The following is a 107,432-nucleotide window of genomic DNA, read 5'->3' on the forward strand; positions in this document are numbered from 1 at the left end:
TAAAAATAATGGGTCCTAATTCCTCCGACTCTGTTATATAAAAAAAATGGGCTTACTAATTGTACTTATAGTGTCCCAAAGGGGTTTGGTGCAGTGGGATGAGACCTAGGCCGTTAGTCAGGTAGTTTATATGGTTCAAATCACATGGGCGTCACCCCATGTGCAAGCCGAACCTGGCTACTCTATGGGTGAAAGAGGTAAGCCCATGGAGTTTTACGCTGCCAGGACAGTGGCTGTAAGTAGGGCAGGCAGAGCCAGCATGACTAAGTCTCTAATCTTGGGGTGGTTTCTCCGTATAAATATAAAAAAAAATACTTATAGTGAACAAAAAATTGATTGTTTTTTCTCAGCTATCAAAAAAAAGGATAATGGAACACCTTTTTCTTCTCATGGCCACACAAATTTCTACTTAATATTTAAAAATCAAATGCATTCCTTTAAATGGTTATCACTGCTTGAGGAAATCTTCAATTTAACTGAGGCCGAGTGAGATAGGTGGTTGCTTAGGTCATGCTATCAAAGTATACTTTATATCATAGATTTAAGATGTTTGGAGTGTTTGGGTTGCAAGCACTAAGTTTAGAGTTCAAATCCTATTGCTTCCAAGTTTGAAACAATTATTTATTTTGTAAATGAGTCAATATGAGCTTGGCTTGGAGGTCTAGGGTCCAAATTTTATTATTGTTAATTTTGAAAAAAAAAATATACTTTTTGTAAATAAGCTAGCTTGTGTTCGGCTCATTTAGCTTGGGCTTTTCATGAGCTCAAGCTCGGCTGGACTTGACACAAATTCTGTTGACATGTTGGTTTTTTACCATATTATCATACTTATGTTTATTGTTTTTATGTATGCAAAATACTGGATCTAATTTGGCAACCTGCAGACAATAGACATGGCTATTAGACCATAACAGAGAATGAGTGTACTTTGGGGCAGTAGGAAGTAGGTATACTTATCTCAAATTTGTGTACTTAAGGCAAATATATCAATATTCTAGGTATACTTAAGGGCCAAAGGAAATTGGTATACCTAAGCCAAATTTGTGTCAAGTCAAATGTTTGTATTTAAGTCAAATATGTGATTTTGCCTAGCTCACAAATTAATAGTCTTTTTTTATCATAAAAATATGTTATGGATTGAAAAGTTCGAGCCTTTTTTCTTCTTTTTTTTTATGTCTATTATATATTTCCTAGCTCAATTGATTATCTTTTTTTTTTTTGCAAACTAATTTATTTAACTTTGACTCAATTGTCAGCTCAAGGTCTCAGTGATTTTTATGGACAAGCATGCTTGTTAAATTTTCATTCCATGCAAAGCATTCCAAACATGTATCACTTATGTGATAGGGAGTTTGAAAAGGTCAAATTAGATGTACAGGCCCTGGTTTACACTTAAGGTAACCTGCACCTCTCCTTTCAGGTCCTGCTTGCAAACCGATAAATGTCCCATCCGGTAGCGGCCTATAGAGTCTCTAATTTGGGTGCGGATTAGTGGAAGCCGGTAGCGGTACTCATTGATCACGAAAAAAGAGGGTCCTCCTTCCTGCACTTTTCCAATCCTCTCCATGCCCTTTCCCCGGACCCCGGTGTCCACCCGACCACATCAAGTTGAGACTTATCATCTTTTATTTCATAGTCTTATGTTATAGGCGGTGGGCCTGGTGGAGAGAGAGAAAGAGAGAGCATACTGATTGCAAACTTGAGAAAATCAGGTCTTGAGAGAATGATTCCAAGTGATTTATTTTAGCATTTCAAAGTGCAAGGAAAACGGCCCTCAAACACCTATTTTATCCAACTATAACTGGCCGGTCTTTAACCTCGGGTCAGATACGGATCATAGTACTAAATCCATGCTGATCTGCATGATACTCGGATCCTTTAGATGCAGCCCAATAATCAATGTTTTAGCATGCATGCCAGAGTTGCTATCTTATGTTTAAAGTGATGGATCTTCTATTGCAGCAAGAAAAACATCTCCTTCAAATGCTCAATGACTCTGAGTCTGCAGTTGGTGATCCTAACTCAAAAGGAATTCCACGTATTCTAATGCTTCTGCCAGTTTCCCAATCAGTCCCTTGCAATCCTATAATTATGGACTTTGCCTACAATTCCATTGAATTCCCTTCGCTAGAGACCAGAGTAAAGAAGGACAAGAAGAGCATCTTCAGCAGGTTCTCGGGGCGAATATGTCCAAATTTGATCAACTGTATTTTTTTTGTAGAATTACTGATTGTTCTTTTTTCTTTTTTCCCTTGTGGCCATAAATTTTCTTTCAATTTATTTTTCCTGGGCTCCCTGTCCTTCCATATAGTATCTTTTAGATGAAAGGATACTGGATAGCAGAATATGTCCAAATTTGATCAACTATATTTTTTGTGCAGAATTACTGATTGTTCTTTTTCTTTTCTCCTTTTTGGCCACAAATTTTCTTTCAATGGATAGTATCTTTTAGATGCGAAGATATTATATTGCAACAAGTGCAACACCATAGCATATTTTGGTTCCCACTATTTGTTTATTTGGCATGCCAAAGTTGTAGTTCAATTAATTTGAACCCATTATTTTATTGGTATTGAACATAACTGCTGAAACCTGTTCAAAGAGAAGAAATGTTGGATTTGTTAAAGGAAAAGCCAGATATTGTTTTATGGTACTTCCCGTATTGTTTCTAAAAGAACAAAATCAAGTTTCTTGGAACCCAAGTTGGATTTGATTACAGTTATTTCAGACTCTCCCTTGTGAATTCAAATAGCAAGTCATCAGTTGGATTTGATTACAGTTATTTCAGACTCTCCCTTGTGAATTCAAATAGCAAGTCATCAGCTGGATTTTGAATTCAAATAGCAAGTCATCAGCTGGATTTCATTGAGAAACACACACACATGCATGACATTCGCACATACATGTGCGCACACGCACATACACAATCATATTCAGACCTGACTAATTAAGAAGTGCTGGTATTGTGTCTGACCTATATGCAGATCTGACAAGGATTACATAAGTCCGACCCGTTACATACCCAGTAATATTTTTTATGTTTTTCACATTGAAAATTATGATTCTGAACTGAACTCAGGTCAAACCCAAGTCTGGTATGAAATTTCATAAACTATACCCAGCTCCGTGTGCTAAATGGACCTCTGAGACCCCGTACCTTGTTACCAAACCCTGACTCCACGAGATCTGGTACTGGTCGAGATTGGCTTGTTTTTTGACACCCCTAATTTTCTCCAATTTTCTCTTTTTTGATGAACGAGCTAGAGGACCCTAGTTCTAACTTGTGATCATTTGGCTGTAAACTTCTGTTATACTTCCAATTAATGAATTGTTTTCTCTCAAAAAAAAACTTGTGATCATTTGGCTAAATAAAAGTCAATGGATCTTTTTTTTCGACATAGAAAGCTAGGGTTAGGCAGAAACTACCAATTATACAACTATACCATTGGGATTCGAACTTGCAACGTCCCAACACAAGGTGACGTGAACTAACTGCTCCTGCCAGACAAGCGGAGCCTCCACTGGTAACATCAGGGGAGCTTTACTAACTCATATATCATATTTCTCGATTTAAGGAAATTAAAAAAAAAAAAGTGTAAGAACGCACCAAAGTAGCAATTTTTTCCCCTGTTAAACAGGAAATGGGCCATAGAACATTAAGCATAGAGAGATTATTGCTGAATGACATCAATTATAGTGCACATAAACACCAAAGGCTAGTTGGGGTACAAACCTTCAAAACCACATCTTCAAGATTGACTCAGATTGGGTGTATACCAAGCAGTACCCTAAAATCCATTCTCGAGATTGTCTTGGCCAAGTGCAATCAGGGCTATTTTATAATTTTTTTGGGGGGGTTGGATATCAAGCAAATCTCATTGAAAAAAAACTGAAAAAATCCTAATATACTAAAAAAAAGTGATAAAAGGGATTTATTGTGATTTTATCATGGCTTTTATATTTCATAAATTTATACCAACAGTCACAATGAATTCAATAAAGCCAATAAACTTTTATCATGGCTTTTATCTGCCTTAGCTCCAAATTAAACACAAAGACAACCAAGATTTATAATTAAACTTTTGAACCCTTTGAATGTTGTAAGGCTCAACTTGGTCTACCATGTTCCAAAAGAGTACTAGAGTTGAATTAGTCAGTCTTTTGTTATTGGTTTAGGTCTTTGATCAGCCAAAGATTTTTTCTCCCAAGCTCCTTGTCAACTTTTGACTATAGATTTAGATGTGGTTTTGACATGACTCAGACTGAGTTAGCTGATCACTGCATGCAAAGACTTGGTTGAGATTAGGGCTGGGAAACAAGCTGAGCTGCTCGTTGCTCCTCCCATGTAATGTTCTTAAAGAGCTTGTTCAAACTCATGAAATAGGCTCGACAAGCTGAAAATGAATAATAGGTAATCGGCTCTGCTCAACTCTTGCAAGCTGGCTAGATAGTATAAATGCATTTTCAATAAATTTCACATGTATTTTTTTGTAATCTTATTTCTTCTGGCTCTAAAATGATGATTTTTTTCTATAAACAAGCCAGCTCGAACGTTTAACTCAAGCTCATTATTTGCCCGAACTCAGCTTGGCTCCACACAAGAATGCGGCTTGTTCAACTCATTTACCATACCTAGTTGAGATGGCTGAGAGATCACAATGGTAGCCACGGACAGGTCAGCATATGTCCACCCTAATCAACTACCCTTAAGCAGAAACAGTACATATATCGCCAGTATGGCAGTGTCATTCATAATTTGCACTATAACAAGGCACAAGCCACAAATTCATCAAGAGTACTGTCATAGAGGCAAAAGAAGAATAAAAAAAACTGCTGGATCACATCATTTCCACCTAGGCATTCCATGCTCTGTAATTATTGATACAAGTTGGTTTTCATCTAGTGCATATGGGAAAGAAAAGTGCAGAAGAATCAAATTGGTTCACCTCTGTGGCATATAGATGGAAAACATTATGTGAGAGGGTTATCCCAAAACGCCCTTCTCAAATACGAGAGGTATGACAACAATCAGGCTATAGACTAAAATATAAAGCCAAGCAAAAAATATCACTAATTCCAGACAATGTGATTGCACTGTTGATCATTTGATGCACAAATGAAGCCTCCTGAAAGAACAAAGTAGGAAAAAGAGAAGGATTACAGATATAGAAAGATGACATAAATTGGAGAAAGATGTCAATGTTGAAACAAAATTCAGGAGGCCCAACGCCAGAAATGCCAAAATTGATTTTGTTGGATCTCTCATAAGATGAATCAGAAAGGACGAAACTTTCTTGCTGCTCTCAATTGCTGTATTCTTTTCTTGTCCTGCTCGAACTTGCTCTGCAACATCATAACCTCTGCAAGGAAGAGAATGTCTTAAATTTTTATCATCATCAGCAATGCAACTTTTATTAGAGTATTGCAATCTCTTTTCATTGGGACATTTTCCTATAACCCTAATGCAGAATTTAAGAACAGCACAACAAAAATTTTAACTTGAAAATGGTACAATTAAAGAAATATGTAAAAAATCAAACTTAAGTGAATGTTAAAGCAGATAAGGAACACAAAAGAATTTGTTGGCAAGTACTGAAGATTCTGTTAATTAAAGCCGATGACAACGAGTCATGTACTTCAGTCATCTGTGCAAAAGATAGAACAGGAAAATCTGAAGAATCAATCCCTAAGGAGAGGGAAATATTGGTTTTAAGTAATTATTTATATATTTCCAACATAAATGCATTCATCAGAATCAGGTTATGCAACTGTTACGCACTGTCTTATTCCAAACCTAACAGACATTTATGTAGCAACTCATGGATCCAGGAGTGTTTTCTAAAGCAAATTAGCTCCCACATAATTCACCCAAATAGTGCTTCCATTTCATGTTGTAATTTATCTCCAAGAGAACTAGCTAATGATTTAGAAAAAAGGACTAAAGTCTAAAACCTGTTAAATTGCATACTGATGTATTTTGAAGACCTAGACATATACAGATGAAAGTGCAGTTATATGCACAAAATATTTATGGAGACGCAGTCCTATCAAGTTACCAAACCTTCCAACCCAATCATTTCAAATTCAACCAAGAAAAATAAAAGTATGCATTAGAACCACCACACACATTATTGTATAATGAAACGCTCAAGACTGTTTCCAATAACACCTGTGCATCTTTGTTTGCAAAATACTATTCCATTCACCTACCACTTCTTTGGGCTTCCCGTCTTTGGAATCTGTAAAAATCTTTAGCTGGTTCTTTGTTTTTCTTTTTGACATTTTTTTCCAAGACAGCTGCCTCTGCAACAGATCCCACGGCAATTCCACTTTCAGCATCCGTTGTCTTTTTTCTACCTTTATGATGTGTAACTACAGTCCATCCCCCTTCTGCAGCACGTGCTTCTCTCTCTTTTCTTTCCTGGAAAATCAGATCAAGTGGATATAACTAATAAGATTGATCAGAAATGCATATTACTAAAGTAAACCACATGTTATTGGACTTCAACTATGTGAGCATTAATTTTTCTGAAATGAATTTTGCTATACCAGATTTCAGCAAAAAAGAGACCAACGTGCTCGTGAAGTCCATTTAACTCACCCACTAATTAGTTCTATTTCGGCACTAAAGCATAGGATGCAAGTATAACATGGCAAAGCAGCACTGGTAAATGGATAATGACTTGGATACCATAAAAACATCCTAAGAATGTTACCAAAGATAGATCTCATGCGCATTTGTGTAAATCCACATTCTTTGAAGACATTCTCATGATACTGTAACCAGGATTGAGTGTGTGCTTGCATGTCTGTTAATTTTTTTTATTAATTTGGAAACATGTTAAGAAACCTTCAGCTGACTAGTACCTTTTCCTTCCGCGCCTCATAGGCAACTATAAAATCATCAATTTGCTGCTGCAGTATCTCCAATCCAGGTCTGCGCTGATGGTATTCAATGAGCCACTCTGACAAGAGAAAGGACAAAATATTAAGCAAAAGTACAAAACAATGAAATTTTAGCTAATAAGAAAAGATGCACTATCAAATGATGGTCCCAAAAAGGAGATAGCTTGACTGATGGCACAGTAATATAGATCATACACATGCATCATAAATTCAAACACAAAAAAAGCGAGATGAAAGCTAATAATCATGCAAGAATAGAAGTGCATTCAGACATTCACAGTTCTATGAATTTGCATACTTTTCATGCCTTTGGAGCAGTCATCATCTACGGAAGGGATTTCATAAACCTTGTCTGCTTCTTTTATTTCTGTATCTGCAGTTTCTCTCAGTCTTTGAGGAAAATCCTCAGTCACAGTTTTCCTTAATTTCTTCAACTCATGATCTAGCATGAAAAGAACAAGAAGTTATCACTGAATTCTCTAGAACACAGTAGTTAACACCAAATTCTCTAACTCAAGAGGTATACTATGAACTTAACACTAAATTCTCTAACTCCTCAAGAGGTATATTACGAACTCAGGAAAAGCAAAAAAAAAAGGAACTCCAGTTCACGATTACCATCTTTCTCAGAACTCAAAATAAATTAGTGAGCCAACCCACGAGACGACAGGGGGCACCCATCCCCTTAGATGGTCATCTTGTGTTGTGCATCAGAATGTCTTGAATTTACATGATGACCAATGGTGGAATATCAGCTATTCAGAAGTCACATGGACATGCCACTCACTTGACTCACTAAATCAAAGGATTGGCAAATCAATCACATATATGATAATAAGGGTGAGATCAAGGTAGCATTTAATCCAATCCACCATAGGAAGACCAAGCACATATGGATCTATCAACAACTTATGAGAGAAATAGAAGATTAAGATATTGAAGTATGATTTCCGGGCCCGAGAATCAAATTGTGGACATATTTATAAAAAGACTTAAAAAGGTGTGAATTTTGATTCTTAAAAGGCCAGCTGCCCATGAACAGAAGATAATTACAGCTTGAGGGCCACTAATAAAGTGGCATTTTTGTAACAGTAGCATAAATAATTATTGCATCTTAGAGTGAAAAGCTTATCATATTTAAGTCAAAGTTGACACCACCATGGATATGGCTGTGGCTACGAGGATACAGATATTTTTATAAAGTTTTCAATGACTTGTGTATAAGGGGATACTAAAAAAAAGTCAAAATGGAGTACCCGTGACACAGCCTAACAGAAATCTGCCAGAACTTGTAACATTGTGGAAATTTTCTCCCTTCACATTTTATAGTATTTACAAAACCACCCCTGCAGCTGTGTGCGGGCGGCATGATTTAAAGGTTTTGGGTTTGTTCTGGTCATTGTATCATTGCTTAGTGACAAACCCCATTATACATTTAAAAGTAGAAAAAAATAAAAAATAAGACTGGAAAAAAAACCTCTCCTTAAATTTTATGGCAAGCTGACACTTATCATGTATGCCTTGTGTCAACATAACAAAGTAGTATATATAGACACCAGATCCAACAATTCTTCATCAATACAGTCAACTAATTAATGACAAAGCAATTACACATTTAAAAGTATAAAGAAACACAAAAGATAATATACAAGTAACAAACACCATTAAATTTTATGTCATGCTCACACTTCACTTCCAATTTTATCAGTGTGTCCTGTGCCAACATGACATAATATTAATGTAGACACCAGGCCCCACAGCTCATCATGAATACAGTCAAAGCTGTAACTTTCAACACAATGTCCCCAACTTTTTCCATCTTTTTTATGTTCAGGATCATTTCTTTTGTGCTTATTACATTCAATTCTCAACTTTGATTTACTGTGCTTGCTAATCATAATGGTTTAGAATTGTCACTCAAGAAGGTGCACTTTCAAGATGACATTCATGCTTTATAGATTTAGATTGTGAATTTTGCGTGTGTGGGAGTGTGTGTGCGTACATGCAAGCATCTCCTAGGTTTACAAAATCCTTGCATTTTCCAAATGTGATTTGTATATCATGTCCTGTCTCCACGTTCCCATCTATGTCACATTCAAATTTCATTTGTTGTGTCAAAAGTAACCAAATTAAGAAAATATTTAATCAAATTGAATTTCCAATTTCTAGAAATGCAACAAATTATAGAACACGTTGACAATTTCCATAATACATGGGAATGGGATTAACACTATCTCAATCAAAATAGATGAAATACAAAGTTGATCCTTCGCTACAGCAAAAATTAAACCTATCACATCAGTCTTCCATGTAATTGTCAACAGCCACTTGTCTTGGACATTGGGATCTTTATCCTTGATAGATGGATATAGGACAAAGCAAAAGACCAACAAATATTAGATAGAGCGGCATCTCGAACATGGTGACAGTTTTAGAGTTCACGAAATAATCAGATATTGATGAATATGATCATAAAAGGATTATATCTTTTTTAAGGAAATAAAAATGGATTATATAATAAACTATGTAACTGGATGCAGTGCGGATACGCCGCGGGTTGGGTCCCACACTGCGCCAGGTAGGGTCAAATTCAGACCCAAAACACAAAGAAAAAGCAAAATGCCCCCCCAAACCCTTGACTCTCTCTCTCTCTCCGGATTGGAAAACAGGAGGGAAAACCAGAGAGGAAAATAGGGATAAGGGGAAACGAGAGAGGGGGGAAGACGAGAGGGGCAATCAAGAGAGAGAGAGAGAGAGGAGAGAAGGGGGAAATGAAACCAGAAATAGGGAAGAAGAAGAAGAAACAAAGGAGGAGGAGGGGAGAGAGAGAGGAGAAGAAGAAACGAAGGAGGAAGAAAGTGATGGGGAGAGAGAGAAGGAGGAGGAGGGGGGAGGCGTAACTGGCTTCTTCTCTTCCTCTTCTTCTTCTGTCGGTGCTGGAGAGAGAGAACACACCCACCACCACCCGCCTCTCCCACTCCTCTTTCACCGGCAGCGGGTACCTGGCGGGCCAGGACAGTTCTCTCTCTAATGTCTTTCATAACACTTGGCGCACAAACCAGGTGTTATGATAAGGTCTGAATGGACCCAAGTCTTATTCAGACCTGAGCCAGATCCAAATCCGGATTTGTTTCTCTCTTTCTCTCCCATGTTTTTTACTTTTTTTCTTTTTCTAATGTCTTTCATAACACCTGACACAAACCAGATGTTATGATAAGACATGAGTAAAGTCGGGTCTAAATGGACACCTGGGCCAGACTAGATCTGGATCAGTTTCAACCTAGGCCTGAATCATACCTGTGTCAAAGCTGAGCAAGATCGGATCTAGACCTGTGTCAAAGTCCAAACCCAAGTCTTATTCAGACCAAATCCGGATCTGTTTCAACCTAGGTCTGAATCAGACCTCTGTCAAAGCTGACCCAGATATGAACTAGACTTGCGTCAAAGTCCAAACAATATATATATGTAGTCGTATCCCCGTACCCACATTTTTTGGAATTGCCGTGTCGTACCCCCACCCGTACCCAGGTGACAAAGGTAACAAATCATATAGAATGTTAAAGAATAAATACATGGGAGGTAAGGCAGATAAATCTGTAACTAAAACAGGCAATATCAACCTTTTGCTGCAATTGTGCTGCTTCGGTCTTATCAAACTTGGAACGTATTACTTATTATATCTAAAAAATAAAAAATTTCTAAACATTTTGCAATCTTAAAAATGAAAATTTCCTTTTCTAAAGGTTCAATCAAGAAAGAGGAGTCTGGTATACCAAAAAACAAAGCATTGAGATGGAATAGTCTATGTCACATGGGTGCGGGTGTGGGTGCGGGTGCGGGTGTGGGGATTCGGCACTTCCAAAAAACCCGGGTGCGGGGGTGCGGCAGGGGCAAAAATGTAAAATATATAAATATATATATAAGGGGGTCCGGGGTTCCCCCGATGCGGGTTTTTTCAAATTTCATTTTATATACAGCTGCATAGCGCACCCATCTCGTCAGGAGAACAGTGAATACTAATAGCCAGCAAGGCTACCACCATCATTATCATTTATTCATTTATTATGGAGAGAGAAAATCATTTACGAAAAAGAAGGATCAGCAAGGCTACCACCATCATTATCATTTATTCATTTATTATGGAGAGAGAAAATCCTTTACGAAAAAGAAGGATCAGCAAGGCTACCACCATCATTATCATTTATTATGGAGAGAGAAAATCCTTTACGAAAAAGAAGGATCAGGATTGAAAAGGCAGGAGCAGCCGCAGCTGTCAGCAGAATTTTTTTTTTTAAATTCCACAGCCCATTTCATAGGGCAAATTTTTTTTTAAAAAAAAATCAAAAAAAAAAAATGGACCTAAATGATCCTGGGTGCGGTCAACGCACCCAGGATCGGGTTGACCGCACCTGCGTCGAGTCGCGTCGACGCGGGTGCGGCACCCTGCTAGCCGAATCCCTGTGACATAGGGAATAGTCAACCAGTAAAAAGCTGAATCCAAACCAAGTATCCTTTATTCCTCCAAATAATTCTCACTAATAGAACATATAACTCACCTGCAAAATTAACTTCTTCCAATGGTATCCCATCATTCAAGTCATTCTTCTTCTTACTCCTTTTTCCTTTCTTAGATCTCTTTACTGCACAAACAAGAAGATATTTTATATGAAAGAGAAGGAATACTGTATCACATATTTTAAAAAACAAAATCACCAACATTGAAAGGGAAATTGAACAAGTGAGATAATTGATACAAAATACAGCATCACATAAACGGTATATATGAAGAAAAAAAAGTTACATACCGCAAAGTTCGGAAAAACATAAATGCATTTTTTCACAATAGTATATTGGCCATAAAAATCATAATCAAAGTGCAGACCTTTGTCAACAAAGCTTTCCTTCAGTAACTTCTGTTTCTTCTTCCTCTTCTTTGTTGGACCATTGTCATTAGTCCTCTCTGCATCCGCAGGCTTCGGCTCTAAGATCATAACTCAAGACATTAACTATCATAAATAGTTGAAGGAAAAGAACATTCGGGCATTTACAAAAAAGCAAGTTCCACAAGAATCAAAGATAGGTTTTGGTGCACAACTTTGCTCTTATTCCATTCTCACCATTTTCTGTAATTGTCTTGCTCAATTGCAGAACCAAAAATATGTTTTGGATGTATAATGTTTCCCTTGTGCTAATTTAAATAAATTCTCTAATTTTGAGATTGATAATTTGCTGTTACACATAAAATGAGCATGAAATGGTCAATCCTAATGAACAACCCAGAACTAAAGCACATAATGAATGTGAAACTCATGTCCAAATTAGTGCACTCACCTTCTTTTTCTTCTTCTACTCCATTCATCATTTCTGATTTCCTTTTCTTCTTCAACCTCAAACTATCCTTTTCATTTTTCAAACCTATCCTGGACATTTTCCCTGAGAAATAATAAGAAGCATTACAAGCCTAACAACAATAGCAATAAAATAAACATAACAGAAATAATAGCACCCATTAAATAACACTACCACTCAAATCCAAACATGAATTTCTTCAAACATCTAGCAGGCACAGAGAGAGAGAGAGAGAGGTTCTACTTACTCTTACTGTAACTACCGTCGGCTTTTGTCAGTTGGTGTCAATAGCCGGAAGAAACACCAGCAGCCACCGTTAGCCGGTCATGGGTCGCTGGAGGTAGGGCTAAGTGGGCGGAGCCAAGAATCTAAACTAAGGTGGCACAAATGGCCAGTGAAAAGAAAAATAATTACTAATAAACTATACTAAGAACATGTTTCAAAATAAAAATCAGATAGTCATTCTAAATCCTAAAACCCTAATAAAAAATCTAAAATACGAAAACACAAAAACCCTTAAAACCTAATTAAATATGCATGCTATTTAAAAAAACTAAATAACAAATTTCAATCCTAACAAACATTATTCATATATAGGCTAACTTTAAAGAAAAAATAAGGCCCTTAATATTCTAACTAAAATCAAGCATGTGGAATCTAATTAAATATTCATCTCATTTAAAAAACCAAAATAAAAAACCTAAATGTTAATTGGAAAAAAAGGCACAAAAACCGCTAAAACGTAATTAAATATTCATGCTATCAAAAAAAGTAAATCAGAAATATAAATCCTAAGTCCTAACAATCATCATTCATTCATTCATATATACATATATGTGCAGATAAAAAGCCCCTAAAATTTTGAGTTTCTAACCAAAATCAAGCATTTGGAATCATGTTTAATGTTGATTGAAAAGAAAAAAACACAGAAATACCTAATTAAACATTCATATCATTTGAAAAACGAAAATCAAAGCCTAAATACTAATTTTTTTAAAAAAGCACAAAAGAACCCTAAAAAAACACAAGAAAAAGAAGACCAACGTGCTGCCATGCCGAAGAGCAACTGAAGCAGGTTGCAGGCAGCACGCCTGAGGCCCTGACCCGCCCTGAACAGGGTTGAGAGAGAGAAGAAGGACCTTCCAGGTTGCGTCGGAAGTCGCCGCTGGATGAATGGTCGGAGGTCGAGTGGAGCTGTCGCAGACCGAAGGGTAATGGAGCAGAGAGAGAGAGGACTCGAGGGAGCACACATTATATTATGTTACCTGTGGGGGTTGTGCCCGGGTCAGAGTGCCCACCCTGGACCCAATGTAGCCCTGCCCTTGTAGGTCAGGTATGAGGGAGGAGTGTGACTCGCCTCAAACGGTCCGTGTAATAAACTAGGACCGCAAACGAACCGGGTACGAGCAGAATCCTTTTGAATCCGAATCTGAATAAGACCCGATGATGTAAGATCTAATTTGTACTTAAAAAGTCCCTAGTTTGATTGCAAATCGAAAAAAAAAAACAAGAATTTTGACAAAACTGGTATAATCATTCCAAAAAACACACCAAGAATTTTGACAAAAACCAATATAATCTCGAGAAAAACATGATATTTTCAAGATGCCATTCATTTTGAAAATATCATGTTTTTTTATTGCAATACCCTCCCTTAAGGGGGTTGGCGTAGTGGGGTGGGGTCGTGGCTGCTATACGGACAATCAAGGTTCGATTCTCATGGAGGTCACCCCTCTGCGCAAGCCAACGTGTAGCATAAGCATCAGGGCAGGGGTCCTAGACTCAGAGTTTTACGCTACCGGCACAACGATCACAACGATCGTAAGTATGGCAGGTTGAGCCTGTGCGACCAGGTCTTCGTGTCGGGTGTGGTTTCTTCAGGTTATAAATCCAAAAAAAAATTATTGCAATACCCTCATATTATTAATGTGGATCTTTATATTTTATATAACTTTTAGATTTTGAAAGTTTTCCTTGCATTTTTATAGTTTTTATATATTTTTAAAATTTTAATATATTATTTTTTCTTGACTTTTTTAAGAAAAATAAATATTTGGAACCCCCTCCCCCTGAGTTTTTCCTTTGTTGAAAAGAAAAGGCCAGACAAGAACAAGAGAATTGGAGTTATTTAGAGTATGGATTGGAAGATCTTTTTCAAGAAAATCCAGACACCATGGGCCCTCCATATCCGATTGACCTAAATCTTGAGCCTGAAATAGGTCGTCTTCTTATGACCTTGGCACCAGAAGAATCCCTTGAATATTGGGCAGTAAAAGGATACCCCCTTCAGATTCACCAAGAACAACAAGAAGCCAATGAAGAACTAGATAAACTAGTTCCTTACATAGTCTTTGAATATTGAACAGAGTATGATAACAATCCCACTGGGGAAGAGTGGGAACAATTCTGTCAAAGGTGTTTGGAGCAAGTCACTCCTAAAATATTTGAGTATGCAGACTCTAAGGGCAACCAACAATAAGATGGTGGTTTAAGTGATCCAAGCAATCCTCCTGGTGAAGTGGGTCTCTCTTGGGAAATGGATCTTGATCCCATGGTAGCCCGAGAGTCTAGTGAGTCTACAACCTTGATGAAATCCACTCTTCTGTATTCAAATCTTAAAACCTTAGGATTGGATATATTATTCTTTGGTTCACATTGTGATGCATGTAATTTTATTGTAGTGAGAGGATCAACTGCTTGTCACCAGCCATCACAAGATGAGCAACTGGGTACTCATACCCAAACCCCAGGTAACTGAGTCAAACCTAGATCATGTACATTATTATTTAAAAAGCCAAAAAATGAAAATTAGAAAACAAAAAAATTATTTTTACTTTTCTTTTTGGGAATGACATCTTTCTCCTTGTTCTATAACCTTTCTGTGTCTATGGATGAGAACCAGAAAGTTTGTACCAATCATACACTTTTTGCCAATGTGTCTCATCCTTATTCAAAAATCCAAAAAAATAGAAAATTTTCAAAAATCTAAACAGAATAAAAAATTTAAAAATATTGATGCTTCTGATTTATAAAATCTTTATAAAAATAAGTGTGAAGAGGAAGTCAATGATGAAACACCCATATTGAAATGAGGAGCATGGAGAAGATACTGAACTTTCTGAGTTTAAATGCAATTTCGAAAGGCAAGAAAACGCTTATCTAATTGTCAAAGAGGATAGCAAAGAAAACAATCGAGGCACCGCTCAATAACCCAAGATAGTCAAGATATGAACCTCACTAAGCATACGAGAAAGAAGGTTCTTAGTTTAGTTCCTAACCCAATACAAGAATGTTTTTGCATAGTCATACAAGGACATACTAGGCTTGGATTTGAGTCTTGTCGAACATTGCCTTACCTTACATACAAATGTCAAACAAGTCAAGAAAAAACTTAAAAAGATTGGCCAAATGGTACAACTTCAAGTGAAGGCCAGCCTAGAGGATACGTTCATTGTAGGATTCATTTGTCCCATAAATTACCCAAAGTGGTTATAGCCAACATCATTTTAGCTCTTAAATCTAATAGCAAAGCTAGAGTCTGTATAGATTTTAAGAACCTGAACAAGGCTACAACCAAGGATTATTTCTCCAATATTGACCTTATACTGGATAGCACTGCAGAACATGAAATATTCTCATTCATGGATAGTTTCTTAGGATACAACCAAATCAAGTTAGTTGTCATCGATCAGTCATAAACGACGTTCACCATGCCCTAGGCCATCTTCTGATATATTGTCATGCCTTTGGGCCTCAATCGTTGGAGTAACCTACTAGAGAGTGACAGTCGCCATCTTTCATAACCAAACCCATGATGGAATAAAGGTTTATGTAGAAGATAACATGATCAACTCCAAAACTAGAGAGAGTACCTAGAGTCTTTGACAAGGGTCTTTGAATTTGAATGCCTGAAAAAATATAAAGTTAGAATGAATCACTAGAAATGTGTACTTAGTGTAGATCTTGGTAAGCTTCTTGGCTTTATTGTTAGCAAGAGGGGCATTAAAATCTATCATGCTAAGATTAAGGTCATCATTGAAATGCCTCTACCCACCACTCTTAAGCAATTGAGGAGCCTCTAAGGAAAAATCTAGGTCATTGGGAGATTCCTTTCAAACCTAACCACTAGGTGTGAGCCATTCAATTAGTTTTTAAGGAAAGAAGTTGAGTTTGTTTGGAATGAAGAATGTCAAGCTTCATTTAATAGACTCAAACAATATCTTTTGAATTTGCCTGTCCTCAAACCCCCAGTCTTAGGAAGACCTTTATTGCTCTATAACGATGTGGCCCTGGATTGCCTATTTGTCTAATATGAGGAAGATAAGAAGTCTGAATATGCAATATATTATATAAGCAAGACTTTTGTAGATTATAAAAAAGGGTATAATAACTTGAAGGAAACATGTCTCACATTGGTTTAGGCAATTAACAAACAAAGACAGTTTGGGCAACTAACAAACAAAGACATTATATGCTAGTATGTGAAGTTGGAGTCATATCTAGGCTTGATCTAATCAAATATGTTTTCGAGAAACCCATTTTGACTGAATGGATTGCTAGATGACAAGTCTTGCTTATGAAAATTGATTTGAGGCATGTCTCCCAAAATTTGTTAAGGAAAAGTTATGGCAGATCACCTAACTGATCTTCCCATAGAAGGGAAGAAAAGGGTAAATGATGCTTTTCTTGATGAAAATATCTTGGTAATTGAGGAAGGAAAGACAAGAGTAAAGGACATTTGGACTTTGTATTTTGATGGATCTCGAACTACAAATGAATATGGGATCGAATTTATAATCATTATTCCATATGACGAAAAGATCCCAAATGCTTTCAAACTAGACTTCTTATGTAGCAACAATGTTGTTGAACAGGAGGCTTTCGTCCATGGATTAAAGATTTAATCGAATTAAATGTCAAGAAGGTACACGTGAAAGGAGACTCAATGTTGGTGATCAAGCAAGTCATTGGAAAATGACTTGCCAATAAAAAGAAACTAATCTCAAATACAGGTATGGTCCTAAGTCTTGCAAAGAATTTTGATCATTTCAAATTTTTTCACTACAAGAAAAAATAATCAATTTGTTGATAGCCTTGCAAGCCTTTCTTCCGCCATAAAAATGGGGCAGGATCAAAATTGTATATCATTTTCAATTATAAGAATAGAAAGTCCGAAATGAAAAGAGAGAGACAAGTTGGGAGGAAATTGACTATCGGAGACCAAAAGATAGAAAACTTTGGTTTTATGATATCAAGAATTTCTTAAAAAATAAAGTATTTCCTAAGAATACAAACTCCAAAGATAAGAAAGCGTTGAGGAGAATTTCTCAAGGAATTACCTTTCAGGTGGAGTTCTCTAAAAAAAAGGGTTTAGCCAAAATCTTCTTAGGTGTCTAGATAAGGAGGCCGAAATTTTTTTAAAAGAATACCATGATGAGATTTGTGGTGGACATATAGGCACCCAAATGAGTCAAAAAGATCCTTAGATCTGAATACTATTGGTCCACCATGGACTCCTATCGCAACCATTATGTCAAGATGTGTGAGAAGTGTCAAAAGCATGATTCATGCACCATCATCTGCATTACATTTTGCTGCATCTCCATGACCATTTGTTATATGGGCATTTGATGTCATAGGTTCCATTCATCCACATGCATCAAATGGTAAGCAATATATCTTAGCAGTTACTGAGTATTTTACCAAGTGGGTAGATGCAGTCTCATTAGCTAGGGTCAAAAGTCGGCATATAGCACCATTCATCTATCGTAACATTGTGTGTCGTTTTGGTGTTCCCGAAGACTTGGTGTGTGATAATGGCACCCAATTCAAAAATGAGAAAGTCATAAAAATGTGCAAAAATTGTGGCATAACCAGTCATTTTTTTAGCTTCCTATTACCCTCAAAGTAATGGACAAGCTAAGGCCACCAATTCAGAATCATTGAGAAAGGTCATGATTGGTATGAAAAGTTACATTATGCATTACTTGCATATCGTGCCACCATTCAGACTCCTACCAACTCAACCTCATTTAAGTTAGTGTATGCAACCAAAGTTAGGTAAGACTTGTTTAACAATATAGGGTCCTTTCCAATTGGAATTTCAGTTCTTGAGTGAATGTGAGCCCACATGGTGAATAAGTTTCAGGACCAACTCATTGACTTAAAAAAACCTTTCAATGACATATTTGGCATAGTATCACTTAATTCTTCTCTTTTATTCCTTAGCATGCTTGGCAGTTAGCCGCATTTTCTCATCCAAAAGATCCAGCTCAATCAACCTAAGCTCATGCTAGGTTTCAAGAGGCATTTACAAGGCAACAACAATCTTAAAAGAAGGGCAAACAGGGCAGGTCTGGGCCAGATTTTTTGACAGCAAGTTCTCAACACGTGGGGGCGATAGAAAATGATTTTTTTAGAAATTGTAGATGCCGACTCACCGGATTAAAATTTTAAAAAAGTGGAACAGGTGACTAAACTCAGAGCGGGACTGGAGTTCCGTATCCAAAATTTGGGCCCAACTTGCAAGAGACCTATCAGGGTCGATACGACTCTGATTTGAGCAAAATAAAATTTTAAATCGATGCTCAGGATATGTAGAATCTTTACCAAAAATCTTAAAGCCAAGGGACTTCTATGCAGGTTATGCTAACCAAAACACGTTGAGGTGTCTGGTGCACTCAATTGGGATAGGGTTTGTCGGTTATGGATCTTATCTTCGATGGTTGAATCTCACTTTCCGTGCCTGAATTTGGGTCTTCGTATTTATGATGCTTCTTGAAATTCCTCAGGCTTCGCTTTCATACCATTTGTTGCATCCCAAATTTCAAGTACACAATTTGGGATCCCAAGACTTGTGGGTTATGGGCTGCAAGCACTAGTTGGGTGCAAGCTGTAAGCAGGAACAGCAGGAACCGACAGTTTGGATCTTCGTGATCCAGAATCTTCTGGGTCTGAACCAAGGTATCTAAATCTACCTAGGGATGTATGCAAAGTCTTAGGACAGATGATTAGGTGTGGCTTTGGGCATTCGGATAGATTCAGGTTGTGGGACAGTTCAGTAAGGCTCCAAAAGTTATGTCAATTTAGGTATACCTCTGAAAATACCAGCAGAACCACGACTGGAGAGCAACACCAAGTCAGATTATCGGGATTGGCGACACCTCTAGATGGCGTCTAGGAGCTAGTAGGGCTTAAGCCCTTACCAATGTACGACCAGCCTTCTAGTGAGGGCTAGGGTTCACATGAGTTAGAGAGAGAGAGGAAACAGCTAAAAATAAAAAACGATTTAAGCATAAGCTTGAAAATAGAAGAAACATATTTGAATATCCATCAACTTAGCATGCTTACAAATAAAGAATTTAGAAGAAAGTAATAGAAAATTGGATGCAATTACATATCCTTTAAAAGAGAACTTGAAAAGGACTTTTTTCCATCTGGATCTTCTTTTGGTCAAGTTGGTACGCTAGGTTTTTAGAAATATGCTAGATGGTTGAATTGCTTTTCATATCCCTTTCAATTATCATCGAGAACGAGAGATACTTTCTTTTCTTTCATAGGCTAACTTTATTGCAAATTTTCCTCATTTCATTGGTTCATAAACATGGTCCACACTCCACAGTAAGGTCTCCATCAACACACCAATGGTGAAATCTTTAGAAGTGGTTCTATAGCTTTTGTAGTATTCCCAACTACCTTCAAAATCCTGCATTCGGTGGAATACTTCAACTAGGTAGTAATTTCCCTCAATCTGGAAATGTAGATATCCCCTACTTATGTACTAGTAAATTTTCTAAGAGACCAAGGCCAGATTTCTGGATCAACAACCTGTAGAGTAAATTAAAATCTTTGGCATGGTTAGGTCAACTTGCCTTACAACCTCCATTCTATCACAAGTTGAAATCTTATCATTTCAATAGAAGCAAGTTGTGTTTTATTCAAAAAAGAAAAAAATAGAAGCAAGTTGTGGAAGGCAAATTTGACATCTTTTTCACTTCATGTCCACACGTTTTGATATCTTCAATATCTTTTGAGATGAGATTACATAGTGCACAGTGACAGTTTCAAAAGCTAATTCAACCTTTTCTTCTCTTTCTTGCCTCATGTATACTATATTTCTTAAGGGTTTCTAGAAAATAAGTTTTTGTAGTTATTTGTGTTTTTTGTCTTTATGTTTCAGAATAAGAATTTGAGCTTGTTTCAAGCAAGTACATTCATTTGGACATCATCATCATGCAAATATCTATTGTGACAACTTATTTGTTTCTGCTTCACAGGATTAGTTACATAATCCTGTTACTCTGTAGGATTTCTGGGATTCCATTAAACAAAATGACTACTTTTCCTTGGAAGGTTTTTTTGATGTTCTAAAGCAGGTAATTGCTTCCACACTTAACAAGTATGCCAGTTCATTCATTTGATTTCTAGTTCATGCAAATGTCTTCATATGCATGCACTAATATGATATTTTTGGTTTTCCTTCAGTTTTGGATATACAAGACACCAGAACTAGAATCTCCCAAATATCAGGTATTGAAAAGAGCTGCAGATCATGAGGTATGTCTTAAATACATCTAACAAATGTCAATGAAAGATGTTCAATTCCTACTAAATGGAACATAATATGATGTGGAAGACGTGTAGGCAGGAGCTGTATGAAAGGGTGTTATTGAATACAAACCATGTGATAAATGGAGGTGTGCTGATGGACAAGGCTAAGGAACTAGGTAATGGTACTAAAAGGGAATCAAAGCAGATGCTGCAACTGTTATAGAGTAGCAACTTGAGTCATGAAGATTTTTTCAATCATACCTACATCATTAGAACCAAATCAGTGACTGAAACAAAATAAGTATTTGATAATACCGAAGATGTAACATCATTAGTAGTTTGATGTCATCAAAGTTGAAATTCCTTTAAGTGCAATGTTGTACGAATTTTCTTTCTTGATTTAAAAGTGCCTCATAAAAACTTGCAAAGGTGCAACAGTAAGCATAATAGAGTGTTCCAGGTCCTTGACTGAGTTTTTGTTTTAAATTCTCATTATGTGCTTCTTTTACCCCCAGTGTTTTTTTTTTCCTAAAATGCTTTGTTTACTAGCAAGGAAAGGTACTACCCAGGTATCCTTATAAGTATGCAAGATTTTTATTGATGGAGACAAAAGGGGACATTGAGGTTTCGTTGGAGTAACGCCCCCAAAATTCCAAACTTTTAAAAAAACTTTAAAAGCCTTGTAATCGATCATTTATCAGAGTTTTAAATAGTAATTCAGCGAAAAATGGTGTTTTAAAATATGAAGTCAACAGACCTTGGGAGCATTACTTGCAAAATCTTTCATTTACACAACGAATTTGAAACTCCGTACATTTAAAACCAAATAGATTAAAACATTCAGTCTTAATAATTTAGAACTTATACAAAAGAAGAATTTTCAAGGAAACCCTTATGTAAAATTATAGAAATATCCTCAAGAGCGAAACATTAGGAAAAGAATCACATCTTGATACCATCACGTCATCGTGCCATCACTTGTCGTACCGACCTAATCATCACTTATGCCCATAAGACGGGTCAGTTTCATAAAAAAATTGGTAGGTGCACAAGTAACAATTTAAAATAAAACTAACATATGCTTTATTTCATACATGATATGTAATTCAAAATGTAGAAATGAACCTATATACAGAGCATAATTAGCATAATGAGCATAATTCAGCATAATTAGCATAATTCAGAACCCAAACTAATATATACATCATTCATTTTCTTGTGTGCAAGTCTAAATAAGTAAAATAAACATAATAACTTTGTTTCGATATTAACTGCACTAAGGGTATACACAAAAAAAATATAGAAACAACTGAGTCTGATCGAGGGTTTGTTATACTATGTATTTTGATACCCCGAACAACTAACTAAGTCTGTTTTTAAAGGGACGGCCAATGACCGAGAGAGAATTCTCCAAAGGCCACTCATTAAAGGGATGCATCCCAACTTCTACAGAAGTTTCATAGGATCTACCACTTAGGATAATTTTTTGTAGTCTCATCCCCTAACTCCAATGACTGGGGACACTGAGTCATTTGCCCGAGGGATGATTGTTAACAACCTATCCATTAGAGTTTTTGTACCATCGCATCCTCTCCCTTGACAGAAACAAGAGGCGAATAGATACGTCCGGTTTTATTTTAACCGATGACCCATTCTACATGCTCTGATCTTTCAAACCAAATCGAGCAGCTTGTCTGTGAAGGCAAATCATCACCATTATGTGATTTCAACAATGTGAGTTTTGCACGCTTCGAAGTTATCATAAATCTTTCATCCAATCATCGTAGTACTAACATGTTGTGCATGTCTGATAGTACCGCTACGATGAGAGGTGTATAGGTTTCTCAAAAAGAAACCACAACTCAATTGTTCCGTGAAAGAAACGGTCTAACCATTTTAGTTTAATTTGACATAAATTTGTATTTCAAAATATTTTTATATTATTGATCACTTTGCACGATACGAGATCACCACGAATCTCTCATCCAATTATCATAGTATTAAATATGTGATGCATGTCTTGCGATACTGCTTACGATACAAGAGGTATGAGTTTCTCAAAAGAAACTTCAAACAAACACATTCTCGTGCTCCCATCCGAAGTTATCCGGGTCATATCGAATATAAAATTGAAGTTAAAACATATTCTTCTATCATGCCGTTTTGGAAAAAACTTAATTGCAATTGGGCAACCCTCAAGTATTCGAAACTTGCTTTTCAAAACTACGCATTTTTGAAATGTTGAATTCTCGCAGGAAAACCCTTTTTCTTTAAGGTTTTTGCACCCATGCGTAAATACGTGTCTTTTGTAAGAGTGCAAGCATGATATAGGGTAGAACAGAATATGCACTTACGGGTCTTACGCGGTTGCATCTATGGATAAATATATATATATATATATATATATATATATATATATATATATATATATATATATATATATATATATAATGCAGGCTTGTGCAGATTTCAGCATGACGATAAAGTATAAAGCAAGGCTCGATGTGTGAAACATCATATCAAGCTAAATAAATGCGTAATTAGTGTACGAGATATGAAACCGTACCTTGACTAAATAAATGTGTAAGTAATGCATAAAGTATACCCCGACTAAATAAATGCGTATACAGTAACTGTTAAAATGTATCATTCAACCTTTGTAATACTATATATATTTTATATATATAAAGGATAATACATATTCATATATTGTATATATGCATATGTATTATCCTAATTATATATATAAAATATATATTTTTCTATTTATAGGCATAGGGGTAGTTTAGACATTTCCAGTTTTACGCATATTCCATTCGAAATATGTTTGTAATTTAATTTTGTTTTTTGTTTTTTATTTTTCTATTTTTTTGGGTTTACGCCACCTAGGGAGGCTCCCCAAAGAGTCGTTGGGGAGCCCCCAACGGTCACAAATGTGACCGTTGGGGGCTCCCAACGACTCCTTTGGGAGCCCCCTTTGTGGCTCCTCTCTTGTGTTATAAATAGGGGTCTCCCCCTTGTATTTCTTAGAGATTTTTGGAGGAGCTCTTGCTCAATTGTAAGGGGTTTTTCCCCTCTTCTTCCTTTCTTTCAATAATATTCAACTTATGACTTTAAGTCATATTTTTTGCCCCTTGTGTGGGTTTATGTGTTAGCACATTATGTGCTTATGTTGTTCCCTTTAATGGGTTTATTCGCACTTCATGTGCATGTATGGGTTCATTATTGAACATAATGTATTCAAAGCCACTTTCTAACATGGTATCAGAGCCCGGTTACAATGGGATTGTCTCTTGGCGCAACGGAAAGCGTGGTGCTCAAGAAATGGTGAAGTATTCATTGTTCTTTTTTTATTAGAAGTTTTTCGGTATGTATCTCTTTTCTTAACATATTATGCATTATGAAACTATCTTTCTTGCACATTTAGTGTTTTTAGTTGAATCATTTCCTTTCACTTTTTCGCGTGTTCGTATATCTACTTTTAAATTTGGTAAACTTGTTTATTGTTCAAAAATATAATTCTTGGTTATAGAGTTATCGATTTCTCATCACATATAATAGTAATTTATGTTTTGCAAAATTATTTTTCAATTATGTGAGATTTATGATTTTTCATAAGAATTTCGTGATTAACCTATAAGTTAACTTTTTAAATACGATTTCTTGCTAAATTAATGATCTTTGCTTAAAAACTCTTGTGTTTGGTTTTTTTGGGTAAATCTTTTTGTAACTTATATAATTCTTGTATAAGTTAATGTTCTTTGCTATATTCTTTGATTTTCTTATCTAAATCTTTGTAGCTTACCTCTTTATGAATCCTAAGTAGTTCTTGTTAATGATAAGAACTCCTAAAGATGTTTCAATGTTTTTGGTTTATTTAAAGGATTTTTTTGTGATAAATAGGTTGTTCAAACCATTGTAAAAGATTTTTTAAAAGAATTTCTCACACTATATAGAATGCATAGTGTGTCTATTACATCTTTTTGGTATAAAAGATTTCATTAATTTTATTGATACAACTTTACAAACTTGTTGGTTTGTATTTTTCACATAAGATTTCAAAACCTCTTGTTTATATCTCTAAAGATGTCTATGTTGATCATCATATGGTCCTCTTTGTCCTAAATTACATTTATCAAGCATATAATTGCATAATTAAAAGTTTGAGAAATCTCAAGGATTGCTCTTTTTATAAAGTGCATACTTGCTCCCTTTTGTGTGTCTTTGTATTTTGTATACATTTGTTTCTCAAATAGTTGCGCTTGTATGCATTTCATCTTTTCTTTGAAATACATGCCTTAGTGCATGTTTGTTTACACCTTGGTGTGTATTTGTTCAAATATTGTATGAGTGCCCTCGTGCACATCTTTTTGTGCTTGCATATGTATTGTCTCTTCGTAGACATTTCTTACATTATGAAGCTTTTATGCACATTTCTTTTTGTGAAAAATATAATGAATTTAGATATTGACCCTTTTTAAAATCATTATAAAACATGATAAGTACTTATAGCACTTTGTACGTTTCCGCATATCTCATCACAATCAAAGGATATTTAAAACTTGTTGTATGGGATTTTTATCCCAAATCTATAAATTTTCAAGTACTATTGAATATTCTTTCTTTGAGTTTTGAGTTAAAACTCTCTTTGTGAACCATTACGGTTCTTGTGATTCCTTTGATTAAAAAGCTTGATTGTCTTGATTATCCCAAGATGTATTCTTCATGTCATTATGTTTGTTGCCAAGGTATTCTTTTGACTTTTAATGGCACTTATTTTATCCATCACATGTTGTCATATGATGCATCAATTCTTTTATGGCCCTATTGTTATATTAGAGATTTTGAGGTGAGTTATGGGCACCTCGTGTTATATCATTCTAGATTGTCCACTTGCCATATTATAGATGGTGATTGAGGTGAGTTATGGGCACCTTAGGACTCTAGAATGATTTGGTATATGATCTCTAATTATGAGTGTGGCACTCATTGTTATGTCATTTTAGTTTGTCCACTTACCATATTATAGATGGTGGTTGAGGTGAGTTATGGGCACCTTGGGACTCTAGAATGATTTGGTATATGAGTGTGTCACTAGTTTAATGTTGGCCATTGATCTTATGGATGCTCTTATTTATATATAAATGTGATGGATATATAATGTTTAAAACCTTAAAATGTTTTAAGGTATATTAAAATCAAGGTTTTGGGGTTTTTTGCCCAACCTTTTATTGTTTATGAATCATATGAGTGCATTTGCACATTTATGTTATGTGTTCTTATGCACAAGTATTCTTTGTGTGTGCATATTCACACATTTTATTTCAAAATGATATTATTATGAGTATTCTTTTTTGAAGAATATTGTTTCAAGGTTTTATTTATATGATTGTCATTACAAGTTTTATTGCCTCAAAAGTCTTCTCCTTTTATGCCCCTTATCTAAGTGTCATCATATGTAGACAAGAATTTTATTACACATTCGTGTGTTGGTTGCCCTTTGTTGGCTTTTGCTCTCTTGGTCTAGTAGTTGAACACACTTGTCTTGAGTGTTATTTTATGTAGACAAGGCACGTTGATTCACACCATGGTGTGTGATTTTAGCCTATGTTGGCATTTGTGTCCTTGTTCTAGTCGCTAAGTTATATGCTCATGGTTGGCTTCTTTCACTCAATTCAAGTGTCATTTTATGTAGACAAAAGATGTATTGTGTTTTTAGCCCATGGTTGGCTTAATACTCTTGTTCTAGTAGCTGAACATATTTGATCTAGAGTGTATTTTTACGTAGACAAAAGATGTTTTTTGTCCATGTTGGCGTGTATTCTCTTGTTCTTGTCGTTGATACACTCATTTCAAGTATTATTATATGTAGACAAGAGGTATTTTTACACACCTTAGTGTGTGTCATTTGGCCTTTAATGGCATTATATTTATATTCTTGATCTAGTAGCTTATACACTTGATTTATGGATTTTGGAGGACTAATGAAGTAATGGTTTGTAATGGATGAACTATTGTTGAAATTTGCAAAATTTCATTCATGACTTGTGTTTTAAGATATTCAAGTGAATCATATTTTTGATATGCATATTTTAAAAATCAAGTCGATTTTTTGGCATATATTAAGTGCTTATGGTTCTTTGGCCACTTTTGTATGCAAAATGTGTTTTTGTCAATTGAGTGAGATTTTCCTAAATGGGTAAGATTCTCTACTCAAATAACACTCTTCGTTTTGCCTTGTAAATGGATTTAAAACCTTGTAAACTCTTGTGTTTATTTTGTCTAAAGTATGCATGGAGACGTCGTTTCTCTTGTTTAGCACTTCATTACATGTTTGAAGCATGTTCATTAATGATTCCTTTAAGTATTAATTCATTTCATGATAATATATGCATAGGCTTTTTATGGCTTTTTAGGATCTCATTCAATAAAGCATATGTAACTTATGCCTCTTCGTAAGCTTGCTATGGTGTCCCTTAGGGGACCATTGTGTTATTCCTCATTATGGGGTTATGTTTGTCCAATGTTGGACCTTATGAATGAATTACGCATTCTTGCAATTCATTTCCGCATAATTTACTTCCGCTTACCATTTAACATGATATATGATTTTGAAATCTTGTTTTTTTTCTAAATTTTCCTCATGCTAAAGTATTTTATCATGTGATCTTGCATAAATATAATTTTGCACCTTGTTAGGAAAGTTCACTTTGAGTAAAGTGCAAAGATATTTTTTACTTGTTCTTTGTTGTTGTTCCACAGGATCTTGAAGATAAGTGGAAAAGGAAGTACCTTGGATAGATCATGGAAGGTGGTCATCGTTAAAGACGTTGGAGGAAGACATTTACATTTTCAATGGCATTCAGACTAAAGGCTCTTGAAGCCTTGAGATTCTTCCTCTTGCTTTCTTCAATCTTTTCGTTCCCCCGCGCAAAGTTTGGGGGGGGGGTGTTAAAATGTATCATTCAACCTTTGTAATACTATATATATTTTATATATATAAAGGATAATACATATTCATATATTGTATATATGCATATGTATTATCCTAATTATATATATAAAATATATATTTTTCTATTTATAGGCATAGGGGTAGTTTAGACATTTCCAGTTTTACGCATATTCCATTCGGAATATGTTTGTAATTTAATTTTATTTTTTATTTTTTATTTTTTATTTTTTGGGGTTTACGCCACCTAGGGAGGCTCCCCAAAGAGTCGTTGGGGAGCCCCCAACGTTCACAAATGTGACTGTTGGGGGCTCCCAACGACTCCTTTGGGAGCCCCCTTTGTGGCTCCTCTCTTGTGTTATAAATAGGGGTCTCCCCCTTGTATTTCTTAGAGATTTTTGGAGGAGCTCTTGCTCCATTGTAAGGGGTTTTTCCCCTCTTCTTCCTTTCTTTCAATAATATTCAACTTATGACTTTAAGTCATATTTTTTGCCCCTTGTGTGGGTTTATGTGTTAGCACATTATGTGCTTATGTTGTTCTCTTTAATGGGTTTATTCGCACTTCATGTGCATGTATGGGTTCATTATTGAACCTAATGTATTCAAAGCCACTTTCTAACAGTAACATGTGCGTGTAAAAGCGTGACAGCAAAGTAAATGATATAAAGCAATGCTCGATACGTGAAACCACACATCGAGCTAAATAAATGTGTAAGCAGAAGCCTGTGCATGTAAAAGTACAGTGACAAAGTAAATGATATAATGCAATGTTCGACATGTGAAACCACATATTGAGCTAAATAAATGCATAAGCAGAAGCTTGTGTACTTAAAAGAGCATCAGCAAAATAAATGACATAAAAGAAAGAAAACAAGGATAGCAAAACGCCATCCTTGAATTAAATGCATAATGTATATATATATATATATATAAATTTTAAGATTTGTTCATCCATTGTACTTTATGCAACTTTCTCCTACCTCAAGGATTGTTGAATTCGCTAATGATTCTGCTCAGGGGCTTGTGCCTCGATGCATGTGTCTCGAGTCTGTTGCACAGATAGGGAGATAGGGTGTGGTAAAAGATATTTTACTGCGCTGCAAAAGAGAACTATGCAATCACTTAAAATAAATATAATAAGCACCACTTGTGCCGTGAAGGTCGAACCCGACCCAGATTCGAGCCGATCAGCTAAGCCGGGTTGAGAGTCGGAATGAGCCAAGCTAGGATCGGCAAGGACCCAGCTCACTCAGGCGAGTGAACCGGTTAGGCCTCAACCAAGCCAAACTCGGTTGGAGAGCCGAGCTTGGTTCGGCAAAAAGAAAAACAGGGGAAACAGGGGGGTGGGCTCGGTTTCCTGGCCGAGCCTTGCCCCAAGCTTGGACCCGGGCTGGGCTAGGTCAGGCTGCCGAGCTCGGTTCCCTTAACAAACAAGGATCGATCTGAGATCGGTGTTGACCGAGCTCAGCTGCGCCTTAGTCGAGCTCAAGGCAGCAGTGCTGCTCAGAGGACCGGACCCCGCTGCACCCCAGGGTGGTGCAGCGTGGGCAACCCAGGCCGGAGAGAGAGAGAGAGAGAGGGCGGCGCCATGGGCCAAAGCCCCTGCCTGCAACAGGGGGGGCTGGAAAGCCGAGCTCAGCTCGGGCCAGCCCTTACCGGCAGCAGCCCTGGACTGAGGCCGCTGGCTGGCTGAAAGGGCCCTCAGAAGAGGGGGGTACCGCTGAGGGGGGCGGAGGCAACCAAGCTTGGGTGGCCTCCGGCCGGTGCCTTCCAACTGGCCGATGGCAACAGGAAGAAGAAATCAGAAGAGGAAGGAGAAGACGGGGGGGGGGGGGGGGAGGGAGGAGGGGAAGTGGAGGGGCTCACCTGAGCTTCTCACAGCGCCGGCGTTCCTGGGAGCGGTGGTACACGAAGGAGCGAGAGCAGAGAGAGAGCTGGGAGGGGCGCTGGGGACAGAGAGAGATCAGTGAGGGAGAGAGAGACAAACCTGGGGGCGGCGGCAGCTCTGGCGAAGGGGAGCCCGGCGTGAGGGGGAAGAAGACGAGGAGGGAAGCGGAAGGGTCTCGGGTTTCAGCAGAGGAGTCGAGGGGGAGGGGGGATCCCGTCGAGGTGTGCCGGGCAAGGGAGGTTGGGGGTGTCGAGGGGGAGAGGGGAAGAGCGCAAGGGGGGGGTGGGGTTCTGCGGGGTTTAAATAAAAACACGGTGGGACGGTGGGGTGGGGAAACCCGGATCCGGGTTGGGTCGGATCCAACCTGGACCCAAAAAAAACTTTGAAAAAGCCAGTGTTACAGTTGGCTTCAACAATGTTGCTGGGAATTAGATTCTCCACAAAACTACTTATGCATATAATTATTAAAAAACTTTTTCTTAATTTCTACTGCTCGTTTTAAACATTTCTAGATAGTTTGATGATGATATTTTTATTCTAGTTATATATTTGGCAAGAATTCTTCAAATGAAAAGTTTCGAATGACAACACCTGTCTTCACCAAGGTGCATACTTAAATCCGATTCATTAACATGTAATTTGACACGTTTTTAGTTGGAGTTTAATTGGAATATTTCATTTTTTCATTAATATCTGGTAATTAGTTTCTCATGCTTTACTTGTGGATGGTGGTTAAATTTATATAAACTAAATCAAAGTAAGAATCATTTACATCATGTAGAACTTCAACACTTGAAAATAGCGAAAAGAACGTGCTAAACAGGGTTCAATGGCTAGCTTTTGCTTTTGGAAATTAGGTTTATGTAATTCTAACAGCACACCATCAAAAGTTTTGATGCTTTAGTATTGCTACAGCTACGCAAATATCTGTGTGGAGAGAGAGGAAGAGTGTTACACAATTGTGTTTGCAATGGATATAGCCACGTGTTGGATTTGACTATTCAGGTACTTGGCATATTTTTTTTTCTGATGACGAAAAAGGCCCACCAAGAACCAGGTCAGTTAATGGACCGGTCCCCCATCCCCCGCGAGGTAAAGCCCAGGTGGGGCCCACCAATTAAAAGCACCAACATACCTGCTGAGAGTCAAATGTGGGATGAAGTGGTCAAATATGATCTCCAGGCTGCGATGCAAGTATGTTTAATCATCCAAAACATACCATAAGATTTGATTCTCAAGATGGAGAAAATTAATGTCTGACACATCCATGAAGATGAGAATGGCTTAAAAATAACATAAAGAGATCATGTTGGAGCCCAACTTTTGGGCACAAAAAATAGTCAATAAAACATGCTAAACACAAACCAAAAGTTAGATTTTATACTTAGAGATCAAATATATATGTAAATCAAGTGAGTACTGTATAACATATGGTGGTTCGGTGCATGTAAATTAAAGGAGTCTAGACAGTTTCCTGCAATAAGGATGCTGGAATTCACCATGTTGATTTTCTCCCTTTATCAACATCTAATTTTGTTGATTAAAACTGAGAGTTACATGCCCAATCATACAAGCAACCTCAGTACCAATAACTGGATTGCTTTTAAACTTAATAATCAATAATACCTCATTCCCTTGACCAACACCATTCAATAATTAGATCAGCCACAATGTTGTAGGATGGCACCTAAAATCATGACCAGTTCCCCTTGTTTCTGGCTAATTAAATCACTGATGAAAGCAAAAACATGATGCACTCAAGTGGACTAATATTTTTGCACACACGAACAATTTTTTTATTGTAGCTCCATAAGGGTAATACGCCTGCTTTAAATGAAACATGTTAAATGGGTTTTTGAACTTTTTTGTTTTATTTTTAAATTCTAGCCGTACAGATGTGACCTACGTAATTGATTTTATAGGGATCGGCTGTTAAAGAGTTGGATCCGGACACATGGGTGGGTTTGTATAAGGTTTAAAAAATCAACAGTCCAAAAATCTTTATAAATTTCAGAGGCTCCAAATATCATTTTTTCATCAAAAACACATGATCCAGATGTGAATTCCTAGTAAATCAACCATGCCCAACACATTTATGGGGTCGGAACAGCGACGGAAAAGACAAAAAAACCCATTTAGCATGGATGTATAACCCAGTTTCATATATTATTTTTGCTTACACAGTAAAACTTAGAAAAGAAATTTATTTCATATTAAATATATACTTACGTTTGGCTCATTTGAATGCTATAACAAAACCCTTTTTTGCATAAATTGAACCAAATCGCTTATGATTTAGAAACATAAAATATGCGTTGCAGCATAATTAAGGGAAAACAAACCCAAGCTTAAAGGCAAAAAAGTAAAAAATTGTATTCGTTATAAAGACAGAGCCAGCTCAGGCTTGGCTGGAACTTGTTTTTGGCTCAAGCCTCCGACTTATTTACATCTATCAAACACAATAAGTAGGCAAACTAAAAATCAAGCCACTCTCAATGTTGGATTTCAATTACAAAGACGAAACCACTATGGTGCAACATATAATTAAAGCATATATACAGAGGCAAACATTTTCTGATCTGAACCTTCTCCCCCAACCCCCACACACAGAAACCAGAAATGCAAGGAAATACTGCCTCTGACATGGTATTTACATGGATGACTCGACATTATCGACCTGACATATCTACCTATACCTGACCACATCTTATGCATCAAACCACAATAAAATAAAATAAAATAAAACAATTAGCACAACGTTTGAAAGAATGCCTAAAAAAAGACTAAATTGAACATGAAGATAAAATCAAGTATCTACAGAATACACTAGGCTGGTGAGAACGCATTGCAACCCAGATCAACACAGACAGAACCATACATTAAGAGAAAAACAAAAATCACATACATCTATCAGTAAGATCAAAAAACAAAACGTTAGATTTAGTCATTTTGCTGATTCTGATCCAGCTCGATAAAATTGAGTGCCTCCTCAATTGAGATCACATTTACACGGCTGACTCTGTGTACGTGACTGACACCATATATTTTATCTGCAACCTTCACAAGCTCCGGGCGGAATGTGGTTGTGATAAACTGTGTGTTTGCAGCATCTGCTTGGCGCCTGATCATATCTTGGAAACAGTAAAGGTTCCACGGGAAATTCAGGGAAGAAAAGATGATAAACCCAACAAACAGAGTGAGAACAACCTTTTGCAGGATAAACCAATAGATAAAACATCAGTTGATAAGTAATATCAAAAAAACAGATCAGCTGAAATTATTAATTGGAATAGTCCAAGACTGATGAAAGCACATGCACACTAAAAATAAATACGAACAATTTCACATATCACCTTGTTGAATAGATAAGCACAAACCATAATCAAGGCCACGAAGCAGGGACTTTTAACTTCACTCCTGCTGACTCTTCAGATAAATATTTCTTTGCCGACTCCAACATAATTAGAAAACAAGTTACTATCACTGAATTTATCAATAACTAAGACTAATTAGAAAAATGAATAACATAATGGGCAGGACAGGCCTTTCATATCCAAATCAAGCAGTTCATTAAATCTAAGTAATTTCTCAGAATTGCAACCTGAGTCGTGTCTAAACCAGTTACCTGGAATCTGGGTCATGGATGGGGCATAATGGTATGATTGTTATTCCAAAAATAAATGTGTGTGCATGTGTCACATAAGTTGGTTGAGCCTAGCTTATTATCATTTTGTTGAAACTTAGTTAATAAATAATTATACATAGTACAAAATATATATACCTATCTGTCTACCTCGCAGGTTGTACAGCTTATGAGAAATGGAGAACTAGCATTTGAGACCCATGGTCCATCACATGATTTGATGTTTGCAACCTAGAGAAACCCAGAGTAGCACCAAACTAATAGAACTGAATGAATTAATATTGCATCAAAAAGAAGCACATGGACAGACATGAGAACGTGCGCATGGGCAGGCAGGCGGCCGTGTGTGTGTGTGTGTGTGTGTGTGTGTGTGTGTGTGTGTGTGTGTGTGGTACACCCTTAAGAGGTTCTGTATATGACCAGCCAAGCTTAATCAAGGCCTAAACCTTCAGAACCATTTGGTATGCTCAGTATGGCTGATAAGACCTAAGATTCATCCTTCGGAGGAATAAATATAATAGCATGTGTTTTACTAAGATAACACCACCAAGAAATGACCAAAGTCATCACAAGGACTCAACCCTATTATAACAGAAAGAATACAACATGCCAAAAATCTCCCAGTGGTTGCCTCATGCAGTGATTGCACCTATGCAACCAAGGGGCTCATCATGATATGGTGTGTGTGTGTGTACATATATATATATATATATATAGAGAGAGAGAGAGAGGGGGCACAAGAAGCTGGGAAAGAACAGTGCTAGGATACTTCCAACTGCTGTTCTGTATTGTGGATCCAGGGCTGCATCTATCTCATCAAAGAGGTAAAAAGGTGCAGGATCACAACGTTGTATGGCAAAAATCAATGCTAAAGCCACCACAGTTTTCTGACCTCCAGAGAGCTGCTTCATTGACTGAGTCTCGCCTTGTCCAGTAAAGGAAACCTGTAACACAAAGGGCAGAAAATTACATATGCACACTCCGTGAAGATGGAAATTCACTATTAAGGTTTATCAGCAGGGAAGGGCGGCCAATAACTTTCATCCCCCTCCATCTTTGCCCCTTTCCTAACAAACCACCGGCCATATTATAGCCAGACTCTGGTCGAGAATTGATAGGACAGCACAGTCCAACATGGATGGCATTATCATGGTCATTTTTCAGCTAGTGGATAGCCAAAACACAGACATAAACATTTCTTATCATTTGTTACCTTTTCAATCATTTTCCAGCCACCCACCAGCTGGAAAATGACTAGGATGGTACCCTCTTGATGTGGATCTAAACATAAAGGGTAGGTTTTGGTAAACTGGATTTTGGCAAAAAACTGATTTTATTCAAAATTTTGGATCACTAAAAATCCTGGTATTGTATCTTCACCCAAATGAGCAGTAATAAACCTATATAAAATTAATTGTGAAGTGTGCGTGGTTTTGTAATTGTGCAGGATCTTATGATGTCATTGTTAGCATAGGAAAAATGTTAATTTATAGCTGTTGCTTTTAGTGCAAGGAAGTAACAGCCATTGGCTTCCCAGTTGAATGATACACATTAACTAAAGAACAAAAAAATGGAGGCGTTTTAAGTAATGAAAATATTCTAATAATTTCTCTTTTTTCTTCTGAAAACTGAGGCAGTTCAATACAACAAATAACAGGGAATGTAAGTGTAAATGCATACCTTCACTTTCACACCAATATACTTCTCTATTCTTCCTTCAGGATCAGCGTCACGAGCCCCATCCTCATCATAATCATCATCTCCAAGTTCTCCATCCTATGGGGAAAAGAAAAACAAGATTAAAAACAAAATCACAGATTATATATACAGGTTAAAAAATCAAAGATATGATAGACACAGGAACATACAGACTGACAATGTATTTCAACAAACTACAGTTAATATCTTACTATGAAATCATATAATTGCTACAAGGCATACAACGAATAAGTCCAGTATTAAATGTAAAAATGCACCACCCCCCCGAGATAGTAAACCCCAGGCAAACGGCCTAGCCAGCAAAAAACACCCATCAGGCAAGCCACAGGTCTAATCGCAGGGTGAATCGATCCTGGGCAAGATGGAGTTCCACCACCCTCCCAAGAACAGCCCCAATGCCAGCTTTCTATTAAGTAACCTATGGTAAACACATCTCTACATGTTTAGATTATGCAAAAAAAACCTGCAACTATGATATTTAACAGGGTCCTAATGAAAATGGATACATAGACGCACAAGCGTGCATGTATGTGTGGTATGCATGTACATATGTGAGCTTGCGTGTGTGTGTACTTCATGTATGGTTTTCACAACTTTGATCCTGTAGATGTGTTCAGCATAGTCCATTTGCTAGGAATTGACACTTGGATCGTGATTTTCTAATGAAAAAATACAACTTAAAATTTTGGGCCATTGGTTTTCAAAGACTAAAAATATACTCACTTGTCAGAATCAGACAATCCAAGAGTTGATTCATATAAAATCAAGCATGTACATCACATCTGTATGGTCAAGATTTTGAAAAAGAAAATTGAGTAAAGGCCTAAAAATCTCCGCTCACACGTAACTTGCACCTAATTCCTTTCATACATACCTATACCCTACTCTACATATATAACCATTTTATCTTTTATCCTCCTAAACTTCCTAACTATTTGAAAAAAGCATAGTTGCAGCATTTTTTGCTTGATCAGTTCCTGCAGATGTATTTTTCGTAGTTAGATGAAAACATGTATTAGATTAGGTATTTTTCACAATTAGATGAATTTAGATAGATATAAAAATCAGCAGCTCATTTTGCACCAAAATTTTACAATAAAAAATCAAGTTTATCATTAATTTAATTTGAACCAAAGCATTTTTTAGAAAATAGAATGGATAAACACCTACAGGTTTAGATTAAGCAGAAAAGCCATGTAACTACACTTTTGGGATGTGGTTAGTATGGTTAGGAGGATAAATGGCTAGGACCAATCAATTCCTCCATATATGTGGATAATACAGTAGCTGACATTATTACAAAAATAGGACTAATCATTATCAAATGGAAACCAAAAAGAGGTGAAATGATCAAACGTTCTGTTTAATGGATAGTTAATAAGTTAATAACACCACCACTTGTAAGATTAAGGTTGGTTCATGTCCCACGAGCCTTTTCCATTGAAAAGGGTCTCTTCCATACACTCACACTTGATGGTATGTTGCACCAAACAAATGTTAAGGAGGTTTCCACAACCACCCACCACCACAACCCCTCCCCAGCCAAAACAAAAAAACAAAAAATCTGCCCTTTATTTTTTCTGCTCGCTCCCCATGTATCAAAGTCTGAGGCACTCTTGTAACATGTACTAAGTTGTATTTTTCTGTAACTGTAAATTATAGGAAAGGGCATCTTTTAATCCGCTATTTCACACACACACACACACACACACCACTTAGCATGTGTCCTGTGTTGATAGAAAAGGACACAAAGCATACACGACACTTTATGGATGCAACTTGTGCTGGACATGATTGAAAGTGACTCTGTAACTTCATCTATTCAGTTCTATGATCTTTATTGTCTTTTAAAATTTGTCATTAGTAAAATCAGAGTTTTCAGGAGACAAGAGATTAACCTTTTTCTTCATCATCACCAAGGAACCATAGCCTCCTTGTACAAGCTCTGCAAATGCTTCACGAAAATTCTTTGCCACGCCTTTGAAAGTGCGTTCTATCGATTCATCTTTTCGCTGATCCAAAACTGATATGAGCTCTCTAATTTTCTACATAAAAGATGCTGATCAGATTAGCATTCTTTTCATATAGATTAACCCGAAAAAACATGGAAATCTGATAGGTAAAGGCATGTCACACTCAATGATACCTCATCACCTGCATCAAGTTCAGCTTGCCGCTTCTGAAGCTCCTCCCTTTGTTCTGTGAAATTGACATATTGGTCAAGGGCTTTTTTGTTGACATGACTAAACTGTTTTAGCTCCTCATTGCACTTGTGAAGCATTTTATGCAACTCTTTGATGTTCTTTCGTTTGTACCTGACAAGTTCAAGAATAATTTTTAAACTCTAGGTATTGAACTTGATATTCAAGAGGATGAAAGCACGAATTGCTAAATGAGACTGGCATTTCTAGTATTATTAAAAGTTGCATGATTCAGCTTCACAGACAAGCTAGGTCAAGAAAATAAAATGTGCAACCTAACTTAGTACTGTGCGAACCAAGAGCACATTGAGTAAAAACTAAAAAAAATGCAGCTCTATGAAAGGAGCAAATTAGATATTTGGAACCATAACATTGAGAAAACACCAAGAGTACCATCCTATGAAGAAAAACTACCTAGATACTTAAAGGCCCTTAAACTCATCAAGGCTAACTCCACTTATCAGAATACTTTACAACAAATGGTACAATTAAAAGATGAAAGACCAAAATAGCCCAAAAAGTAAACTAATCATTGTAAAGCAAGGTTGTTAAAAATCGGTTCAGTAGGTGAGTCGGTTTATCAAAAAATCCTCTGAACTATAAATCAAATTGAATCGAATCCTTTGTGAATCGGTACTTTTTCACCATCGGATGACATGTCTGATTAAAAATTTTTAAAAAAAATAAAAATGTTAAAAAAAAATTAACCCTCTTAAAAATATTAAAAAATATTAGTTGAATCAACACCCTGAATCGGCCCCTTTTGAATCGTCTTTGGGCCGATTCAGGTCCATTCAGACAACATTGTTGTAAAGTCTCATAATGTCAAGATGATCATAAAAAGACAAGAAAGAATTTGTCCACGAAAAAGTGGCATGCATTCCACATCCCACACAATAACATTTTACAGATTATAAACATAACGGAAAACTATAAATTATGTTGAATCATGTTCAAAAATATCATATCCCACAGATATGGATGTACGACATTTACGTGATGAATGATGCCAACAGATCAGACATGGACAGAATATCCAGCTGAACAGATCCACTTAAACCATTTGTTTAAGAAAGTACATTTAATTAACAATGGATCCAGTTAAATTCCACACATAATTTCCCCTCATCAGGTTCCAATCAATTAATTTGCTGATATCCAATTGTAGACAGTTTTGCTCTGGAATTTGGGATTTTTAGGATTTTCACTTCAAAGTGACTCCTCTTTTGGATATAACGAATTAACAATAAAAGAACTTATTTTCCATCAATTTATGCATCAAACAAGCAAATTGTAATGAAACAAGCGGAAAGCAAAAACACAATGTGCACACGAACAAATACAAGTCCTACAAGGGACAATACAATGCCAAAGAATACAAAAACACACAAGTGCATACAATGGCTACAAAGACCCTAAATTGAACACAAAAAGTAAAAAAATAAAGTTTATTGAGGATAAAATGCTTAGGGAAAGCATTAACATGAGTGGGGACAAGTAGTCCCTATTTATACACAATGGGAGCTCTCAATGACTATAATTATAAGTTCATAATAGGCACAACACAAAATATTGAGGCTTGGACAAATAACTTCATAATAGGCACCTCCCAAAGGTGTTGAATTAGGCAAATACCCCATTATATCTTATATAACAACCATGCATACTATGCACATCTTAAGATCTTTGGTTGTCTTTTTTTTATGCATCAATAAATCCTTGAGAAATAAGCTCGAGTAGAGCAAATGTTTGCAGGTTTGTCGTATATGCCAACAGCTACAACGATTAAAAAGTGCTTTCATCCTAAGACTCGGAATATATTAATTCTTCAAGTAGGGTCGCTTTAAGATCTAAGATAGCGTCTTTGCATGCGATGTTTGCCACTACTTTCAATGCATGTACTTTGTGACTGTGTCTGATGAGAAATCATGCAGCTAGTCTACATCATGTACGCAGTCAACATGCAGCTACATGTACAGACAAGCATGCAGCTGCCCCATGTATCATCACACAATTGCGCTTCTACATCACATATGCAGCCTTCAGGTTCAATGTTGACGTTTTTGGCCAAGCAACCATACCTTTTATACAAGAATATAAGTACATGCACATGCTAGCACCAGTACTTTTGAAAAACAACCATGCCGCGCCAGTTGTGCCCATGTTGTACAACATACTAGCACCAGTACTTGTGAGACATAGTGATACATGTGTGCAAGCACCCAACAGACATATCAAGTGTTAGCATCATCCAGCCAAGTTACCAAGTTGAAAATCAAGCAATGCTGTGTCAATTCCCAAGTCACTAAGTTTTCAGACCCTGAACCCAGACTTGTTACAAGTTGATCTGGTTCTTGCTCCTAATCCATCCTCAGGATCTTTTCATGGTATCAAACTCCAGATTATCTAGCATCTAGGAAGAAGCTGGTAGGTTTTATGTATATAATTATCACAAGGAACTATGCAATATGTGTCATGGAGAAATTTGAAATATAAAGGTATATGTGATCTAAAAACATGCTGGAGAAGTGTATTATCTCATGCAAAAATCTAACGAATGATCCCTATGTAGACTAGAGCTACTGAAACATTTCATGACACATCATGCAAAAGTTTTGCATTTTATTCATTCCTTTTTATGCATGATCTGTCAAAAAATTGTATTAAAAACTCATTCTTATCAGTGTTTTTTGACAAACTGTTTTAAATTGAAAAATAAAGAAAAAATTGCATATTTCAAGTACTTCCCTGCGTTTTTCAGTGTTTAGTTTTGTTTAGAACTTTTTAATTCTTAATCTAATTGTAACGACCCTAATTCACAACCCTTGGAAATGCAGATTTTTTTTTAAAACCATTGCAGAAATATTCCCAGACCCGGGGCCTTTATAGTTTCACTCCCAATTGGATAAAACAACCAACCACAATAGAGCTTATACTTATCATCCCTACCAAAGCAAACTTTTATTGAATAATAAGTGATAAGTCTCAAGACAATTGCATAAATAAAGAATTCAGAGTGCAATAACCACTAAATTAAACAAAAAAGAAATAAAAGAAGAGTCATGATGTCCATTTGTGATCTATCTAGCAAGTGTGTGACACCCGTAACTCCCCCAGAAGTCAGTCGCTTCACTGATCACTTGCATGTTTTGTTTATTCAACAGATTTTTAATAGATTTTTAAATTATCATATAAGCAGCCATTAAGCAGAAACAGACGGTTAAATGTAATGCACCTTAAAGTTGGGTGGCATTTGTAAATAGCTGATAAGCTATGTCACAGGGATTCAGCCAACCGGGTGCCACACCCACGTCGACGTGACGCGACGCGGGTGCGGTCAACCGGACCTTGGGTGCGGTCAACACACCCAGGGTCAAAATGTCCAACGTTTGGACTTTAAAAAAAAAAAGAAGCCCGATAAAAAGGGTTGAGAGGAGGCTCTCGACCTCGACTATGCGATGACCCAACCTCGACGCCGACCTGATGCCAGGGACGACCTGTCTCCCTACCCCGACGTCGGCGACGACCTTGAGCGACACCGTCTGGTACACATTCTTTCTCTCTCTCTCTCATTCTCCCCTTCAATCTCTCTCATTTAGATGATGCAAAATCTGTATTTTAAGATAATGCAATTTATAAGGACGGTGGTAAAGAGATTTGGGCATGTGACTTAGATTTGGTCTTATCGGTAGCTTTTGGGTATGCAAATCAGATGGATTCAGGTCACTTTTGAGTTAGTAAGCCTTTGAATGTGATTTGGGTGCCTAATATTGAGATTCAAGTGAGTTCTATTGACGGTTTGGGTATTTTGTATTGGACGGTAACTGGTTCTTTATTCTATAGTCAAGTTTTGGTGTTGCTGGTGTCTTAATATTACTGTAGGTAGTAATAATTGCCTACTGGCACCAGTATTGTGATATTTCTGCTGGCATTACCTATTGTAGCAATTTGGGTGGTGACTCTTGTGTGGTTCTTGTGGGTATCAGTTTTGGCTTCCCATTGGTAGTGCTTATCCTTGAAGTTTTGCGGTGTTTGCTTGCTGTAATCGTGATTCAATTTTCTGTACTTTGTGTTTGGTGAGTTATGGAGAAGAAGGAAACCATTCAAATCATTCCCATCACACTTGATGGCACAAATTAAGGCTGTTTGCTTGTTTTTTTTTTCTGTTAGCTATGTATATCTGTTGTTAACTGTTAAAACTTAAAAATTATATATATATATATATAAATTTTTATACTTTTGCCGCACCGCCGCACCCAGGTTTTTTAAAAGTGCCGCACCCCCGCACCCGCACCCATGTGACATAGCTGATAATTTGGACCGCTATTTGTAATTTACTCAAAAAAGAAGCAGAAATATTGTCTTCATGATGGTTTTGAATTACTACAAGAACATATGCATTAGAAGAATATAAGCATCACCATAAAGATGAAAAATGCTGAGATCAGTACTTCTCAAAAGCATCTGAAGGTAGTGAGCCTAAGTCTCTGATTTTCTTCATGTAATCTTCTTGTTTAGATATCAAAATGTTTCTTTTGTTAACTAGCTGCTCTGACATTTTAGCTTCATCCTGAATGGTGCGTTGGTAATTGTCTTCTATAGCCTGCCAATTGCCCCAAGACATTAGGTTTTAAATACGCACCCAATAAAACCCCTTAGATACCATAAGCACTAGTTGCCAAAGGCCAAATTGCATCTGAAGGGAATACCTTAAGCCTTTCTTTCTCACTTTTAGTGGCATTTATCTTTCTGGTAATGCTTTGAACATTCTCGATCATTACTGTGAGAAACAATGTGCATATCACAATCAAAACCACAAGCATCAAAACAAGTCATAGTTTGGCATATCCTTAGTTTCTTACCATTGTACTGCTTTGTTATTTCGTTAACTGACGTTTTTGCATGTTTTTGCTCATCCCTTTTCTGTTCAAGTTCTGAAGATGAAGCCTTCAGATTTTCTGAGGATATCGTTGCTTTCAACTCCTCTTGGCGTCTTACAAGATTAGTTGACAGATTGGTCTCAATCTCACCTTTTCTGGTTTCAACCTGCAATCCAGCAAAAATTATTGATAGAACTATTCCAGGGGAAACAAAAAGAATTAAAATACTACAGACATCACAGCAGTTCGAGAAGCATCACCTCAATTCTGGTTGTTTTGCAGGCAACAAGCTGTTCTTTAAGCTCAGTTATTTCTGGATTCAGCCGTGAAAGATCATCTCTCTCTTCAGGTGTTAGTTGATCAACCAGATCTGTTTTCATTTCAGCAACTTTAATAGACATGCCAGCTCTTAACTGAGCAATATGGTTTTCACACGTTCCATGCAATTTTCTCTGTGAAGCATAATTAACCACTTTATTCAGAAAAAAGAAAAGAAAAGCTGAACAAAGGAGAAAAACGAACCAAGAAAAAAAAAGAACATGTCAAGTCTCAAGGATGTTATTGCAGCTACCTTCTTCTCAAGGGCATCACAGACTGACTGCTTCTGCTTCTTGGCATTTGAAATATCCTGCTTGATTTGTTCCATTTCAGACTTGTGATGACCAAGCTTTGCATCTACCTTTTGCTGCTCAGTGACCAACCTAGTAATTTCTTGGTCTATCTGTATGAAAAGTAAAGGAAAAGACAGGTCTGGCATAAACAGTGATACCACTAAAGCACCCAGCAGAGCAGATGCATTTTATCATTGGTCAGGACAATGTAGAAAATATCCAGGATTGGGTAGAACTAGTTGAAGAGCCCATATCCTCTACCTTGTAAACTTTCATTGTAAATATATGAAAAAGTTGATAAGAATATATATATATATATATATATATATATATATATATATATATATATATATACCACAGGGGTACTTTCGCTACCGTCCCAATGGAAACCCATAGTTCTGTTTGTTTTAGCTCCTTCCAATCAAGCAAATACAGGAAAACACATTTTCTTTTCAAACTAAGTCCAGAAAAGGAATAAGAACTTGGTATTCATTTCTCCATGCAGGATTGTAGAGATCAGATCCATGGTAGAGTGGGATCATGAATGCATTTTTCACAACAGTAATGTAATCTAAAAGTATATTTATCCAGACCAGACAGTTCTTAACCGGAACTAAATGAGATACAATTTATGGAGCATAGTAAAAGCAGTTTTTTGGCCAGATCAGAACTATGCTTCCGAAGAACTTTTAGGTGTTCCACAGGGAACTGTCTGCCTTCTGCAGCACTACAACATGCCACTGTGGCTGCAATCATCATTTTATCAGTCAAATCACCAATTGTTGGCAATTAGCATCCCAGCCAATGAGCAACCAGAATTTCTCTGAAACATCAATACCGCAGCCACATTACCAAAAAAAGGGGCAATTTGAGGTGACTGTCCTTCCTTTTACACATTAAAACAATACAAAACACAAGCACGTGTGTGAATGCACGAGAGAGAGAGAGAGAGAGTATGGTATGACTATGAACAAAAAGATGAAAAATATAAAGAAAGTATATCAACCCTTGAAGTTATATCAGATCATTTTTACAATTTTATAAGTTGAAATTACATAAGATGTTTATGAGGATAGTAAAAACTATGTATATCTTATCTAAAATTAGGTACAGGTAAAACATATCACAAGCTTTCAATTCCTGCCTTTTATTTTCATGGGCTTTATTTTTTTAATTTGATATGCCCACTCAATATGATTAATTTGAGTAAAAGTTTTGCTTTTATGAGTTCCGCATGTTCCACCACTTCTCCATTCATTTCCAGCACTTATCGTGAAACACCATGAGCAGCATGATGTTGAGGTCACAATAACAGATTTCATTTTTATAATTAGCAGAGTTTAGGAAGATTTGAATTATATCATAACAAATTCAATATAAATTATTAATAATGATTAACTGATTACACATGATTTGTTAACTTACTGATCAATCATGATTAGCCAAAACATTTGTGGCAAAGTTGAAAGATTTTCCTCTTGATTAATCAAGATTTACTGAGGATTAATCTCAATTGATTACCAATCATGCGGACAGTTACTATGTAACATGCAGTAGAAACCACAGTTACTCGGATACAAAATGGATATGAGAAGTGATGTATGAAGCGAAAGCAGGAAAAAGAGCAGCATAAAATGCATGAAGCATGAAACGTTCAGGAATCGAGAATAGAAGCAAATGTGAAGTGGAAGTGATACAGAAGTGAAAACAGAAGCAACAAACAAGTGAAAGTGGGATTGGACGAACAGAACTAAAGTGAATAAACACATACATATCCAAGGAGAGAACTACCTTTTTTACAGGAAAATATCAGCAAAATAAATATGATTAGGAATTTTAAATACAAAAATGAAATTTAGATTGTTTTAAAAAATGCAACCATTATTTACCCAATGATTGTCATGTACGGCTGGCTGCTCCCTTCCTTATCAAGCTTACGCAGGCTCAAAAGAGAATACAATATTTAATTATTAAAATCGTTACAATTTTCAAAACAAAGCAAAGTTCCAAGGAATTTAATAGGAACGTGTATGTATATAAACACTGACATGCATATACAAAACTGCCTAGCGAGAGATGTGATTCCCCCAAAATTCTCCAAATGAATGCATCACGACTCCCCCAAGGCCCCACCCTTCAAAGGCCCTTGTTATTTTATTCATTTGATCCTTTTAACTGAAGACCACAGACTATTACACCAGGGACCATTGCTGTACTGACCAGAGACTCCTATACCAGTGACCTTTTGCAAGAGTTCTCCACCCATTAAATTATACAGCCTAAATGGTTCCTGTAGGGTGAAGATCTTACTCTTGAATTTCAATACACAATTGCAGGAGGCGGACCGTCTCACATAAGTTGCAAAGTTCAGTGAGTAGATGAACTGTCATTAACGCCCAAGATCTCATTTACACAACCAATCTGGCAGACAATTCTGGCTCACCATAACTACCAAAAGGTAACCGGCAGGCAATTCTTGCGCAGTGGTCTATGCCGTACACATTTGAAGCAATATACCATTTTTCTGTTTGCATACAAGAATGCATATCCGAAAAGAAGATTTATAACCTGAACTAATGTGTGCATGCATACAAGCATAAATACCCCAACAGCGCAGCATGCATTTGCATATTGATATCAGAAAATGCAACAGGCTTTTCCCAGGACAAGCAATAACACAACTAAGCATTTTTATAAATCCAATATCCATAATTGAATGTGATAGAACATAGAGGAATAATAGAGAGAAGAAAATGGCAGCTTAGGGAGATGTTTGTGTGCATCCATGCATGTGTAAGAAAAGGTCAAAGAGATAACCAGACACTAACAGTCAGAGAAGAAGAAAACTAGTGCTGATATGAGCAAGACTTCTGTAAGGATATCTTGAATAGAGTTTCTAATTTTTTCCAAGTCTTCCTGCTTTGATTTGATAGAGCTCACATTCTGGCGAATTGACTTAATCAACTTCAATTTTGAATGTCTATAATCATAAAATCCCCCTGTCATCCCACCTTTCTTGCTTACTTGGTCACCTGCATTAGATGTTTAAGCAAATGATTTTCCAAACAAGAAAAATATGTGGAGAAAATAAAATACAAAATATTCATAGACCATACCTTCCAAAGTGATGCAATCTAGTGCATTTGAACGTGCAACCTTTGTGGCGACATCCAAGTCACGACAAACTACAGTTCTACCAAAAACCTATCAAACGCATTGTTCAAGTAACCGTGGTGTCAAAACAGAGAAATAATTCAAAAGAGGAACTGGAATGTTGCAAACAGACATTAATTCAAGTCTCTATTATCATCCATCTGACACTATTCCTATAGTCACAGTCCTATTATTTAGGCAGCGAATTTTAACCCCCGTCACACCCAAAAAAAAATAAAGAACAAAATTTGCATTGACAATTTTATTTAGTTTGGGTATGCATTCATCAAACAAAAAATGTCAAATACTTGAATGCATTAATGAGCAGCATACACTTGAATTTATAAGCTTCAAAGAATTATATGCACATAATAAAAATCATGATTTGACAATAATAAGCTGTCAAAGATACATATATTAATAAACAATATACAGCAAATGAATCTCTAGATAGATATATGTATTTCACTAGCATTTCTTCTCCCTACATCACTTCGCAATTTCATGTCCCCCTTGGGGAACCTCAGGTGTCACATCACAGCCCTTGCTGGCCATTACCATGCACATCATTAAGAGCCAACTTTAACCATGAGAAATGGCCCAGCAAAATAATAATTGGAAACATTCTGTGCATTCTTTAACAGGATGATTTTCTAGATTGCCCGATATTCTAGGGGTCAAGCATGCAGTAACAATTGTGGCACCTGCCACTGTCCAGATTCCTTTAAAGAAACAACTTCCAAAAACAAACCGCAGTTTTCCAGCAGTCCACAACCATAAAACAAGATGAAAAAGCAATCAAAAGCTTTATTTTGGTTACCAAGCAGAGCCATTTTGCAGCCACAAGGATGTAGAGACATGGTGGTAGTTAGCAACTCAAACTGGGAAAAAGCTGGTTTTTGGCTGCCTTCTGTTTCATTTTTCACATAAGCAAGTGATAGGGGGGTCAAACAACTCATAAGCAAATTAGAAGCACAAAAGCACACATGTAATCACACTCGCATGTAACATACATGTACACAGAAGATGATGGAAACACATGATATGTACTTAAAATTTGTGTTGAAAATGGTAAAGGACCAAACCTGTGCAAATGCAGGAGAAAAGCGCGATGAAAACTTCAGCTTTTTTAGCAGTGGCACAACATCAGAGCTTTGTGGAAAAGCTACTTGTGGGCCCTTCACTCTGTTTAATGGAATAAAAGTAACCCGACCACCTTTCTCTGCCGTAAGAATTCTAATTATTGTAGCTGATATATCATCTGTCTCTACCACTACATGAAACAAACTGCCAAAAAAAGAAGAGAATTATTTTTTGAACATCTGAGAAGCAACAGATAATTTTGAGAATAACAGGCGACAGTAGAATGTTTCATACTCATGTTACGGACCTATTTCCAGCAGTTACTTCAACAGCTGTAAAGAATTTCTCCTCACAATCAAGCAGCTCAAAAATTGGACCATGTACTCCAGAAATGTTATGATCCCTGCATATTCTTCTTACGGAATTAAGACCTCGCCTAATATCCTGGTGACAGTAAGTATTTTCAATAAGCAATACAAGGAAAGAGATCATAAATCATCTTAAAACACAAGAAATTAAGCTTCAATTTATTCCATACTTTAACGCAGTGACACAATAGGAAGAATCAGTCATGGATCAAGAATTAACAATGTCAGAATATCAAAATAGCAGTATAAATGATCTTTATTGTCGAAGTCTTGAATTCTCTATGCAGTGTTTTCCTTTCATTTTGTGATCCTCTTGTACGTAATGTGTTACATTAAAAGTATTAATCCAATTCAGTCATGCATCTTGTACATAGGAATAAGGTACATCCTTGTGCACGAGTAACACATGGTAAGCATTTATTTCCTATCGATGCATCTTGAACATAAGGTGGTGTTTCATGGCAAGAGTGGGTTCCACAGGAGAATTCCAAGCTGATGATTTATGCAGGTTCTCAATACATCTTTTTTTTAAATTGGAGTTCATCCCAATCTTTAAATGGACCAAGTGGATTGAAGGTCCAATCTCGACTAAGCTACCCTCAATTATGCTTGGGCCTTTTTAAAGAGCCAAAGCTTCATACCATAGTCACAAATATCGGTATCGGCTATATCTCGGTGAGGCTATTTCTCGTGATATGATAGGTTTGATGATAAATCTCGAAAAAAATCTCGGGAAAATCACGGGGCTTAAATATATATATAACAAAAATAAGAAAATATCATGTTTAGATAATAAAATAATATATAATAAAAAATAAGTAAAAATGCAAAATAAAGAAGAAAAACACATTTAAGATGTAGAAAATAAATAAAAATAGTAACAATAATTGAAAATATCCCAATATTATCAAATTGGCGATATTTTCAAAATATCATGATATCGCCGACCCCAGAATGATTTTCTTTGTTGGTTCATATCGCCGACCCCAATTGTTTTGGGATGAAGGCGTAGTTGTTGTTGTTGTTGTATCATGATATTTCTCCTATAATATTGTTTGCTGAAAATACAGCGATAATATTGTGATACTTTGAGAATATCATTGATATCTGTGACTATGCTTCAGACCACAATGTATACTTTGGTCTGCTCAAGAATGATCCAATCATTGGACTCCTAGGTTACTTGGACACTAACACAGTTGTCAGTGTTGGACACGGATACGAAGTGTCGAACGTAGCAAGTGTTTAAAACATAGACACTTGGACATTGCTATATATATATATATAGAGAGAGAGAGAGAGAGAAGGTGGTAGCTGCTAACCACTTTTCTAGCAATGTATCAAAGAGTTGATTCCTATAAAATTTAGCATGTAGAACACATTTGTACGGTCATATTTAAGGAAAACATGAAAAAAACCTTTGAAAGTCTGGTTAGCACAGAGATTAGCTAGAAAAATGGTTAGCATCTCTCTCTCTCTCTCTCTCTCTCTCTCTCTCTCTCTCTCTCTCTCTCTCTATATATATATATATATATATATATATATATATATATATATATATATATATATATATATATATATACACACACACACACACACATATAAGAAGAGAAAAGAGAGATGCAAAAAAACTACAAGATAAGTGTGTTAAATCAATATAAAATGTAAATCTAATTTCATTTGATTTTGATAAGTGATGATTTTCATGAAAATTAATGTCCTAAATATATAGGACACTTTGGAGTCCGGATCAGGTGCAACATGATTGCACAAAAATTGTGCATTAAGCACCCGATCATCCTCCATCAGGTCTTGGGCCCCACACCTGACAGGCCTTGTCCCCAAGATGGAGGGTGATCAGTGCTTAATGCACAAATATTTATGCAATCATATTGCACCTGATCTTTTCACGGCACTTTGTGTCCAAGACATCTAAATGTATCTTAAACTAGATACATATGTCACAAGGACATGTGAAAACGGTCCCGTGTCACGCATGACACTTGCGGGCACGAGATGCGACACAGCCATGGCCACTACACGAGATTGACACATTGTTGGCCGAATCGGACTCAGTCAACTGTGTGTGAAGGCTCCCAAGGCCAATTTTGAACATTGTTTGAGGTTAAAAAAGTATCAGAAAAGGGTGTGGGGCTTTCAACTGAGGCAAAAACCTTTCCCTCTCTCGGGTCTCTCCTCTGCTCACAATTGCAGCGAGCTGGAGACAGAGATGAAGGTCGGCAACGCTGGTACCTGCTACAGCCTAAACCACAGGTACCTCTCTCTCTCTCTCTCTCTCTCTCTCTCTCTCTCTCGAGAGAGAGAGAGAGAGAGAGAGAGAGAGAGAGAAAGGCTGGACTATTCCCAGTCTCTCTTTCTCCTTCTTTTTCAGTATCTCTGACTCTGTTTATGAGAACCGAATAGGGGGAGAAGGAGGGTCAGATCCTTGAAAAAGAACCGTAATTCGGGGGGGGGGGGGGGGGGGGGGGGGGGGTTAGGTGTCTAGTGCGGAGGCTAAATGCAGTATCTTGATATGCTTCATACAGGTTTATTTGGGATTCAATTTTTAGGGTTCCGATTTTGGGTGAATGGTGATGGCCTGATAGGGCTTTCAAGATGTCTATTTAATTTGTTTAATTTGTTTGGTAAATTTTTATTACTTTGTTGCTTTATTGTAATTAATTTCTTTGTTGCTCTACTTGTAATCTGATTTTTCTCTGTGAATGACTCAATGCTTTGTCTGCTTGACTGGCTATGACTGTGGAGCTGCAACAGTGAATCGTGAGGTTGTGAATTTTTATTTTGTTGTAAGTATGAACTAAAGGGGGAAAATCAGAGTTACCGGAAACGTCTATGGACTAGGGGAAGCGCGCTTCCCCGAGATGTGCTTTGGAAGCGCGAAACACGGCAAACGCATGGGGAAGCGCATGTGCAATTTAGGAAGTGTGTCCCTCTTTAAAGGGAAATGTGCTTCCCCTTAAAGGGGTACGTGCTTCCCTTTAAAGGGAAACGCGTCTCCCTTTAAAGGGGGACGTGTTTTGCTTTATAGGGGGATGCGTACCCCTTTAAAGGGAGACGTGTTTCCCTTTAAAGGGGTACGCGTCCCCTTATAAAGCGAAACATGTTTCCCTTTAAAGGGAGATGCGTACCCCTTTAAAGGGAAACACGGTTTGCTTTAAAGGGAGACCCTTTAAAGGAGGACGTGTTTCGTACGCTTAACACGTGTAAGACGAGTTTACCCTTTAAAAAAAATAACACGTGACGTGAAAAACATAAAATTTAAAGAAAACATTTTCTTAATAAGGGAAAAATAGACATTGTACAAAACTCGTGAAAACACAAAACCAAAAGGGACCTAGGGTTTTGTTTTTCATCTCTCTCTCTCTCTCTCTCTCTCTCTCTCTCTCTCTCTCTCTCTCTCTCTCTCTCTCTCGTTTTCGGCCACCGACTTCCGAGTTCCGGCGACCTCCTCCACCGACGTCCGGGGATGAATCTGTTCAGGTACGCTCTCCTCTCACTCTCTCTATCTCGATTCTCTCCATCTCTTCTCTCCCGCACGACTGCAACCCCTTCACAAGCCAAGCATGGCGACTCTAGTTCAAATTTTTTTTTCTTTTGTTTTTTTAAGGCAAGCTAGGATTAGGCAGACCGTAACCATCTCTTAAACCCCACGAGGCAGAGGGATTCCAGCTTTCAGCTTGGCACAGGACCCGCTTACCACATGGGATACAACCTCGGTGGTAAGCCCTCAGAGTTTTATGCTGCCAGGGTAGTGATTGCAAAACCTCTCTGTCACATGCCATTTTTATGAAATTTTCCATTACAAGGGGAGCTATGTCACATGGGTGTGGGTGCGGATGCAGAGCAATTTCAAAAAATTTGGACACAGGGACACGGCTATATATATATATAACAATAATAAGATCAAACCCTGATACCGTCTTGGATCCGGGTAAGGTCCGGATTTGAACCCGACCCGAGTCCAAATTAATTTTAATAAATGGACAAAAATAGACTCAGTCAAAGTTGATCGAGTCCGAAATATGGATGGACTCGGCCCCAATGCGTTGACCGAGTCTGACACTTAGTTGACCGTGTCCGCCCCATGTCCGAAGCCGCACCCGTGTCGGGGCATGTCAACGCGGGTGTGTCGACCTTTTAATCGAATCTGTGTGACTTAGAAGGGGACATGATATGGGATTAAGTTGGAGTATCACTGTGACATGTTGTAGCAGCAGGTACTGCAGATGGGTATCACGCCATCAGCACATAATCAGACTCTTGTTGTATTATGAAAATCGTGCTATGTTACATCTCTATCATTCTAATATAGCATGGAAAGAACAAGCACATTGAAATTGTTTGTATTTAATTATTGATGCGTAAAAGGTGTGCATCGGTAAATGAATAGTATGGCTAAATTACATGGTGTTAGCATGGTAAAGTAAACATTTGTTCATGGTAATATCCTGAGTCAGGATTCTTGCATATTTCATGTCATATGTGGAATACATCTTTAATCAACCTTTTGCTTATTAATTTTCCTCAAATTGACATATTCATGTAGAGTATCGGTGTAATTATGTATTAGGAATAAGGGTTAATGCAGTATTTTTTTATCATTCTTGTAGGTTTTAAGTCATTTTGACGAGTGATTGATCAGATTGACTGGATCACTTTTATTATTCTTTCACTATTGGATATATACGGATTATTGTTTTCAATTTCAAAGTCAATGAAAAACAAGTTCTACCTCCACAAGTTGTCTTATGGTTTCATTATGGTGTCTGATCTTGGAGACTTTCATTCTCTCCTTGATCTCTTGAAGTGACTTTGCTTTATGTGAATTCTGAACTTACATGTTGATCAAGTGTATATCGAGCATGATAAAAGAAACAAAAGAGATACTTATAAGTATAATATATAAAAAATATATTATAGGAAAATTCTTGAATTCATATTATAAAAATATATGAGTTAGAATATAAAAACACATTATACAAAATGTATACCGAGCATGATTAAGCTTATCATCCCTATTAAGTATGAATTCTTTGATATATCGAGCATGGGCACACCCAGGCTCGGCTCATTTACTCTATCAGAAGAGTGGGGCAACTAGTATGATGTAGTTAGTTATTTAAAATTTTAAATAAATATCATTATTGCTAGAAACAGTCGACCAATATGAATTTTGTCTTTCTTCGTTGTTATGTTGTCTTTCTTTAACATTTTTTCACAAATGCAAACTTTGGAAAGAACTTCCTTTCTTTTTTAATTTTGTCTACTTTATCATACTATATTATAGAATCATAGATCTTTCACCTCCTTAAATAATGTTTATTTTTTTGTTTTAGTAATTGGTAAATTATGAGAATAATGATTTGTGTTCTTCACTCTCCATCCTTTGCTATTAATAATAGCTTTTTTAAAGTGTTTTAGATTGATTCTTATACTTTTATGATACAGATATATTTGCATGTTCATTGCCAAACTACAATCATGACAATTATGACAACGATGATGATTATTTTTGCAATTTGGAGCATGAATCGTCTAGTGGTGTTGGGAGTGACAATGTAAGAAAGGGCAAGGGGTCTTTTAATTGTCCATTTCAGTTTCAAGACAGAAAAGAAAATTGTTTTGATGAGATAGATGAAAAAGAATATGACTTGTATGACTACTATTCTAAAGATGACCCAAATGGCGAACCACCTACCATGCATAAAACAACAGTGCTATGGCGCCATATATTGAAACAAAGAAGAGTGGGCAAGGAAAGCAAGGTGCAACTAAGGTTTTTATGTGCAGACACTGCAAAAATATTTATCATGGGTCATATACTCGAGTTTTTGCACATCTCATGGGAGCACCAAAGGGACAAAGTATTGGGATTGTCTTTTGTCCTGTAGTTGCAAAAAATACAGAATTGGCAAGAAAAATTAAGAGGCAAGTTCGACGAGTAGAGGTTTCATCAAGTGCATTTGAATTGAGGAGATCAAGAATTGATAAATCGAAGCCTATTAGTATGACTACATCTTCTAGTGGAAGACGAAACACAGTTGATATTCGTGATACCTTTAAAAAGGTAGAAAGAGATATGTAGATCATAAAATTATCAGATTTTTGTTTGCAAATGGTATACCTTTCAATGTGCTTCGATCACCGTATTAAGAAGAGATGATATCTGCATTTAGTAAAGTGCTTGGATATAAACCCCCATCAGATGAAAAAGCGCGAACAACGTTACAGGGAGTTAAATGAATTTCGAGAAAAGTTTGAGTTTGGAGTTTTCATTGTCTCAGGCAGTTGGACAAATATCAAGAACAAACACTTGATAAATATACTTGCATCAAATTATTTTGGTTCGATGTTCTTATATGCAAGCGATTTTTTTAATGTGCAACAGTCAACTGCAAATATTGCCGAGTTTTTTAAGACGGAATTTAAACTTGTGGGGCCTTCTAATGTACTACAAGTGATTAAAGACAATGCAACAAATTTCAAGTTAGCAGGTAAAGAATTAAAATAAACGTATAAGTATATTTTTTGGTCACCTTGTGTTGTGCACACACTTAATTTGATCTTTAAGGATTTGGCACATGAGTTTGATTGGTTGGGAGAAACATATTTGCAGAGTAAAGAAATTGTAAAGTATATCACAAATCATTCAAAAGCACTAACAATCTTTAGAAGCAATGAAAAATTAGAGCTAATAAAGATTGCAAAAACAAGATTTGCTTCACATTATATTACTTTGAAGTGTTTGCTTGATGTGAGGGAGAGCTTGAGGCTCACAGTCATTTCAGATAGATGGAGCGAGTGGAAGCAATAATACACTGATGAAACTATGAAAAAAAGGTTGTTACAACAGAAACAATTGTTCTTTATGAAGAATATTGAGATTATGTTCGTTTAGCATTATTGATTACAAAAGTCATATATAAGATGATTAAATTTTGTGAACAAGAAGGCCCTATAATTGGTGAAGTGTATGAAGGCATGGACAACATGTTGGGGGAAATCAAAGACAATCAAAAAAGACAACCAGATTTATATGAAAAGATTCATAAGATTGTCTCAAATACATGGGATAGAATGAATGTGCCTCTCCATAATCTAGCCCACATGCTTACTCCAAAATATTACGAGTCAGAGTATCTCAAAATCCCAGCAGAAAGAGGGGTCAAACGAGTTTCTCCTAGTAAAATTTTTATTTTATCTATTTAATAAAGTTTAAAATTTAAAGTTTAAAGTTTAATGATTTAATTATTTTATTATTTCATTTATATTTTCTTGTTATAGTTGTTAAACATTTTTTTTCTGCATAAAAGGATAATGATATCTTAAATGGTGCAATGTTCGCGTTTGACGTCATATCTACTGAAAATGAAGAGCTATCTACACTTTATAGGTCACAACTTGTGGCTTTTGTATCAAGAAGTAGAAGATTTAGCCGAAATGCAGCAAGAATAGATGCATTGAATCCTATAATGATGGTGCTTAATTGGTGGCGTTTTTATGGTGGTGATACACCTGAGTTGAGAGCAATAGTCATTAAGGTTTTATCTCAACCTATTAGCACAACTTCTGCAGAAAGAGTGTGTAGCACCTATAGTTATATTCACAATGTTAAGCGAAATAGGCTCAATGAAGATTGTGCTAATACCTTGGTGTATATGCATTCCAATTTTCGATTGATTGACAGGTATAACTAAAGTGTTGTACTTTTGTTTTGATATTTTTTTTTCTCTTTTTCTATCATTGATTATTTATTAGCATTCATATTTTATATTCTTGTTATAAAAATGTGCAACAATCGCTACAAAGAATGACCTAGTCGAAAATGGGATATCAATCTGGAACTTCCTATTGTAGAAGAAAATACGTTGAGATTAGAAAACATGTGTTGGAGAGATTTGGATGATAGTGCACAACAACCAAGCATTATTTTCAAATCCAAACCCAAAGATGTACAACCAAGAGCTCAATTGCCTCCAATAATCATACGTACAAATGAGGTTGAAGAGGATACAAATCAATCCAACAGAGCTAGTAGAACTAGTGCAGATATACAAGAGCGATCATCAGTTCCTTAAGGCCGGATTGATCGTTTCTTTAGTAGGAGACCTAGGCAAGGTATATTGATCTTGATATATGTATTTTTTATATTTTAAATTATGGTTTTTGAACAATTTAATTTTTTAACATATTCATTATAGGAAATGGCATTGGATAGAAATGAATGGAGAAGGATTCATGTGGAAGACCCATAATGATTTTCTTTGTTGGTTCATATCGCCGACCCCAATTGTTTTGGGATGAAGGCGTAGTTGTTGTTGTTGTTGTTGTTGTATTCATTATAGGAAATGAAGAAAGCAGCAGAAGGCATGATCGTGGAGGACAAGAAGGACGTGATAATGAAGAAAGTTCTTGATCTATTGATGACCTGAAAGAGAAGAGAAAGATGACAGATTATTGATTGTTGACAATAAAATGAACTCTTGAATTCTTAATTATTATTTTGATGATGTAGTTAGAGTAGTCCAACTTAGAAGCTTTTATGTTACTTTTTTTGTCATGGACTTTTAATATTTTGTTGGTTTGATATGTACTTATGAAGTGAAGTAGTAGATTACGTTAATTTTAAGTTTACACTTTACAGTTTTGAACTTTATAGCTTATAGTTTATAGTGTAGGACTTTATAGCTTAAAAATTTAACCATATCTCGATGTAATCTTTGAGTTTATTGATTTCTCATTTTCTATGTTGCAGAGATCACAAGATTTACAACAATCATGTCATTTGATTCTTTCGTTAAAAAATGTACAATTTTTAATCAAATTTATTAGTTTTCTTAATGAATTATTTAGTGCTTGCATGCATTCAACAGGAATATGAATTATGATCTTCTCTTGATGTATTATTTTTTAAATGCTTAAAAGTTGTAATATAATACATTTGTTAGATAATTGCAACTTATATTATTTATTGTCTTAGATACATGTTTTATTTTGTCAATGATGACATAAATATTATTTTTTGATAAAATAAAAATATATAATTATATTTTCACTTCCCTTTTGATTCTTATTCGCTTCTCTTTCGCTTCCCACTTGAATCCTAGGTCGCCTCCTTCTTCGCTTCCGGTTTGCTTCCAGTTCACTTCTTAAGTCACTTCAGAGACACTTCCTGGTTCGCTTCGAAGTCGCCCCGCGCTTCCCGCTCCCTAAAATTTTAGAAGTGCCTCGCTTTCCGTATCACTTCCCGCGGGAAAATACACAAGTGGAATCATGTTTTTACTTGTTAGTTGCTGCTTGTTAATGATTAATGAATGGTAAGTTGGAATTTTAGATTTTTTTCTGTATAATTTGCAATTTTTTTGGTATATATATATATATATATATATATATATATATGTGTGTGTGTGTGTGTGTCTCCTATTTTTGAAATTTTTTCTCAAATCTGTGTCACGAATTCGAATTGCATAATTGTATCCTCCTGTGTCTTTGTGACATAGCTAGATACTTTGTGTCCAAAACATTTAAGAGTGCCCTAGCTAGGTACTTCGTGTCTAAGACACTGGACACTACATCTCCAAGACACCTTAAAAGTGTCTTAAGTTGAATACTTCATGTCGGTGACACCTAAAAGTGCCCTAAATTGGATGCTTTGTGTCCAAGGCATTGGACACTTTGTATTTATAACTTAGACACTATACTATAAACAAACTGGACACTTCATGCCAAGTGTCGAACATTGCATGTCATAAAGTAGATAGTTTGTGTCTAAGTGTCGAACACTTCATGTCCTCTGTCCCCTGTCAGACACGTGACATCCGTGGCCAGTTTTTTAACACTTGCACTTCAAAAAACTTGCATGTCTAACAGTCTAAGGCATGTCGGTGTCGGTGTCGCTGTCTGTGTCCAGCCATGTCTGCCACTGACAACTTGGGTACCTAGAAGTGTCCATTAACATATGGCTATATTTTTCAAAGGGTGGAGGGGGTGAAATTTAGGAATTGGGCCCACCTGTTTTCATTTTCAACTCTCAATACAAGATTAATTTTTCCCCATTACATTGCCATCATTGGGGTGGTCTTATGATTCGGGTTCATGAGTGGATCCAATCTCATTGGATACTAGTCTCATGGCCTCCTTTCAATATAATCTCAAAAAAAGAAAGAAAATTAAGCAAGAAAACCAAAAAAGATTATGGATTTTTTAATAAGACAAGAAAATAAGAAAAATCATTATCAGAAAAGGGAGATCTGAAGAGAAAAGATTTATTCAAACAAAAAAAAACTTTCATTGTGATTGTGTTGCATTATATTGACATACGTAAATACATACATACATATATATATCTATATATCCAAATTATAAAATAGCTTAAACCGTTAAACCTCATTTTATGATGATATCATGAAAATATCAGGACATGTTCAGAAATGTTGAAGATGCCTATGGAGCACAATCATGAAAGCCAAAAATCACTAACCAGTTATCAAGATCAATATTTTCTGCCTAAAATAAGAGCAATTAACAAAGGAGAAAACTAACATCCAAGAGAACATCTAGAAAAACAAGCTAAAGGAAACAACAATTTTGAGCCAGATATTTTATTGAATGACTAGGCACTTGACAATTATTTAAATAATCTTAACCAACTCTAGATGTCATGAATTTCATTGAATTTCATATTGTAAGAAAAAATTATTCCAGTTAACGTGTTATAGATTTTGTGATACGTTTTAAAATAAGAAGGCTTCAAAGGAATCGCAAAGAAAACGGCACGGCAAATTCACATTTTCATTTGCTATATAAGCACAGATTATGTATTTGAGACTATAAGAGACAGTAAGAGCTCACTTCCAAAAGAAACAGAGAACAAAATAAAAGTGAATACTCACACCAGGAGTTGCATGATCAAGACTCTTTTCGGCCTTTGCCACTTCTGTGCTAAGCTTATCAATTTCTCCTGAAAGATCACTCTCTTTCTTCCATAAGGATCTGTTCCAAGAATAGACCAAATAATTAGAAACAAACATGAGAAATATCAACTTTTTGCAGGTTCACATGGTATTCAGAAAGAAACTTGCACCATACTTGCGCTTGTCTTGTAGTTCATCCCTTTGCATTTTTAATCTATTGAGCTCTTCATGACACTTAGAGATGACTGTTTCTTGTTTTTTCAACTCCGCGGTGCGGTTCTCTGTTGTTTCTTGATATTTATCACGTTCCCTCTCAAGATGCTGAATTTCATCCTTAAGCTTTTGTTCCTGAAAGATATGCATACAAAAACCAAAAAAGAAAAGGTGTAAGCACATGGAAAAAATACATATCTAAACATAAATACTTTTACTGGGGCAAATCAAAATCACGTACACATCCTAAACAGGCAAACTTTACTCCACTGAGAAGCTAGCTCCTTGGTCTAGTAAGCATGCAAGCCTTCGTTTTTATCTTTTTCTTTTATGAAGACCAGGATGAAGCAATTAAGAACAAGATGCTTTGGAAGAAAAATTGCATAATCCAACAGAACTAACAGCATGATTATTAAAGCCAAAGATGAAAGAGAAATCACGGCTTCAACCAGATTTCAAGTGCTTTCTAACCAAACACCCCCACCCCAAAAAAATAATAAATAGAAACAACAAGCACTTCTCTCTCCCCTTTATGATACAAATAAGAGCAGACAAATCCCACTTAGTCAAGCCACTGCTGCAGATTCTCATGATATCAATTTACCATGCACCAACCCAATCCTATAGAGCATAGAACACAACCGTTCTGTAAGATACTGACTAATGCTAAGGACAGGAAAGAGGAAAACATGACAAATAATGTTGGAGATAGACAAGTCAGCATAAAAAACCTGAAAATTACTGAAGGGTTGAGAAGATATAATGATTCATTAGAGAGGAGATAAAAATCAATATCAAAACCACAAAAGAAGATGAAGCAGCCCAACTAAGAGAAGTGGGTGTAGAAATACTAGGCTTCCATTATATGGAACTGCCTATCAAAAATTAAAAATCCTGCATGGCTATGCCTGACCCTACTCGATGAGATAAGTCAAAAGTAGACCAAGAATAAAATGAGACCTTCCTTTAATGAGTTTGTGACATAATCTCATTGAGTAACAAGAAGCAAGAAATGTAAAAGAAAGCCGCAAAAGGAATCAATGCATATGAAATGAGGAATGTGCATATCTTCAAAATTTCCTGAATATCAAGAGAGTAGGAAGTGCCAACACCAAGAGAAACAAGTAAGGCAAAAACCAGGAGATACAAGAAAAGCCTTCTCAAAAATCACAAGTATTATGCCTGTGTTTGCATTTATTGTCTAATTGCATGAAAGAAATCCAGTGAGGAGAGAGTTCACAGTCTAACGAGTACAGCAGCAGGCCACATCTCCAAGTCTCAAATTCTTCCAAAACTACTACCTTCCCAGATGATGATGTGCTTTTCATTGAGGGATGTCCACATTGATCCCCAGAAAAATGGAGAAGGCTGGAATTTGGATTCCAGTTGATCTAGGAGAACATTTCCGGAACATGTGAACACTGGAGGCTGCTGAGAATACCCTTCTATGGGAATGCTCAGGAACTTCCCAGGCACAGCCTGAACGTCCATGAGGGGAGGAGTGAGGAGCTATTGATAAGCCCTCAAAACACATGAACAGAAGAGTTCAGAGAGATAATAGACAAGTGAAAGCCAGAGACAAAAGGAGACGAGCAAATATGTGTCAAATTTCAATAGTTACGTAATCTAGAAATGTTGGAAGCTGGGCCCCACAACATTACATTAATCAGTGGAATAGCCATCACATGGCCCATGCTTGATTCTACCCAAGCCACCTATACCAGGCAGATCAAATCTAGCTAATCCAAGGTATGAAGCATGAACCAAGTGGAGCTGATCAGATTAACACACCCTCTCTTTTCAAAAGTATATATGTAATTATATTGGACTACACGCCCAATTTCTGTCAAGCCAAAACTCGGTTAGGTCAGCTAGAACCTAAGTACCCAACAAGTTGACAACCCTAGTAAAAAGTTCCAGTTGTGTAATACTGTGAAGCTCCGAGCAGCAAACATAGGTAGAACACAAGCACATCATGAGTCAGTACAGCCCTGAAAAGCCAGCCGCATAGCACTTACAGAACCTAGGCTGAGCCTATAAAGAGCCAGAGAAGCCCAAGTCAGCTTCCTAAAATAGATATGCATTAGTTTTGCTTTTCTACTGGGTGTGTGTGTCAATGAGAGAGAGAGAGCTACGATGCCACAGTAAGCTAGACATCAGTGCATCATTCTGATCTGAAGCATGTTTAATGAGGCTTGGTTTTGTCTCCTGGAGCCGATGATGACCTGGTCAACAAAGAGCTAGCACAAACATGAGAACTATTATTCCGCCAACTGTAATTGTGTTTATTAACAATTTGATCATCTTTCAGTAATTAACATGAAATCGTATTATATGGCGATCAACATGTTATACAAGTTCTATATGGCAGTCACAAATATCACCGATATTATGAAAATGTCAAGAATCTAATGTGATATTTTCAATGGCTATTATTTTGCCATTAAAACCACAATATTTTAAATTTTATTATTTTAAAACATTGTGCTTTAATGCACTAAAATCGCATTAAGAACATTTTTTGCAAGTCTTATATTATTTATATGTCTAGTATATAGCTTCATATATACTTTACATTTTTATATACATATATTTTCCCTTGAAAACCATATTTTTTTAAATATCGCAGTCATTTTCATCACCAAGATTTGTGACTATGCTATATGGATCAAACTTATAAAAGGGATATAAATAACAAAAGGCATTGATAGCTAAAAGTTCAAAAAATTTACATAGGAGTTGCAGATGACATAATTTTACATGTCACTAGTTATATGAAAAATATAAAACCTTAAATTTATTAAAATAAAAAGTTAAGCAGAAGCTCAGATAAATTGCCTGCAACAAATTTGATGATAAGACAGATTGAAGATCATTAATTTCTTTTTGAAGCCATTTGTCTCGAGCAGCTTTGCTTGAAAACTGAGTTGCACGACCCTGCTTCTGGTATAAAATGCTTAGTCTCTTCTCACGCTCCATTATTCTGTGTCAGACACAATGTAACTAAGTTATCAAAATGCACACAAAACCAGCGTTGCAGAAGCGGTTCAAGTGAATAACCAGTTGTATGGCTTACTTCTTAGCTATTTCTTCCTCCTGATTGCCTCGTGCAATATATATTGGACGGATTTCCTCCAGCTCATTTAGTGACTTCTGAACTTCTCCCTCCAGAATCTTCAGATCCCTTTTAGCTTCTTCCTGACAAGCATCAAAAAACTGTCAACTATCATTCCACTGTCTGCAGCTTACAAGCAGATGCGTGTTTTCCAGATAATTCATCTGCCTCCAGTCACACCTGCAAACGGGTTTCACTAGCGATTTTTTCTTCTATATCTTTTACATCAAGTTCAAGCTGTGCATGTATTTTAATTGCTTCAGTTCGCTGCATCTCCATTGTCTCTTTCTCTTTGTTTAATGTTTGAGCATCCTTGGTCAAAAATTTAATCTCCTTTTCACATTTCTTTAGGTCTTCATGAGCCTTAGCCACTTCATTGTGCATGCTAGTTGACTTTTCAGAAACCCTAGAACGACTTTCTTCCACCTACAAATTAATGATAAAATACAAAAACCAAGTTTAAGAGGGGGTAGAAAAACCAAAGCAGTCAGTTCAAAACTTACTATGGTGGAAACCCAATGGCTTTTAACAAACACTACAGAAGCTTATACTATCAAATGCCGTGAAAGCAGCTTTTGATTTTTATCATAACGAATGAACTAAGATGATGATATTCCATGCTAAGAAAGAGAGACCATAAACATCGAATCAGGTTCCATAGTAAGAGAGATGGACCATAAACATTGAACCAGGCAAAAGAAAAACAGCAGCCATCAAAGACTAATTTTACATTATAAATGTCTGTTATGAGAGAGAGAGAAACTTATACAGGTTTTTTTCCTTTTTTAAACTTTGCAAAATAAGGCACAAACAGTGTAAACGAAAGAGACAGTTGAGAAATCAACTCATAACTGGTACACCCCACCCACCTACCCCCCCCCCCAAAAAAAAAAAATCATAAAACACATAACAGGAATGCATTATCAGGGTCCTTTGCATGTTTAAAAAATGAAATGGTGAACATGCATAAAATTCAAAACAATCACGCGTGACCTTAACTTTCCAGATAATGAAAAGATTGCATTTAACAGCCAACACTTGAGAAATACTAAGTCGTTGCAGACAACTTTCCATTATCACAAGTAAAAAGCATTAGAATTCACCTAATAATTTGATTAAATAAAGGTTTGAAGACAAGAAAAATATTGAAATTTAGTCAAATCATAAAAAACAACATGATTGACTGTATGAAAATTAGCTAGAGTAATGATACACTGAATCTGGAAAAATGTGGAGAAGTGAAACTAAAACATCCTCATTCTGCCAAGCGGGAAACAAAGGGCAGTCAGAGAATTAACATGGGGGTTAACATGACTTCTTGGAAAATCAGGCTACAACTTTATGGGTGGCAGAACAATACTTTCTTGTAACCTGGCTGCATGATCAAGCAATCATTTCCAATTAGCCAAGGCCTTTATTAGTGAAATTTCTCAGAGGAAACTTGTGAAAAACCAGGAATTTCACTAATGCATGCTAATCACATGCAATGATCACCAAGCCACGGGAATACCAGCAGATACCCCTGCATTGTTAACATCAAACAGCATGATCTAAATAAAGATTTTCCTACTTCGTCTTCAAGATTGAGAATGAGAAAGGAGAAAGATGGAGAAGAGGCGTACAGCTGAACCAAATGAGGAGTCTCAGGTAACTGCTAATTTTGGAACATCCTCTTGTGTGTGTGTGTGTGCGCGTGTGCACGCACGTGTGTGGCAGATCTACACTTTGGCCTTTTATACAAATGGTGCAATTACAAATTGAACCATTAACAAATTACAATAACTGAATTGTAATGCAAGAGTATTACTAAACTGTTATGGAACGGAGTACATGGTAAAATGATCAAAGTGCCCTTGTAAGTAAAATGACCAAAATATCCCTGCACACCTCTCCCTCATACCCCTGGTCAAACTGAGCATGAACATGGTCCACAACCATCAAGAGTTTTCCCTACAATGATGTTGATATGAGAAAGCATCTGTCCTAATATCAGCCATGTAAAAAATCAGCTAGAACATAAAAGTAGACGAGCATTCAACATCTTTACATAAGTGACACCTTTCGACATAAGTTCTCATAATTTATCAAAACTACAGTAATATAAACAAGTATGCCAAACATCATATGCACAATTATGATGATTGGACAAACTAGCAGAAACTAGGAGTTGAATAAAAGTCTTAGGACTCGAAACCAGAGCTTTTCTCCACGTATTAATTGATCCTCTGGTATACATTTTCGTCGTGTAAGGATCTTGTGCTAAAACAATTATAGGTAGGAAAATGACATGAAACTTGGATTAATCAATTAATTGAGAAATTGAAATGAGATTATACTTGAACTTCAAAACAAGGGAAGTATTTAGCAAAGACATGGAACTAATGAAAGATAGAACCACGTGAACCTCCAAAATGCATGACAGGGTGTGACTGGACACCTCCAGTCATGGCATTTTCTTTTCTTTGATAAGAAATTAGTTTAGAGAACTTACCCACATCACGAGTAACATGGTTAGCTACTCCAAAATCGAAGTACCACCCACCACCTTTGTCGTCTTCAATGTCCAGACCGGAAAATGTTATATTAAGAGCAGCATGTAGCGTTAAAGAGGATCCCAGGGGCAATAGTCCAATTTGAGGTGGCATAGATGCAATGGACAACATACCTGGCAGATGCAATCTATAATCCACTTATCCAACATTAGAGGTGGCCCCCAAACTTCTACCAGCAATTTCCCGTTGGTGGTCCCTCAAGACACATTACAGGGTGTGTGAAAGCATTGGGATGCAGATGCCTAGTGATGGGCAAAGGTAAAATTCCTCGAGTAGGATTATAAGGGGCTCTACCTGCCATAAAATTGGTTATGCCTCTCCCACTCTCCCATGCTTGAATGAGGACGATCCACATCCTCGAGGGCTTCCACCATCCATAACCAGAAATTCATGAGCTCCTTGGGTCTGAGATGAATTAGCAGAAGTGGACATGAATAGTGAATCACATTGCAGGATCATTGATCACAACTCTTCAAAGAAGAGTTGTGGAACCCTCCTTGTGATCATAGAGCTAAACACTCTATATACAGGCCCAAGTCCACATAAAGTCTAGATTACTTTGTCCTATTGTAATACAAGACTTCCAACAGCCGCTAGCTGTTCTGTTACAGTCTTCACGTTGTTCAAGCGATCAATCATTGGTAAATGCCCTCAAGACTATTGAAGTCTTCCTTCAATTAATAAACTCTTGAAATGGATATCTAAATGAACTACTTGTGAAGCAGATCCTATATGATATGAGCAACGCATTCATCTAGCACTTGAATGAGAACCTACAGAGGATGTATAGATGTCACATATGTAACCATCATTTGATCACTTTAGACCCATTCTAGGTATGACGGGTTTGGCTGTGTCACCAACATGTTCCCTTCCTTCTCATCAATCTCTTCAAACAGGAGGTATTCAGGTAGAGCAAGAAGACTTCCATCCAAGTGACACATCAATTCTTGACCACGTAAGAATGTAATGATTTGCTTTTCTCCAAGTAAGAAAGCGGAAATCAATTTTTCAGTGGCCAATTGAGGAAGAAAAGATGAAGTAATTCTGGCCATGGTACAAGAGAGGAAATTAAGAAAAGAGAGTAACAACTAAAGCAATAGTTAATGCTAAGAGAAAATGAAAGTGAATCACAGTGATATGAAGACAAAAAGTGTGTACTGAGATGCAGTACTAGTACGCCATCTTTTGTGGCACTAAAGAAGATCCCCTCTTTTTTTAAATATATGATTCAGTTACAAACTGAGATTTTTACTGAACTGCAGCCATGATGAATGGCTTCGGGTTATGTTACATCCATCAGAGGAATGCTAACATCAGGCATGATTGCTGACATCAGCATTTTCTTTTTGACCTTACCTGAAATTAATCGAATCTAGATTCTTGCAGCCTGTATAGGGTGAAGAAACAAAAAGACAAGGATTTAAAGAAGAAAGAGGATGAATGAAGAAAAGGAAGAGAAAAGAAGAAGGGGATGAACAGAAAAGGAAATAACAAAGAAAAGTGGGAAAAAGAAAAAAGGGCTTACAGAAAATGATAGATGAGATGAGTACTTGGAAGGTGGGTAGAGAAGATTGAAAAGCGAAGAATAGAGGAATAGACGATATCAAGAAATAAAAATGGGAAAAAGAAAAAAGGGCTTACAGGAAATAGTAGATGAGAGATGAGAAATACTTGGAAAGAAAGGGGAGAAAGAAGAATAGAGAAATAGACAAAATCAAGTATTGAATCGTACCTAGGAAAATATTTCCTGCTCTGATACCATAAAGATTGTTTGTTTTCAACTTTGTGAAAAGAGAGGAGAAAGATAGAGCAGAAGCACACGGCTGAACCAAATGAGGAGTCTCAGGTAACTGCTCATTGTGGGTGTGTAATGTATCATTACAGCTAGCAAAATTACCCTCTTGCCCTATGTCACATGGGTGCGGGTGCGGGCGCGGGTGCGAGTGCGGGTTCGGGTGCGGGGATTCGGCACTTCCAAAAAACCCGGGTGCGGGGGTGCGGGGGTGCGGCAGGGGCAAAAATGTAATATATATATATATATATATATATATATATATATATATATATATATATATATATATATATATATATATAAAGGGGGTCAGCAGCTCTGTCAGCTGTCAGCAGCTGTCAGCATTACTTTTTTTTAAAAAAATTTCGCAGCCCATTTGGGCAATTTTTTTTAAAAAAAAATAAATCCAAAACAAGAATAGACCAAAATGATCCTGGGTGCGGTCAACGCACCCAGGATAGGGTTGACCGCACCCGGTGCCGCACCCGCACACGCACCCGCGTCGAGTCGCGTCGACGCGGGTGCGGCACCCTGCTAGCCGAATCCCTGTGACATAGCTCTTGCCCTTTATACAAATGATGTAATTTTTTAATAGGTCATAAATGGTGCAATTACAAACTGAATCATTAACCAATTACAATAATTAAATGTATGCAGGATATCGAAAAATGACCAAACTTCCCCTGTAAGTAAAATCACCAATGCCGCTGCTCACACTAAGGCCGTGTGAGACCTCTTAGTCTGTAATCTCTATTTTCTTGGTCAGAAGCTATAGAGAAGGAAATAAGTGCCCCTTATTTGAAGGAACAGGCATGGGGCTTGGCAGTGGGCTAGCACGGCCTACCAAACCCGATTTTCTGGATGAACAAACCCTATACCTGGCCAGAGGCCGAAACCTTGGCCACGGGCAGCCCACCAACTTCTAAAGGGGAAGGACGCACGATGGCCAGCCTGCCTCTGTCCTTGTCTATTTTTCAACCAGACTGGGGTAGGTCTCAAATATGAGGCTCAAACACGAGCCATTCAGGCAGACAATGGACTGCCCACAGGCCCATCAGCCCAACACCCACCCTAACTAGGCAGCATAACAGAAACTTCTAAAATTGTTTGGGCAAATTTGTATCATTTTTTTTATATCAATAAACTTTATGAATGATCTGATGTATAATATCCTCAAAAAACATATTTGAAAAAAATATGTATGCATATACATACATACTTCATACATGTGTATGTAGAAAGAAAAAGAGAGTAGAAATAACTATAGCAGATTAGCCGTCAACTTTTTTTTTCTGAAAGACCTTCAGCTTCTTCAAATGAAACCTATGGTACCCGGACACTCCATTTTGCCCTCTGTAGCCGTGTCAACAGGCGTGTATCCCCATGTTGACACGCGTCGATACCCGGACACACCATTTTACCCTCCGTATAGAATGAAACAAAGGAAATGATAAGAAAACTGTAGAAACATATATTCCTCTCTAACAAACTATGAAGTTAAACCAGAAACCCTTTCAGTTCTTATAGAAGATGAAAAATATGATACTAGCAATTTTCAGCATATACCAAAATCAATCATCCTTTATCACATATGACACTATTGATTACAATATGTTTTTAAAATAGACATCTATAAACCTAAGTTACATATAACTCAGTTAATGCAAAGAAAGGGAAAAAAAAGGCAAAGTTTCAAATAACAGCCATCATCTCAAGTAGCATGTTTTTTGCTATGTTTATTGTTGGATCTTTAGTACAACTATGTCAAATACCTCCACTAATTTCGACCTTGTTTCATGAAGCTCCTTGTCAAAAATAGTGTACTCTAGAGACCTTCGCTGCTTGTCAAGTTGCTGATACTTTTTCAGTTCTTCTTTCTCTTCATCAAGCTCCTTCAGTCTATCCTCCAAATACTGTACCACTTGAATTATCTGTTTTCTTTTATTACCTGATATAAAAAGGCACTTCATGAGGCTCTAGAAATGTTTCAAGAAAAAATGTGACTTAAAAGCATCAACTTGCCAGTTTCCTGCATGATCTTCAAACTCTCACGACGCCTCTCCTCATAAACCCGAGTACCACCAATTTCCTTCAATAGGTCTAGCCGATCAGAATCTTTCATTAATGTTAATGATGCTATCTGATATCAAAGACAACAAATACAATGTTATAATCACTTGATTTACAGAAAAAGGAAAGAGAAGTCATTTGCTCCATCATTAGCTTGCTTAATGCTTACTTTTCCTTGTTGAACTACATAATAAGGATTAGAGCGAGAAAAACCAGCACTCTCCAGCAAATTCATGACCTCTGTTTTCCTACAGACATTATCCACATTTATCTTCAGCAAATTAAAGACAGAAAGTTATATACTATGATTTCCATGAAGGATAAAACAATCAAGAATATGAATAAGAAACCCACGTGACATGTTTTTTGTCCAAGAAAAACTCATCTTTTTTCTGTCCAATAGTTCGTCGCAAGCATACTTCTTCCTTATCAACCTGCAAATGGTATATATCAGGGTCATGTAAATCTAATTAAATAGGTGACATGAAAAGGGCTAATTGCTAGATTAGCTTACAGTTGTGAACAGTCATTAACTGGTTGGGCTTGTTTGGAGCCCTTCTAATTCATTCGGAAGAGTCATAAGTTGTCAGTCATAAATCTGATTCCATTAATCTTGGAGGACCCAGAGAAACTTGTCAAAACAAGGGGGGCGGCTCTTTTCTCCAGGGCCCAACATACACTATAAATTTGTGTTGGAGAACGTTGTCATTGTAGACAACTCTTTCAGAAGAAAGAAGTCCAATTTCAAAAGGTCAGACTTTTTTTTCTCCAAAAAACATTCTTTATGGACATTTTTTAGAAAAGGCTTCTTTGCTTTCAAATCAACCAAACCTAGAAATTATATTCAGGTAAATCTGACCCCATGAATGTCATCTACATGCTCCATTTAGTGGAGATTGACATTTGGATTGCTGGCTTCCAACACCAAAGCAGGTTTTCCAGCAAATGAAAAACCAATGGCCATAAATGCATCAAAATTTTCAGATTCTACATGTTTTTCATCGAAAAAACATGATCCGAGGGTCGATCCCCACTAAATTGAGCATGCTGAACACATCTACAATATCAGATGGAGTCAAAATAACTTGTATAATCAGATCCCAACCAGATTGTACATACAAATGACTGTAGCAAATAAATATACATACATACAAATTATATAAATATACATACATACATATAGATAAATATACATGCATACATACATACATACATATATATAGAGTGAAACCATGTGAAATGAAATATCAAATATGTGAGAATCCACGTGAAATGGACTTTTGAGGAGTTTTCCTTTTTAATTTTGACAATACGGACGTGATCGACATGCTTGATTTCATAATGACCGGCTCTAGGATCGTCCAATATTCCGACACGTGGGTATGCTTTTATAGGGATTGAAAATCAAAGGCCCAAAATTTTAATAAATTTTCAAGGCTCAAAAACTCAACTTTCTATCAAAAAACATTATCCAGGTTTCTATTCCTAGCAAATCGACCATGGCAAACACATCTACAGGATCGGATCTGCAAAAAAGTGCCAGGAAACCATTTCACAGGTTCATTTCGCATATTTCATTTTTTGCATATTTTCATCACCCTATACATATATATATATATATATATATATATATATATATATATATATATATATATATATATATATATAATATAGCTTCCAGAGCATTTATCTGACATACCCAGACCCCTTCAAAAAGCATGCATGCATGTGTTTTTTATTTAATCTAAATCTGTAGATGCAATCTCTATGCTTTATTCAGTAGAAAACATGTACTAGTTTAAACATTTTTCATGATAGCAACAAAAAAAAACTCGATGGTATATATTGCACCAAAAACTTGATTAACTCAAAATAAAGAATTTTTGTTAAATTGATTTAATCCAAAGCATGACTTTTAGTAAATAAACAATGATAAACACATTGACAGCTTTGGATTATGCAAAAAACGCATGCAATTATGTTTTTTAAAGAGGTCTGGGACGGTCTGAGAGATAAATGGTATAGAAGCTACACATTATTCAAATATATATATATATATATGGAAAATGTTTTCTACAAATGTGTATGCACAAATGACTCTAGATCACCATGGTGCAAGTTGTTTTGATCCAATCAGACCTCATAGATGGATTCAGCATGTTCAAAATAGTAGGGATCAGATTTTATTTTAGAGGTAGAGATCAGGTCTTGAATCATGTTTTTTCAATGAAAAACATACAATTTTATGACCCTGGAAAGAATCGCATATTGTAGGCAGTTGATGTTTGAAGTTTTATAACAACCTGCCCACATGCCATAATCGGATAATCAAAGAACCGATTCCCATTAAGAGAAACATGTATATCACATCTGTAAGGTTAGCTTCATTAAAAAACAAGAAATAACCCAATAAAAAAGAGGCAAATATAAGAGAGCAGTCTTCATTTGGGATTCAAAAGAGTCTGGTCTGCTCGACGGTGAAGAAAGAAGGCTCGACTCATAGAGAAAAACTCCAACTCTTTATGTATCATAGTCCAACATTTCAACTATATATGTTTTTATGCACTACCATATTCTATAATTGTTTCAATAATATTGTTCATCAATAATTGAAAATCATGTTGATTGCTTTCACAAAAAAATAACAAATGTAATTTGTGTAAGATTTAGTAACATACAAATAGCTGCTTGCTCAAGAATACAGATTGCATGGAGATAATATTGTTGTCAATAATTAGAAGCTAAACATCAGCAAGGGCCACTTGTGCCAATCATCGTTTCATCCATATCTCAGATACACCAAATAACATTTGTCAAATCATAATTCATTAAGGAGAACATACACCCGAACTTGTAGATCAACAAAGGGAGCACTTACTCAGCATTTTCTTCACTTCAAAATAATAGGTCACAAGAAATTAATAAACATAAGAATGAAAAATAAAGAGAAACTTACAGGGATACGGTTGTCAGAGTTGTCAAAAACTATCTCCACAAATGCAGATAATACTTGTTTGCCTGCACCTTCCTGGACAATTTATCAGTTAAAAAGATGCCAATGATCAAAAGCACAGTACCATACTCGACAGAAAGATCACAATATAGATACATACATGAAGAAGGGCTTGCCTATCTTCCGGCCGCAAGATGTGAAAAAGGTCACTAAGAACAAAACGAATAGCTGAAAGCATTTTCACCCAAAGACATCAACTGAGTAACTCATAAAACCAAGGCACAAGCACTAACAGCACCTTAATCAACATGTGAATAGGCATCAAGGTTTTGTTGAAGTTGTTATGAGCACTTACCATGGAAAAAATTTGTCTTCCCTGACCCATTTGCACCAACTGCAGTATAAATTTTGGTAGAGTTTCATTAAAACAAGCAATAGGTCAAAATACGAAAGATAAAAAGAAAAATAAAGAAAGTCAGTGTGATGTAGGGGACTTAAAATCGGTGCTTTGAGGATAGAAACAATCTAGAGGCAAGGGCTCCTCTGTGGCTCTTTTGTCAGATGTGAGATGTATGGTTCAAGATTATTGTTAGCACAGACTCAACAATGGACATCAATACCATCACTAATGTCTTTTTAAGTATTAACTTTCCTAATGTTTCATGAAGAAAATTTAGAGTTGAAATAATCCCAAACCTTGGAAACAAGAGGGGGAAAGAAGTCCTTAAAAAAAGTTTTGGTGCACAACTCCAAAATAATGTGTGGACTTGTTCGCCATGCAGACCATTGTTATCAATATTGGTATTTGTAATTTTATACAAAAGGGATATTTAGAAAATAAAAAATCAAGATAAGGTTACCTCTCATAACTATATATTTGCAAAAATATTTAAAAACAAGGTGGAAATTTGTTGCTAGCATAGAAAAAAATTATGACACTTTCCCAGAGCATTTCTCGAGATCTTCGGTGACTTTCCTCATCTTTCTATGCATATCATTGACAACTTGTAACTGAACATTCCTGTGCACACCACGATCCCTCCTCTTGTGAGTGATTTCATAAATATGTCAACAACTCAAACTTCTAATTCATATTCAATTTGTTATGAATAAGAAATGATATGTTTGACAGCACTTGCTCCGAATATAAAGAACCAAAATGAAATTGCTAAGGTAATTGGATTAACTGTGATAGCTGCTATTGCTTCATATCTTTTCTCCATTTTTTGTGCATGCATGTGCATATATACATACATGAACATATATACATACATACATATTACATACGTATATATACATGCATACAAATATACACAGATATGTGTAGAGAATAGTCACCGATATCACCAATATTTTGAAAATATCGTGACAATTTCAGCATTTTAAGGTATGCTGATAATATCGGTAATATAACACGTTATGTTCAAGATATCAAATTTTATCATGATTTTGTGATATTTTTTACACAATCTTATTTTTTATACCTTAAACCTACTTTTTCTATCTTTTTTATTCTTTTACAGTTAAAAACCTTTTAAACCATGTCCTTTATATTTTGCAAGAAAAATAGTGCAACACTTATTATTTTGTCAATTTTATATTATTTAAAACCTGGGATGTCCTCAAAATTTTCTCGAGAAAACCCACTTTTTCAATTTAAAAAAAAAAAACAAGAGAAAACCACTGCTATAAATTACCATGAACAATATAGGCAACTATGTATGGTATAGAGTCATCAATTATGAAATGAGTTTTAAAGGGGAACCCATGTAAAGATGAGGCTTGATGATGGCGATGATAGTTTGTGTGTGTGTGTCTCTATGCACGTGTGATGCACATCTACAATAATATAAAAATACCAGCAATAGTTTTGCTAGAATGTGCTAAGATTCTTATGCAAATATTTTCTCTCTTTTTTATAAAGAGGAACCTGCCTAGGAACAGAGGTCATTTAATGGGCCACCCCTCCTAGGCAGTAAACCCCTTGTCATGGCAATATCACTATAATATCACAAGATTATCTTTATATAGTATCCATACTTGGTAGAAGATTAAATTTCTTGTTTTCCCATTTCTATGGGTTTTCCTTTTTTCTATATTTTTTATGAAATTTTACCGATAAAAAAGGTCTCTGAAAAAAACTTTAGATATTCCCTGGAATGATACCTATAGCACTAAAAAACACAACTGATGCATGCACACCAAGAACATTATGCCAATGTTCAAAAATATCACTAAATTTGATTTTTGTCACACTATTGTGGCATTAAAATGGAAGTATCACACAATTATCTTTATACAGTCTCCAACTTAATAGAGATTAATTTTCTTGTTTTCCAATTTTTACCAATTTGTCTTTTTTCATATGTTGACAAGATTTTCTCGATAAAACAAGCTCTCTGAAAAACTCTAGTCATATTCGCCCTCAGATGTTCAAAGGAATTATACCTATAACATGCAAACATAAATGAAGCATGCACACACATCCAGACAAAGAAAGCATGTGAGAAACATAGGTGGATCAAAAGCAAGAGAAGAAACAAACTAAGACACGAGCAAACATGCACAGACATGCATGTGCGCATCTTGTGCTCTATGAAAATGGAAACCTATGGAAAGCTAAAGAACACGTTTTAGCTACCATCATCAGAAAGTTCTTGAGAATATTACCTACACAGTTGACCTTTGGACTAAATGGCTCAGTAGCAATTTGCTCTTTATAGCTCTTAAATCCTTCAATAATAACCTAACAATAGGATAATATGCCATTAAGTGGACATGATTGAGAAAAAACTTGACTGATCAAATTTTAGTAGAAAACATAAAACAAAAAATAACAACAATATACCTGCTTGATGTACATTTCTCAAAACCACCAAAAACAATATGAAGTCAAAGACTTGAGCTTGTGGCAACCAGCTCTTTGAAGCAACTAACCACATTCAATATCAACAAAAAGGTGAGTGCTGATAATTGACATAACTGCATCAATTAAGTAAGAGGTTGGCAATTGAAAACTATACAAAACGTAAAATTTGAGTTTATCAAACAAAAGGATCTGTAATGCTAATCAGAACCATAATTTCAACTTTAGCAAGCAGTAAGAAACAATGCACTAAAACATCATAAGTACGACCAACCAAAAACTGCAAGCTGATAACAAAACATGCTTTTAGATATACTTTATAGTGTACCAACATCCACTGTTCCGCACGATCAATGTTGTGAAATGCGTTGAGGCGTAGCAAAGCACCCAACCAAAAACTGAAGTGAGGCATAGGCCTCGAAGCATAAAGTGTAAGCCTCAAAAAAAAATTAAAAACTTAAAAAAATATAAAAATATAAATAAATAAATGAAATGCTTTATTCATGAAGTAAAAACAAATAAGAAATAGGAAATATCAAATAAATACCGAAAAACATGAGAATAACATGTAAAATAACACGAATGTAACAACTTGATCTATCTAAGTATCAAACAAATAAAATATGAGCATTCAATCAAAAATTAAGTAACAAAATCACTAACAAAGTAACAATTAAATTCTTCAACATCATATCGTCATTATATAATGCATATTAACACAAACTAAAAGTCACAAATTCACATTAACAATCTTTATATACAAAATTACAAACCTACACATACATAATAGATCACATGTACATACACAATCTTTATATGTAGTTAAGTACATGTACAAACCTACACATACACAGTCAATTACATACATATCCACCCAGAGTTGCCAGTCGAAGAAGCGGAAGCAGGAAGTGAGGCACTTCTAAAATTTGAGTGTGTCTCTTTCGCGAAACGATTTGGAAGCAAACCACGAATCGTCTCAAAAGCAAAAAGAGAAGCGAACCAAAAGCTAACTAGGAATTGTAGGGGAAGCGACCTAGAAATCAAGAGGAAAGCAACCTAGGATTCGAGTAGGAATCGAAAGGGAAGCAAAAATGTAATTATATTTTTCTTAATTTACAAAAATAGAAACATGAGTAGATAACATTAAAGTTGATCTATTAATCTCAAAATTGAATCATGTATGCAAGTGCAATCATTTAACAAATACATCATGTTACAAGCATTTAATAAATAATACATCAAGAAAACTTCATAATTCATATTTTGTTGCAACCATTAAACAAATGCATCATGTTGCAATCATTTAATAAATAATACATCAAGAAAAAATCATAATTCATATTCTTGTTGAAACCATTTAACAAATGCATCATGTTGCAAGCATTTAACAAATAATAATCAAGAAAAAAATCATAATTCATGTTGAAACTTGCAACCATTTAACAAATGCATCATATTGCAAACATTTAATAAATAATACATCAAGAAAAAAGATAAAATAAACACATCTACTCAAGATTTATAGCATAAAGTTGTGAACAACCAAACAAGCCTTGACCATTATGTGCATAATCGGATCCATAGGTGCATGGTAGCTTCTAGAACATTCATCCAAAGACTGATTAGCTGCTCAACTCTTTTTTCATTAAACATTGTTGAGCTAAAATGAAAAACATTTTCCATGTTCAAATAATATCCAACTTCAAGAAAATTTGTCTTATGGTGGAACAATATGTTTGGTCATTTACAACGGATTGCCAACATGCTATAGAAGCATGATATGCTCAAATCAAACTATTACAATCAAAGATTTCAGCAAGGTAGAAGAAAACCGATTGCATCAATAACTTAGACATGATATAATGGATACATGGCAGAGACTAAAACAGAATAAATCTCAAACAGTGCAAAGTACAAACAAAGAGAGAGAGAGAGACAAAGAGAACGAGAGAGAGAGTCAAAGGGAGAGAGAGTGTGAAAGACAGAGAGAGAGAGTCAGAGAGAGTGAGAGGGAGAGTCAGACCGAGAGAGAGTGAGAGAAAGAGAGAGAGAGTGAGAGAAAGAGAGAGAGAAGGAGAGGGAGAAAGAAAAGAGACAGAGCAAACGAGAGAGAGGAAGAGGGAGAGTCAGAGAGAGAGGGAGTACGCATACCTAAAAGAGAGGGAGTACGCATACCTGAAGAGGCCCATCGCCGGAGGTCGGTGGAGGCCGCTAATCGCTGAGAGAGAGAGAGAGAGAGAGATTTGAATGAAACAACCCAAACCTTGATTTGGGGTTTTTCATGAATTGTTTAAAATAACTATTTTTCCTTTATCAAAAGCACAGTTTCTTTTGTTTTTTGGGTAAAAAACAATTTATTAAAAGTACAATTTTATAAACTCAAAAAAATTTGTGAAACTTGCTTCACTTAAATGTAGGGGTGCACAACGAGCCGAGCTAACTAGAGCTCGGCTCAAGCTCGACTCGATTAAACACAACTCGGACTTGTCCGATTAAGTAAACAAGTCGAGCTTGAACAAGAGGTCAGGCTCGTTAAACATAAATGAGTCGAGTTTGATCAACCATTAAAACCTATTAAGCTCAATTAAGCTCACTTTGCAGTTGTATAATGAAGAATATTAGGATATGTATAATTTTTGTTTCTTAAAAATCTCAAAAAGTGGTTTCACCCAAGTTGTTAGGACATTGTGCACTTGTACGTGAGGTCCAGGGTACACATCCACTCTTTACGCTTGTTTGAAAACATAACTTGAGCCGAGTTGATTTTGTACGTTTGGTGTTCAAGCTCGGCTCGAGCTCGATCCGAGCTTGAACACATACTTTTTTGAACGAGTCGAGCTTTACGAGCCTAAGCCTGACTCATGTGCACACCTACTTAAATGGGAAGCTCGTAATTGGAAAGCTCGCTTCCCCTAAATGGGAAGCTCACCCTTCCATTAATGAGAAGTGCACTTCCCCGACGCTAATAGCGTTTTTGGTAACCTTGTATTTATCTATCAAAATTTTATTTTAAAATAATAACACAAACTAACATTTACAATTTCATATACGCAATCTTTACAAAAATCAACACATACATAGTCAATTACATGTACATATATAATCATATGCATAGTCAATTAATTGCACAGAAAAAAAAGGAGGAGGGATGCAGAAGAAAAAAAAGAAGAGGAAAGAAGAAGAAGATGATGAAGAAGAGGCAGCAGAGGAAGGAAAGAAAAAAAGGATGAGAGAAAAAAAGATGAACAAAGGAAGGAGGAGGAGGAAAGAAGAAGCAGTAGCAGTGGAAGGGAAGAAGAAAAAGGAGGAGGAGGACGAGGAGGAGGGAAGAAAAAGAAGGAAAATTTTTTAGGAAAGAAGAAGCGGCAACAGATGAAGGGAAGAAGAAAAGGAAAAATGAGAATAGAGGAAGAAGGACAAATGGAGGAGGAGAGAAGAAGAAGAAGAAGAAATGACGACAGAGGAAGGGAAAAACAAAAAGGAGGAGAAAAGAAGAATAACAGAGGAATAAGAATAAGAAAAAAAAGGAGAAGAATAAGCGACAGCAGAGGATGGAAAGAAGAAGATGAATAAGGAGGAAAGAAGAAGAAGCAGTGGCAGATGAAGAGAAGAAGAGAGAGAGTATGTACCTACCGCTGGTGGTGGCTGTAGATGATGGTGAAGAGGGCGGGGCTTGGAGAGCAAAAGGGAGGAGACCAAAGGAGGGGGGTTGTCTTAACATCGGGCCTCCCTCCCCCCTTTTGTTTCGACTTTTTTTTATTTAATGTAACATGAGGAGTGTGCCTCACCCTGAGGAGTGCCTCGCCACATGGCATGGTTGGGCTTTAGGCTTGCGTCTCAAGGCAAAAAAACCCTCACCTTGAGGCTAGGCGCAATTTTTGTGCCTTTAGGCGCGTTTTCAACAACATTGCGCACGATAAAGAAGGGTAACACCTTACTTCATGTTTGGAAATGTTGTGTCTTAGCACGTAACATATCTGAAATCAGACGTATTATCTGGATATGATTTTTCAGTACTACAAAAAGCACGCACTACGTGATAGGAATAAAGAGACATCAGTTGGAATGCATACTAATTGGCCTCGCGAAAAACTACATACTAATGAATAAATTGTGCACCTCTATCCAGCACACGTTTTAGTCAGTATTGTGAAGAACATCATGCAGAGGGACGAGACATACACCACAATCAAGGCACAGAACTCATGCCATGATTGAGTCACACAGGCGAAAGAGCTCGCCTGGATCGTTCGGTACTTTCATAGGGTTCCTTAGTGGCCTCAAATCTTACATAGTTCCGCGGCTTTACCGTAGATCAATACCGTCCTAAGAACAGTTTGAGCCCAATGTAATGAAGAAAGAACATGAGCAACAACAGATATCTGTTGTCGCGCGAAGCGAATCATGTGAGTTTTGATATGCCTTCCATGGGAGTAAGCCCAAATTTTCTCATAAGAGAGAGCAATATGACATCTTATCATAGAATAGACCGTTCTTAGTGACTTATAACCCAAATTTTCACAAGAAAATAGCTAGAAATGCGGATTCACGTCGATATTCTATGGTTAGAGAATAGGCAAACGACAATTTCAACACCGAAATACTCGAGTATGAGTGTACGGAGATACAGGAAACCAAAACAATTAGGGGAAAATACCTAAGAAATTGAATCATGGGCCCTTGAAACCCTAGCTCGACCGCAACACCAACTCCCTTCTTCGCTGTAAGGGAACGAAAAGAGAGAGAGAGATTTGCTTTCGCGCCTTCTCCCTTGTTTTTCTGTTATATGACTAATCCCAAAAATATTATTGGTTTTTGGGGTCCGTGATCGAATCGGTAGTTCAAGTCCTCTCGTTCGATTGTGGCCACATGTAAATACTTAAACATTTTCTCAAAAATTGTCTCCGTCTTTTTTATTAATTCCTAAAGTGAATTTCACCTTGTATACCACACGTGTGTGGACGGGGCTCCGTTTGTCTGTTAGGGGCAGCTAGGGATGGCAGGACGGGGCTCCGTTTGTCTGTTATATGTTTACGTGGAGTTGTGGACGAGATATTGTTAATATATCGGCTATCTTTTGCACATTATTATCGTTTTGTTCTTTTTTCCTTGTATGTTTTATATTTTCATTTTGTTCTTTTTTTTTCCTTGTATGTTTTATATTTTAGTTTTGTCTTTCTTGCGGACTTTTTCTGATATTGACGCTAACAAAACTTCACAAAAAAAAAAAATAGTCAGTGAAAAAGTATTGTTTTTTTTTATGCTATGATGCAAATAGGGATGTCAACTGGTTTGGTTTACCCGAACCAAACCCTATAGGGTCCGGGTATAATAACAAATAAGAAGACCCGATTAAGACCCGGGTTCAGACCCGAAAGCCTGATTAATACATGGACCCGGGTATAGTTTGTAAAATTGTGTACCAGACACGAACTCAGCCGGAGTTTCGATTAAGACCTACAAATTTTCAATGTAAAAATGATAAAAAATATTATTTTACTGGGTATGGTTCATGTAGTTTTTATCAGATCCAGATATAGTTTCTCTTATAGTAGACTTGGGTCCAGGCCGGATACCAAACCCAAACAGGTTAACACCCCTAGCTGCAAAGACACATGGACACGAGGATGTGTTGTGTGCGTTCAACTTGCAAGTTCAACTTTACAACTCACCATAGAGGTGGTATCCCATGTGGTAAGCGGGGTCTTGTGCCAAGCTGAAGGCCCAGGTTCAAATTCTTCTGCCACATAGGGCTTATGAGATATTTGGTAGGGGTCTGCCTATCAAAAAAATGCTTTGCAACTCATTTATGCTCACTGAGGACCTTTCATCCTGATGGGGAATTTTAATGCAATGTTTTCCCATTCCTATGAAACTGGTAATCCGCCATTGACATCAACTTGTTCTGATTTTAATGATTTTATTAGTTATTTAAGTCTTTCTCAAGTAGCTGATAATGTGGCTAATTACATTTGGACTAACCATTGTTTAAGAGTTTAGATAACGATTTTTAACATGTTTTTGCCAAACTCACAATACTAAGTCATAAGAAAACACGCTTTTCACTCTTAACCATGAGATTTAATAAAAACAAGTTTAAGATCTATTAAACTCACAAACATAACATGTACATTACCATAAATACATCTAAGCACGCAGGAGAATCATCACATATACAATACCATATGAATCCCCCTTGAAACTAATTGATTTCCAAATGGATTTTTTGTTAAAATCCAAAACAAAACCTCTACGCATGAGGTATACTGAAACCATCCATTTTAAAAGCTCTCTGTTCTATTACTCATTTTAAAACCATACATTTTTGTGATGAAAGCTAGTGCTACAACAATGGGTAACAATCATTTATTCAATCTGGAAAAGCCAACTCCCTATTGCATCCTGGAGTCTGTCCTTTTTTACACCATTTAGGTCGCCATGCTGAAAGGGACTTTACTGTCATGCGCTAAATTATCATGTTTCTTTGTTTCTTTAGTGCTTTTGGGTGCACGTCTCAATCTTATCGATTTTTGTAAGCATTTATATTTATCTCTTAATGAACATTTTCTTATTCCTAACACTTGGCTTCGTTGAGATAACGATTTCGCAGTGGCAGCATTGTTACCATCATCGGTTGCGTCTACCTTCTGGGTGTTTTTCCTCCACTGTCAAATTATCAAAACTCGTATAGTTTCGATTAGTTTTGTAAGGTTTCGTTATGCAAACAAAACGATTTGAAAATCTGAATTTACATTTTACAACTGATTTTACTATTCATGCTAAATAACACTTATTTTCATACTGAAACAAAACGATTTGTACTTATCCACCTTTTGAGCGTCGAAAAACAGTTAGCATGATTTGTTCTTATGAAGCAGCAATGATTTATATGTTTAAAGCAGTAAAAATTTAATGAAATAACCACGATTTATTCTTAAGTTTGATAAATTGTACAACAATGTTTACTTATGAAGCCCAAATGTTACAACGATATGTACTTACTTATGAAGGTTGTGATTTGTACAACGATTTGTAAGTTTGAAGCTACAATGATTTATACATTTAAAGTATTAGCAATGTGTATTTATAAAATTACGTCGATTTGTATTTAAGTTTGCTAAATCTTACAATGATGTTTACTTATGAAGCCATATATTACGAAAATTTATAATGTTGGTGATTATTTAACGAATGATATAATTTGTAATATTATATACTTGGGGAGGCGGTTGTAACATATAATGATGCGGTTAAATTTATGTGTTGTGCAGGTTAGCAATGTTTAAAGTTCGTCACACAAAAAATCCCCTGTCGTTCGATTTAATGAGACTTAATGAAATGATCCACCATTCCCATCTATATGAGTGTTATGAGGGGTACCAAAATATAATGAAGATTGAGAATGATAAAGAAAGGGACAAAGCGTTAGAATTGTATTATGCGAAAGATTATTCATCAGATATTGAGGCTGAAGAGCAAAGAAAGTATGAAAAAGAACTAAAGATGAAGAAAAAGGATGATGAAGAGAAGAAAAAGCAAAGGAAGGAGGGCGAGAATAAAAAAACAAAGGAAAAAAAGGCAAATGAAAAAGGAGGAGAGGAAAAGGTAAAGGAAGGAGGAGGAGAGGGAAAGGCAAAAGAAAAAGGAGGAGTAGGAGGAAGAGAGGGGAAGACAAAAGAAGAAAAATGAAAAGCAAATGCAAAAAAAGAAGGAGAAAGAAGTGAGGGAAAGGCAACGAAAGAATAAGGAGGAGGAGGAAGAGAAGAAAAAGCAAATGATGAAGATAGAAGAGGAAAAGCAACGAAAGAAGCATCAGTATGAGGAAGAGAAGGAAAGGCGATGAAAGGAGTAGGAGGAGGACGAGGAAGAGAAAGAAAGACAAATGAAGGACAAGGAGGAAGAATAGAAGGAAAGGGAAAGGAAGAAGTAGGAAGAATAAAAGAAAAGGGAAAGGAAGAAGTAGGAAGAATACAAGAAAAGGGAAAGGAAGAAGCAGGAGGAGAAAGAGAAGGAAAGGGAAAGGAAAAAGCAAGAGGAAGAGAAAGAAATGAAAAGGAAGGAAGAAATTGAAAAGTAGAGTAGAGAGTTGAAGGAGTGAAAGAAGGAAGAAGAAAGGCAGAGGATGGAGTGAGGGGATGAAGAGGAGAAAAGTGTAAACAAGGTACATAAATTGATCTTGTATGTCATAATTTACTATAATAGTTATTACTATGTATAACGATTAATGTGATAGTGATTACTATATATAGCAATTACTGTGATAGTTATTACTATGTATAATGATTACTGTGAATGATTTATTGTGATTGTGATTACTATGTATAGCGATTACTGTGAACGATTTACAGTTATAGGTATGATTATATATAGTGATTACTATATATACCGAGTATGCAATGATTGTTATTTATATCGATTATTGTGTACAACAACATGTAGAAGTATAAATGAAACTAATTTTGATTTGATACGAATAATATTTTTTTTGTTACAGGGAGGTCACAAGAGAAGTAGAGAACCAGGTGAAAAGCTTAGAGGGCGGTGTCAGTGGCTTGTAGTTCTGTCATGGTATGGAAAGTTGAGTGAATATTAGAATGATCGATTGCAAAATATGCACTTTGTCGACCTTCTGGACAAGCATTCTTTTAAAACGTGTTGAAACATCATGACCCACCTGGTAAATAAGTGGAATAATAAGACAAACATAATCTAGTTTGATTATTTTGAGATCACCATGACCCTAGAAGATGTGGCACAGATTACGAGTCTTAAGTGCTATGAAAGTGTTGTCAAATTACGGGATTCAAACTATATTGCAAGGGACAAGTGCATGGCCCTTCTAGGATTATCGATGGAGGATTGGAGGCAATGTATTTCTAGTGGAAGCAATTCCACATCGATGAAAGTTTATTCTTTTCGTAATAAATGGGAAGGTCGGTCTGCTACATGTGCATCTGAAAGAGCTGACCAAGAGTTGTACGACTTCTTTCTTTATTTTTTTCGACTTACTTTGTTTTCTGATTTGTCGGGTTCGAGAATAAGTTACCTGTGGTTGCAATTATTGGAAGACTTAGATAAAGTCGACAACTATGCATGGGCTGCTGCTATGCTTGCACACTTGTACAGTCAACTTTACCATGCGAGTAATGGTACAAAAACTGTTGCAGGGTTTTGGCCATTTGTCCAGATAATTGTTTATTACATATTTTATAGTTGTAGACTAAGATAGTTGAATGTTATAGTCCTACTAATATATATGATTTTGTAGGCCTGGCTATGAGAGCATATTGTCGCCTTGCGTCCTCAGTATGGCCTTACGATTTGTGTTTTTTCAAAGATCGGTCGGTGGGCTAGAATAAATGTAAACCAAGATAATGCTAAGTTCATCTTAGATGGTCTGCAATTAAATAAGGTAAAAGGTTTAAAATCGTTTACAATGGTTTCAACATTTATCATTCATTAGTATAAATCATTGAAATATTTAGCATTCTTAAGTAATCATCGTTGCAAGATTTTCACTTCGTTAGTACAAATCATTCCAATGTTTAACATTCTTAAGTAATGATCATTTCGGGATTTTGTATTCTAGTTGAACTTTTGCAGTGATATTTTTAAAAGATATTTTTCAATAAAATTATTTAGAAAATCATCAACCAAAAATACTAAAAACTGACTTTCCACGAATGTAGCGAGTATGGGTCGAATCCTCAGGGAACGGGATACATTCACAATTATTTCTAAACATTCTAATTCATTAATATCAGAAGTGTTTACAACTAAATTAAATTACTATAATTAAATGACATAATAAAAGAAAATCCTAAACTAAGTTGCTCAAGCTTCTCCAGGTCACAAGGGCATTCCTGTCATTTCACTAATTCAAGTTTTCTCGTGCTTAACGAAATTAAGCTTCAACTTGTAGCTACTTGTCAACCCAAATCACAAAAAAAAACCAGTACAGAAGTCAAAAGAAAATAATTCGAAGGACCACAATAAAACTAATTCTACTAGTAATCACTAACTAAATTATACTTGAACTAAACATAACTAAAAGGACAATATCTATTTAACTTAACTACTTTTATTAATTCTAACTAATTAAACTACTGTAATAACATAAATTTCTATACAAAAAAATATAACAAACTATTGTAAACTAACTAATTAATTAAATGACCATTTTGCCCTTAGCATAGTTCAACCATGCATTCTGACAGGTCTTCAAAAAGCAGACTGTTTGGAGGAGCAGACGACATCCATAAGTCTCAAAATATGTTATGTTCTATTTTTGACAGATTCACAAATCTGTCAAATTTTGTGGATTTGAAAAACTCTTCCGGAAGCACCGGATATAAGTGTTTAAAATTCGACAAAAATCCTAGAAAACGCATGTCCTGAAATAAAAAAAAAACAGAAACTAGTTTTCGAAAAACACTTAAAACTCAGACCAAATCAGATCCAATGGAGCTGATTTTTGGACTGTTAACAGTGAACATCCCACATAATAGAATAGAGCAAAAAGTTTCAAAAAATTCAGAAAAAACACACATGAAATAACGAGTGAAAAAAGAGCGTAAAATCCGGGTTAGTTTTCAATGCACTATTCCCTTAATCGGAATGCACGGTATGAATTGGTTGTGGATGCATATGCTAACTGTCATTAACCGACCCACTATGTAAGAAATAACAACACCAACATTAACTAGTTTACAACTATTGACATATAAAACAATTACTTAAAGAAACCTAAGTTAATATTATCCAAGTTAAATGAACAACCTTACACACATGCAATTGTTAACTCAAGTGAGTGCAAACCATTATTAGACGTCCATGTATGAAAACCTATTCATAAAAAAAAACTATGCAAGATATGCCATGACACATACATATATACTATTTAGCTACTAAACCAACCTCAAATGCTAGATCATGCAGACTGTCCCCTATGTGGGACTTATTCAATATGCAAGTTAGAAAATAACATAATAAAATACAGTATGCAACGTAATTACTAACCTACCAATATGCAAAAACTACTTAACCACTGATATGCACAACCTTAACACGTTTATGTTACTTTCCCAAAATAGTTAACTTTGAAAGTGCTTAAATTACCCTAGCTACAAGAAAGGAATGTCAGCAAAATTTAGATAGATTTTCAGTAAATGTGGGGTCCACACGTTATTGTCTTAGGGAGGGTTGAAATCATTTAAACTAAAGAGAAATCACCAGCTATAAGGGTCTTCACGTTATGCCTTGACACAAGAGAAAAATTTTCTTGACTTTAAGTCAACAATAGATTTAGGTCAAGGATTTGATATTTCAATGCCACTTACCTAATTCACCAGCAGGGAAATACAAATGAGAAGTCACGAATTTTGTAAAACCCAAAGACTTACTAAAATCTCTTATGTTGTGCAAAGTACTAACTTACCCTTCCTAAAGTTTCGAAAATGAACAAGCCAACTCACTAATTCCTAACCAATCTATTATATATAATGTCTAAATTAATAAATGCATGGGCAGACTAAGAATACCAAAGAAATCGTGAATACTATCAAATTAAAAATACCAACATCTAATTAAGTTAATTATTACTGATTCTACATACCATGAACCTAGACAAACAAAATTCAGTAACTTCCTAAAGCTAATTACAGTTTCTAAGAATTACCTAACTAGCTGAAGGATCAATGGCTGCCATCATGGTGAAGGAAACAACTGACACAAAACTCTTAACATAAAGAGGACGATTTTTCTAAGACTCTAACAAGTATGCTTTTTACTAAAAAAATATATTGAACTATACCAAAACCGGATTTTAACCTAAGCTAATCGTTGACTGACCATAGATATCCAGACTGACAAACACACCTTTATTCTACTGCATACAGATCTAAAAAAAATTCAGAAGCTTAATATGCTCAAATATCAAAATCGGTTAGATGTAATCTAACCAATTTTTATAATTTAGCAAAGATCAAACCCTATGACACAAAACAACACTTCTAACTCCACTAAACTCGATCTTAGATTATTAAAACACCATTTTCAATTGTTGTAACCTACTATGAAAACCAGATTTAAAAACTTTACAAAACACTGAAATCGGTTAACCAAAATTGATAACTTACTAAAACACCCGAAATCAAATTAACTAACACTATGATCTAAACCAAAATGCAGCCATGTAATTTTGTAAAAACATGATTTGCAGGTATGATCATGGTTGTAAAAAAAAAACAGAAAATAAAATATGGCTCTGGGAATATATCAACATGGGTTTGACTCGATTTACACTAGAAGAAGGGGGTGAGAAAGAGGATGCACCTCAGAGGGCCGTACAACGAGTGAGGGGTGAGGTGGAGCGGTTTAAGCCATGGAAATGCGCTGCTGAACTCATTGTTGTTGTTGTGCTTCACATCAATGTGGTTGTGTATTGCTGCAAGGAGTACACCCAACGAATGGTGCCGAACGGTGGAAGTGAAAAGGTTGTGCCCAATGGAGAAGAGGGCTGAAAGGGGAAGAAGCTGGCCTTTTCTAGTGGTGTAGATGGCACACCAACTAGGAAGGGCACCTACTTTGGTCTGCAACCCTGCAAAACTACAGCAAAGCACATGTTAAATGGTTCACACTACGATGGGGAAGAAAATGGAGGAGGAAGAAAACCACGAAGGAGAAGAAATAATGAAGGAAAAATAATCAATGGAGGTGGAATGGAGAGGAAGGCGTGGAGAAGGAAGAGGAGCTCTAGTTGATGCACATCCCAAGGCAAAAACATCCTAGGGTTTTCAAAAAATAATATTTAAACCTATTCTAAATTTTGCAAAATTTCAAAAACGAGTTTAAAATAAAATTAAATGCTAGGCGCCTCTTTTGAAGGGAGTTTTCTGAAAAAGTTTTATGAATTGGATTTGGATCATGTGTGGGTTGGATTGTGATGTTTATAAACTGATCTAAGATCCAAAATAGCTATTTGGGTCAGATCTTGATATGGTTTGCCTTGAAATCTGTGCCCATGCACTAAAAATGCAATATCTCACTCAATTTAACTTCGATTCGAGTGAAATTTGAATCGTAGCTCAATTATGCTCAAATGCATCTATGTATGAGTTATTAGCCTATAAATGATACCGATATGCATAAATAAATGGTTAGATTGATGTGTATTTTATGCATCATCATATTCCTTAGTACAAATCGTTATCGCTTTAGCATTTAACTTTAATTAGTGTAAATCGTTGTAATTGTTACCATTCTTAAGTAATGATCATTGTAGGATTTTTTATTCCTTAGTATAAATCATTATCGCATGTAAATCATTGTAATTGTTAGCTTTCTTACGTAATCATTGTTGCAGGATTATTTCTTTGTCAGTATAAAGCGTTATCTTTAATACAAATCTCTCATTAGTAACAGTCATTGTAATATATTTAGCATTCATTATTATAAATCATTTTAATATTTAGCATTCATTAGCATGAATAATTATGTTTATACCTAAACCATAATCTTCAATATATAGGTTATGTGAAGACCATATGAATATTGAGAGGACGATGACCAAGAGATTGTTGCTCAGGCTGCGAGACTGTCTGGCTACGATATTTGGCTGTTTAGCAATTATGATGTTGAGTTGCAATATGGTAGTTGAGTTCTCATACAATCTGTCTTTAGACAATCTACTCCAAAGCAGCCCATGGAAGAGAGAAGAAAGATGAAAAGTGGTGGGGCCAGAAATGTGAATTGGCACGATCGCTTCAGGGAATAATTGGATAACTGGAAAAAAGAAGGTGTTCATGCCACAACATATGATTATAAAGAACAACAATGTGACCCCAAATATTTCAAAAAATATTGAAAACCCATGCATCAAAATATGAAGATTGAGAATAAGGAACGTGAAAATGTTGGGAACCCATGCGTCTCTCATGTCCCCCATCATGTCGTCTCCCTTCATAGAAAGCATGTCCATCGTGTCCCTCTAGCTACAACAATGATTCCCTCAGTTGCAGTACATAATGAAGAGTGGACACAACTCACAAAGAAGAAGGAAGTCTCCACCACAAGGTTTGAGATGCTGAAGAGGGAGAGTAAAGAGTTACAGAAGCAGGCGAGACAAATGCGGTCACTGGTAAAGCGGATTACCAGTGGTTTTAATAAGATTGCGGGAACCAAGAGGCCACCCACGAAAGAGAGTCCACCAAGAAAACGAAAGAGAAGATTTGTATGTCAAAGTCCATCTGAGTTGTCAACTGCACTGAATAAACATTATATAATTTTTTATCCTGATACTTATTTATTGTAATTTTATAATTATTTATTGTAATTCTATAATTCTTTTTTGTAAAGTGGCATTCTTTAAATGTATAATTCTATTTATAATAAGTGTAACACACATGTGCCACTGAAAAAATCATTGTAATGTTTGGCCTTCATTAAAAAAAAAACAAAAAGTGTATAGCGTTGTGTAGTACACAAATTATGAATTGTTTTTATGAACATTCTTTATATCGTTATTTATACGAACATTGATACAAGGATGAAACAATTTGTATGTATAAAGACTATGTACTATCGCAAATGATACGTCATGATCTGTTCAACCATGCATGCCACCCAAACCCATCAAATATTTGAACCAAATCCGTTTGAATATCCTATTGTGATTTGCATTTAGGAGCTTTGTCTAAGTGAACGATATATTTCGTCGCGATTTACATAATGACATCTATATATGGCAGAAAAAAAAACAAACAAATCGATATTAGGTTTAGACTTACTAAAAAACAAATCAAGTTAACTTCAAAGATACAGACGTCATTGTGTAAATTGCTCTAGAACAATATCTGGTATAAGGATTCAAATACATTATATGTATAACGATTTATCTTATCTTGATTTACACTCACTAATAAAAGGTGAATAAATACAAATCTACTTAGAACCATAATTCTTTAAGTATCATAATATAATAATATTTTTTCTCTAGCAATTTGCTTTTATGAGCCATGTCTATGTGAATGATATGTTCATCGTGATTTGCACAATGACTGATTGATAAAAGGCATAAAAGAAAATTAATAAACAAATCGACATAATGTTTAGACTTAATAAACTACAGATCCTGAAATAGTAGCAAATCAATTTCACTGTAATGATACTTGCTATAGCAATTTGCTTGATACTGATTATCCTCGTGAATTAATTTTACAAGCTTTGTATATGTGAACAATGAATGATTCATAAAAGCCTGAAAGGATAAATAATAAACAAATCGACACGATGTTTAGACTTAGTAAGCTATAAATCAAGTTAACTTCAATGATACATTACAACCACATTTATTTACAAGATATATGAGTATTTAGTTACAATACATGACAACCATCATCAAAGAAAACAAATATCATTAGTATCATCCCCATGTCCAAATAGCTATGTGCTTTGAGTGCAATCTAGGTGCGCATGAAATCCAGCTTGCTTTTAGACAGAACTAAAGTATATCAAAGGTATGGACTGCAACAGGCAAAGAAGATGCAGTCGCACGACCAAGTCCTTTAGTTTAATGACTGGTCTTCGCTAGTCACTGAGAATGATTAAAGGCAAATCTATCTACCAATGGAAGTTCAAATCTATATACTTTAACACCAAAATTCTCCAAATTACAAGGAATAACATGTGATAAATGCTGACCAACCATTCTCGAGAGACATGGCACCATCTTTAGCTATTTAAGGTGACATTAGCACATTTATCTAACTTGATACTTCTTGCAAAGGTTGGAAGAATGTACTACAAAAGAAAATGATCTTTCAGGTCATGCATTTATCACTAGCCATAGGAGAATTTAGCACTCAATCAAATGATTCCAAAAGTTCTCAAATTTTCATCCCAGATAGAACCCCACATAGAACAATCAAAACAAATAAGTATTTCGTTACAATACATCATGGAAAGATATTTATCTGTGATTGCTCTGATATGGCAGCAACGATAGATTCTGGTCTATCACACAAAATATATGTGATTGCTCCGATATGACGACAATGATTGAAGATGATTATGGTCATTATATTCTCCATAAGCTTCGATATACTTCACGATAAATACACCACAGTCGTATGTATCATGAATATATCGATGTATACACAGAAGATAACAACCATAATCATTATTGAAGATTATATAGATCTTTCCTCATGGCAAGAAACAACTGCGCCATCAACATCAAACCCCATCTATCAAGCACAGGTAGAAGAAACACAAAAGAACAAAGAAGAAAGAAAAACACAAGAAAGAAGAAGAAGAAGACAAATAAGAAAAAAGAAAAAGAAGAAGTTTTATTGCCGCAGAAAAGATGAAGAGAGATTAAATAGATTAGGGTTTTAGACAAGGACAATAGGTAAGGTTTTACATAGAATAAGGTTTTACACTCATCTATATTAGGGTTTTACATATAATAGGGTTTTATCTATGTATACACAAATCGACACGACGTTTAGACTTAGTAAAGTACAAATTGATTTGCAACTTGATATAAATATTTAAGTAAAAGTTGCAAATAGCTATCACTGTTTTATAAAAGATGTTTTATCACGATCTGTACATCAATCAATATAAAGCGGAAACGATTTGTCATATCGCGATTTGCATTTATGAGCTTTGTCTATGTGAATGATGTCCTATCATGATTTATATAATGCTATATTAGTAAGAACACGTTATTATAAATCATTATCTCATGTTTAGCACTACAACAACAACAACAACTACGCCTTCATCCCAAAACAATTGAGGTCGGCGATATGAACCAACAAAGAAAATCATTCTGGGTCTTCCACATGAATCCTTCTCCTCCAATCATTTCTATCAAATGCCATGTCCTCGGTGAGGTTCAAAGCATTCATATCCTTTCCTATCACCTCCATCCATGTCTTCCTAGGCCTACCCCGACCTCTTTTAATTAATATATTTTTCCATTTCTCCATCCTTCTAACTGGAGCATCTTTAGGCCTTCACCGAATATGTCCAAACCACCGTAAATGATTCTCTCTCATCTTATTTTCAATGGGTGCAACACCTACCTTCTTTCGTATCTCCTCGTTCTGAATCTTATCTTTTATTGTATTTTCACACATCCATCTCAGCATACGCATCTCAGCTACACTCATTTTTTGAATATGATGTCTCTTGGCAACCCAACAATCTGTACCATATAGTAAAGCAGTCCTATTAGTCGTCCTATAAAACTTTCCCTTCAACTGCAATGGCATTCTACGATTGCACAACACTCCAGTTGCACTTTTCCATTTCATCCACCCAACATTTATCCTATGATTTACATCTTCATCAATTTCTCCATACTTTTGAATGATAGATCCCAAATATTTGAAACAGTCATCCACCTGTATTTCTTGCTCACCAAGCTTCACTACACTCCCATCACTACTTCGTTGCTTACTAAACCGACATTCCATATAGTCTGTCTTACTCTTACTCAACTTAAAACCTCTTGCTTCCAATGTCTGTCTCCATAATTCTAACTTAGCATTAACCCCAGCTCTAGACTCATCAATCAAAACAATATCATCAGCAAACAACATACACCACGGCACATTTTCTTGAATTTATCTCGTAAGCTCATCCATCACAATAGCAAATAGGAAAGGGCTTAAAGCAGATCCTTGATGTAACCCAGCCGTTATAGGAAAATTGGTTGTCACCCCTCCACAAGTGCAGACATTGGTTACTACTCCTTTATACATATCTTTAATTATACTAATGTATTTGAGAGAAACACCTTTCTTCATCATTGTCCACCAGAGAACGTCCCTAGGAACTCTATCGTATGCCATCTCCAAATCAATAAAAACCATATGCAAATCTTTGTTCCTCTCTCTATTTCCCTCAATAAGTTGTCTAAGAAGATGTATAGCTTCCATACTTGATCTTACAGGCATAAAACCAAATTGATTCTTCGATATCATGGCAACCCTCCTCAACCTAGACTCAATCACCCTCTCCCAATGTTTCATAGTATGACTCATGAGTTTTATACCACGATAGTTTATGCAATCTTGTATATCACTCTTATTCTTATATAGAGGCACCAAAGTACTCTTCTTTCACTCGTTAGGCGTCTTATTTGTCTGTCAAATCTTGTTAAAAAGTTTTGACAGCCATTCTAAACATTTCTCTCCCAAGCATTTCCAAGCCTCGATAGGTATACCATCTGCGCCAACTGCCCTTCTTGATTTCATTTTCTTCAAAGCCTCTGCCATTTCTTTCTTTTGAATCTTGCGCATGAAGTCATGATTCATTTCATAAAAAGGAATGGATAAGCCTTTAAGATCCTGAGCATGACTTCCATTAAATAGCTTATCAAAATAATCTTTCCATCTCTCCTTAATCTCCTCATCTTTGACTAAAACCCTTTGTGTTTCATCTTTGATACATCTAATCATACCCAGATCCCTCAAATTCTTATCTATCATCTTTGCAAGGCTATACTTATCTTTCTCGCCCTCTTTGGTATCCAACTTGTCATAAACCTCCTTATATACTCTATCCCTTGCGTTCCGAACTACTTTTTTAGCTTCCTTTTTTGCTATCATATACTTTTCCAAATTCTCATTATCACGACTCTTACTTAGATTTTTATAACACTCCCTCTTTAACCTTAATAGCTAATTTGATATCCTTGTTCCACCACGATGTATCCTTACCTAGCAGTGCATCGCCTTTAGACTCACCCAATACCTCCTTAGCCACCTTTCTCATGCCACCCGCTATCTTATTCCACATTGACTCTGAATCCTCCTCGAGACACCAATCAACTTCCTTAACTACCTGCTCTACACACATTCCTTGTTTAGCTCATTTCAGTGCCCATCACTTAATTCTAGGATCTATCCGATGTCTATCCCTTTTGCGGCATTGTCTAATTCTAAGATCTAAAATTAAGACTCTATGTTGTGTAGCTACACTTTCTCCCGGTATAACCTTACAATCGATGCAACAACCCCTATCTCTCTTTCTAAGTAGGAAAACATTTATCTGACTCGTATTAACCCCACTTTTAAATGTTACTAGGTGAGACTCCCTCTTCTTAAACCAAGTGTTTGCTAAGATCATATCATAGGACAAACCAAAATCTAAAATTCTTTCTCCACTTTCATTTCTTTCTCCTATACCATAGCCTCCATGGATACTCTTAAATCCATCTCTACTAATGCCTACATGCCCATTAAGGTCACCGCCGATGAAAATCCTTTCTCCATAAGATATCCCTTGTACTACTCCATCTAAATCTTCCCAAAAATGACACTTAATGGTATCATTTGAACCTACTTGAGGTGCATAAACACTAATAATATTAATAATATCCGTACCTAATAATAATTTAATCAGTAAAATTTTATCACCCTTCCTACGGACCTCAACTACATTATCTATAAACTCACGACTCATAACAATCCCTACTCCATTCCTATTCCTATTTATTTCTGTATACCAAATCTTATATCCCCAAGGTTCTATCACTTTTGCTTTCTCACCTACCCGTTTGGTCTCTTGTAGACATATAATATCAATCTTTCTCCTACGCATAACATCTACCAACTCTACCAACTTACCAGTTAAAGACCCTATGTTCCAAGTGGCTAACATAATTTTATGGTCTTGGGCTAACTTCTTTACCCCCACCCGTCCAACAAAGTGAGGGAACCCTTGCCTATTTGACACCACACCTGGGCGTTGGTGTGAGACGTCACTTCCGAGCGACGACCTAGCAACCCTTGCCCATTTATCACTGCCTCTGGGCCTATATAGTACAACGTGTCGCTCAGTAGGGAATGCTTCAACGAAATTCTCATATAGGTTCATATTCATAGGGTATGACTAAGTTTTTATGCTGGTTGTCGCAGGTCTACCGCAACCCTCCTCCTTTATCTGGGCTTGGGACCGACAGTATATAAGTAAACAGTTATACACTGGCGGAGTTGAGATTTACACAACAATGCTATATTAGTAAGAATCAGGATTAGGGTTTGTTGTCCTATCACAATTTGCTTTTATGAGCATTTTCTACGTGAACAATTTGTCGTATCACGATGTACATAATGACTGATTCATAAACAAATCGACATGATGTTTAGACTTAGTAAACTATAAATCATTTAACTTCATAAATACAAATCGATGGTTAGGATTTAGGTTTAGGGTTTTAGGGTAGGAGTGGCAATCGGGTCGGTGAGTCATATTGGCGGGTTGGCAGGTCAGAATACCTCATCCCGAACATGACCCATTTATTAAACATGTCGGATGTGACAAGCATGAACACGACCAGTTTATTAAACGGGTAACCCGAGATGACACAGTTAACCCATTTAATAAACGGGTCGTGTTGACCCAACCCGGTTACACGACACGGTGACCATTTGTTAAACGGGTCGACCTGATAACATAGACATAATAACCGACCCAACATAAAAAAAAATACATATTATACATCATATATATATAAACAGGTTGCAGGTTGACAGGTTCGTGTAAACAGGTTGACCTGCTCGCCTAACCCATTTATTAAACGGGTCAAACGGGTTGGCATACCCCTAACATAAGCCCGACCCGTTTAATAAACGGGTTAGGCGGGTCGACCCATTTACGACACAAACCCGTTTAAGCCAAACCCGAACCTGGCTAAGAAGGGGGTTGGGTCAGATTTTTCCACCCCTAGTTTTAGGGGTTTAGGGTTATGGGATTGGTGTTTAGGGTTTTAGGGGTTTAAGGGTTTAGGGTTTTAGGGTTTTAGGGTTTTGGGTTTTGGGTTTAGGTTTTATGATTTAGTTTTATGGTTTAGGCTGTAGCATTTAGGGTTTACGATTTAGTGTTTAGGGTTTAGGGTTTTATGTTTAGGCGGAAAACTAAAACAATAAAAAAATCGAGACGATGTTTAGAATAGACAAGTACAAATCGATTTACAAATTAATACCAATTTAAGTAACAAATGCAAATTGATTTCATTGCAATGATTTGTACTATCGCGATTTGCTTTGATGAGCTTTGACTATGTTAATGATTTTTCATATCGTGATTTACACAATGACGGCTAAAAGATGAGAAAGAGGAAGAAAAAACAAATTGATGTGATGTTTATTGATAATGTGAGTGATTTGTCCTTTTGTGATTTATTGTTACGTTCTTTGTCAATGTGAACAATATGTCTAGAAAATAATAAATAAATTGACACGATGTTTAGACTTAGTAAACTGCAAATCAAGACTTAGTTGCAAATCAATTTCACTGTAACGATATGTGCTATCACAATTTGCTTGATACGTCCTATCGTGTTGACTAAACGATGTGTAATACAATTTATTTGCTTGTACTTTTTGAAAACTGGTGGTATTTTTTGAAAACTGATGGTATATGAAAAAATATGTCCTTTATATATGAATGACACATCACACAAGTTTTGGGCTGTGTCGCTTCACTTTGCTTCGTGAACAAGAAACACATGAACCGATGTTTCATTTATAAATGACGTGTTCATCAATTAAACATATAACCTGCTTCATCGCAAAGGAGGTATCGATGTCGAAGAAGGAGGCAAGGAAGGAGAAGATGATAACTACACGACCAAAGATGGCAAATCAGGCATATATTGTCTAAACCCCGTGATGAGTTTTTTCAAAATTTATCTCTTTTATGGTGTATATTTGATTTGTGTTGTGTACTATAGAAAGAAATTTCAATATCGTTTCTTGAATATTCTGCTATTGTTAGTGAAACATCCAAAAAAAGCGATGCCCGAAAACTCTACAAAGAGCTCCAAGATAACATCAAAAGGCTGCGAAATAAATTTGTAGAAGGAAACACTATCAGTAATTTTGTATGTATGAAACCACTATCAGTTATATATTACGTATGTCATGGGTATGTATGTTAACACGTGCATATTTGTTGCAAACAGACTATATCAGATTTCGTCATGTATATTCAAAGCAATGCAACAACTAATACTAGACGCATCATCACCCCTTATTTCATGGTATATCGGTTCTCTTATATGTTTATTTTCTTTTTTGATTTACTTTTGTTGCTTTGTGTTTTAGGCTTACTATTATCACTGTTTTGTTCAATAGAGTTTCGTTCGCCGATTGCCATACTCCATTGGATTTCAAGATGGACTACCATACTACGTTTACGATGATCACTGCAAAGACTTTTGGTCAAGTGAAAAGGTAAATGAAGAAATCTCTTGTCCAGGGTTTAGGCACAACAGTCCTAACATAATTTGTACTATCGATTTGTAAGATATTTTATCGATTTGCAGATATTGATTCTTACACTCTGGCAAACTGCTCAGCATTGGGTCTTATATGTGATGAATTTACGAAAAAAATAAATATGGTGCTACAACTCATTGGACTTTCACCCTAGTGTACATCATGACATTTTGCATTTGGTAAGTTTTCATCTATAAGGGTATTGTTTCATGTACGGTGGCCAGAAATTTACTTGCTTCGTATTAACCACGACTAGGATTTATCAGAGATGTTTTGGGTATCGACATTGGCGAGTGGAGGTTTCGCTTAGCACATAATGCTTCTTTACAAAATAATGGCGTCGATTGTGGCGTATTTGTAATGAAGTATATTAAAGCAATATACAATGGACACGAACCTGATTTTGACGTTGTATGCTATCAAATTAAACATGTTTTATTATCCTCTATGATTGGAGACTCAACTTATATATTGGTGTCACATTACCTTTTTGTTGCAGGATGATATACCTGAATTTCGTAGAAAACTATGCGTAAAATTGATGGAGTTTCTAATTGTGGAAGAGAAAAAAAATTCAACCGACAAAAATACCTAAAAGGCAATGAACGACGCACCCCCCCCCCCAAGAGTAATATGATGTAAATTGAAATCTGACAAATTTTGTAGGTTGTACAACCAAATTTTGTAAGACTGCGTATACAAATTATGTAAATCTCTCTATGTTGAAATAAATAAAAATTTAATTTTACTAAACATGCCAATAAGTTGGAATGTTATTGTAGCAAAGGCAAATCGTCGTTATGTTAGCCCTTCCTAAAAAAAACCGTAAAAGCGGTTAGCGTTATGTACAGTGAAAAGTGATTATAATGATTTATACATGTATAAGATTTCACACGCGATTGGGTCATGCAAAGAGGCTTAACACCTAACTTTATGTTACGACTTAAATAGAATTCACACGTGATTCCTGTGTTCCATAACTTTATGGTAAATAAAGTTATGGAACAAGTGTTTACATACGGCTGAAATGATTTTCACAAACATTGATAAATGGATGAAACAATTTACACAAACTGTGCACTTTTATCGCATCGATTTCTGAGAGATTTTGTAGACTGTATAACCAAATTTTGTGTACAAATTTTGTAAGACTGTGTATACAAATTATGTAAATCTCTCTAGGTTGAAATAAATAAAATTTTAATTTTACTAAGCATGTCAATAAGTTGGATTGTTATTTGTAGCAAAGGCAAATCGTTGTTATGTTAGCCCTTCGTAAATAAAAATCATAAAAGCGATTAGCGTTATGTACAGTGAAAAACAATTACAATGATTTATACATGTGAAAGATTTCACACGCGATTGGGTCATGCAAAGAGGCATAACAACTCACTTTATGTTAAGACTTAAACAGAATTCACATGTGATTCCTGTGTTTCATAACTTTGTAGTAAATAAAGATCGAACAAGCGTTTATATACGGCTGAAATGATTTGCACAAACATTGATAAATGGATGAAAAATTTGCACAAACCGTGCACTTTTACCATGATTGTACTCATGCATAGTGTAATTTCCATCCAGTTATGGCCGACATGGATGTCATTGTGTAAATCGTTATACCGTCGCAATTTATACAATGACGTATGAAGGTTACGTGCTAACGCAATTTGCTTTTACGGGCTATGTCTATGTTAACGATATTTCCTAATGTCTTATACGGGTGATTGGGGATGAGGGTTTAGGGTTTTAGGTTTAAGGATTTTGGGTTTTAATTTAGTGATTTTGTTCACAAAGAAAAACAAAGATATATTGTTCTCGCTATAACTTCATAACTACAAATCACATGATTTACAACCACATTCATACACAAAAAATATTAGTATCTAGTTATAATACATCATGACCAATGGTTTGGCTTAGATACAATACATGACCATCATCATCAAAGAAAACATATAGCATCACCAGTATACAACCCACGTCAAAAATAGTGGTGTGCTTCTAATGCAATCCAGGTGAGGAAACTTGGAAAGCTATTATGAGAGGACATTTCTGTCAAAGGCATATCTATATTTTAGAGACTCTCATTTTTATAGAAGAGATCACCAAAACATTCATATTGTTCATCGTCGAGTTCATTTTCTGCTGCAAAGCGATTCTATGTGCAGCTGAGGATACATCATTTCCAAGAAAATAAGTTCATTATTAATGGCATTCCACTATACCATTTTCTCAAACTCAGGCTGATTCTTATAGACTCTAGCATTGGTGCACTCTTGACAATATGCTTCACAACTTAAGCACATGTATTGTCCCCTTGAAGGAGCAGAGGGGCTACATGATAAATCGTTTTTACGTATTTGTCATGAAGTATATCTAAGATTAGGCAGATATTTTTTCAACTGTGAAGTATGGTTTGTGAACAATGGATGGTCTGACAGTAGGAATAGATCAAATAGATGGATATCAACATCACCATCTGTTTATCATGCAAATAACCACCATAATCATCATCAAAGATTATACAAATCTTTTCTCACAGGGTGAAACAACTACGTTATCATCATTAAACCCTATCTATCAAGCACATGTAGAAGGAACACATAAGAACAAAGAAGAAAGAAAAATATAAGGAAGAAGAAGGATAAGAAGAAGACTAAAGCGGAGGAGAAAAAAGAAAAAGAAGAAGAAGTTGTGATGTCGTAGAAAAGAGGAAGATATGTTAAATAAATTAGGATTTTAGACTTGAACAACGCGTCAGATCGGGTCAGGTAGAGCTTTATATAGATCTATATTAGGGTTTTACATTTTGTAGGGTTTTACGCAAGTATACACCAATTGATATCGATTTATATTCATAAAGTTACCTCGATTTGTATTGTTTAATTATTCTCGATTTGTACTTTACTAAGTCTATACATCGTGTGGCTTTGTTTATTGTTTTTCTTTTCGGCCATTTATTAATCAATCATTGTGTAAATCTTTCATTGTCAAACCATTGGTCATGATGTATTGAAAACATATACAAATATTTTTTAAAAATGTATGTGGTTGTAAATAATGTCAATTTGTATTTAAGAAGCTACATCGACAACGATATATCTTTGTTTGTCTTTGTAAACGATATCGATATATAATATAGTGATTTACTCATTGATTTGCAACTATTACTAAAATATTATTCTGAATAAAACGTAAATCAATTTCATGCTATAAATCACTTCGAATTTACCATTTTTTTGTTGAATTTCACGTTGATTTGTATTATGGGTTTAGGTAGGGCAGTGATTGGATTGGGTTGTACAACGATATGTATATTTAAAGGCTAGAAGAGACAATGATTTGTTCGTGCACTTTTATCATGATTTGTATTCATGCACATTGCAATTTTCATCCAGTTGTGGCCGACATAGACGTCATTATGTAGATCGTGATAGGACACTACATGGTACATCTTACAAATCGATACTAAAAAATACATAATATCTTACAAATCGATATACATATTGCATAATATATTACAAATCGATACGACAATTCAGCATAATAGCCTACAAATAGACACATTATGATTTATACTTGTAAATGATACATATTACAATAATTTATATATGTGAAAGATACATTATTAAACAAAATTCACACGCGATTTCTGTTTTTCATGAATGGTGATCCACAAAATAATAACAATTTTATTAATGATTCATGAAAATGGCTTCATCCAAAAACTCTTTCTTAATAAGATCATCCAGTGTATAAGCATATTCATCTCCTATTTTGTTAAACTCTTAACAAATTCGACAATATAGAAATTGGGTCATGCAAAGAGGCATAACAACTAACTTTATGATAAAACTTAAACAAAATTCACACATGATTCCTGTGTTCTATAGCTCGCTTTCGAATTTGTTTGAGCTTGTCATGAAACATAACAATATAAGACACTACATTAAGTTTCACAAGAAATACAAATATCCTCCCAACTTTGATTACATACCAAAAGACTTGTAAAACTGAGGCTATCAATCCGAAAAAACTGGTCGGAAGGATTAAAGGTTCCAACATTATAGTGCATGTCTGTAGGGTATTGTTGAATATTGAAAATTACACAAGTTAGATATTGATAAGCTGCACATAATGCAATTTACATAGAAAGCAATGTAATGTATTGCATACCTGTTGATGTGAATGACTTTGTTGCTTTTGCTTAGATGTTGGTTGTTTCTTAGACTTTTTCTTGCCAACCAATTCTAGTGCACCCTTTGTCCTTCGACGGCTGGGATCAGATGCAAATTTTCTTTTAATACCTTTCGTTAAGTGAATTTTTGCTTCATAATCTACAACATTGACTTTTGTCTTGTTGAAGATGATGTTACGCTTCAGCGCAACTTCTTATGAGTGTCAAGAGAAGCATGATTTTCACCTCTATTGTTCGGTCCTATTTTCTTAGACTGGTCTTCGTGAGCTGCACCGCACAGATGGTGAATTAACTACACATTTTTAAGTAACTTTCTTGATACTTTTCTCATGCATACATAGGCTTCTTTATTTTTTGATGCCAAATCTGCAACATGCATAAGTGACCTACACAGTTGTTGGTAACAAAAGGCTATGTGACACTTCTCGTCAACATCAGATTAAATGATATTATATGTATCCAACAGTTCAATCTTTGTTTGTCTCATCCATCTTTGCATTAAATATGACTCAGGTATTTCTTGTATCTTCTTTTGATTAAGCGCCTTTAATGCATGGCAATATAAAATACTTTTGAATTCATACTTTTTGCAGGTACATTCAATTGTTCCGTCATCAACATTGTACCTGACATGTGCTTCTTGCTTTTTCTGATGCTCTTCGCTTTTCCATACAATATGGTATTTATGCATATTCTTGGTTTACACTTGTCCTTTTATGTTGCAATTCATGACCTGTATAACTTCCTTCTTAATTCATTCAAATACAGTTATTGTAGACAAAACTGCAGGTCACATCAATATTTTTATGCCCAAAGTTACAAGGCGTGTATTGAAGCATTTCACATCTTTTTCAAGATCATTCTGTCTAAGACTGTATACAAATAATTTATATTGTTTCATGAAACAAAACCTTGTTAAATATGAATATAGGATTTTCTTCAGTGTGGCATGCATAGATTCAGCTCTTTGTGTGCTTATCATACCCGCAAAAAAATATTGCCTTCCATATGCCAATGCCCACTTCTCTTTTTCTTTATATAAATTTTGTAATCACACACAGTCTTCAAGGTCGTACATCTGAATCATTTTTTCCCAATCAGACATAAAGGTGACCTCGTCTACGCTCTTAAGTACACACCTTATAAACTTTTTGTCAAACCCTGTCTTCTGATTAAATATGTGTTTTATGTTCTTGGTTGCATTTTGAAAGATATGTCACAAACATAAGCGATGATGTGCATCTGGCCATACATGAGACACTGCATCCTCAATTGCGTGATCTTCATCTGTAAGTACAACTTCAGGTTGTTTCTCATTCATTGCCTGTGTAAATACTCCGAACAACCACTCAAAGCTTTTCATGGTCTGGTCATACAAAAAAGTGTCACCTAATATACAACTTTGTCAATGATGATTCACTCCGACAAATTGCGCAAATGGCCATTGTTTATTATTAATCTTCACAATCGTATAAAAAATAAGCACATCATTGAAACATTTATAATCTACTCATGACTTTGAATCTGCCCAAAACATATTCACAACATATCCATCTTCATCCAGTTGCATTGCACTAAAGAAAACAGGGTCAATGCTTGATTTCTTCTGTAAGTAATCAACCAAATAACATATTTCTCCATTCTTCATGTTATTTATCCTCTTACTTCTCAATTGGTTTTTTAGATCTATAGGTGTGAATGACACATTCTCGTAACCACCATCAATGTGTATGCATAAATTGTATGCCTTTCTTGGTGCAATGTTGGCGCTATCAGCTATTTCAGCAATTGCAACATGTGCTTTAGTTATTTTACGATATAACCTTAACATAGGAGTCATAAATGAAGTTGCTAAATCATTGTTATGATCACTAATTAAAGTATAAACTACATATTTCTCATTCAAAAGTCTTCTTAACACCATTCTCGTTGGACATCTACATCTTGAATCTGGCTTGCTCCTTCTTGGATTTTCACTTGACTTCTTCCAACCTTCCTTAGAACAAACATATGTCTTTCTCATCACGACACCCTGTGTATGTTTTAACCAAGAATACCTTCTAACACTGAAGCCTAGTTTTAAGGCACAATCATTATAAAATTTATATACAACTTCCTCATTATTAAACTGCATTCCTTCTATGGGAACAGAGTCAAGTGTACTATCATGTTCATTCTCATTGCTTGCACCTTTATCAAGTGTACTGTCATAATCCTCTACCTCATTATCGAATTACATTTCTTCTATTGGAACATTCAAGTCAATAGTGAATCCAATGTCTGCAACCTTCTTATCAAGTGCATCATTAGTGCATATGTTCACTTCTCCATAACTTTCCAATGATTGAGATAGACCATCTTTATTGCAACCAGGTGATAAGCTCACCACTGTCATAAGCAAGATATCATTTTGCTTTAGCCAATGCCTACATTTACTACAATTTATTCAAGATGCATATAACAATGGATACCGATAAGAATAAGTAAGTCAAAGAAATGATTGAATGAATCACATTATAAAAGCAACAACGATTTGTTATTTGCTTATACTACGCATCGAGTTATTACTTACCATGCCAATAAAAATAATAATTTGTCGTATATGTGTGTTGACGATAGCGATTCACATGACAACGATTTAATTATAACTACGGTGTTGTGAAGAGATTTTACTAAAAATCGCTAAATAAGCAACAATTTGAATACGAAAATTGCCACCACATGAGCGTAACAATGTATTTTTGCACGCACACATTTTAAAAGTCTTTCCATAAATATCTTACAAATCAATTATAGAAAACACATAATATCTTATAAATCGATATACATACTATATAATATATTATAAATTGATACCGTATAATATTATATTTGTAGGATATGAATGCTTTGAACCTCACCGAGGACATGGCGTTGGATAGAAATGATTGGAGGAGAAGGATTCATGTGGAAGACCCAGAATGATTTTCTTTTTTGGTTCATATCGCCGACCCCAATTGTTTTGGGATGAAGGCGTAGTAGTTGTTGTTGTTATATTATAAATTGATATGAAAAATCAACATAATACCTTACAAATCGACACCACAAAACACATAATATCTTACATATCAGTATACATATCATAATATATATTACAAAACGATTAAAAAAGCTAGCATAATAGCTTACAAATCGATATTAACAAACAAAACAATATCTCACAAATCGGTAGTATGTTATTAAAATCGCGATTTGTGATACATTGCATATACTGAGTGAATAGATGGTACTGGATAAGGTAGAGGTCCTTGCTCGCATTAGTAAACAAGCATTTTTGTCAACAGGTCCCAGCATCTTACAAATATCGTTAAGTTTTCAACCGTCGAAAGAACAAGATCCACCTGCAATAACAAAACAACGCTTTAATGGCACTCACGATGATATATGTTCTTTAACAATAGCATAATGGCATGGAAAGGTACTCACGATGCCTTAATGTCACTTCTTGGAATGTTTGTGTGTCATTGCTTTCTTCTATACTGCCTAACGATAATGAAAAATAAGAGAAAACTGTAAAAAGAGATGGCCGACAAATGCCCTATTTCACCCACCAATGATCGAACCAGTCAATCGCGAACCCATGAATGTTTTGTAATACAAGACAGGAATGAGAAGGCGACAATGTGCTCTAACACAACCTAAAAATTGAGGCAGAAACCTGGACTCGAGATGACAACAAAGGTTGCTCCGACGACAATGGACGACGATAAAGGGTGCATCATCAAAGGGAGCCCCTGTTATAGCAGATGGTGCAAAATTTTACTGCTTAGGGCAAAAACGAAACGTTTGGACTTTGAAGAGTTGACATCATCCTCGACTTTTTTGGATGGAGGACATTTTTGTCTTTTTCTCGAACCATCATTTCCCTTTTTTGGATGAAGGGCATTTTTGTCCTTTTCTCAAACCATCGTTTCATGACGAGAATAGCAAGAAAGGGTACTCAAGTCTTTGCAACTGTGCCAGACTCTAATGCTAAGTGATGCCGACACACATGGGGATACAAGCCCCACGTGCATATATATGTGGCGCTCATTCGGACTTCCGAACACGCACTATAGCAAACAATGCATCTTCGGGGGAGAACACACAACACACTCCCTTCTAGAACAGGCTTCACATTAATGTGTCATTTAAAAACCTCCCCAAGCTAGACATCTTACATGTGACATTACGCTTGGATCTAAAGTCAAGAAACTGATTCACTTGCTGAGGTTTAGAAAGAATATCATATATGATCCTTTGAGGATAAATGTTGTACCCTTAGTGACTTGTACACTATCCTTTTGCTAACATAATGCACATTAATTTTAGTATTGTGATTTCTCCTACCATGGAATGTGGGGTTGAGCTGCAAGATAACTTGCACTAACGCAAGGTGCCAGATCAAACTCCACTAGTGCACGGGTGTGTTTGTAGCTTTTAAATGCGGGACATGTGTGGCATGGTGTGTTGGGGCCTGTGCAAGAGAAGAGTGAAGGCATACCTGGAATGGCCATGTTGAACTGCAAACAACTGGTAAGTTAACCCGAATCGACGACTCTCGAATGTTCGACTTTTCAGCAGATCGCCGCCCTATAATGAGTGCAGGCTCCTTCAACGATGGTGAGCAGGATCCAATCCCAGTAATGAAAATCACGTATGATTTCCTGGTATTTTTTTGCATAGGGGTCTCTCATCAATTGCCCCTTTTATACCATCAGTCTTTATTAGGTAACAGTAAAATAATTATTCCCTTGCAAATTCGTGGTGCTTATCTGATAGGGATACCTTTACGGGAGTCGTTAATGTGGGTAACGTCCATATTATGTGGGTAACTCCAACATTCTCTCACTTGTCCCAACGATAAACCCTCGACTGAATACCTTATGGGAATCGCTTGATGAATATATTGCCCTTTAAAATCTATTCTACAGATCCTTAGTTAAATCTCTAATCCTTATGAGATTAACAATAAACAACCATAATGAGAATCAAAACTGTATGTGATCACTTTATTCATATGCATATGTCAAAAAGATTTTAACAAGCCCATCCTCAATACATGTTCAAAATAAAATCTCGATACTAGCCCTTTAGTAATAGAATCAACAATCATCTCTTTGGTACTGTGATCGTTGTAAACAAATTTCTCTTTTACCTTTCTTCATTTTCCTTTTGAGGGGAAAAAGAAAGAGAGAAGAAGGGAAACTCTTTGCAAGGTCTCACTTGACTTTTTGAAAAAGATGTTTTGAAATTTACTTGCCTCCATTTTGAAATTTTGCAGGAAAAAATAGAGAGATAGGATTCACTTGTCGGTACGAAGTTCAACCGTTCATGGCACCTTTACCAAGGGTAATCGAACCAAAAATTGAATCAATGCCTTTTGCTTTGCCTAAATTTGTCTAAGTGACTATTCTGAAATCTTAAATGCACATGGAATCAAGCTTGTGCTATGAGTTTTGAACTTTGAAAAATGTGTATGCTTTCCTTAGAAATATTTCAGAAATTTGGATTTTCCAAGTGATTTTGAAAATGGATTTGGAAATATCCTTTTAGAAATGGTTTAGAAATTGAATTTGTTTTAAAAAGATTGAAATTTGAATCTAAAGCTTGGATTTGAAGTGAATTTTGAGATTTAAAAAGGAAATTAGAAGTTTGAAATTTTGAAAGTTGAAATTGAAATCAACTCTACTTTGAAAGTTTGCAATTGAGGATTTGAAAATTGGATTCTGAATTTGAGAGCTTTGAAATCTGAAATTGACTGAAAATTAAAATTAAATTGATTGAGAATTTGAACTTAGAAATTAATTTTGAGACCTTGAAATCAGAATTGAAACTTGAACTTGAATTTAGAATTGAAATTTTTGAATTCTGAAAGATTGGATTTTGAAGAAAAGGAACTTGAAGCTGAATTGGAATTTAAATGTTTAAAATGAGGATTCATTTGAGATTTGAACCTGAACTTCTGAATTTTGAGAATGAAATTTGAAATCAGAGTAAAGAGTTTAAGATGGAATTTGAAATCGATTTTTGATTTAAAATTGAAATTTTGAACTAATTCTGAAATTTGATTTGATGTTTTAAATCAGAATTGAATTTGAAAATTGAATTAGATTTTGAAATTGAGACTTTGAATTGATTTTGAAATTCGATTTAATATTTGAAATCAGAGTTGAACTTGGAAATTGAATTGGAATCTCAAAGTGAATTTTAAACTTTGATTAAGAATTTAAATTGGATATTTGAAATGAAAATTCAGAATTGAATTTGAGATGGAAGATAGAATTCAAAATTTAAATTTTTGAAAAGAAAATAAAAGAATTGAATATTTGAAACTGAAATGAAATTTAAAGTCAAAATGTGAAGTACAAAAATAAGAATTAAAATTTAGATTTTTGAAATTAGCTTTAAAACTGAATGGAATTGAGAGATTAGAGGTAAATCTGCATTTGTAAAAGGGAAGTTGAAAAATGTTTTTGAATTTTAGAAATGAAAACTGTAGTTTTGAAAAATTCATTTTAAAATCACTTGGAATTTAAAAAACGATTTGAGATAATTTGGAACAAGGATGCAAAATGTTGAATGCATTGAAAGAATTTATTTAGAATCAAAATTTTAAAAGCAAATTTCATTCTTTAATAGAATTGAAATGAGATTAAATTTTAATATACTGATGACTATGGTCATAAATATATTTTAATTTAATCTTTATTTAAATTCTAAGAAAGAATAAAATTAATTGTTGTGTTTTTATAGAATTAAAATAAAATAAAATTTCCATATATCCATGACTATGGGCACAAATATATCTTGATTTAATTTTTACATTTAATTATGATAAAAGAGAAAAATGCACTTTTGAAAAATATGATATTTTTCAATAAGGACCTAAAGTGTAGGTCAAATTTTATTCTATAAAATATAAAAAATCTCAAATATTGTTCACATTTTGACTATGGCCATAGATGCGTATCATTTACTTAGGGTTATTCCCCTCTTATTAGAATGATTCATGTGTCATTCTTGTTATCTCATAGTATTTTTTTTTTAAATAAGCTAAAAGAAAATGCCACAAGAAATTATGAGGATTTAAAATGCGACTATATGCTCATACATT

The 107,432-nt window shown here is 35.7% G+C and overlaps 2 protein-coding genes across 4 annotated transcripts; both read right to left on the bottom strand.

The window, feature by feature from the left end:
• Window positions 1-4,928: 4,928 nt before the first annotated feature.
• Window positions 4,929-29,885, bottom strand: LOC149818631 (ribosomal RNA-processing 7 protein). 3 transcript variants are annotated; one of them, XM_089984282.1, is made up of 10 exons: window positions 29,624-29,885; window positions 28,738-28,805; window positions 12,503-12,628; window positions 12,238-12,339; window positions 11,789-11,887; window positions 11,463-11,546; window positions 7,205-7,348; window positions 6,868-6,965; window positions 6,211-6,421; window positions 4,929-5,360 (listed from the first exon to the last, which is right to left on the bottom strand). In XM_089984282.1, exons 4-10 carry the CDS (start codon window positions 12,332-12,334, stop codon window positions 5,275-5,277), a joined length of 819 nt encoding a protein of 272 aa, XP_089840408.1. In that variant the 5' UTR covers window positions 12,335-12,339; window positions 12,503-12,628; window positions 28,738-28,805; window positions 29,624-29,885; the 3' UTR covers window positions 4,929-5,274. The 3 variants fall into 3 exon arrangements, with proteins under 3 accessions (XP_089840408.1, XP_089840407.1, XP_089840409.1); XM_089984281.1 differs by having other exon boundaries at window positions 28,738-28,854; XM_089984283.1 differs by having other exon boundaries at window positions 28,738-28,854; window positions 29,745-29,785.
• A 2,380-nt stretch (window positions 29,886-32,265) lies between these two features.
• TTN7 (Structural maintenance of chromosomes (SMC) family protein) lies at window positions 32,266-78,554 on the bottom strand. The gene is made up of 29 exons (XM_089985391.1): window positions 78,459-78,554; window positions 73,784-73,867; window positions 73,606-73,681; window positions 71,291-71,329; window positions 71,096-71,163; window positions 70,939-71,010; window positions 68,337-68,416; window positions 68,152-68,230; window positions 67,935-68,052; window positions 67,685-67,860; window positions 61,746-61,991; window positions 61,527-61,648; window positions 61,289-61,433; window positions 58,413-58,585; window positions 58,217-58,316; window positions 47,243-47,379; window positions 46,938-47,139; window positions 45,816-45,903; window positions 45,582-45,731; window positions 42,660-42,811; window positions 42,349-42,540; window positions 42,071-42,254; window positions 41,918-41,988; window positions 41,660-41,811; window positions 37,154-37,322; window positions 36,906-37,052; window positions 34,969-35,064; window positions 34,058-34,232; window positions 32,266-32,776 (listed from the first exon to the last, which is right to left on the bottom strand). The coding sequence occupies exons 2-29, from the start codon at window positions 73,796-73,798 to the stop codon at window positions 32,586-32,588; spliced, it is 3,615 nt and encodes a 1,204-aa protein (XP_089841517.1). The 5' UTR covers window positions 73,799-73,867; window positions 78,459-78,554; the 3' UTR covers window positions 32,266-32,585.
• Between the last annotated feature and the right edge of the window lie 28,878 nt (window positions 78,555-107,432).

This window comes from Nuphar pumila, chromosome 13 (genome assembly GCF_984573655.1).
Source record: "Nuphar pumila chromosome 13, dmNupPumi1.hap1.1, whole genome shotgun sequence".
In the NCBI taxonomy this organism is placed as follows: Eukaryota; Viridiplantae; Streptophyta; class Magnoliopsida; order Nymphaeales; family Nymphaeaceae; genus Nuphar; species Nuphar pumila.

Coding starts and splice junctions, on each gene's coding strand:
- LOC149818631 (XM_089984282.1), bottom strand. CDS start 12,334: ATGTCCAGGATAGGTTTGAAAAATGAAAAGGATAGTTTGAGGTTGAAG. Junction 11,547..11,788: donor GGAAAGCTTTGTTGACAAAG/GTCTGCACTTTG, acceptor TTGTTTGTGCAG/TAAAGAGATCTAAGAAAGGA. Junction 5,361..6,210: donor ACGGGAAGCCCAAAGAAGTG/GTAGGTGAATGG, acceptor TCTTCCTTGCAG/AGGTTATGATGTTGCAGAGC.
- TTN7 (XM_089985391.1), bottom strand. Junction 71,164..71,290: donor GAAGACAAATTTTTTCCATG/GTAAGTGCTCAT, acceptor AAATGCTTTCAG/CTATTCGTTTTGTTCTTAGT. Junction 34,233..34,968: donor ATATTGGTGTGAAAGTGAAG/GTATGCATTTAC, acceptor TTTGTGTTACAG/GTTTCCTTTACTGGACAAGG.